Source organism: Gymnogyps californianus, unplaced genomic scaffold, assembly GCF_018139145.2.
Source record: "Gymnogyps californianus isolate 813 unplaced genomic scaffold, ASM1813914v2 HiC_scaffold_39, whole genome shotgun sequence".
NCBI classification, from domain to species: domain Eukaryota; kingdom Metazoa; phylum Chordata; class Aves; order Accipitriformes; family Cathartidae; genus Gymnogyps; species Gymnogyps californianus.
In genome coordinates, this window is record NW_026114279.1 from 318,424 (window position 1) to 458,381 (window position 139,958).

A 139,958-nucleotide genomic window follows, 5' to 3' on the forward strand; every position below is an offset into this window, starting at 1 on the left:
TGGCCCTTCTCTGGACCCTCTCCAGCCTGTCCACATCTTTTTTGCATAGTGGGGACCAAAACTGAACACAGTATTCCAGGTGTGGCCTGACAAGCGCTGAGTGGGATAATGACTTCTTTATCTCTGCTGGTGATGCCCTTGTGGATGCAACCCAGCATCCTGTTGGCTTTCTTTGCCGCAGCAGCACATTGTTCACTCATATTGAGCTTGTTGTCCACCAGGACCCCCAGGTCCCTTTCCACAGAGCTGCTCCCCAGCCGGGTAGATCCCAGCCTGTTCTGCACTCCTGGATTATGTTTTCCCAGATGCAAGACCTTACATTTGTCTTTGTTGAACTTCATAAGGTTCTTGTTAGCCCACTCTTCCAGCCTATCCAAGTCTTCCTGCAGGGTGGCTTTCCCTTCCGAAGTGTCCACTTCCCCACTCAGTTTGGTATCATCGGCAAACTTCATCAGGGCACACTTGATCCCATCATCCAGATCACTTATGAAGATATTAAACAGCATTGGGCCCAGTATCGATTCCTGGGGGACCCCACTTGTGACAGGTTGCCAATTTGAAAAGGAGCTATTATTTACCACCACCCTCTGGGTGCGGCTTGACAGCCAGTTCCCCACCCACCGCACAGACCACTTGTCTAGACCGTAACGCATCAGTTTCTTTAGGAGGAGGCTGTGGGAAACCATATCGAAAGCCTTAGAGAAATCCAGGTAGACAATGTCCACCGCTCGCCCCACATCAACCGAGCAGGTTACTTTGTCATAGAAGGCGATCAGGTTTGTCAAGCATGATTTGCCCTTGGTGAATCTGTGCTGGCTTTTCCCAATCACGTGCTTCATTTGACTTGTGATAGCCCCCAGGAGGATTCATTCCATAACTTTCCCAGGGACTGAAGTAAGACTGATGGGCCTATAATTTCCTGGATCCTCCTTTAAGCCCTTCTTGTACATGGGGGTGACATTAGCCTTCTTCCAGTCTTCTGGGACGTCCCCCAATCTCCACGACTTCTCAAAGATTATGGAGAGCGGCCTCGCAACGTCAGCCAGCACTCTCAACACCGTCGGGTGGATATTGTCAGGGCCCATCAATTTGTAGGGGTCAAGCTCCTGTAATAGTTCACATACCAACTCTTCCTTCACTGACGGTGGGTCTGTGTTTGCATCAACCTGGATTTTTGTTCCCAAGGCCTGGGGCCCAACAGTGCTGGTAAAAACAGAGGTGAAGAAAGTGTTGAGAACTGTCCTGGTTTCGGCTGGGACAGAGTTAACTTTCTTCTTAGTAGCTGGTACAGTGCTGTGTTTTGGATTTAGTGTGAGAATGATGTTGATAACACTCTGATGTTTTACTTGTTGCTAAGCAGCGCTTATCTTAAGCCAAGGACTTTTCAGTTTCCCATGCTCTGCCAGCAAGCAGGTGTGCAAGAAGCTGGGAGGGAACATAGCCGGGGCAGCTGACCTGAACTAGCCAAAGGGGTATTCCATACCATATGATGTCATGCCCAGTATATAAACAGGGGGGAGTTGGCTGGGAGGGGTGGATCGCTGCTCAGGCATTGGTCAGCGGGTGGTGAGCAATTGCATTGTGCATCACTGTTTGGGGTTTTTTTCCCTTTTTTTTCCCTCTTCTTTTTTTTGTTATATTCCTTTTCATTATTATTATATTTCATCATTATTATTGTTAGTATTATATTTTACTTTAGTTATTAAACCGTTCTTATCTCAACCCACGAGTTTTACCTTCTTTCCTGATTCTCTTCCCCATCCCACTGGGAGCGGGGGGGAGTGAGGGAGTGGCTGCATGGTGCTTAGCTGCTGGCTGGGGTTAAACCACGACAAGAACCTCTGCCTTTTCAGTGTTGTTGGTGACTAATTCACCTCTCCTGTTTAACAGCGGGCCAATATTTTTCTTCTGTTTCTGCTTGTTGTTTATGTACCTGAAGAGCCCTTTCTTGTAGTTTTTGACATCTCTGGCCAATTTCAATTCGAGCTGAGCTTTTGCTTTTCTAACTGCATCTCTGCACACCCTGGCAATGCCCTTGTAGTTCTCAACAGGTATTCGTCTGCTTTTCCATCTCTGGTATGCTTCTCTTTTGGTTTTGAGCAGACTCAGAAGCTCGCAGTTAAGCCAAGGGGGTCTCTTGCTCTGCCTACTTCCCTTACCTTTAAAGGGGATGAACTGTTTTTGTGCTTCCAGGAGAGCGTTCTTGAAAAACTCCCAGCACTCGCTAGCACCTTTATCCTCCATGGAAGCTTCCCATGGAATCCCTCCCAACTGCGGTTTTTAAGGAAATTGTGACGCTGGCCAAATTGCAGCAATGAAGCTGTAACAAGGACATATGTATCTAAAAATAAAATTCAGAAAGGAATCAAGGCATCACAGAGCACAGCAGAAGTCAGCCCCGTGGCTGAGCAAGCAACCACACCAGGGACTCTTGGTATGTCCAAACATATGCAATCACCTCTATAACCCTGGCAGAGAGGAGGGTTTACTTACGGGATAAAACACCAACAGATTAACCTTCCATTGAAGCTGGATTTACAGCTCAGGAATAGCTACTAGGTGGCTGTGGAATTCACCATGACACTGTAAATCACTCTTTCAATGTGCTGCACCAGAAAAGGAAGCCACTATTTGAGGAAGTTGTAAGCTGACCTCCATGACCCCCGTAAGACTAGCTCTGTGTCTTATATTGGAAAAAAGCTGGGGCATAGCTACTTGGAAAATAGTTAACTGGCAGCAATGGTGACAGTGGTGTTTCAAGGGATCAGGTCTTCATCATCTGGAAGGTCTTGGCAGATATAAGTGAAGAAATTCTAATTTACAGTATTTCAATATCTTTATGAGAATTTTTTTTTTAAGGAAACCCCTTGACTTGTTATTGCAATGACATGTTGATGGGCTAACAGAAAACATCTTAGTGTAGTCTTTGGAAACAGCTAGGCCCCTTCCACTAGTTGAGCTCCAAAGGGAGCAGGAGCTAAATTTTGCATTCAGTCATTTAACCAAGCTGGTACTGACACTACCAAATGCTTTCTTATTCAGACGCATCCCTGAAACTGAGTATCCACTAAGGATTTCAGCAAATTCATGTATCTGGGCCTCATAAGGCAGAAAGACTTTAGATCTGTTGGGCAGCTGATGGCTGGGAGAGAACCCAGGTTTATCCCAAATGGCTGATAGTGCAGTCTTGACAAATGCTGGTTGGGACACAGAATTTCTGTTTAAAGTTTTTTATTGCAAATTGAGATTAAAAGCTAAAGACTTGAAGGGGGTTTTTTTCTGTGAAATGGGACAAAGTATTGACTTGGGACTGTAACTGCTTTTGAGTATTTAAATGTGTTTTAGATGTAATAGATGTTAGGTTGTATACAAAGCTAAGCAAAGCATGTCATGGTAGGCAACCTGTGGCTAATGTTTTCCCCGAAAACGTAGCCTGAGTAGACACATTCTTTTAGAAAAGTGACAAACTTTCCTGAACAGAAATTTGCTCTATCAATCAAGCATGTTTAACTAATGCTGCTGCCTTTGACTGAGGACAAGTCCTGCACTCTTCCCTTCTCCCATCTTTTCCAGGAAAGGATTAAATGAGAGTAGACATGCTGTGAGTGTCACCCGCTAGCATGCGGCTTTTCTTGATCCTGTCTGCTGGCCATGAGCACTGGAGGAAGTGGCCGAATGGCCAGACCTCGCAAAGGCAGCTCCAATAGCGCAGCCCAGCATGGCCTATGCCTGGCTGACCCACTGAGTGCGGTTTAATTTAAAGATGAGTGACAGAGCAAGGCAGGGTGGGGTGGGGGATGATGGGACACAGAAAAGGCTATTGCAGAGAGGGTGGAAATAATTTGTTCAGACAGCAGCAGTGGGCAGGACAAGAAGTAATGACCTTATGTTTCAGATATTAAGAGAAGCCTTCAGCCAGTAGGCACTGCAACGGATCACTTAGAGAGGCTGTGACCTTCCATCAGTAGAAGCCTTCAGGAAACTATTATGGGAATGACATACCTGCTCCTGCAAGAAAGGGATAGGCTATGTGATTTTTATTTTTTAATGCCTATTCAAGACTTTTTTCTTTTTTTTTTTTTTTAACACATCATTAGAAACCAAGAGCAGAGTGCAATGGCTTCTTTGTCAAATTGTTTTTGCAGGGCTCTGTCCACTCCAGCAAGTGTGTGTGTGTGTGGGGAGGCCATCGCTTTATGATGCTTCATATGAAGTTGATTCATAAAACATCTGTTGTGTTGTTTAAATTGTGCAGTTAACATGCACGGCAGTTTGAGCATGCATCGATGATTTTGTACGCTAAGAGCTCAGTTACGTTTCTGCTGAAATTTAGTGGGATTAAAATAAAGTACTGAGGAAGAAAAATTATAGTTAATATAAATGCTTTGTATGAATTGCATGATTCTTCAATTTTTTCTTATTCCTGTGACTTTCAAACAGTAATATACAGAGGGAGTGTGATGCAAATTAGAGAAGCTTAAGATAAAAGAATGACATAAACAGTGAATTATGTTTGAAAGACCATGAATGTGCTTGGCCTTATGTAAGCAATGTGGGGTATAGTGAGATGTCTCAGAGAAGTCAAGTCTGCTGCCTTCTGTGGTGAGGAGAAAGTGAAAAGAAGATAATACAGGTGATAGTCTGTGGCACAAGAGTCTCCAACAAACATATCCCACAGACAGCACACAAATATAGTAGGAACAAAGGGAGAAGGCAGCAGATACAGGGACTGATCTTGAATGCAATTTTTGTTTTGTTTTACCAGAGTTTTGGTTGATTAATGAGGAGAGAGTGAACCCCAGCACTAATGCAGACAGGCAGCAGCTGTAACAGCACAGATAAGAATCTCTGCCTGTTTTTATCCACCAGCCCTTCCTGTTGTGGCAAGGTTTTGAGGAAGATGTGCCGTCTTTTACCGAGTTGATGAAAGTCTGGACAGTCAGCATGACAGTGGTGAAGATTTGCATAAAGTTTAGAGAAAGTAACAGAACTGAGAGTCTCAGAACAAAGGCGGAAAGGGCAAGAAGGCATCTCAGTGGAAATGAGTCAGGTCTACAATTCTGCAGGATGGAAAGTTGGACAGAAACTTGCAGCACTTCTGTGAACAAAGCAGGTTATGTGGCAATGCTGCTATAGCTACTTGGTAAAACCTTTGGAATAGTTGTCTGCTATAGTGCAGTTTGTATCAGCAAAGTGATGCTTGTAACAGTTAAACAGTCTACACGATACATCTAAAGTTTACAGAGGCTATTTTATAGTTAGATTAATTTAGATTAATTTAGTTAATTAATTTAGATTAATAATCTAAAAGATAAAAACATCATGGCAAAACTCTATAGCATTAGACCTAGATAAGCTATCTGTGTTGTGAGCATAAAGCTCAGGCTCTGGTGGTGGTGGGGACACGCTGGTGATTTGGTGATTCAGAATTGCTGCAGAAGTCTGGGATTCTTATAAGCTCCCTCCTATGGCAGGAAGAGTAAAACCTGTAAAATGGGCTTCTCTCTATGATGGGAAGCAGCAGCAAGAACTGCTGAGAAAAGGAACAGTTCATAGGTTTTGGAAAAAGGGATCTGACAAACTCACTTTCCATTTTTACTTCTCTCCCTTCCCCGCATCCCGTCTGCTGAGTAATAACTGGTGTAACAGAAACAAATCCTACATATACTAATGGTTTTTGTGAAAAAGAGGTGTTTTATTTCTATAATTTGAGGACTGTGGCCCAATGAATATTTATTTACAATGTACCTTTCCTTTACATCTGACGTGTAACTAACATGAAAAAAAATAAATGATGGTTCTACCCATCTCCCATCTTCTATGTGTTGTACAAACATTTAGGCCTTATCCCGAGTAGCATACCACTGCCTTCCAAGTGTGCCTACAGATTTATTCACTAATTTGCAAATCTGATGCATACATTAAATATACTTCCAACCTGTAGGAATATCCATAAAAGTCATAAAAAAGCAGCTACTTACCTACTCAAGCCAGCCAATGCCAAAGTAGACACCAGTTGATGGTAGCAAATATTCTTAAATAGAAGTTTGTTATGCACAGCAGAATGTGTGGAGGCATGCACACCAGGATCACACACACTGCTGAGGGCACAGTGAAAGCATTAGGAACAGACCTCGGCTACAAATATAACCCTCTTCTTTTAAAAGAAAAGTCAGTGATGATCAAAGAACTTGCTTATTTCAAAACACATTTCCTACTTGTTCTGCCACAATCCAAAATTAATAGCATATGCCATTATCACCAGAAGTGAAAAACAATACTAGAAAACCTGAGCCAGACAGGCCTCGGATTTTGGTAAGATACTTTGCAGTGTAGGTTTGTACTGCAAATGCAACCTGTGTTTCACATTGCTATTAGAAATATCGTACCTTTTTCTTGTTTTCTCAGGATTATAATTGCACTGAGAAGTTCTTGTTCCATAAATACACAATTTTTTTTTCTCATGTTAAGGGACCAGCTGGGCATAGAACCTGCCTACACTGACTTACATGCAGTGTAGTTCTTGTACCAGAAACACAGGAGTGAAAGGAAAAAGATACACAGTACAAACATATCTCTGCACACCATGGATATTTTCATAAGTTTTATGTCTAGATAAATAACAACACAAAATGGCTATAGGAGAAACAAAAAAAACCCAAAACAAACCAGCTGGCAACTCTAGTCTGGGAAATGATTGGTTGTGTATTTTGGGGTATTTCCCCCCCCAAAAAAAAAGATAAAACTCTTCAAAACACTCATAAAGGTACTTCTAAAATATCTGAGTTCTTCATATACAATCTAGTTTGGTTTTGAAATATTATATTGTACATATACCAAAAAAGCAAATAGTGGAGAAGTCACATGTTTTTGATTTGAGCTTTTCCATTATTATTACTTGTCTTTTTAAGTGATTGCAGGTGGAGGCTTGTTCTCTCCATGTAATGGTATTGCCACTAGCTAGCTTTAAAAGGGTAGGAGAGTGTAATAAGGGAGCTAAGCTCTTAATATTTCTGGGTTTAAATTTCTACTCTTTTCATAGAGTGTTTTTGTCTTTTGATTAAGAGATGGAAAGTGGGTTTGATTTGTATTTAAGCTCACATATCCTGCATTATTTAAAAGCAAGATTCTTCTATAATACCTAAATAATTTGTGACATTGGTACATATTTAAAGTTAAAACAAGACATTAGTCAAATATCCTTTAATAAAAAAAAAAAAAGGAATAATTTTAAAGCACCAAAACTGTGAGTATGATGTTACATCGCACGTACAAGAAGGTGAGTTCAGTACTTTGTGTACAGGTTTAAACTTCTGAGTCATGATATTAAAAAACATGAAATACACAGCAATAAACTTGCATTGCAGAAAAGCTGCACTAAAGAAAAAAGAGCAAAAGGCAGACAGTTAAAACTTTTTTTAGTTTTTAGGTATTGCTAGAAATGTTTGCTTAGTTTTTTTACTTTTTTAAACATACTTGTTGCTTAATACTTTATAACATTGAGCATTTTTAGGTATAGTAAATTTGCAGTTGTTTACAATAAAATATGTATTTAATATGTCCTTTTGAATATAATGGAGTTAAAGATCTTTCTTAAAGCCAAGTACAGTGTGCTAGTGTTTAAGTCTACTAATAATATTGCACAAAGCTAGTGACTGGCAAATTGGTTTTCTTTTGATTATTTCTCATTTATTCAACAGGCTTAAAAAAGAAGTTAGTTTCATTAACCTTTACTGGCTTCATTCATGCAAGACAATCTGCAGCCATCTGTATTTCTTGAGCTTTCATCTTATGATGCTGTATTTGTATATACGTAAGATGAAATCCAAAACATACAGCAACCACAGTAACACAGCTGGGAGATGTTGAGTGAGTGTCCCTAATCCCCAACACCTATTTCCCAATTCAGAAATCAAAAAAATTTTCCTAAAAAAATCTGAGAAATCAAGCTGGTCTACGGCAAACTAATTACTGAATAGGTGACAGTTTCTGGAATAAAATCTCTGTGGAGTTTGGACTATACTCACCAAAACTGCCATCATCCTTCTTACTCTTTCCAAATGGACACACTACTGGGTAATAGCCTTAGATATCAGCTTCAAATAATATTCTACATTAATATTAGAAACTCAGCAGAGTAAAATTCATTGCTTGGTCATTTTCCATATTAGAGGTACATCAGAGCATTCACATTTGAGAATTGAAAGACAACCTTTTCTGTCAAATTCTGAAGCTCTGGGCCACAGAATATAGAAGACCTGAATCACAATAAAAATACATAAATGTCAGGTTGCAGATTCACCACAGTCAGAGCTGGGAGTTTTGGATTAATAGTCAAATTGAACGGGAAGTGCAAAGAAACATATATACAACAGCCCCTCCCCAAAATATACTGGCATGCTCACCCACCCTCAACCCTCCTAAAAATTCTAATTTTAAGTACATGTATTAGGCAGCAATTAAATATAAATTTATTTTGTAGGAAAAATTTAAATTACAGTATGTTTACAGGTTAAAACCAGCCATTTCTGTACTTTTTACAGAACTGATGTCAATGTGCTTACTACACCAAAGAGCAATTTGCAGTCAACTTTAGGATGACCTACTGTCTGTCAGCTCCGGTAGCGTTGAAATTATGCAACACACTCTCCCAGTAAGGTGCTTCTATTTACTCCTTTTCTTTGCAAGGAGCTTCGCTTGTTAACTTGTTACATTAACTCTGTAGTGCTAAACATAATATATTGTCCATGCTTATGGAATCATTACCAGAAATATATACAGGTAAGTTAATTACATAAGCATTACAATGAAAATAAAATCTGATTACACACATGAGCAAACTTGATTTACAAATTATACTCTTGAAATTCAGTGCAACAAACAGAATAAAGGTACCATTAATCAATATTTTCTGCTTCCTCTTCTCAATAAGTTGCATCTTCAATAACGCACCTGTCATTACTTTAATATTAGACATTACAGAATATAGTGCTTATACTCAAAATGATTCTTTACAAATAATGTAGTGAAGTATGTTGAATTCTATCCCTGATGCAGCAACACAAGAACACAATACATAATCATACTAATTTATTTTGCAGGTGTCTGGTGTAGGATGCAGACTGTCAGATTTAAAAAAAAAAACCAAACAACCTTAAAAGTGATGTTTAAGAAAAATAAAAAAAGCCTTCATCTACCCTAGACAGGTAACTTAACTAACACATGAAAACATAGTAAGAAAGTGAATAAAATAAGACTACACTATTGGTCATTTTTTAAGGATCTGGAACCTCTGTGAATGAGAGAATGAAATTTAAGTTGATGCAAATTCCATTCCATTGCTGTTTACCTTACATTTTTGTTATTTTAGTACAAATTCAGTATTTTGTTTCTTGTTCCCACTCATGAAAAGATTTTTCAGTCCTCAGATAATCATTTGTACAGCAAACATTATGCATTCCAACTCTTTTACCTCACTGGATTAGTTATACTATACTAAAACAGCTTTAATTTGAACAAAGAAAGCAAGTTTCTAAAGATGAGAAAAGCCTGAAAAAGCTGATGAACTGCTTAAGACAAATGACTAGAAACAGAATGACACACCCACCACAATGAAGTCCAGCCACAAATGAAAAAAATCAATAAGTAGAAAAGTCTTTTTTTATGGAGGCTCTCTTTCCTTGCATATGTTTAAGAATAAGCATTTTTTCTGTAGTGATGCTTGCTAAGATTTCTCAAGGGCCAACACAATTAGAGGTTTTCTCAGCTATGGATCTCAATGCAGGATTGTCATAATTTCCGTAAGTTTCTTGTGAATATACTTAAACTTTCCCCATTTGGTGCTCCAGCCATCCCACTGCAAAATTTCACATTACAGAGGATGGGAAGTTTTATGCATTAGCCTATACATTACTGTATTGGGTTTGCGTGGCAAGGTTTTGGTAGCGGGGGGGGCTACAGGGGTGGCTTCTGTGAGAAGCTGCTAGAAGCTTCCCCTATGTCTGATAGAGCCAGTGCCAGCCAGCTCCAAGACGGACCCGCCGCTGGCCAAGGCTTAGCAACAGTGGTAGTGCCTCTGGGATAACATATTTAAGAAGGGGAAAAAAACCCTGCGCAACAGCAGCCAGAAGAGAGAGGAGTGAGAATATGTGAGAGAAACAACTCTGCAGACACCAAGGTCAGTGAAGAAGAAGGGGGAGGAGGTGCTCCAGGCGCCGGAGCAGAGATTCCCCTGCAGCCTGTGCTGAAGACCATGGTGAGGCAGGCTGTCCCCCTGCAGCCCATGGAGGTCCATGGTGGAGCAGATATCCACCTGCAGCCCCTGGAGGACCCCATGCTGGAGCAGGTGGATGCGCCCAAAGGAGGCTGTGACCCCGTGGGAAGCCCATGCTGGAGCAGGCTCCTGGCAGAACCTGTAACCCCATGGAGAGAGGAGCCCACACTGGAGCAGGTTTGCTGGCAGGACTTGTGACCCCATGGGGGACCCACGCTGGAGCGGTCTATTCCTGAAGGACTGCATCCCGTGGAAAGGACCGACGCTGGAGCAGTTCGTGAAGAACTGTAGCCCGTGGGAAGGACCCATGTTGGAGAAGTTTGTGGAAGACTGTCTCCTGTGGGAGGGACCCCACGCTGGAGCAAGGGAAGAGTGTGAGGAGTCCTCCCCCTGAGGAGGAAGGAGCACTAGAAACAACGTGTGATGAACTGACCGCAACCCCCATTCCCCATCCCCCTGTGCTGCTCGGGGGGAGGAGGTAGAGAATTCAGGAGTAAAGTTAAGCCTGGGAAGAAGGGAGGGGTGGGGGGAAGGTGTTTTTAAGATTTAGTTTTTATTTCTCATTATCCTACTCTGATTTAATTGGTAATAAATTAAACTAATTTCCCCAAGTCGAGTTTGTTTTGCCCGTGATGGTAATTGCTGAATGATCTCTCCCTGTCCTTATCTTGACCCACGAGCCTTTCATTATATTTTCTCCCCCTGTCCAGCTGAGGAGGGGGAGTGATAGAGCGGCTTTGGTGGGCACCTGGCGTCCAGCCAGGGTCAACCCACCACAATTACATATGCACAATTTTCATAGAAAAGTGGAGAATTATGTGAAATTGTGACATCTAGTGACTCATGGAAGATTAAAATCTAGGATTATTTTTTTTAGCAGTATGTGGAAAAAAACCATTTACTTTCCACATTGAAGATGGCAGTTTTGAACTGATATAAACTGCTATGCTCAGCATAACTACTTTTTGTGTGCGTATAAAATACACGTTCCTATGAGAACTCCATTTCTATAAACTAAACTATTACAGGAATCTACAATTTCAGCTAAATATAAAACAGATTAAGGACAGTAATTTTTCTCAATCATGCACATGTTTTCAAGGCAAACCTGACAGATTACTGTCCTGGTTTCGGCTAGGACAGAGTTAATTTTCTTCCTAGTAGCTGGTATAGTGCTGTGTTTTGGATTTAGTAGGAAAATAATGTTGATAACACACTGATGTTTTCAGTTGTTGCTAAGTAGTGTTTATCCTAAGTCAAGGATTTTTCAGCTTCTCATGCCCAGCCAGCAAGAAGGCTGGAGGGGCACAAGAAGCTGGGAGGAGACACAGCCAGGACAGCTGACCCAAACTGGCCAAAGAGCTATTCCATACCATATGACATCATGCCCAGTATATAAACTGGGGGAGCTGGCTGGGAGGGGGATCGCGGCTCGGGAACTAACTGGGCATCGGTCAACGAGTGGTGAGCAATTACATTGTGCACCACTTGCTTTGTATAGTTTAATTCTTTTAGTATTGCTATTGTCATATTATTATTATCATTATCATTGTTTTTCATTCCTTTCTGTCCTATTAAACTGTCTTTATCTCAACTCACGAGATTTTTTTTTTTCCTGATTCTCTCCCCCATCCCAGGGGTGGGGGGGCAGTGAGCGAGCGGCTGTGTGGTGCTTAGCTGCCGGCTGGGGTTAAACCACGACAATTACGTGGCAAACAAATCTGAAAACTCTGTAGTACAGTGTGGAGCTATTTAGATAAATCACAACACAGTGGTAAACTGTAGACACAAATGTTGTGCAAGAGGACAATTACACCTATATTTTAAAATTACACTATTTTTCCTCGGCTTGGAATTTTGCTAGTGTCCTATATGTATACTGTAAGGAATAAAAATGCAGGCTGGAAAATAGGAAAAAATGGGCATAAAAGTTGCTCAATCACCACTATTAATTTAGCACTAAGTTTCAGATTAACTGTATAATCTGAATTACTGTTCTACATCATAGATTTGCTTTGTGCTACAGCCAGAAATTTGATTAACTCGGTTTTAAATTGTGGTGTGACTGGAAGTACAGACAAATGTAGAGCAAAAATACTCCACAGCTTACGGTACAGGCAATATCAAATGATTATGATAAACTTTGAAATTTCTGTTATTGCTGCATGAACACGCTATTAGACAGCTTACAACCACACCATCTAACTCAGGGTTCAGAGAAGCGGTTTAAGAAAAAAAAGAAAACAAAAAACAAACCAACAAACATTGTGTAGTTTTAGGTTCTTGGAAAGCCAGTATCACGTGTTTCATAGAGCTGATCTTCTCAGGACAGAAGAATACAGACCTGACAACTAATACACACAGCAAAATCAATACAACTCTGCAATAATGTTGCTCATAGGTGCTTTGAAAAATGAATGTTCACTAACTTTATAAATAAGGCAACAAGGTTAAGAAAATGCCTGTCGATAGCAAGGGTAAAGTGACATCCTTTTGAGATGTTTGATAGAGCTTTAATTTCAGGACAGCCACAGCAAAACAGCTGAAGGGTCCAACAGCTGAGGTTCCTTTAGGTTACATAGCCTACTGCTAAGGTAAGTTCTCCTGTTCCTATTTATAAAAGTAAATGGCAAGACATGAAATCTCCTGTTATAAAAGTTAACACAGTACGTGATCTATTACATGACAGCAGCAATGCATAACTCCACTTAAAAAAACCAAAACACATAGTAGTTTGTCTTTCTTGAGAGGAATGGTGAATGGAACACACTACACAAAGGACAGGGATTGTGTATTTCTCAAACACAGTGTATGTCATGCTAGTAAAAATAAAATGTTAGTGAAAAGTCAGTTTTCTTAGAATTGTAATAGGCTGACTTTACCGTAATATCACATGGAGTTTCTAGATGGTACAAGGCTATTTGTATTTCTGTACTGACATAACTCTTAATACTGTGATATCATAAGAGTAGCTGCCTGCAGCCAGTAGTCATGAAGTTTAGGATTACTTCTAAGTATTCACTGCAGAGGAAGTTGTAACTCTCCTTTAAAAAAAAAAGAAAGTCAGGATCAAAAGGGAACTATTTTTTTTTTTCAGCCAATAGGCTTTTGGGTATGAAATACAAATATTTTTGAAGCCACTAAAGGCAATAATAAAAAACAGCAAGAGAAGCATGATTTTCACAACTGAAGTATCAGTATGTATAAGTGTTTTGATCTTTTTTAAAGAAGGCTGTTTACAGTAATCAAAAGCCATTTTAAACCAAGAGAAAATAATTTAAAGTATGAAATTACAAAATATTGCTTCTTATAACAAATGATAAAGTATAATGAACTTGGTTCAGCATAGCTAAATATTATTTTTAAAAAGCATGAAAATGTCTACTTTAAAAATGTGTAAGACTATAAATAACCTTCTAAAAAGGTGCTGCAGTATGTCTTGCTAAATGTACCATGCTGAAAACAAACACATTCTTGAACATGTACTGAATTCAACTCTTATTTCTCATTATGCTGTAGTCACTTGTTATTTTTCATACTGACATACTGTATTGGGTTTGCGTGGCAAGGTTTTGGTAGCGGGGGGGGGGGGGGGGGGGGGGGGGGGGGGGGGGGGGCTACAGGGGTGGCTTCTGTGAGAAGCTGCTGGAAGCTTCCCCTATGTCTGATAGAGCCAGTGCCAGCCAGCTCCAAGTTGGACCCGCCGCTGGCCAAGGCCAAGCCAATCAGCAACAGTGGTAGCGTCTCTGGGATAACATATTTAAAAAAGGGAAAAAGTTGCTGTGCAGCAGCAATTGCAGCCAGAGAGAGGAGTGGGAATATGTGAGAGAAAGAACTCTGCAGACACCAAGGTCAGTGAAGAAGGAGGGGGAGGAGGTGCTCCAGGCACCAGAGCAGAGATTCCCCTGCAGACCATGGTGAAGACCATGGTGAGGCAGGCTGTCCCCCTGCAGCCCATGGAGGTCCATGGTGGAGCAGATATCCACCTGCAGCCCCTGGAGAACCCCATGCTGGAGCAGGTGGATGCCCGAAGGAGGCTGTGACCCCGTGGGAAGCCCATGCTGGAGCAGGCTCCTGGCAGGACCTGTGGACCCATGGAGAGAGGAGCCCACGCTGGAGCAGGTTTGCTGGCAGGACTTGTGACCCTGTGGGGGACCCACGCTGGAGCAGTTCGTGGAGGACTGCAGTGCGTGGAAAAGACTTGAGTTGGAGAAACTCATGGAGGGCTGACCCCCATGGGAGGGACCCCACGCTGGAGCAGGGGAAGAGTGTGAGGAGTCCTCCCCCTGAGGAGGAAGGAGCAGCAGAGACAACATGTGATGAACTGACTGCAACCCCCATTCCCTGTCCCCCTGTGCCACTGGGGGGGGAGGAGGAGGTAGAGAATTCAGGAGTGAAGTTAAGCCTGGGAAGAAGGGAGGGGTGGGGGGAAGGTGTTTTTAAGATTTGGTTTTATTTCTCATTATCTTACTCTGATTTGACTGGCAATAAATTAAATTAATTTTTTTCCCCAAGTCGAGTCTGTTTTGCCCGTGATGGTAATTGGTGAGTGATCTCCCTGTCCTTATCTCGACCCATGAGCCTTTCATTATATTTTCTCTCCCCTGTCCAGTTGAGGAGGGGGAGTGACAGAGCAGCTTTGGTGGGCACCTGGCGTCCAGCCAGGGTCAACCCACCACACATACACTTCTTCAAACTAAGAAAGAAAAAAAAAAAAAATCTTAGTTGCATGTTACTGAATTTCAGCTACTGTAGTGCAACTAGGAATTCTGCTCATTCTGGAACATCACACTGCTACATAGCAAGCTTCTCTGCAAGGAGCTATTTAATTGGTTTTTCAAGCAGATGATATATTCAGTGCAGTGAAAGGGAAGTTTTATAGCTGGTTTGATGTCTCAGCCAAATCCCAAAGTTACTCTAACAGCAAGTATTCTCCCAACTCAAAATGCCCCCCTCACTTAACTGGCCACACATTACTAACACAAATATAAAAAGTGCTTAAGAATTGGGCATTCTTGATTATATAAAATGCACATCTGAACAACTTAGCTTTCTGCCCAAAACAGAATTTTTGGAACAAATTAAAGAAAGAAGTGACCTGAAAATTAACGTTTCGGGCCATTTTTTCCACATACTGAATCATTTGCCAAAGAAAGCCTCCTGTGGAATTGATGGTCAAAACTGCTGGCTCTGAATTTTCAGAAATGAAGAGGAAAAGTGATCTTCAACCGGGGTTTCTTTTCTCACTTCAGTGGCTGTGAATCACCTGTTTGGGGGGAAGGGAAGGAACATTTGAAAAGCTAAATGGCTGTACAAATACTCTCTGATCAACATATTCAGCAATTCCAACATAAAATACTGAGCAGTGTCTTTAAAAGCCTTGATTCTCTTTGCTCCCAAGATAATGACACTAACTCTGGAGCCAGGACACACAGAGTATGACCAAGTCTTTTTTTTTTTCTTTTTTTTTTTTTGCCTTTTGGTATTATTGGCAATGAACACAGATTAGAGCTTGAAGAGGCCCGAAATACTGGATTAGAAGACTACGGAGAGCAAAAGCTTGCTTCTTCACCCAGTTACATTGTCCATCACTCCTAGGAACCCAGGCTTCACATTTCTTACAGTACTCTAAATGCACTATAGTGATTTATGTGTACCATTATGTACATACACACAGGCTTGGGATACTTTTGATAACCAATAATCTTCTGTTTTTTCATACAGAAGCTACTGCATCTTTATACTGCTTGTTCGGCTGTACTTCAGATACACAGAATGCCTCAACATATTTGTACATGGGTTAGAGTGTTCGTAAGGAAGGAATTGCTCTTAAAAAGTTAGCCGTAACTTTATGTACAAGTTAACTCATAAAGCAGGTAATACAAGAGACAACTAGATCTCCTGCAGGAATTAGTTACTATTAGTTTGTCTTGAAACTTCAACAATTAAGGAAATCACTTTAATGTGCATTTTAATACTACTGCTGCACATACATTAAGACACTTTTTGGCACTTGATAAACATAAATCATTATATCAGATTTAGCCTTCATTCCTACGGCAAATAATTGCATTACATTTATCCTATAAGGATGTATATGTATTAAGCATAGTTTGTAACATGTGCCAATATACTTTTGTATAACTGTTTTCAACCTAAAATCTCTATGCAACTGGTTTTTTGGATGTGCAGAGCTTAGTTAAAAATCAGTAGATCAATCTTCTTAATAAAGCATGGTATTAAACTGATAACCCTATAATGAAGAATACTATTCTGCAATTTCTACACCACTTTTATTAGATTTTATTCTTGTGTAATAACTACTGGGTAACCAGTCTATATGTTCAAGCAAGTACACTCATCTATGTGAAAAGCGTTTATTCAGCTGAATTTCACGAGGGCTTTGTTTCAATCTCTCTGTTCTCAGATTATTTCACACACTTCCATAGCAGGGGCCCGTTTTTCCTTTCTGAGCTGTTAGCTATTTTGTACAACCATTTTCAAATAAAATCTGTACTACCTGTTAAACAGTCTCATCTCATGAAAACAAGATTGTTTTCATAATAAAATATGGTATTGGTAAGAGAAAGCAGGTCCCAGGTATGTGAAAAACTGCAAGGAGTTCCAACTACTTGGAACTCTGACACTGCATCCTGCTTTAGGTCTAAGTGATTTCACGGGACCTCAGCATTTGACAGGAGTGCATGCTTAAAAGGGGAAAATGTCATAACTGTAGACTGTTAAAAAGGAGACAACAACTGGTGCACTACAGATATTGACTGCATGGCAGTGATTTTCAACCTGCACTCTGAACTGCTTCTAAATGGCTGCAGAAGATAAACACATGTATTTATATTGTACAGCAATGTACACATAAGACTTCTAAGATGATACACTTCCAATGGAAAACATTTAGGAGATCCACCAACTAGATTAAAAAAATTAAAAGTCACTCTTGGATAAATTCCTTTTTTTAATGACCCATAGTGTTAAAGAGTATTCTTGCTAAATAACGCAAACAAGATCCCAAAGAATAAGTTACATTTACTAAAACCATGAAGTCAAATCACAAAGTTTAAATTTGCTTAGTTATCTAGGAAATGAAAAGAGAATAATTGCGCTGAGAAAGCCAAGTAAATTCCAAGGCATGTCTTTTTTTATAGTTATCACTTGATTTCTGAAGGGCTGTGGTAGTGGGAGTTTTCAGTATGCAAATAACAGAAAAAGTTAGATCCAAGCAAAATTATTCTCACTTTGAGTTTCAGCAAGAGTTAAGTACACCTCCACTCCTGGATTTACAACTCCAAAACTAACAGTACATTTGGTACAGAAGGAGCATGCCATAATTACACAGTATTAAATCATTAGCATGGCCAATGGCTAGTTCATGAAGAAATAAAGGCAACATTTATTTTCCTTTTTTAAAAATTTTAAACGTAAGTATTTGAAAATGGCATATCAGTGGAACAGTTTGAGACATAGTATTTTGTAATCACAACAACATTCAGCAGATGATGTGCTAAGTCACCATCACTTTTTAAACAGCTGTAGCACTTTATCAATAGTCACTCTCCAGCTATGGTAATAACTAACCAGGATAGAATTGCCTGATTGTAAACATCCGAAAAGGTTATCTTTTTTTCTACTGCTAGCTGTGTTGCAAGGATTATAAATATTTAATCTCCCATACTCTTGAAACAGCCTTTGATTTCTAAACAAATTTTTAAATTCTTTAGAGATTGTCATACCTCTCTCTTCTCCAAATTTTAAATACTTGCAAATAAGTTTAACGGGACCTTTTATTCAGACTTAAGTTCATCCATATGCCAGTAGCAGAAAAGAACCACCACAGAAGAATAGTACTGTATGGTGGTGGTGTAATCAAGAATCTCTTTGTGCTACTGATGCAACCTTAATTTTGAAAACTAATCTCTTGCCAATTTCTGGTTTGTTCTGAAATCATTAACTTCATCTGCTGAAGTCCAATATCTGTACTTTCAGGCACTGTAGCTTAGTATAATGCAAGTTCATGGGATTCATGAGTAGCAGAAGTATAAATTATATTTGTATATTTACTGTTTATAGTCTATAAATTCAATTAAGTCAGAGTGTTTACAGATTGAAACCAAGCTATCAAAGAGTCAGTCACACAGGGTAACCAATGAGATTTCAATGTGTTCAGCAGTCAAATCTAATCATCCTTCACTTGGAGCTATTCAGTCTGAAATGATAAAAATGCTAAATTTTTACAAGGCCAGAAGTAATTAGAAAATAAGTACAGGGTGTGTCCAAGAGAGATTGTGCTGCTTTGTTACTTAAAAGCTTTTTAAAGTGTTTTGGTAAGCTGCAAACAGTCCCTTCAAATTTACTAAATAAAATAGAGCTTTTTATAGGAGCAGTCCTGTCACTATTCAGCAAAAGTATTCAAACAATAAGAGGCTAAGATGTTGCATAAAAGTTTTCCTTACTATAAACTTTAAATTCCTTTGAAAAGTCAGTGATACTAAATTCATATGTGCATGTTTTACCACGTTGGATGTCAGACAGTTTAGTCACATTCATACTAAGTCTCCTAGAATGCATAACCTGAGGCTTAGCAGCTATTGCTGTACAAAAAGTGTTGAAGAAATATTTTTTTTTTTAAATGTAGGTTAATTACAGGTTAATTTTCCCAGTCTGTGCAAGGCAAACTCTCCTCTTCATCCTCTGATTCAGGTGATGCTTCCTTAATTCGTCGCAATGCTTCATGGATGCTCCTTGTCAGAGGGTCAGTATCAGGCAGAATTGTAAAGGATTCTCTCAAAACATCTTTCTGCACTTTCTTCAGTTTCACCCCTTTCCTGATCTGTGCCAAGATGTTATTACTATCATCTTCATCGGGAAAAGGAGGGAGACTTCTCTGCTCAACTTTTCTTAAGTGAAAGCTGCCACGCTTCAAGGAAGCCAGCACTTCATCCATTGGGGAACTCACTGCAGAAAAATCAGAAGACCTTCAGTATTATTTTTACTAAGTTTATTCAGTCTTCTTTTGTATTTCCTACAGACCAAAAAGTAGCCACATGCAATTAATGTGATAGTCCCATACCATAAGTATAAAGGAGACTGTAGTGTTTTCAGTTTTATCATTCTGTAACTCTATTATTGTTTTAGCCTCCAAATTTATCTTCCCTATTACCAGGTCAAAACTGGATTATACAGACAATTATAGTTTCTGAAACCAAGTAACCTCCTATCAGGCAGGTAGCAGAACTTTTTAAACAAGATGGCTTTCCTGTTTGCACACTCAAGGAAATCAAGACAGCTGCAATGAATCCAACATAATGAAAGTGTATACTACATTATATTTCTTGACTTTGAAACTCAGGTAATGAGCATGCATCTTAAGTATTGGACTGTGCAGTCACAGAAATGCAAGCACAGAGGAGAGCCTACATTCTCAGCACTTGCATTTTGTGGCTGATTTTACACACTGTATGACTATTACTACATGCCAGTGAGGGAAGTAGCAGTACAGTCAACTGCAACAGCATGCATTTTCCTGCTCCTCTGGATTCATGTATGTATCAGCACCTAGTCACAGCATGCCTATATAAATTCCCTTCCTTTATAATTAATGAAAACAGAGAAGAGTTAATACTTTATCACAAATCCTTCCTTTATCACCAATTTGAAACTAGTTCTCTGTAGAAATAAAAATCAGGCTTTGGCTCTTTGAAGAGCTACAAGTAGGTAAGATCTCTACGTCAGAGAATGCAATATAATAAAGCACAACAGTCCAAAATAGCTCCCACAAACTAGCACATACAACATGCAGCACATATCAATCAATAGATGAATATCCATCTCCAGGGTTTTTTTGTATATTTTTAAAACCTGTTTTGCATTTTGAGTGGCCTTTGTCCAAACTGGCCCAGACAGTTGGAATAGACACAAGGAAAAGAGAGAAATAAAATAAAACAGGACTGCACATTTGAAGGAGGAAGGAAGGACTGTAAAATACTCATTTGTCAGACACACAAATTTCTGAAGCCACTTACAGACTTGGAACATCTCAGGGAATACAGAGCAGCAGGTAGAGTGCTGCTGCAGATATTAATGATACTCTTAAGAGTGAGGGAGGATATAATTTGATTTTATATTTGTCATTTTATGATGTATAATAAAATTGCACACACAATACATGTTTTATATAAAATTGAAAAATAAAATGGGTATCAGAAAAATAAACAATAGGACTACAGAAAAATAAACATGGAGCACAGCAGCATCAAAATTGATAATGAACTTAAGACACTGCACCTGCGACTTGCAAGACTCGCAAGAGCTTAAAAATTCTATAACTATTCAGTTGCTTCAAGGTTTTTCAGTCATTTAAGGACAATTCTAGAAGAAACACTCCTTGTTCCTGCCTGATAGACAAAAACAGTTCTAATTTTGATTTTATCTGGATGAAGGAAAATGCCAATTGAGGGATGTTTTCTGTAGTTGTAACTGACAGAGCCAGACAGAACTGTTAATAAAAGGTTATTACAACCTGTCATGGTTTAAGCCCAGCCGACAACAAAGCACCACCCAGCCGCTCGCTCACTCCTCCCCCCTGGCGGGATGGGGAGGAGAAAATACAACAAAAAGCTCATAGGGTCGAGACAAGGACAGGGAGGGATCACTCACCAATTATGGTCACAGGCAAAAACCAGACTCGACTTGGGGAAAAATAAACCAATTTAATTTGTTACCAATCAAATCCGAGTAGGATGATGAGAAATAGAACCATATCTTAAAAAACACACCTTCCCCCCACCCCTCCCTTCTTCCTGAGCTCAGCTTTGCTCCCCATTCCTCTACCTCCTCCCCCCCAGCAGCACAGGGGGGCGGGAATGGGGGTTGCAGTCAATTCGTCACACGCTGTTTCTGCTGCTCCTTCCTCCTCGGGGGGGAGGACTCCTCACACTCTTCCCCTGCTCCAGCGTGGGGTCCCTCTCACAGGGGTCAGCCCTCCATGAGTTTCTACAACGCAAGTCCTTTCCACACACTGCAGTCCTCCACAAACTGCTCCAGCGTGGGCTTTCCCACAGAGCCACAGCCTTCTCCGGGCCCAGCCACCTGCTCCGGCATGGGGTCCTCCATGGCCTGCAGGGGAATCTCTGCTCCACAGTTAACCCTCCATAGGCTGCAGGAGGACAGCCTACCATCTCACCACGGGCTGCAGGGGAATCTCTGCTCCAGCACACCTCCTCCCTCTCCTTCTTCACTGACCTCAATGTCTGCATGGTTGTTTCTCTCACATCCCACTCCTCCCTCCACTGTAGCTGCTCTTCTTCTTCCTCATCTTCTTCTTCCTCCACCCTCTCTTTTCTCAGCAGTCTTTTCCCCTTCTTAAATATGCTATCACAGAGGCACTACCACCGTTGCTGATTGGCCAGAGGCGGGTCCAAGTTGGAGCCAGGGAAGCTTCTAGTAGCTTCTTCCCGTTGCTGATTGGCTTGGCCTTGGCCAGAGGCAGGTCCGACTTGGAGCTGGGGAAGCTTCTAGCAGCTTCTCACAGGAACCACCCCTGTAGCCCTTCCCCCGCTACACAAACCCAACACACAACCATATTAGAGTAGTGTGAACCAAGGCCCACCTGAGGTACTTTTTCTCAGTGACTTCCAGTAAAACAGTTCAGCTGAGCGCTTTTGAAAATCCCATCTCTGATTTTCAAATAAAATCTTTGCTCTAATATAGCATGTTTCATCGAAACATCAAGATTATTTTGTTCAAACGTGGCTGCCATTCTCCCCATTTTATATATGGGATAAAGGATAAACAATTAAAAAGAAGTAGCACAGAATCACAGTAAAGTTGTAACATCTCCCAGCCCAGCCCTGTGCTCTATTCACTCGCCTCAGTTTCCAAAGAAGTTTTTGATCTTTTAACTATTTATTAACATGCTTTGCTGAGTGATTATAGATTTAATTCTCAATTGTAGTTAAATGTATATATTCTTACTCGGCTCTCAAGGGCACTTGAGAGTTTGTGGATTTTTGTATGAAAATTTGAAGAAACCTTGAAGAAAGCAGTCTCAAGGTTTCCTATGTCCCAAGACAAGTATTCATTTTACTAGGTCATAAATTATGTAAAATTCTGTTATTAAAAAAAACACTGCGCCCTCAAGTGAAGCATATAATATTTGCAATGCTAGCTGTAAACAAGATAGGAAAAAAGAATCTTTTAGGCAACGTTTAGCTCCAATTTCCAGCTAGTCTAATGTGGTATATCATAGGATCAGTTTCACAAGTGTTTTCTGTCTAACTGAACAAGTATACCACATGCTGTCATACAGGTCCTAATATTTGTTTGAGTTGCCAACATTTGTCAACTGAAAAGGATTTAACAACTTTCCCATTAATAATTATAAATAAATCACAGCATACACTTCTCTATATAGCAATTCAAAAGAGGAATTGATGTGCATTACAATTAAATACACAGAAATGAAAACATTACCTCTCCTCCTGTGTAAACCCTCTAGATCACCGGTCTTCTTAAGCTGCTTCTTGGCACTGACTAGCTGACTGCTGTCAAACAGATGTGCTGTTGGGATACTGGAAGAGCGCTGGACTTCCTTCTCACTCTGATGCTTAACAAAGCTGTCGCTTTTCTCTAAGGATTTGGTGTCATCTTCCTTGGAGGGCAAAGGTGGAAGCGGAGGTGGAGGAGGCAAAGGGGGTGGAAGCGGTACTACAGTAACAGTCTCTGGTTGAAGCTCATTACTGGTGAGCGGAGAAGTACTAACATGAGGCAGTTCAGAGGCAACACCATTGGGAGGTAACGAGATATCTTGAAGTTGTTCTAAGCTTGTGGATTCCTGCGCTTGCAAAGGCTGAACTGCATTTTCCAATTCCACCTCTTCACTTTTCTCTTGGATTTGTATGGTTGCTGGCAAAGATTGAGGCTGATCTACACAGGACACTGAGCTGGCTGCACATTTTCTTCTTGCATGAGCCAGTCGTAGTCTGGTTGATTTAAGTATTACTTGCCCAGGGTACCGCTAAAGTGAAGAAGTTATTTACAATTAGATAAGTACATGCAACACACTATTTTAGATACTAAGTACTCGTCATTAGGGTTTGGCCTTTCTGACAAGTAGAATTCATCTACTATTTTCATTCATTTTGCTCTGGGTATAAAAACAAAGCAAATATATCCTCACCTTTATGCAAAAATGATCCGTTTTCTTAATTTTTGTTCTTGGTTAAGCCATAATTTACATGTGATTGGTCTAGTCAGGGATAAACATGGGTTAAAGTTAGGATTTCACTAAGAACCAGATTGTACATTCGAAACTGTTTTTTCTGAAAACTAAAATTCAAAATTCCCTCTTGCTTCCCTTTTCTAAAACTGGTCAGTGGCGCTCTCTGCAGCAAAGTCCTCTCTGACCTAATATGCTGGCCTTAGATGTGAATCGTACTGCTTAAAAAGGTATCCATTGAAAATATCAAACATTTTGAGAATTTCCAAAGTGTTTTAATTTAGTTCTTAAATTTGCTGCTTCAATATCTGTCTTTTCAAATTAGCTTCATCCATAGCCATTTTTATGCAAAAGTAAAAACTGCTTCTCAAATGCAGGTCTAAAACATTTTTAGACAATTGTGGCAGGCCTAGAGCAATAGAGATCATATCAATATAAACGTGCTCATACATAAAGTCAGTTCATTAACAGGTGCTGGTTAAAATAAGTAAATTTGCTTTAATTTACAGAAGCTATGCAATTCAAAAGCCTTGCAAACAATAAGGATATGAAGAATGTACTGCTAAGCAAGACAGCTTTCCAGTAAAGAAACTTCTCATATCTATATTTTTTTAATGTATTCAGCAAAACAAAACAAAAACAAAACAAAAAAAGTCTTCACCAATTAATACAATCTCTGTTTTCTTGCACTTTCATCCCTCTCCTTATTCTCTCCCCTTCATTCCATCTTCTATCCATTTTCTGATACTTACGTTGTAATAGGAAGGGGCAGGTGTTATTGCAATCAGTGGTAGTGGGGGTATGTCAGATGATAATGGTCTTTGTGGGAAATACTATTTAGATTATACTTCTTTTCGGAAAGTTTGCTATGTGTCTTGTCACAATGTGTAGATGTGACAGTGAACAGAAGCTTATTACGCTTCTGGGAATGCAACGGCCAGAGAAATTCGCTACCACCAATGCCATATTTTGTTGTAAATTTTCCAAAGAACAGTTAACTATACAATGTCAGAGAATAGCTAATAGCATAGTATAGTCCTGGAATGAGTGAAAATTTCTTTTACAAAAGAAATTGGTGGAAAAAACCCAACTCTTCTTCTGTTACCTGTTTAAACGTGCGAAGTCTGTCCAGCGTTTTCTGTCGTTCCTGACTAACCCAGGAGCGCTTTCTTTCCTCTTCATCTTGTAGCTGATCTCGCTTCTGAGAAAATATATGGAAAACATGTAAATATTACATCCAATGCTATGGTTAGCATCATAAAAAAAAAAACTGAATTAAAATAACTCTTCTACTAATTGTTAGGAATTACCTAACAATCTACTTCTCAAACACATTTCTAACCTTCAAAACTTTGCCTTTGTCATCCCCTTAAAAAAAATATTATGCATTTCATGTTTTATAACCTTGAAGAAATGCAAAGCTCAATAAAGAAAGATTTCAATCTGGAACTGGAGCACTTGAAGACTGGAACTTTTTATCTTGAAAGATGATAAATAACTAGAGACATAACAGGAATATTACACTAAAAAAAAATCCCATAAATTTAAAATTGTATAAGTTAGCCAGACAGCAAACCAGTATCCATTTTCTCTCATTCCAAAAACAAAATGACAGTTCAAATTGCAAGGTTGCACATTTAAAACAAGTCACATTAATGCAAGTGCAAGAAATCACAGAACTCAGTGCCACAAAGTTTTGAAGCCAATATTGAGCAAATTAAGTAAACATTTTCATTGTAATTTACACTAGTAAACTAAAGTTTTGTATTTAATTAACTTAAGCTGTCATTATTTAATCCAGCTTGATTTTCTGAAATCTTTAAATAAAGGTTTGAAGCTCTTCCTTGCAGCTAAGAGTTATATTTTTTCTTGTTTGGTGATCTTACCTCAGTGAAAACACACACTTGGATCCATCTCCTTTAAATAGTCATCCATTTTCACAAAACTTCAGCAAAGTTACTACATCTTTGAAACAAAACACTACGCTTCAGTCAAATTTATTGAAAGTGGACACTAGTTATCAGATGGCAAAAGTCACTGTATGTATAACTTCAGAAGTTATCAGGAAAAGTGATAGAACAGGTGACTATAAAGAAAACCTCCTGAGCAGAAACAGCAGCTTTAATTCTTAAAAGACTCACAGCATTAAGTATTACTTTTAAAAGATGATGATCATCGTCATTAAAAAAAAATGATGTCCTTTATAAAGGGCCAACTCCTGTGATTTCAAGGGAGATAAGCATAGATGCGTTAGGGAGAGGAAGAGGACATGTCTGAAAAACGGTAAAGACAAGAAACAGGAAAAGGAGAAGAGGACTAGAAATGTGGTGAAAAGAAAATAACTGAACAATGGGGCAAAGAAGTTAAAACAGAAGCATAAAGAAAAGATTATAGCAAGAAGAAAGGATAGTTCTACCACCACACCTGCATGTTTCATATGCAATCAGGTCAAACTTTTCCTGAAGCAGTCTCAAACTTGAGGGTTTTTTGTTTGTTTTGGGTTTGGGGGGGGAGGAAAGAGTGGGGTGTTTTGATTTTGGGGTTGTTGGGGGGTTTTTTTTGTTTTTAAATAAGAATAGTGAAATTGCAATTCTTATTTAGTTTCAGGTTTGGACACTTTTGAGATTATCTTTTCAAAATTCTTCATGAAAACCAGTGGCTTAAAACCTATTTTACAATAATAGCACAATTTTTCAGTGAAATTATTAACAGAAAAAAAGACAAAAAAATTAGCATAAGGTTCTTTATAAAGTGCAAGCGGGCAACTCCATGAAGTAAATAATGAAAAAGCCCTGTAGTGTTTCAGAGACAGAAAAGTCCTTCAGCTTTGTCGTCTTATTTTTAAGAGACTGATAAATGGACTGCAATCCACATAGCAAATTCCTTTGCCTTATTGTAAGAACTGGGGGGAGGGGGAATCTATTTTTCTAACTTCCTGAAAGAGTATGCCAATACGTGTGGTCTTTCACAAGTAGTCTTTTCATAAAATAAATTATGCAGCTGACTTCCTGGACAAATGTATCAATGTTAAAAATGTATAAGGATGAAATAGAATCACTTTTGCTAATCTAATTGAAGCCTGAATTAAAAAGACTTGTATTTCAATGCATCTTTGTCAGTGATCTTTATTAAATATTGATACTATATCAGCTCCCAAGACCTAGCCCAGTATTTTAATATTCTTTAAGATAAAGTCTAACTATCACTAGATAAAGTCTAACACAACAGTCAGACTAGCTAGCCTATTCTCTGCGATGAGACTGTGCAGAGAATCATGAAGCATACAGCTAGAACTACATACTTTATACAACACAATTCAAGTGATTTCTTTTGTAGAGAAAAGAAAAATAACAAACAAGCTTATTAAGATTCAAGAATGGTTGTATGGTTTCTTTACTCATTTCAGCATATCTGACACTGTACTCAGAGATGTCTGGAATCATCTATGTGCACATGATAACAAACTCCATGCAGCCTAACCCTAGCAGTAATCACTTAGACTGTGAACCTAGTATTAATGAACTGTTTTATTTGCTTGGGTTTAATGTCATCCTAACACAGCTATATACTCCCCCCCTTACCAGCATAATATGATACAGAAATCCACGGTCCAAAGGTCAAGGATACACACCATCTTTTTAAAACAGCTATCACTCCGAATGCTCTACTAATTAATGTATAATGAGGAATGCAAGCTATTAACTAAAGGCTAAACTCAACAACAGAAAACTCAAACTTACTAGCTGAACAGTATGGTGCATTTTGTATTCCTCCTCACTCTGGTGATGTTGCTGGATCTTTTCATTATGCTTTGCGATACAGATCTCCTGTAGAGACATAAAATGTTATCTATAAAATATAAATTTCAAATATCAATTTACAGTGTATAATGTCACATCCAACCTAAACGATTCTATGATTTAGCAAACAGCACTAAGAATTAGAAAAATAAAAATTACAAAGCCCATCTCAGACAAGCTAATTTAGCTTACAATAAAACCATAAAATGGAAACAAAATCAAGACAAACAAACCCAAACCTATTACTTTTAACTATCAAAAGAATATATACAAGTAACAGCTGCTTGAAAAGTTTATTCTACAATACTAGTACAAAAGTGGCAAGAAATACTGATTTGTCAAATACTTCATAAAAACATTGTGCAACTCCATGTATTTGTATACATGGATAATAACTAACTCTCAAATATACTATGTATTTCTGTTTAGGCAACTAGGCACCTTCCCATTTACAAGTGTCAGTTCATCTTTTGCATGTACAACTTGCAAGCACAAACATTAATAAAGTTGTTACAATTTTACGCATACACAAGCAGGTTCACATTATACTGAGTTCACGTCTGTAATGTCTGGTTTAAAAACAAGCATTTATTACATTGCCTGCAAATAAGAACAGGTTAAAAAGAAAACAGGACATGTTACAATAGATGACAGGAAGAAGCATGACACTCAAAGTTAAGGTAGATATATTTTATATAATAAAAAGAACTGAATTAAGTATCAGTTGCAAAGAAAAAGGCATGCGCAGGAATTTATAGTAGTGAAGAGACAGACAAGCTCATAGGACAATACTGAGGGCCAGGAAATCAGACAGTATGGGCAATGAAATTAGGCCCGGTACAAGCACCAGACAGAACTAGAACAAGGTCAGATGTGCAGTTAGAAATGGGACTCATGGCTGTGTAAGAGGGGGCAGTGTTAGGAAACAGTTTGGAGCGTGACTGCAGCTAGAACACCACCAAAGTGATGGGCTTTCCAGGCATCAGGCAGCTTGACTTACTGGGTGGAGCCAGACAGGAGCTTTGCTGTCACAAGCATTGCTTGGGGCAGCTGATGGAGTATCAGCCATCAAGCAAGATACTACAGTAGTGGCAGAAAGACACAAAAAACAAGGAGGGGAGGAATAAAAAAGCCCACAATTTTGGACACTGGGAACTGCAGAAAAAGCTACGTTCTCCTAAAAGCTATGGACATACTGTGATCAGGGTTCCTGTATAGGAAAGAAATGCCATGAAATACCTTTAGCAAAAGTTTCTAAATAAAGGTTTGGTACAATTATTTGACAACATTATTAAAAAATAAAAGCATCAACTGCAAAAACAGGGAAAGAATTTCTGAAAAAAATTAATAGAGACTATAGTCACAGAAGTTTATATTACATAAAATCTTATTCTACACACAGTAATTGATTCCCTTTCACTACGTTATCTCCTCAACAGACAAGATTTTCAAATACCCAGATGATGAAACTACCTCCTCTGAAAAATAAAAACCAACAACAGAGAGTTGTTTCCTATTGTTTTCTTAATCATTGTATCTGCTGCTAGAAAGGAGGCATTCTCCTAAGGGAATCTTCAGTTGTGAGGAGGAGGAGTAGTGGTAGTGTCAGGAACACAATCTGAAAATCATTAAGCAGACTCTCATCTCAGTTCAGCAATAAATGTTTCTTAATTGAGAGAGACAGACCGACCAACCTTCAGAAAGAGTTTTACCACATAGTATGTACTTTCCAAATCCAATTAAAAAAAAAAAAAAAAAATCATTCTTTTCTCCACTTAGTATTCAGTCATCGCTGCGCTCATTCTCACCATCTAGACTCCACTTCTGCATCCCATCTGGCTCTTTGTTCTGCATGCTTAAAATAAACTGCAAACTCTTTAGAGTAAGAACCCTTTTTTCCTCACAGGTTTGTAAAATACAACAATCCACATCAGGCACTATAAGTAGTGTTCATTAACAATGTTTTGCAATAGCACTAGAATGGTCACTCAAGATACAATGCTTCCATATGCTTGAATCAAAGACACAAGAGTCTTGATTTTTCAGGTAATTACTAATAAGCTGTATTGGGTTTGCGTGGCAAGGTTTTGGTAGAAGGGGGGCCTACAGGGGGGGCTTCTGTGAGAAGATGCCAGAAGCTTCCCTCATGTCCGATAGAGCCAGTGCCAGCCAGCTCCAAGACAAACCCGCCACTGGCCAAAGCTGAGCCAATCAGCAATGGTGGTAGCACCTCTGTGATAACGTATTTAAGAAGGGGAAAAAAACCCTGCGCAACAGCAGCCAGAAGAGAGAGGAGTGAGTGAAACAACTCTGCAGACACCAAGGTCAGTGAAGAAGGAGGGGGAGGAGGTGCTCCAGGCGCCGGAGCAGAGATTCCCCTGCAGCCCATGGTGAGGCAGGCTGTCCCCCTGCAGCCCATGGAGGTCCATGGTGGAGCAGATATCCACCTGCAGCCCCTGGAGGACCCCATGCTGGAGCAGGTGGATGCCCGAAGGAGGCTGTGACCCCGTGGGAAGCCCACGCTGGAGCAGGTTTGCTGGCAGGACTTGTGACCCTGTGGGGGACCCACGCTGGAGCAGTTCGTGGAGGACTGCAGTGCGTGGAAAAGACTTGAGTTGGAGAAACTCATGGAGGGCTGACCCCCATGGGAGGGACCCCACGCTGGAGCAGGGGAAGAGTGTGAGGAGTCCTCCCCCTGAGGAGGAAGGAGCAGCAGAGACAACATGTGATGAACTGACCGAAACCCCCGTTCCCTGTCCCCCTGTGCCCATGGGAAGCTCATGCTGGAGCAGGCTCCTGGCAGAACCTGTGGACCCATGGAGAGAGGAGCCCATGCTGGAGCAGGTTTGCTGGCAGGACTTGTGACCCTGTGGGGGACCCATGCTGGAGCAGTCTGTTCCTGAAGGACTGCATCCCGTGGAAAGGACCCATGCTGGAGCAGTTCGTGAAGAACTGCAGCCCATGGGAAGGACCCACATTGGAGAAGTTCATGGAGGACTGTCTCCCATGGGAGGGACTCCACGCTGGAGCAGGGGAAGAGTGTGAGGAGGAAGGAGTGGCAGAGACAACGTGTGATGAACTGACCGCAACCCCCATTCCCCATCCCCCTGTGCCGCTCAGGGGGAGGAGGTAGAAAAGTCAAGAGTGAAGTTGAGCCTGGGAAGAAGGGAGGGGTGGGGGGAAGGTGTTTTTAAGATTTGTTCTTATTTCTCATTATCCTACTCTGATTTGGTTGGTAATAAATTAAATTAATTTCCCCGAGTCGAGTCTGTTTTGCCAGTGACGGTAATTGGTGAGGGATCTCCCTGTCCTTATCTTGAACCGTGAGCCTTTTGTCATATTTTTCTCCCTTGTCCAGTTGAGGAGGGGGAGTGATAGAGCGGCTTGGGGGGCACCTGGTGTCCAGCCAAGGTCAACCCACCACATAAGCTTAGTAGGGCTCCATGTTATTCAGCAGTATTAAGAGCAGCTACAGTAAATACCTCTAACATAAATATCCATTAAAATGGCTACATTCTTTTCTCCCTAACAAGTGCTGCAAAATGGCACACAACTGGTTCTGCCTATTCTTTTTGCTCAAATCAAAATCTTTGATTTCCTCCTGCAAGTTTAAATACATGTTATTCTAATCTGTGATTTCTTTAGTAGCTGAAAGCTAAGTATCTCACTGCAGCACTCAACTGCAGATAATGCTACACTGGGCAATGAAATCAGTAGAGAGCTGGAATTAGTTCTGAAAGTGCTGTGATGTCCATGCTGTGATGTCCAGCAGTGAAGTTCCACACGGACACATTACCTCAGGTCCTGAAAGCAATATAGCCACATCCTTCCAGCACAATGTTGAGCAGGCATGATTATATTACTCCCGCACACAGACCCAGATGAGCATTACTACCATATACATCTCTGCATCATGTCTCTGTGCACAAGTAGGCATGCTGCAACTAGTGTTACAGCCTAGAACAATGAATTCCTTCAGCTTAAACAAGGTATTTTATCATAGCATAACCTGGAAACAAATGAGCCACTTCAAGGTGACTAGTTAATTATATAGATAAGAAGGCATGCTAAAAAAGTCTCTGCTCCTGCTTCAGGGTTGCTTCTCAACTTGTTAACTCCCATAAGTTAAGTAAGGAACAGCAACCAGCCTGTTGCTTTTAAACAGGTTTGTGTACTCCATAAGGTGCCAGTAGTGTCTTTTTATATTCAGGAGAAAATAGCATAACTATTATAATGTAGCCTATATTAATTAGCATAACATGACAGATAGGATCTATTCCTTACAGTACTAAAAAGCCCAGCTTCTTAATACTTTTTTCTTTTTACAAAATCACATAAGACAAACTCAATGACTCTGAACAAACTACTTGCCATAACTGGCTAACAAGAAACATTTCTTTTATAATAATTTATTTACAGTCTTCTCCATATTGTGTTAGTCAGAGACAAGACAGTGACTGAAGAAATATAAAAAATCCAAAATATAAGATGTATCAACTACTGTTTTGCTTCAGATTTAGGTATAGAAATAGATATATTACTTATGAAGGAAAGATCTGAATGTTTTACCCTCAACCTACTAGAACTGTTTATATAAAGGTGTCATCTCCCTTATCAAGTGACATGACTGGGAACATACAGCCACCCCAACCCCTGATCCTAATTTAGAATGAGGTCTCAACTGAGACTTCTACATAGCCTTATAGTATATAGCATGGGGTAAAACCCTATTTTTTAACAAGTATTACACTGCTCTCTAAAAACTTTGATCTATTCTACTCATTAAGCTATCTCGATCATTAATAATGCATATTGAAGTAACCGCAAACTGGTAGGGAACTGTAAACAAGTAATTCTGGAAAAAAAGGAATTAACATATTTACCTACATTTGATACACAATTTAAAAACATTAGCTATATTAAAAAAATTTTTTGCACAACATCCCAACCATGTAACACACAAAGAAAAGTGGCCCTAAATAGCACACCTAGTTTTACAAATTAAGAATATATACTGGATTTTGTGTATATTTCCTGAATATAGAGAATCAATGACACATGATATAAGTTTAAAAGGATGAGGTGAGAGAATGAAAATAGAACTCATTAGTGAGAAAACACCCTTGATTCTCTTCTGCAAATACTATCTGTAAAAACATGCATTCTAGCATGTACTTTCCACATGAAAGTATTCTGATTAGTTAATAGAAACAAGTTTATTTGTTGACTTCTAAGTGATTAAAGGTTCCTTTAAAGCTAAAAGGTAAACTGAATCTTAAATATATCAATTTAATAATACATGCTATTGTACTTGGTACTCTGTAAAACAACTTTTAGTAAGTAGTAAATATAATCCACAAAAATTCTGAGAGACTTGGAAGTTGTATCTGAAATGAAATCTTTTGAAGTTTTATTAAATTTGCTAATTATGCTAGAAATTTGCAATTTAATAATACCTTCTTATTTCTGAGGTAGGCTTTCTTGGCTGAAATACGTCCACGCCTTGCTTCCAGCTGGCGGATTTTTTGTTGTAACTTTTGCAGCTCCTCTTTTTGCAAGTGTACAGATATTGCCATATCCTCTTTTTCAAGCATGGCTTCCATACTTTCGTAAGTGTCATAATATACCACTTCATCTCTCTTCTCTGTTTTAAAAACGTCAGCAATGAAAAAGTCAAATCAATAGTTTGTATTTGATTAACATTTTGTTTTGTTCAACAACAACCCCCCCCAACTAAGTTGCAAGATTTAATGTAGAAGAATGCTATAGTCCTTTGAGGAAGAGCAAAATCAAAAGGTCAGAGGAAAAGCACTAAAGAGCAAAGCGCTGTAGGGCTTTAAAGTTTATATGAAGAACAGAAATCAATACCAATGAAGCACAGCCTGGTATTCAGGTAAGCTCAGAGCATTAAAGAACAAATGCAACTGTAAATGTACGCTTGTGTCTGTAGTCTAACTTGATCACAATGTCCACACATGTCTTTGGGTCTCTTAACTAATACAAGGGACCCACGATGTGCAGCAATATCCTCTGGTCTTCACTACAAAGTTCAGGATATACAGACTCTCTCAAGTCTTTGGCACGAGATTCTTCTGCCACAACCTACTATTAATTTCATGAAAGGGGAATTAAACAACAAAACATCAAAAATCCTCTCTTAGGAGGTTTTTGACCTCCCAGTCACTGCTACTGCTCAGAGGCTACAGTGGGAGGGTAACTTCAAGGCAATCCTTCAAAGCATTACAGGCCTGAAAAGGAGGTCATTACTAATAGTTGTATCAACACTCATCATTTTTAGCCTCCTGAGTGAAGCATTCAGTATAACATTGAGCTCATTTCTGAATGCTGCCTTCTCATCTCTTGCCGAGAAGGAGAGAGTGATGATTATAAATCCTTGCAGAATGTTGGGATGAAGCAGCAGCAAAGGCCTCTTGTTCCTTATTTCACTGGCATACTAAGTAGGATATTTTTGTAATACACCAAGAGGGATATGCATTACTGCTGGCTGAAACGGGTAGATACAGCTGGCATGACTGTCAAGTGTCTACTCTGCAGCACCACCAAACCTTCTCATTTCACCTTCATCAAATACCTTTCAGGAAGACTGTAACTTCCTCCTACTTCTGCTACTAGATTATTTGGGGAGAGGGGCAGGGTTTCCTTCAGAACACTGTCCATTTTAAAAGCTGTTGTCACTTCGTGTTATTTGTGTGTAAGGTCTCTGCTGCAACCAAAATTCTGATTGTGTCATGCTAATTTCAGCTCACCACAGGATATGGCAGGACCAGAAAAGAAAGAACATCACTATATATATATATATATATATATATATATATCACACCAAGTAATAGAAACAGACCTACTTGAGTCTTTACTTTAGTGCTCAGTTAAAAAAAAATAAATACATAAAATTTCATCCATTCATAAAACAGGCAAGTCATTAGAACCCACTTTGAGACATCAGTGAGTAAAAACAAAACTCATGGCTAACAACAACTATATTTTGCTACACACTTATAAAAGGAAAGAATTTACATGCAAATTTTGTTTTAGAACACTTTCATGCAGAGTTAAAGATAGGAATTTACAAGTGAAACCCCAATAGCTCAGCTGCAAACGAGTCAAATCTACCAGTTCTAAAACATAATGCTAAATTATGTTTTACTGTTTGAAAAAAACCTTTGCAACCTCCATCAAACATGCCAAGAGTTTTCTACAAACAGCTTTTGAGCTTTTCAAATGCCTATAAATTTGGTAAGTGCTTAAGCTTCTAACGACTCCACCACTTACAATAAAACAATTAGAATGATTCCTCTTTAGATACGATCCACACCATTTGCACTTGTTCAACCCACCCCCCAACCAAAGCAGGAACCAACTATCACATTCTCTGTTGATAGCAATGCATCCACCACAAAAAACATCTTACAAGGATGTATGGATAGTTTGTATGGATAGGATAAGACCCTTTAAAATTCTAACCTAATAAATTCACATTTTGTGAATTACAGTACAGGTATTTGGTTAATGACAGTAAAAAAACCTACTACTGTTGTTTATAATATGACAATCTATTATCATTTGATACTTTTCAGATCCAATGTGCTGAATTTGTGTCCTGGTTTCGGCTAGGACAGAGTTAATTTTCTTCCTAGTAGCTGGTATAGTGCTGTGTTTTGGATTTAGTAGGAAAAGAATGTTGATAACACACCGATGTTTTTAGTTGTTGCTAAGTAGTGTTTATCCTAAGTCAAGGATTTTTCAGCTTCTCGTGCCCAGGCAGCAAGAAGGCTGGAGGGGCACAAGAAGCTGGGAGGGGACACCATCAGGACAGCTGACCCAAATTGGCCAAAGAGCTATTCCATACCATATGACATCATGCCCAGTATATAAACTGGGGGGAGTTAACTGGGAGGGGGGGATCGCGGCTCGGGAACTAACTGGGCATCGGTCAACGAGTGGTGAGCAATTGCATTGTGCACCACTTGCTTTGTATAGTTTAATTCTTTTAGTATTGCTATTGTCATATTATTATTATTATCATTATCATTGTTTTTCATTCCTTTCTGTCCTATTAAACTGTCTTTATCTCAACTCACGAGTTTTTTTTCCTGATTCTCTCCCCCATCCCAGGGGTGGGGGGGCAGTGAGCAAGCGGCTGCGTGGTGCTTAGCTGCCGGCTGGGGTTAAACCACGACAGTCCTTTTTGGCGCCCAACGTGGGGCACGACGGGTTGAGATAACGACAAATCTGACTGAAATGTGTTAGAACAAATTTGTTATAAACATACATTATATTAGTTCAATAGTTGCTGGTCACAATGTTGATGTATTTGCTCTCAAAGTTGGTGCACTTGTTCTTAAAGGTGCGTTATGTAATACCTTACTTGCAGTATATGCTCCCTGTTGTGCTGTTTATCACCCGTGGGAACTGGGCCAGAGTTATCATGTTGTTGTACTTTGTAACACTGGCTTATGATATGATAGAATTGCTGGTTGTGGAATTAATCTGGTATTTGTACTCAGCATTGCCATCACCTCCGTACTTCGGGAGCCGTCTATCAGAAACTATTAATAATTACACCTTGTACCTTTTCTCATCGGAGAGCCAAGCCACAGGGGAGACACATTTCTTCACCTTCCCCTTCTCCTCCAGGCAAATTACAGTGGCTCTTGAGAATTTTGAATATCCTTGGGATGTTCAAACTAGCATGTTCCTATTGTTATGTCTCCTGAATGTGTTCCAGGCCTTGTTTAAGGTTAAACAACTGTTTAAGAATACCTTTCGGAAATCTGCCCCGAGGCTTAATAACCATGGGTGGCATGGCATGTGGGAGAAAATGGGCAGGTATCTAGAGAACTTCTCACCTCCAATGGTTTGGAACTTCACTCCTGAACAACTACAGGACCCTGATAAAATGATAGATTATCTGAAAGGAAAATGCTGTGGCTATTCCAAAGAGGCACAACCTATCGCACTGTGCTGGGCCCTGGCTAGTATCTACCAAACACTGCTCAATACTATGCAGCACCCTCAGGGGGAAGGGAGGGAAAACAGACCGACAGATGCTGCGGCTACTCCAACCCCTGCAACAGACACAGCAGCTACTGCAACCCTGGCAACAGGCAAGGCGGCTACTCCAGCCCCCACAACAGACACTGCAGCTACTGCAACCCTAGCGACAGGCAAGGCGGCTACTCCAGCCCCGACAACAGACACTGCGGCTACTCCAACCCCTGCGACAGGCGCTGCGGCTACTCCGACCCCTGCGACAGGCGCTGCGGCTACTCCGACCCCTGCGACAGGCGCTGCGGCTACTCCGACCCCTGCGACAGGCGCTGCGGCTACTCCGACCCCTGTGACAGGCGCTGCGGCTACTCCGACCCCTGCGACAGGCGCTGCGGCTGAACCAGAGAACCAATCTGTGCCAGTATCAGTCGCCCCTATACAGAAGAAGAAATATACAAAAAATCAGCTCGTTTAGCGAAGGATGAAGACGAACCAGGGCCATCACGAGAACAGGAGGAAGAGGCAGAACCAGAAGTAATCACCCGATCTCTATCCCTGAGTGAGCTGCGGGATATGCGAAAAGATTTCAGCCGTCGTCCAGGTGAGCACATTATCACCTGGCTGCTCCGATGCTGGGACAATGGGGCTAGTAGCCTGGAATTAGAGGGTAAGGAAGCCAAGCAGCTAGGATCACTTGCTAGGGAAGGTGGCATTGATAAGGCGATTGGAAAAGGGACACAAGCCCTCAGCCTCTGGAGGCGACTCCTGTCAAGTGTGAAGGAAAGGTATCCCTTCAAGGAAGATGTTATATGTCAACCAGGCAAGTGGAGTACCATGGAAAGAGGTATTCAGTACCTGAGGGAATTAGCCGTGCTAGAGATGATTTATTATGACCCGGACAGTTTACAATTACCCAAAGATCCAGATGAAGTTCAATGCACACGACCCATGTGGCGGAAGTTTGTACGGAGCGCACCATCATCATATGCCAACCCATTGGCAGTACTAACTTGGAAAGACGAAGAGGCACCGACAGTGGATGAAATGGCTCGCCAACTCCGGCAATATGAAGAAAATCTCTCTTCATCCCTACGAGCCTGTGTCTCAGCTGTGGAAAAATTGTCCGAGAAGTCCGAAAAACTGATTGAACTGATCGAAAAGTCCTACTCCCCACCTGTACAGACCAATATCTCAGCTATTAGGAGTGAGCATTCCTCTGATCAAGAGAGAGAATATAGGAGGTATACACCACGGGGTACCCTGTGGTTTTACTTGCGTGACCACGGAGAGGACATGAGGAAGTGGGATAGAAAACCTACCTCGGTCCTAGATGCACGGGTACGTGAATTGAAAGGAAAAACAACCAGAAAAGGGGATTCTTCCAGGAAAGATGCCGCTCCGGTTGCCAGACAAAGTAGAAGGGCTTCTGACCCTCTTGAAGGGACCTCTAAGTCATTTTTACAAGAAGTGAGTAACAAATACTCTGACCAGGATTAGAGGGGCCCTGCCTCCAGCCAGGTGGAGGAAAGGGACAACCGGGTTTATTGGACTGTGTGGATTCGATGGCCTGGCACATCACACCCACAGGAGTATAAGGCTCTAGTGGATACCGGTGCAGAGTGTACTCTAATGCCATCAAGTTATGAAGGGGCAGAACCCATCTGTATCTCTGGTGTGACAGGGGGATCTCAACAGCTAACTCTATTGGAGGCTGAAATAAGCCTAACTGGGAATGAGTGGCAGAAACACCCCATTGTGACTGGCCCAGAGGCCCCATGCATCCTTGGCATAGACTATCTCAGGAGAGGGTATTTTAAAGATCCAAAGGGGTATCGGTGGGCTTTTGGTATAGCTGCCTTGGAGACAGAGGGAATTGAACAGTTGTCCACCTTACCTGGTCTCTCTGAGGACCCTTCGGTTGTGGGGTTGCTGAGGGTTGAAGAACAACAGGTGCCGATCGCTACCACAATGGTGCACCGGCGGCAATATCGCACCAACCGAGACTCCCTGATTCCCATCCATAACCTGATTCATCGACTGGAGAGCCAAGGAGTAATCAGCAGGACTCGCTCACCCTTTAACAGCCCCATATGGCCAGTGCGAAAGTCTAATGGAGAATGGAGACTAACAGTAGACTATCGTGGCCTGAATGAAGTCACGCCACCGCTGAGTGCTGCTGTACCAGACATGCTAGAACTTCAATATGAACTGGAGTCAAAGGCAGCCAAGTGGTACGCCACAATTGATATTGCCAATGCATTTTTCTCAATCCCTTTGGCAGCAGAATGCCGGCCACAGTTTGCTTTCACTTGGAGGGGCGTCCAGTACACCTGGAATCGACTGCCCCAGGGGTGGAAACACAGCTCCACCATTTGCCATGGACTGATCCAAAATGCACTAGAAAAAGGTGGAGCTCCAGAACACCTGCAGTACATTGATGACATCATCGTATGGGGCAACACAGCAGAAGAAGTTTTTGAGAAAGGGGAGAAAATAATCCAAATTCTTCTGAAAGCCGGTTTTGCCATAAAACAAAGTAAGGTGAAGGGACCCGCACAGGAGATTCAGTTTTTAGGAATAAAATGGCAAGACGGACGTCGTCATATCCCAATGGATGTGATCAACAAAATAGCAGCTATGTCCCCACCGACTAGTAAACAGGAAACACAAGCTTTCTTAGGTGTTGTAGGTTTTTGGAGAATGCACATTCCAAATTATAGTCTGATTGTAAGCCCTCTCTATCAAGTGACCCGGAAGAAGAACGATTTTAAATGGGGCCCTGAACAACAACAAGCCTTTGAACAGATTAAACGGGAGATAGTTCATGCAGTAGCCCTTGGGCCAGTCCGGGCAGGACCAGATATTAAAAATGTGCTCTACACCGCAGCCGGGGAGAATGGCCCTACCTGGAGCCTCTGGCAGAAAGCACCTGGGGAGACCCGAGGTCGACCTCTAGGGTTTTGGAGTCGGGGATATCGAGGATCTGAGGCCCGCTATACTCCAACTGAAAAGGAGATATTAGCAGCATATGAAGGAGTTCGAGCTGCTTCAGAAGTGGTTGGTACTGAAACACAGCTCCTGTTGGCACCCCGACTGCCAGTGCTAGGCTGGATGTTCAAAGGGAAGGTCCCTTCTACACATCATGCAACTGATGCTACGTGGAGTAAGTGGGTTGCACTGATCACACAACGAAGTCGAATAGGAAACCTTAGTCGCCCAGGAATTCTGGAAGTGATCACAGACTGGCCAGAAGGCAAAGATTTTGGAATATCACCAGAGGAGGAGGTAACGCGTGCTGAAGAGGCCCCACTGTATAATAGACTGCCAGAAAATGAGAGGCAATATGCCCTGTTCACTGATGGGTCCTGTCGCATTGTAGGAAAGCATCGGAGGTGGAAGGCGGCTGTATGGAGTCCTATACGACAAGTTGCAGAAACTGCAGAAGGAGAAGGTGAATCGAGTCAGTTTGCAGAGGTGAAAGCCATCCAGCTGGCTTTAGACATGGCTGAACGAGAAAAATGGCCAATACTTTATCTCTATACCGATTCATGGATGGTGGCAAATGCTCTGTGGGGGTGGTTGCAGCAATGGAAGCGGAGTAACTGGCAACGCAGAGGTAAACCCATCTGGGCTGCCCCATTGTGGCAAGATATTGCTGCCCGGCTAGAGAACTTGGTTGTGAAAGTACGTCATGTAGATGCCCACGTACCCAAGAGCCGGGCCACTGAAGAACATCAAAACAATCAACAGGTAGACAAGACTGCTAGGATTGAAGTAGCTCAGGTGGATCTGGACTGGCAACATAAGGGTGAATTATTTTTAGCTCGGTGGGCCCATGACACTTCAGGTCATCAGGGAAGAGATGCAACATATAGATGGGCTCGTGATCGAGGGGTGGATTTGACCATGGACACTATCGCACAGGTCATCCATGAATGTGAAACATGCGCTGCAATTAAGCAAGCCAAGCGGTTAAAGCCTCTTTGGTATGGGGGACGATGGCTGAAATATAAATATGGAGAGGCCTGGCAGATTGACTACATCACACTCCCACAAACCTGCCAAGGCAAGCGCTATGTGCTTACAATGGTAGAAGCAACCACCGGCTGGCTGGAAACATATCCCGTGCCCCATGCCACCGCCCGGAACACTATCCTGGGCCTTGAGAAGCAAATCTTATGGCGACATGGTACCCCAGAAAGAATTGAGTCAGACAACGGGACACATTTCAGAAACAATCTCATAGACACCTGGGCCAAAGAGCACGGCATTGAGTGGGTGTATCACATCCCCTCTCATGCACCAGCCTCCGGGAAAATCGAGCGATACAATGGATTGTTAAAGACTACATTGAAAGCAATGGGTGGTGGGACCTTTAAACATTGGGATACACATTTAGCAAAGGCCACCTGGTTAGTCAACACTAGAGGATCTGCCAATCGGGCTGGCCCTGCCCAATCAGAACTTTTACGTACTGTAGAAGGGGATAAGGTCCCTGTAGTGCACATAAAAAATATGCTAGGGAAGACAGTCTGGGTTACTCCTGCCTCAGGCAAAGGAAAACCCATTCGTGGGATTGCTTTTGCTCAAGGACCTGGGTGCACTTGGTGGGTGATGCGGAAGGACGGGGAAGTCCGATGTGTGCCTCAAGGGGATTTGATTTTAGGTGAGAATAGCCAGTGAATTAAATTGTATTATGTTAATTGCTATATAACCCTGCCATTGTATGTCATCATTACTATAGTTGTTATATGCTATATCAACAGTATTACAGTATGAATTATCTAGATTAATAAAGAATGAACTTTGATAAAACCGAGCGAAGTGCAGTAGTGATGGAACCAGGACTGACTGCAGCATGCAACAATCCAACACTACACACCATCCTCCTGCTGCGCCCAATGTCATCTGCCCGCTGCACTGCACCAAAGCCGGATCCTGCTCTGCCGACTGAGCGGACTTCACACCATCCCTCCTGCCCAGACAGACTGTTATGATAGATGGAGTCCAAAGTCATGGACTGAATTAACTCAACGAACATTTTAAATGGACATTGTAAAGGCTTATACATTAAGGGAATGATATCTGTGTGTATATGTATTAAAAGGCAGCAAAAGTGGTGGTGATTAATTGAAAATGCATTGGGAAGTGTGGGACCTGGACATGATGTAGATGGTATAGAATAAGGGGTGGATACTGTCCTGGTTTCGGCTAGGACAGAGTTAATTTTCTTCCTAGTAGCTGGTATAGTGCTGTGTTTTGGATTTAGTAGGAAAAGAATGTTGATAACACACCGATGTTTTTAGTTGTTGCTAAGTAGTGTTTATACTAAGTCAAGGATTTTTCAGCTTCTCGTGCCCAGGCAGCAAGAAGGCTGGAGGGGCACAAGAAGCTGGGAGGGGACACCATCAGGACAGCTGACCCAAATTGGCCAAAGAGCTATTCCATACCATATGACATCATGCCCAGTATATAAACTGGGGGGAGTTAACTGGGAGGGGGGGATCGCGGCTCGGGAACTAACTGGGCATCGGTCAACGAGTGGTGAGCAATTGCATTGTGCACCACTTACTTTGTATAGTTTAATTCTTTTAGTATTGCTATTGTCATATTATTATTATTATCATTATCATTGTTTTTCATTCCTTTCTGTCCTATTAAACTGTCTTTATCTCAACTCACGAGTTTTTTTTCCTGATTCTCTCCCCCATCCCAGGGGTGGGGGGCAGTGAGCAAGCGGCTGCGTGGTGCTTAGCTGCCGGCTGGGGTTAAACCACGACAATTTGCAAAAGAAAATGTTTTTCTTCTAGCTTATGACCTTGCAAATTCAAACTGGCAGTCAAATCAAATTATGCTCTCAAAAAATTCTCAGTTGGGACTTCATTAGTAGTTCTGCAGATGTCCCTCAAATCAGAACAGAATCCAAAACTCTCTGAAATATCTCTGCAGAGCCAATACAGTCAAAGAGTAAAGAACAGCAACAGCCTCTAGAAGTCACTAAGACGCATGTATTTCAAATCATACAGATGTGCTCAATTAAAAGGCTATTACTTTACTGACTATAATTACACTTTAAAAAGGAAGCATAACAGAAGATGCAACAGACCATTCTTTTCTAATTGACTCCATAGGTATCCTGGTTTCAGCTGGGATAGAGTTAATTTTCTTCTTAGTAGCTGGTACAGTGCTGTGTTTTGGATTTAGTGTGAGAATAATGCTGATAACACTCTGATGTTTTACTTGTTGCTAAGCAGCGCTTATCCTAAGTTAAGGATTTTTCAGTTTCCCATGCTCTGCCAGCAAGCAGGTGTGCAAGAAGCTGGGAGGGAGCATAGCCGGGGCAGCTGACCTGAACTAGCCAAAGGGGTATTCCATACCATGGAACGTCATGCCCAGTATATAAACAGGGGGGAGTTGGCCGGGAGGGGTGGATTGCTGCTCAGGCATCAGTCAGTGGGTGGTGAGCAATTGCATTGTGCATCACTGGTTTTTTTTCCCTTTTTTTTCTCCCCCCCCTTCTTTTTTTTTTTTTTCCTTTTTTTGTTATATTCCTTTTCATTACAATTATTATTATTATATTTCATTATTGTTAGTATTATAAACAGCAAAGGAAGCCAGAACAGTGAACTATTTTGTTGTCACGGAGGAAGAAGAGGGTTGTTTGTTTAGCTGTTTAGCTATTTTCAGTCAGGTTGGGGGTTTCTTTTGAGATTTCTGGAGAAAACATTAGTGACAAGTCGTAATGACCTATGGTGTTTTTACAGCAAGCTTAATCTCTGAGGGCCCTTAGGTTTACTATCGCTACATCAAAGAGAAAGGATTTTGATACACATTTCTTCTCAGCCTCCTGTTCAAGGGATTTCCTTTGGTCTGCAGGTAAGAAAACCATACAGTGTCTTCAGTACCAAAATTAAATGTCTGATTTCCCAAGTACAAACAACTATCTATCTCTAAAGCACTAACTAGCTCTCCACAGAGGCAAAGCTGCCACATTTCTTTGAAGTCATTTACAGAGTTTTCAATCCTCATCCTCTGTACATGCGGTTAATGTTGTTGCCATCACAGGCCTGAGAGGAGGAAATTCACACAACAGTGAGAAGAATCTGATACCTGTGTTTTCTCTTTTTCCAGAGGCAACTTGCAATACAACCCAGCTTCAAATCTCTCTTCTTAAGTGACTTTTCTATCTATAACAAAATTTGCTATGCAAGCCCTATGCACTAAACAATAAAACAGAGCTTGTGTGAATAAAAACATTAAGTATAAAAAGGTCCAAAGGACAGAACTGGATTCAAAATGCTGTATGATTTACCTGTACCATTTCCATAGTTTGTAAGTACACAGGATATAGTAGGTTCTCAAAACATAAGGTTTGCATCACTGCTCTAAATCAGTGACATGGCAATACAAGCAGCTTCAAAGTTTAGCTGAAGGATTCTGATTTGCAGGAATACCTTTTGAAAACCAATCACTTCAAAGAAATTAATAATGCCAATGCAAGTTTTTTTAATGAGACAAGTCCAGTAATTAAAACATTTCCTCCTCCCTAAATTTAGTTTTCCAAACCTTACATAGTATGGTTTACCATATATGCTTACCTCCAAACACAGACAATGAGAACCAGACCAAAACTTCTGTATGTGTATGTATATGCTTTATGAACAGGTGTAAATTTTAATTTAACAATACTTATGTTAGAAGATCCAGCTCTTCACATGGTAAAGAAACTGTTCTCATTTCATTCCCACAGGCTTTACTAGACTTTTAGGAAGAGAATTATCTTTTACAGATTACATCTTAATTAAAATGCATAAAAAGCACCTGACATTAGTCTTCTGATGCTTTCAAGTTGTGCTGTCAGCAGCAGCTCTTCACATTTCAAGATCTCAAACTGCACTTCATATAATTGAAGCTGTAGATCATAATAATCAGCTTCTAACTGGTCCAAATGGGCTATGGCTTCTGTACCACCTTTCAGACTCTGCATCTAAATGGAAAGAGAAAAAAAATAAACACACAACTCCAGGATAATAAGGAGAACAAAACCACAGACTTTACAATTACAGCTAGATACAGTCTGGTACACTAAATATAACATGTTAAAATTGAACACATCAAAAGAAGAAGGTTTTGATCAGCCACATACTTTCAGACATCTTTAATACTTGACATTTTTTCTGCATGGTAATAAAAAAAAAAAAAAATCCATGGCATTGGATTACTCTCTGTGACTGTCAGTGACAAGTCATATAGTGAGTAATGTGAAACATCCCTACCGCTCTTTTACTCTACTACTTGATTCTCTGAAGATACATAATGAAATTAGTATTTTCTTATCTTCAACACAAAAAGTCTAAAAGCTGTTTTGTTAATGGCATCTAGAAAACTACAGTTAAAACTGTCACTTAAGTTGAACTTGAAATTACATGCACTGATCCTCTTGTAATGACAACTTAGGAGATTCTCTACAAATTAAAAAAAAGTTAAGGGGATAAATCAGTGGTTTTTATCATATTTTATATATTTTATTGCATAGTTAACCTTCTTAACAAAGCAGAACATCTGTCAAGCCACAGGCCTTTATATTACTTTTCCCAGTTTTTCCTCCAAAATTCTCATAACCTCTATCTAGCACTGCAGTTTGAAAGGAACAACACGAGAAAATTTAAGAAAACACCAAGGTCCATCTAATCAGAATGTATTGATTTTTACAGCATCATTGTTTCTGGAGTCTTTCACAGGAGAAAAAAGATCTAAAATATTTATATATATTTTAGTGCTTATTTGTCATATGTCTGACATAGAAAAGTGACACAAGAAACAACCAAAAAGAACTCAAATCATCCTCTTTCATTCAGCCAAACGAATTAACTGATCAATACAGTTGGCCATTCAGACCATATTCAAGAAATACTGATATGCAAGGGGATCTTATATGCTGTCTCACTTTGGAGGGAATTCAAATCCATGCAGCTCTACAACCTGTGTGCAGGAGAAGAGTTAGGGCCACATCTAAGTTCTCTACCTTCTCAAAAAATGAATCTCTGATAGTTTCTCAGAGATGAAGGATGAAAGTAATTATAAATTGTACTGAAGATTTGTGATCGATCTACCTTACCATTCTGATGAAAGGGGATCCAGTTCCTATATTATAGGCATTCAATCATTAAAAAGGGATGTCAAACAAGGAGAAATAAAGGACCTAGCAAACTATACATTTTAAAAAATATTTGCTAGTAGGTTTTTACATTATGGTGGTTTCTTCAAGGAGTAAAAATGTATCTGTAATTAACAGCCAGAAATGGGTTTCCTAGGTTTTATTTATCACATATGCTTAAATATAATTATACTAAAACAGAAAGATATCTGTATTGAATCAAAACAAAGATCCATCTTACTCAATACCCTGTTTCAGACAAAGGTTAACAGCAAATATCCAGGAAGATGAAACATAGTAGGCAGTGCAGTGATACTTCCCTAAAATGTTTCACCAGCCTCTAGCACAGCTTGCAGCTCAAGACTTCTTAAGCCACAGTGCTGCCTTTTATACTAAATAGACTTACTGGATTTTACTTCATAAGTTGTCCTATCCCTTTTTTACAGCATACAAGCTTTTAGCACCTGCATCATTATCCTTTGACAGGGATTTCACAGCTTAATTAAACACTTAAGGAAACAGTTCTCTAAATTATGCTTCTTTCCATATGAGATTGATAGACGGAAGGCTTGTGAATTAATTCTTGTAATTTATATTTTTTAAATTTATTCTACTATATTGTATATTTACTGAATGCATCTTTTGTATATCAATTATTAGCCTGAAAGGATCAATAAGTCTTTAAGTGAATATCATAAATCTTACAATCAATAATGTATAATTTATGTTTCAGCCCAGTGTGACACCAAAATGTCTTGCTATGCCATTCTATTACTCTGCATCCATATTAAGTTACTAATTGTGACCAAAACAGTAAGTGACATAATGATAGCATATTTGGAGTGAATTAGAGGCTAGTTTTTAAGACAAAAGGACTGATTCTCTGGAACCTTCCAGTTTTTCATACGAGAGTGATAATGTTCATTTGCCAGGCAGAGTATCCTGGGTTTTGGCATTTTCAAAGGATTTTCTCATCGTAAAAAAAAAAGATATACCAGAGGAAAAAAAATTTTTTTTTTTTTTTTTTCAAATTAATGCAATGTCATTCAAACTTCTACCACACCTAAGAACTTTTGCTTTGTCAGTGAACTGTGAAATTCACATAAATTTATACTTTTTTCTTTAAAAAAGATGTTCCCAAATTTAAGTCCACAGACTTTGTATAAAGACTGCATAGAGTCGTAAATGGGCTGTCTTCAGAAGTATCAGCTAATCACATTATAGCAGCTCAAAATTTCATTCAGCAGCACCAGTATCTGCCTGATAAAGGACCTGTCTGACAACCAAATCTTAGCCCTGCAAGCATACATTACAGATGCTACAAGCTATCTGATCTGTTTTAGGGGTACAACATCACTGTATTCCATTTTCAGGTGCAACAGCAATTAATGGAAAATTAATATTGTTGTATGGTCCTCAGCCAGATATCCTAGCTACATAATAGCCCCTCATGAAAAAGAAAAATGGGGACCTTTAATTTCAACCATTTATGTTAAAACTTTATGTGAGATACTATATGTGTGTGATAATTCAAACCAACATCATCACTTTTAGGAAAGTTTTAGCATTGTTTGTTAAAAATTTAAGAGTGGTTCAATTCTTAATGTTACAAATTGCTATCTAATCTGTACTAGTAATTTGCTGCATCCTTGGTAGGAAAGATATGCATGTAAAAAAGGTCTCAGGCTGATCAACACAGTGAAAGAAACATGAAGAACTTTAAAGTGAGAATGTAATTATAGGAGAGACACATTTTGCAGTTGGACAAATAACTAGAACTGAGGAGATCAGAGTTCAATTTCCTGCTATGCCACAACTTCCTGCATTAACTCAAGCAAATAATTTAATCTCTCTGGCTCTAATTCAAGTAACACTGTTTAAGGTCTTTGTTGTCTCATTCATAGTAAGTGAAGAACTTGAGCAAGAACTTAGCTTTCTTAATAGTTCTATGGCAGAAAAGTATCATCTGTAAACCCACACACAAGTAAACAAAGATATAACGGATTAAAACAGAAAGCCTCTGACAAGAACTATAAACACATATACTAAAAGGACAAGCATCAAAATTAATAGAAAAATAGCCAAACATGGAATACAGAACTGAGGGCCATCAAATCCAGCTTTCCACCACCATGGAATGCTTTCTGACAAATCTAAAGTTAACTGCTTTCATAAACTGAGTTCTTAAAATAATTTCCATGTTATTGTTCTTACTCTGCTTTTGTAAAAACAAAAACAAAACAAAAAGCTTCCACAAAACTCTCTGCTTGTTACTCCTGTTGGAAGTCTGTTCCAGATACTCCCTCCTAACTGCCAGAAAACTTCTTCCATATTTCCAATGTATTCACAATCAGATAATACCATTTGTTCTTGTGCCAGTATTGAACAGCAACATGCATTGCTCTTCTTGACTAATATTTATTCCCTTTAGTATATTTGTGGAGAGCAATTTTGTATCATCTCAGCCTTCATTTTATTTGTTGAAACAACTTCAAATCCTCTTGTAAAATAGACCCCATTCCTGGCATCATTGTGGTAGCCCTCCCTGCAACTGCTCCAGTTAGAACTAATCTTTCTTGGGTGATCAGAAACGCATGGAAGAAAGGTATAGAAGAAATCTCACAAGTCCATGTGCAGTGACACTAACACCTCTCCTTTTGCTGGAAATACCCGATTTGACAGACTGGAGAGCATCTGCTGCTGTACCACCCTGTTGCATTGGTGGCTCAATCACGTTGCTACCAAGTTATAAGACTAGGGTCATTCTCATGTGCTGTCATTTACAAAGTAATTCATGGTAAAAAAATTGTAATACTCTTCCCTAGCAATACATATTAATAGCTATTATTAAATTTTCTATTATCCAGTCTTTTAAGTAATCTGTTATTGTTCAAATAGAATACAAAGTCATGTTTCAATCCACCTCGTGAATCCTGACTGTTCTCTAATTCAAATATTCATTTTAATTCATCACCGTTGCTGTCTGAGAAATCTCAGAAGGGAGTAAAATTCAGAAAAAAGCTCGGGTCTTTAAGTGTGAATACGGAAGCTCATCCTTAAAACCAACAGAAAATAATTTTAAAGAATTTCTAAATTATTTTATGGGAAACAAGGAGCATTCTGACCACTGATAAAAGGCAGGCTCTCACTCATATCTAGCAACTTGTGGAACAGAAGTATTCCTCCAACCAATTAAGTATCAGGAGTCAATTATAGTCAGGCCATGATACTACAGGATACAATATTATAAAAAATGAGGTTAAGATGATCACTCACAATTAGTATCCTGGGCAATCAGAAAAATTTCAGACGCTAAAAGAAACATCTTTCCCCCATGAAAAGGGTGTACCAGTATTTTTAGAAACTCTCTTCTTTTCCAAGACTAAGTGTTCAAAAATCCATAGACAACCTGCTAAACACCAACAGTGTTCTCAAACAGTCAGATCTGGTCTTTTCTTTGAATTTTCATTCTTTCAGTCTATTAATTCTCAACTCAAACTCTTACTGATAAATTAATTTCTTTTAATTTTAAATTTTTTTTCTTTTAATTTCTTTAATTTTCTTTTGATTGAACTGGAGAATATTACACAAATATTTAATGTAAGGTTAAAGAAAAAAAAAATTGTCATTTTTACTGCCAATTTTAGTTTGCCAATTTGAACACTGAAAGTGAAGAAAGCAAAAGCATTCCTAATCTGTTATTAAAAATAATAATTCAAATATATTTAAATAAATCTTCAAAGATTTCACAATTTTAGTTTCTTACTTAGCCTTTCCAAAAAGCTGTCACAGAAAGAAAAAGTTAAAAAAAAAACAAGGAAAGCTACCAAGGTGAAACATACTTTTCTGAAAAATATAATGTTGCATCTTTACCAAAAATCACTGTCCATTTCTTACAGAAGATTAATTTTCCAGAAATAGCTATTCATGCCTTCTTGAATAGAATCCTTAATAAAATTCTTATTTTTTCCAATGCATCCAACTCAGACAAAAGTAAAATGACAGTTGTGAAATCCAAGATATACTTAAATATTCAAAGTCATTGGAAGCAAATATATCTTTGATTCATGCTTAATGTACAGGAAAGGAAAGTACTCTTAGAATTATGAAACTATGAAAAACATTCTTAAAAAATCCAAGCAGTACTTGGAATATGATTTTGTTTATGAAAATATCACAGAACATTTATCATGTAAATTAAAAACTGTTTTTGAAGTGTATCTTTAGAACTGAACTATACGCTTCTAAAAGGAAAAAAAGAGAAAACTAGTTACTGAATCCTATATATGCAAGAAGGGACTTGTTGGAATTTAAGTCTCCAGTCACTCACTTCCATTTGTCCAAACTATTTTACATAATTAGAGAATTACAAAGGATTCTCACTGTGATTTAATGTTTCTGTTTACTGTCATGAGGACAAGACTTGACAACCAATCCACGAAAGCACTCTGGTCTACCTCAAAAGGAAAGTTTTCATCATTCCCATCAAACAAAATTTAGAAAAACAACAGATGGAACTTAAGAGCTACAAATCAGGAAAATAAAAAAGTGCAATATGTAATTTGTGTAATTTCTTTTAATTTTTTTAAATACAGATAACCATAAGGCTAACATAAAAATAAAATTAAAAAATTATAACTAACCTAATTTTCTCTTCAATTCCGACTTCACAGATGTTACTCAAATTCCAAGTATCTACATATGCAAAGTTACAGCCCATATGCAGATCCTCCTACTGTACCTGAATTGCTTAAAACCCTTATCACACTATACTTGCAATTACCCTCCTTCCACATATGGAGATGCATTAGTGATAATTAGAATCTCTAGTTTTCCTAGATAAATCAAAATATTTAAATTGTCATTTTATTAAAATTTAGAAGACACTATCACTATTTAAAAGACACCATCATTGACACGGACAGCTTCTGCAAACAGTTTTTGACATGCGACTGGAGTAGTCTTCAAACAACCTATACACGAAAAAAGCAAATACATTTATTTGGTTTACTTTTTATAAGAGCTTGTCACAATGACAAAGAAATTAAGTGAAGTATTAAAAAGAGGACTCTTCTTAAAGTTCAACTGTCAACTTCAGCAGTTTTATATTATTTTATCCACTAAATAACATCCATGAAGATTCAAAAGAATCAAGTAGCAGCAGACCAGCTGTTCTTCCCTAAAAACTACAGGTAATTCCAAGCAAATAACTTCACAATCAATATAATCCTTTAATGAGACTTTGCACATTACTTTCTATAGCAGGGTTTCTTGTACTTCACAAATATCTATTCCCTCCAAACAGAAGGATTGAGTCTCCCTGAAGTGTACGCACCCAGTACAGCTGGTTGGCAGACCAAGTATCTGCTGTACCAAACAGGCGCACAGAGCAGAAGTGGGGCTGTAGCATGTCCAGCAGAGGTATGGCTTTAGTGGCTTTGGGAAATTTTGGCCCTAGATCTTCATAATGCTACAGATACTTGCTGATACAAGTGGAAGGTAGAGGAACAGGTGGTGCTAGGTCTCTGTAGGCCTGTCAAGAGTCAGGGGCGACATGATATCCAATATGGCTCCTTAAGTTTTAATCCAAAAGATACATTCACACCAAGGCAGAGATAATCACTAATAAACACAAAGAACAATTCTGAGATTGATCCTTGCTGTGCTACACTAACGAATGTCCTGCACTCTGATCCAACAGTGCTCCTTCCAACACAGCCTGCCCTTAACTCCGGCTTACATAGGCTTTATCAAGGTTGCAAATTTTTGTGCTTATCTCCATCTTCTCCAACTAAACTAACACAGTACTTGGGAAACACTGTATTGAAACCAAAATCAGAAGATGCTGTTCCTGCACAGGCAATTATTCATAAAAGTTTTTTTTTAAATATTATAGAGAAATCAATTTTATTACTGCTCAGGAGAGAAAGAGACAGGTGATTTGCATATCATAACTTGGAAAATGTAGTAGCTTTCTAGATATTTACAGTGTGAACACATTTTAGGAAACAAAAAAGTGCCCAATTAACATACTAAGTGAAAACTACAGAAACAAGGACATTTATATTGTCCATCTTAAAAAAAAATTAAAAAAATAAAATAAAAAAAAAATCAATCAGCAAGGTGGCTTTAGATTTGGAGAAGAGGGAATTATTAAGTGCAAGAGAAGCAAATATATTATTTCCCATGTGTCTCCCTTTCCTACTCAGTGGAGGCAAATTTATATAATCAAGCACAGCAGGAGGGTCTTCACTTCTTAAGCTTAAAAGAGAAACTGTATCACCTTTTTTTTTTTTTTACTGTCATCTCTTCCAAATACATCAGCTAACATAATCGCCAAATATTTTCTTTATGATAAGACTGCAACCCTTCTTCTCCAATATGGGATTCCCAGTCACTTTTGTCACATCCAACTCTGCATACTTAGGGCTATGACATTTTGGAACAGAAGTTGGTCCCGATATCTCCCCATCAACCATGTTTTGATCCAGAGCTGTCTATACCTTGTAACACACTATCCCAAAGCACCATGCCCATGCATGCCCATCAGATGTTCCTCATTCCTCCTTCCCAAAAAGCCCCAACCTCTCAGTTCAGAGCCCTCCATCCTCTCACTATACTGCAACAAATCTCTCCTTTTTCTATCCAACCCCTAATGCTTTTGCACATCAAAACAAACAATCATTCATTTACCAGATTGAGATCTCATTCAACAAAAATTCACGGAAGGACTCCACTGAGAGAAAAATAAGCTGTGCTAGGGAAAAGACAATGCATGGCTGCCCTAATCATCTGAACATATTAAATATAATATTTCCAATTGGTACTGCTGGATTCTCTTAACTCTTAGCCGAGGATGGCAGCAGCCTGATAAACTCAGGTTTCCAGACAACTCTTGGCTTTCTAAATATAAGGAGCATTGAAATGAAGCAAACTTTTTATTTTTGTGCTCTGGGTCTTGCATGTACTCTCTCTTCCTTGCAGATCAAGCTGTGTTCTACAGAAGCTCCTAAAATAGGCACATAGTCTATCAGGCTTGGAAACCTACCAATCTATACAGTGCTAAAGTCGTGAGTTCTCTGGATAACCTTTTCATAACAGAGCCACCAGTTTAGTCAAATTTTGCTGAAAGATTTGAAAAGTGCTTTAAACAACAAGCAACTGATTGGATAAAATGTAAATTAACATTAGCATGATAGAAAGCTCTTAGCACGGAATATCTATATGATAGCAAATTTTAAAAGAGGATTTGTAGCATTTTTGCTTTTGAGGAGGTGTCATAAAATCCAATAAATGTGTTTTTTTTCTGCTAAGACATTTAAACACAGTTTAATGCATGCACTCTTTCCTCAGGAAAGCTGTAGCTAGCACAACCCCCTCTGGAAGACTGCCTTAATAATTAGGGTAAGCAGAGACAAAGAGTGCAGTACAACAGGCTAATCATCTGTATATTTACTAATGTTCAGATACCTTCCATCTGGAATGTCAAAACTACTCCAAAAAGGTGATCATGCCTCCGAGAGCTAAAGCGTGGAGATTACATAGCAACAGATTTCTGTTCCTATCCCTTCTCTTCATTTTATTCATCTGTGGATAGCTGTAAACATTAACAGTAAAAACTGTCTTCCTGGTTGACTAACCAGGAAAAGGTGAACAGAAAACATAAATAAGTGGCACAAAAACCACCACACCTACACTGCAACTCCATTTGCCTAACATGGTAGAATGTGGTAAAAGTTAAAATACAGACTTTTATTATCAAAAGCTGAAAAATAATGACTTTCAAGTCTGTTGGTTTTTGTTGTTTGGTTCCCCCCCCCCAAGTACATCAACATTCTTCAAGGTTTGTTTTTTTCTGCATGTTTTATTTTTCTCTATTTATTGGTATGAAAAATTACCTCCTCCTTCAGTGCATGTTTCTTCTGCTCCAAACAGATTTCTTTAGCACGCATCAACTGCAAAGTCTCCTTAGAAACTGCATACTGAAGCTTTTCCATACGTTCCACTGCTGCTGCCCATGCTGCCTTACCAAATTTTTTCTGGTCTGCTCGCATTCGATCGTACACAACTAGAGAAGGGAAGAAAAAGCAGACAGCTTACCAGTCTACTCTTCAGATCACTAGTGATTCTACTGTAGAGACTATGCACACATTTGTATCCAAAAACATACAAAGTTCTCTTAGCAGAGAGTAGTCATTCTACGGAGCATTAATCTTCATATCCAAGATTCTTAGGATTTGTGTAACTATGCAATTAGCTATTTGTTGATCATTTAATCATTATAATTCCAATTTTTGTTACTCACAGAGGAACCATTCTGAATACACAGTACTTGAACACTTGAACCACACATTCAGAACTCTTGACTTAATAAAAATATCTGGTTAATATTACCATGGGGCCTTAAACTATATCCCAAATTTTCCCTGCTTCTGAAAGCCCCAATCATCAGCTACTAAAGTCTCCAGTTTCCCTTGATAACTTTTACAGTGCAGTCATAAGTTTAACACAAATCTGCAGAGTGAAATAAGAATTACAATTTAAAACAAAAATTTCAGCTTGACCTCAAGTGCGATTCTGTAAGAATACTGAATTAAATTTAAATAAGAACATCTATTTTTTTTTTACCTCAAAACGCAGGTTGCTTTACAAAATTAATTCAAATTAAATAAACAAAGTACAATCTGCCCTTAATATGCAGAGATGAATGAGAATCTTTTCAGTAAGAGTTCAGAGTAGCAGTAGTCCCTTGCTTGATTCAGACTTTCTCTTCTTGAGCCCCAGACATCGTCTAGGCTGACACACATGAGACTTTCACCATTTTTAATATACAGAACAATCACATGATACTGTACACTTAACTTTGCAAAGCAAAATCCATGAGAGTCACAGAACCAAAGGGGTAGCATTCAGTCCCTAGGTGCTAGAAGATATTACATGCTGTTGTTAGGTAATAAAAAATACCTTTTTGTTCTCATGTGTTTTTCCTCTATCATCTGTTAATATTTTGGTATGTAAGACCACCCTGTGATCAGCAGGAGGCCAAAAAAACCCAAAACATACCAAAAAAAGGCAAGCAACCTGTACACCAAAGGTCTATGGTTGTCAACAGTCTCCAGGCATTTCATTTCCCAGTGTTTTTCCCCACAATCCTGACTGCTGTACATAAAAACAGCATGTAAACAAAACGAAAACTAAGTAACTAAATATACATTCTCTATCAACTAATGGGGTATTTTACTTGCCTTTGTCATACTAGTAAAGGAACCAAATTGATTAAATACATTTAGAATTTGCTCCAATTAAATTCATTCCAACATGCTCGAACTGGTTTAGTCACTTTTTCAAAATAAGGTAGAGTTTCACGTTATCCTTAACTTGGGTCATCACTGAAAGGAATCATTTTGCAGTGACTGCTTCTCTTGAGACAGATCTAGCAGTCATGCAGGGAGATGACAGGAAGATTTTCTCCCAGGGGTACAGCTCATTTATCTGGTTGCACAATCACTATCACCAAGGCAAAGAAACAAACAGGAACCCGCACTCAGGCAGGGAAAAGAGTGGGACAAACTCTGTCAGTGGTAGCCCACAGTCAAACTAAAAGAGGTGACATGAAACCACATCCTCAGGTTTGTTTGCCCTAATAAACTGATTATTTAGGTTAAAAAGGTACAAGGATGAGAGCGCAGATGAATATGCAAGTCATATGACCTGGTTTAACTGCACCAACTCTTTAGTAAAACTGCCGCATTCTTCAAGTATAGAAATGCCAAGGTTATATCCATGAAGATTTCTGAACAACAGAGCAGCTTTCACTGAGTAGTTAAACTGAGTTGTTGATTAATATTTAGAGCTATGAAAAAAATTACTGAAAGGCAAGAGAGACAGGAAAAGGAAATTAATTGAAAGGTAATAAACACTTACTATGGTGGTCTGCCATATCCAGTATAGAAGACAGAATCCATCAGGGACTCTATGCTCCCTAAATCTTTTGCAAATGTACAGTGCAGCTAATACAATCACATTGAGAAGGTGGTTGTGAAACTATATTTAAAAATTTCTATTCTGCCCGCTTCTGATGATGTTCTGTAAAGGTTTATTTGTGAAAAATTCGAATAGACAGAAGAAAAAACAAATGGGAATGACGACTGCATTTTCCTCATGGAGGACTGATGAAAAAAATAAATCAATCACACAGTATGATACAGAACATGGTAAACATTAAATAAACTTTTAAAGATTTGTTATTTGAAGTATAGGATAGTAGAAAATAGCTACCTTTCTGTGCTTTAGCTGTTATTTCAAAGTATTTAACTGTAAGATCTTGAATAGAAAGCACAGCCATGTGGGCTTTTCTCTGCCAATCAGCATCTTCTTTTTGCAGACTCTCAATTCTTCTGGGGCCTAGGTAGTCATTCTCTACCGAGATCTGAAAATAAATCAGTCCATAATCAACAACACAATTAATCATTGCTATTTTGCCAACAGCAACCAGTTTCAGGGTGGCTAAGAAAGAAAGAAAAACATAAAGGAGAGAAAACTACCAGCAAATCACCATGGCTTCTATTCAACAGAAAAAACTCTTTGAAGTGCTCCTTTCTGTTGAAAAAGTACATCCACAGTTTCATTACTAATTCTTACTGGAAGCACAACAAACCCAAATGTAAATTTGATCTGCCAGTATCTTTTTGTTAAATATCTTATTATCTTCAGATAACAAGCATGCGTCATCCAGGCTTTCTTCCAACCTGAAATATTCACCTGGGAGGTGATTGTCCCCCTCTACACTGCACTGGTGTGGCCCCACCTCGAGTACTGTGTGCAGTTTTGGGTGCCTCAATATAAGAGGGACATCAAACTATTAGAGTGTGTCCAGAGGAGGGCGACCAAGATGGTGAAAGGTCTCGAGGGCAAGACTTATGAGGAGCGGCTGAGGTCACTTGGTTTGTTCAGCTTGGAGAAGAGAAGGCTGAGGGGTGACCTCATCGCAGTCTACAACTTCCTCAAGGGGGGCAGCAGAGGGGGAGGTGCTGATCTCCTCCCTCTGGTGACCAGGGATAGGACACAAGGAAATGGAATGAAGCTGTGTCAGGGGAAGTTCAGATTGGACATTAGGAAAAGGCTCTTCACTGAGAGGGTGGTGGGTCACTGGAACAGGCTCCCCAGGGAAGTGGTCATGGCACCAAGCCTGTCAGAGTTCCAAGGAGAGTCTGGACGACGCTCTTAGTCATATGGTTTAGTTTTAGGTAGTCCTGCAAGGAGCAGGGAGTTGGACTCGATGATCCTTATGGGTCCCTTCCAACTTGAGATATTCTATGATTCCATTCTGAAGTAAATGAATGCTCTTTAGTCAGAATGAAGCTGGAAACAGGGGGATGTGCTGGGGTAGTGGGAAGTAGTCATCAACATTTTAGTAGTTTTCCTTTGTTATAGATGACTTTTTAAAACATATTTTCCTAGTGACTGGGAGTTCAAATATCTAAGACCAAAGCAATTTTATTTTGAAGAGACAACTATCTGAAGCCAGTAAAAGATTTGGGGTTTCTTGTAATAATTAATAAAAAAAATATAGCTTTCCCAAAACTGAAAATTTTTTACACTTTTTAAAAGTTAAGGTATTAAGTAGTCCTACTGCAGATAACAGACTATATATCTAATAATTAAATATTTAAGCCTGCTCCTGCAACACCAAAGCCTTAATTTTGAATATTTTTCATTTACATCAGTCAAGATGACACCTCACTAGTATAAACAAAAAATCCCAAACTCAAAAGCGCTCATAATCTTCTATGTCACCAGATATTTTAACCTGAAGTTCTAATGCCTCAAATATTCATCTTCATTTCACAAAGCTTCAATCTGGTCTCAAAGAGCCATTCCACTCTATAGTTAAACTACAAACAGTAGGTTTTTAAGTGACTGTTCAGGATCTACCTCTGCATATCCACTCAGCTCATCTCTTAGAGGGATGATTTTTAAAAGTAAAAATATATAGATGCCTTCTATGTAATTGTTCATTTCTTGAAAAATGTTTAAAGTAGTTTAATAAGGTATTTTAATCTACTACTTATATATTTCCAAAACCCTTAGAAAGGCAACAGGAAAAAAAAAAAAGAAAAAAGTGAACAAATAAGTGAATAATAATTTTACTAGATAGGTTGTAATGTGTAATTTGATGAAGCACATATGTACCGCGATTTCCACAGGGAATGCTTATGAATGGACAGACAAGAATTTCCAAATAAACGTCAAACTGTATGAATGTACCAGTGAACGATGACTGGTGAAGTTAATGCTTTCCATTTACACAGAACTCTGAAACAGCAAGTTCCTTTGAGAAGCAGGATAAAAACAATACAGTTAAAAGTCTTCCTTTTCTATTCCTTGGTAAAGATGAGGTAATTTGATACTGGAATTGACATGGGATCACTGAGTAATGTGAGTAACAGTCTTGTTAGCCATCATTTCTAAGAGAATAAGAAGCCTCAAAGTAACATTTCTTCATAAAGTTTTGCCTGCCAAAACATTATTCACACACAGTGCAAGCTAGAGAGATTTATGAAGGCACAATACAATTGTATCTTTGTTCCCTAGAGCAAGTATTTACAAGTAACAAAAAAGGGAAGCATCTTTTCATTAACTGCAATCCCAAGTATATCATCCATACAGTCATTCATGCTGAGGGTATTCATATGGCAAGGCACAGAAAACCCAAGAAGCCTTTGCTTTAGCAATACCCATACAAGTATGCATATTTATGTGCAACCTTAAGCAGATGATCATGGTCCTGCAAAGCTTTAGAAACTGGGGAAACAAGGAAGAAGATGGAGCTGTAAACATTTATGAGGATGGACCAGTTCAAGGTGGTACAGTTACTGATGAGTACCTTCCCTTTCCCTTTTATACGTCTGTTCATATGCACATTCACATTTAAAAGACACTGAGCAGCATACTCCACAAATGACTACTGTCTGGAAGGAGGTCCCCAAGTAGTTGCATGAACAAGAACAGACCAACATCACACCTCGAGGCTGCAGGCATGCTTAACAAAAGCCTGAACGGAGCCCCAGAAAGATACACAGGACAGAAGCATTTCCCTAGTGCTGCTTGAGCTGACCTGCCCTGATGCTTAGCAGTCTTATAGCCTATACCTACACAGCTTGTTATCTAGCAAGACAGTCAAACTCTTAAAATTATTGACCATGAACATGAATAGATGAGGATTCTTCTTGAAGTGTCTTGTAGTACAAGCAAAAAACCAAAGCACATCTAATGTTCATGATACACAAGGACAATACAGAGGGACACTTCGGCCTTTGCATTCTGCAGCTTGGATAAGGTGCGCGCACACACACACACTGTTAACTTCCTGACTCCAAAGCCATGAAATGATGAAGGAAGGAGCAGGCTCTCATTGTTTCAAAGGGAACGTCCATTCAACAGGTGAAGACAGAATCTAAGTACCAGTGGGGAACAGTCTTTGACAGGTGAAAAACCCCAGCTGCTTCCTTAAGAAAGGTGGCTAGGTAGGAGCTGAGGATGAACCTTAAACTGAAAAGCTTGTTTCCTTCACATCTGACAAGTAGCCTAGGTTAATAAGAAAAGAACCTGGACCATTTGACCATAAAGAAATGCTAAGTTTAGTCCTTACTGCTATTGTTTAGGATATCCATGACCGGAGACCAGAGTACACTGCTTGTCCCAACAACCATTTAACAGATATGCCAGCCAGAGGCAACTGAGGTTCAAGGTGACAAATTCAGAATGAGAAAGTTCAAGAATAAGGGACAAGAGTCCTGGAAATCAAGAGCTGCAAATGCTCAGAAGATCCAGGCTCCTGGGCTGATTCCTGGAGTAAGAGTCCTCAGCCACAGAGATCTTTGTCACTCTTCGGATAGTCTAATTAAGTTCAGGATAACACACTGTGGCCACTTGCTGCCAGCAGAAGGCATCTCAGACCACTCATGGGGCAGTAGGAGTCAAATGAATCTAACAAAATTCAGGGAAGTTAACTGTTTATCAGCACGCCAGAAGCTTGGCATTGTGTATTACAAACATAAATAGTCTTACTATTTACTATAGCAGCCAGAGATATTCTCATGCAAGGGGAAGGAAAGCAATCAAGTTACCTTAATATTTTACTTCATGAGAGGATCTCATTTTGTGGAAAGCAGACTGTCAGAAGGAGACTCCAGAAAGGTATTCAATGAACACACTCTGCACTGTGTCCTTAAAGGAAGGTCCTTGCTTCCCATCTTTGTTTCTATTAGGTCAATGACTTTCTGAGTGGCAGCAAACCACTTTGGTACCTCGGAAGTTGCAAATCACTCAGAAAGTCATTGACCTAATAGAATAGAATAGAGATTGCAACTTCCGAGGTACCAAAGTGGTGTTTCTGCCCAAGCTCAAGGCTTCCTTTTCTGGGCTTGCCTGACATACACACTCTGTGGCCTCTGAGAGCCTCTCCATTGACCTGAACATGCTCCAGTGCTCCCCAGGTGAAAAACAATCTCTTCCCATCCAGCCAGTGCATTCCACCTGATTCAATTTCTCCATCAAGAAATGTAACAAAGAAAAATCGAGTTATTAGAAAAAAAAAAAAAAACCCAGTGTAAAAGAAAATACTGTTAGCAACCTTTCCAAAGGTAATTAATATCATTCATTATAATCTAAGCTCAATAACTGTGATAAAATAAAAGATAGAGGGCATGCAAACAGCCACTTTTGGCCACGCACCTGGCACACTCCGGGGAAACATGGGGAAAAAAACCCAGAAAAAACAGATAGCCATACTGTGAATGTAAATACTGACAATTACCAATCACTTGAGAGAAGAATTATCAGTTTTCAAGTGCAACCCACCTAGAAAATTATTATAATCTCTCAGTCATTAATGAAATTTATGCCTGTCATCCTTACAGGGCAGGACAGACAGTCACCAGAGAAAAACAGAGATGAACAACTGAGACATAGTGGTAAAATATACATGGTCCCCCTTGCCAAATGGCTGGCTGAGCATTATGTCCCAGTGTCTTCATTTAGACTATCCTTCCTTGACAGTGGATTCTGCTTAGCCCAGTACAGTGCCACTACAGCAAATACATACAGATATATATTAAATCATAATATTCAATTTAAATAATATAATTTGGGTATGTTTATATAGGAGATATAAATTACTTAGAGTTGTATCTTATCATAGGAACTAGAAAGTAAGCCCGTGGAAAAAAATGGTAGTTTAATTAAGAGAAGACCACAGCTGTAATAAGGAGAAAAGTTGGGGAGGAAAGAGAGAGAACCCGCCTCTGAAGGTTGCGGCTTATGAAGAACATACGGCAGCTTGCCTCCCCACCTACACCACCTTCATGAAATGGAGGAAGAGACCACTCTCAAACCTACAGTTTATCCTAGCTGAGAATTTAAAGAGGAAAAGGGAAACACACATGGACCATTAAATAGCAACATGAACAGGCTCATGTGTTTTGAAGACTTTGTTTTCTATATTCTCTTCAATAATTAACCACCTTTAATAAATATATCTGTGAAGACAATAACTCTCATTATGGAATTAAGGGAAGTTCTTATGTGCTTCTGCATCCCATTACAATTTGCAATGCATGCATAACATGTTTATGCTTCATTTTGCTCACTGCATACCTTTATGATGCCAGCATCTTTTATTTTCATAGTCCATAAAAGAGCACAGGTCATTTTATAGACTAAACAGAAACATATTATTAGAATGACTATTGTCCACGTTAGATATGACTAAGAAAAGGCACCAGAGAATTTAAATGGACAGAGTGAGGAAAGAAAAACTAAGAAGTGCTGTCATCTAAATGATACCTTTTTTAAACATACGTATCTGCTTTCAATTCAGTAAAAAATTATTTTAGTTAAAAATTAAGAAACTCTGATATAGTTGAAGTTTTTTCTAACCTAAAACGCTTTTTGGTTCCCTAACATTTTCTCAAACTCACTTTTTGGTCTGGAAGTTCCTCATTTAGACTTGAATTTCTGGAGAAAGTGTGGTCTAACAGAAAAACCTCTCATCTCACAACTAGATCACATAGCCAAATCTACAGTTTCCCTTCTAGTAATCATTTTCTCAAGAAGCCTGTTCCAGCTAATTCTTCCTAAAAAAACCCCTATATTCTCTTTGAGAAGAAAACAAGCCTCATGGTAAAATTGGCTAAGATAAAATTATTTTTTGTGTGTGTGAAGATGAGACTCGCTTTTGAAGACTTTCATGTTTTGCAAGCTTTACTTCAGATAATGCTTTGAAACTAAGAAAATTATGACAGCTTTCACAAAAAGTAGTTGTCGGAAAGCACACAAGAAGAGGAAGAAACAGCAGAAGCCATTAACTTCAACACATCATGTAAACATCTATTTCCATCAGCTATTGCTTCAGAGTAACAGAACATAAAAGAACACAGTTCTACACCATATGGATATATTTCCAAAAGAAAACCAATTAGTTCTTCAGAGGAAACAAACTGAAAGGAGGTCCCTAGTCTAGCCTGTGAGCAAGTGAGAATGAATCAGAGAGGCAAGACTCTTCTACTGGAGCACAGAAACATTCTTCTCTGGAAAAGTTCAGATTGTTGTTATGTTGAATTTTGAAGAGAGTAAAGTAAGCTTACTGTGAGAAGACATGAGAAACAGGCCTGCAACTATAGGATTTTGTTAAGTTTTATATAGTATACATCTTCTAAATAAATAGTCCTCAAGGGTCTTGAATACTTTCCAGGTTCTTTCTGAAGACATCTGGGACAAGAATGGACAAGACTGACAAAAATAGGCTTAGGCCAGGTCACATAATAGCTTAGGCAGGGATCTGTCACATCTCTCCAGCTCCCTTTGTTATCCTTCTCCTAGATGGACTTGTAATAGGCAGAAAAGGAAGAAAAACCAAGATGTAACAACAGCAGATCGGTTAATTATAAGAAGAAAAAAGAGAAAAAAAAAAAGTAAGTTGAGGAAGCACTACAGATGGCAGAGGCAATAGACAAAAAGGAAAACAGCTTCATACATAAAGGAGTGTTTCAGCTCAAACATTTAGCTACCTTCCTTCAACATATTCCAGGAGGCCAAACAACCAATTCCAACCACAGCCTGCTGGATATATTAGCAAGAACGCATGCATTTCAGCTTCATCATCCATCCAGGGACTTCTCAAAGTTAGTCTTACAGGTTTTAATTTAACTATGCTCCCAGCTGGTAACACAAACCCAGCACTATTTCCCAAAATATGTTATAATTCCATATGTACAGCCTCAAATATATTAACTGAGAGCACTCAGCTGTAAAATGGACTTTACAGTTTTACTGGTTTTATCCTAACAAATACCAACATGGACTTTTAATGTTAATACATGCAAGCTAACTTAGATTGGATGGTCTAAAGTCCTTAACATATCTGGAGCCTGGGACTAGCAATACAAACTACAGGGGTTTTGATTATCTGAATCAAGATATAGGAGAACGACATACACAGTTCAATAAAGATACGGACTGTAAAGGCAGTAACAAGCTAAAAAAGCAAACAAGATGTTAGGACATACAGAAAAAAGACTAAACAAGAATGTCATTGTACTGCAAAGTGCAGTGGTGAATGTTCTTTCCAGAACTATGGAGAATGCTGAAAAATTAAGAAGCATTCAGAAGAATCATAGAAGATTAAGGTTATGGCAAGAGTAAGAGGAATGACTGGGATTATTCAACTGTTGTTTTTTTCCAAGACACACAGAAGTGTATATAAAGGAGCATTAAAACCACTAAGTTAAAGTATTTTATATTGGCAATTGACAGGATTAAGGCTAAATTGTGCACCCTGAGTTATGCCTTCCCTATTTATCCACGTGTGTGTCATATAACCTTTATTTACATTTCAACTTCCTTGACTGAGCTCCAGGCTAAAAAAAGGTTCACCTTCAAAAGAAGGTTTTATTTAAAAAAAAAAAAAAAAAAAAAAATTTTTTTTTTTTTTAAAGACATTCTACTAGTTACTTGAAAAATTTGTTTAAGCAAGTGAGCTCGAGTGTTAAAGGAAGTGGGCTTGAGTGTTTCAGGATGTTATAGATTCCTTTTGTGGATGAAAAGGATTGGATGGATTTTTAAATCTTCAGTCAAAAAAACTTAATATATACAATAGACAAAAAGTGTTAAGCACATCCATCAAGAATTCATCAAAATATGGTTGACAATTTTTATATACAGATATACTGAAAAAAAAGTAAAATAAGGACACTTAAGTATTAGACAAGAAGAAATCTGAATAAACACATATAAATACTCAAGAATAGGGGTACTGTAATAACTGCAAATAAAGCCCTACAAGATACAGTATAAAGTCAGCAAAGATCATGAAAGCTTACAGAAAACTTTTTCAAGGCGCTACTGAAAAAGAGTACCAGATTTCAATATGTTTACAGATTTAGGTAAACATGGACTTGCAAAATTTACAGTCTCACAATCAAGCCCCTTCCTTGCCCTCCACTGCCTGCATAACATTACTTCAAAGTCTCTTCTTTCTTTCTCTCTCCTTCCCTATCTCCAATACCTTGAAAGAAAAAAAAAAAAAAAAAAAAACAACCACCCCAAAAAAACCCACATCTCCAGTTTTCACCCTCCTTTACTCTTAACCTCACAGGGACACACAATTTAGTATTTTCTGCATGTTTAAAATCCTTTCAGAGTTTCATCAAGATGCCTTTTTGAATGTTGACTCTGATTCTGCATCTTTCCTCACTATTTCCCCCCATATCCTAATCTTAGGTCAGATCCAAAGCTGTCCTGGCCCTTGCTTCCAACTGTAATAACTAACACTTGGAGAAAAAAAATTAAGAAATAAGGTATGAATAGAGTGATTATCTCCCAAATTCTGTTACCTGAATAGCTTAAGGGCTTCCTGAGCTGATGGTTAATCTGAATCGTTGTTAATAGCCACTAATGGGTCTGTCTCTTTCTAGAATACATATATACTTAGTGTCCATAATTAAACTGTGAAAATTATTGCCACAGAGCATGAGGTGCATTTAATAAGAGTTTAATTGTTTTTCCTTTACTTGCAGGCTGTTTTAAAGCACCACGAGATTATTGAGGGGCCCCTATTTATTTTTTTAGTATGAGAAATACCAAAAGAAATCATTCAATATTTCCTTCACAATACCATTCATGATTTATAGATCTCTTTCTTATCTTACATGAATCACATGCTTTCCAAGCTAAGGCAATCTGATTCATTTACTCTGTCCTTGCACTGAGGCTGTTTGCAGGGAAATACCCTTACCATCCTCACTGACATCCTGTAACTATTCTGATTCTACAGTATGTTTTTGAGAGGGAGAAACTAAATCTGCAGTGTTCAAGATGCAAGCATACCATGGATATATACAAAGGTACAATATTGTTTTCTATTTTGTGGGGTTTTGTGGTTTTTTGGGGGGGTTCTGGTGGGTTGGTTTTTTTGTGTTTTGGTTTTGGGGTTTTTTTGTTTGTTTTGGTTTTTTTAAATAATCAAAAACCTTTCTTTCCTCTAAAAATACTGAAAGGCAAGCTATTTTCAGAGAACTCCCCAAGATAATTCTCATACCTTTTTCCTCAGGAGCAATAGCTAATTAAGTGCATACAAATGTGCATGTATACTGTTGGAGGTTGTCATCATCTTTCTGCACATGCATTACATTTATTGACAATTTCACCTGCCACTTTGTTTGTTATCCAGCCCAGCCTTTTGTAAGGGAACTTTAAAAAAAAAAAACCAAAAAAAAAAAAACCCAACCAACCAAACAAAAAACCCCCCAACAAACCGAAACTTTTGGCATTCAAACATAATGAGATTTTTCTACAAGTCTTGTTAGTTTTTACAGTTGAACATCCAGAGCAGTTTTGTACTCCATTCACCTTGCAGATAGGCAGATTTAAGTGATCAGATACATGCCACAGTTTTGTAGTCAGCAATCTCATACCAAGAGTTCAGGTTCCTCACTGACTCAGACTACCAGCCTGCCTTCCATCAGATCGCCTGTTTAGAGCACTATTTTTTCAGAAAGCCCATAAAATCCTGATTTTAAGTCAGCAAAACATTTTGGTATGAGTTCACATAAAGAAAAGCTATATAATAAATCTGCAGGATTTATAGTTTAGAATGTAAACAGAAACTGGCATACAGCCCTTCCTAAACAGACATTGAGACTATAAAGACTATTACAGCATAATTCAGCCTATTATACCAGTTCCTCAAACAAGAAAGCAATAGTTTCAACAAAGTTTATTACCTTCCTTTGCAAATCTAGCCATTTTGCATAAACTTAGATTACCATTTATTGCCTACTCTACAGGTTTTTCAAAAGCCAAGCTTATCTATGATTTCTGATGATGTGAGGACACATCTTCAGCTACAGATATACCAAAAGAAACTTAGGAATGAAGTCGAGCTGGTTGCCATGCAAGTAATCTATAAATTTTAAATCAGCGCTGCTTTAGTGTCCTCCAACGCACCTTATGTAGCTTTGTTTTCATGTTTTTCACTGCAAGACCACCATGCACTCAAAAATATTATGAGACTTTAAAAAAAACCAAAAAAACTCACAGTTCAAAAACCAGCTCACTAAGACATCAGTTATTCTAGAGCCAATGATAAAAACATGGATTTAGTAATACAGAACTCATCCATTTGATGTATGGGAGCAAGACTACAAATTAAGAGTATGAAGCATTGATGTCCACTCCCTTCCCAAAAACATCTTCAGTTGACTCTGAAAGATTTTTTTTTTCCCAAGTATTTCTCTAAGTAGTATTTTGTAAGTAATTTTATTTTGCTAGCTATCCTCATCACTAAACTTATGTTCTCCTTTGAACTTGTTTCATACTTTGCAAAAACATTTTTTTAAACCAAAAGTTAAAATGTTCAGTGCAACATAGTTTATTTCAAAGTATTTCATTTTACACAAATCAAAGTCAAATTAGCTATAAGGTTCACTGCTGCACTTCACCACCAAGTATTAAACCAACAAATAAATCTGTAGACGTTTGAGACAGATTTTTAACTACACTAGTATCTGCTTAAAGGAGCTTGAAAGAGAAGCACAACATAGACTAATAAAGCATTCTACAATTTCAAAAAAATGAATTTATCAAGCTATATGCTGCTCTCTTATTTCCTGTGCTAGACCTCAACATTAGCATATTTAAAGTCCTTAAAACCCCCTCACATTCAAGTGAATTAACATGTCAGTGAAGGTAATAAATATGTATGCAATGAAACTAAGAGTACTTTTAAATATATTTAATGTATAACTACATTTTAATGTTCTCATTTCCTGAAGATGAATTGAGAGGTAACGATGACTGTAGTCTCTCACCTGTATCAAGATATTATCAGTGCTCAGTTAAACAAATCCAGTCCAACTCAGACCTTCAAGAACGCTTGTGTCAAAGTTTTGCTGGCATCGAGGTGTAGGTTTGTCGTGGTTTAACCCCAGCCAGCAACTAAGCACCACCCAGCTGCTCGCTCGCTCCTCCCCCCCCACCCCCCCCACCCCCCCCCCGGTAGGATGGGGGAGAGAATCGAAAACAAGTAAAACTCGTGGGCTGAGATAAGAACAGTTTAATAATTTAAATAAAAAATAAAATATAATAATTGTAATGAAAAGGAAGGTAACAAAAAGAGAGAGAAATATAACCCAAGAAAAACAAGTGATGCACAATGCAATTACTCACCGACCGATGCCCAGTTAGTTCCCGAGCAGTGATTCCCCCCCTCCCAGCCAACTCCCCCAGTTTATATACTGGGCATGATGTCATATGGTATGGAATATCCCTTTGGCCAGTTTGGGTCAGCTGTCCTGGCTGTGTCCCCTCCCAGCTTCTTGTGCCCCTCCAGCCTTCTTGCTGGCTGGCCATGAGAAGCTGAAAAATCCTTGACTTAGGATAAACACTACTTAGCAACAACTAAAAACATCAGTGTGTTATCAACATTATTCTCCTACTAAATCCAAAACACAGCACTATACCAGCTACTAGGAAGAAAATTAACTCTATCCCAGCTGAAACCAGGACGAGGTTATAAAACAATTTATCTTACATTTTATCTATAGTCTAATACCAAGCACATTTTAAAAAAAAAAATGAAAAAAGAAAAAAAAGCATGAACAAAAGAAAGCCTCCCATTGATTTTACCTGGGGTTTGATCAAACACAGTGCCTACTCACCATGACTGTGTAGTACTGGTCCACAATTATAAGACCATAAAACTTCAAAATAAGACGGTAGTTTCTTTCTCTCTGTGAAGGCCAGTGAATACAACTGTACATACATAAAAGGCTTTGGGGTTTTGCCCATGAAGTTATTCTTCTGAAAGATTTTTTTTAAATAACCAGATTTGGTAACCTGTATCAAAGACCACTTTATATCTTGGTCTTAAAGGGCTTAAGGCTTGATCCTATTAATCTGTCAGTAAGTTCTATAGCCAAATATCAACCACTAGAACTGGTTCCTCCCCTCCATACTTTCAGAAGACTGCACTATACATGGAGGATGTAGGAGACCAACTGGAGGAACAAACAATCTAACACCAAGGTTAACTTGTAACCCCCTGGAACAAAGAGCTGTTTGCTCAGAAGGATACAGACAATGGCAGGAGACAAACTCGATAAGGGAACAGGGAGTGGAGATTCGCTGAGGCTATCCGAGGAATGTCTCAAACACTCGCAGGTGATGAAAGCTCAAACGATCCTTGAAGAGGAGCTAAAGACTGATAAGAGGGAACAGCCCGCAAAAGGCTGGATGATTGCCCAAGAAGGGGCGAAGCCAGAGCTAGGGGAAAGGTAAATGTGGCAGGGGGAGATCGCGACCACCGACTCAATTCGAGACCAAAAAGACTTGCCGCCGCCGCCGCCGCCGCCGCCGCCGCCGCCCCGCCCCCCCCCCCCGCCTGCAAGAAGCATGCGTGCTAATTTACATAGCAAGCGAGGCTAATTCAAATAAGAGGCAGTCCACATTGAAGGATAAGAATATAAGGAGAAGGCAAGTACCAAAAGAGAGAAAGAAGAGGGAAAGAAGAAAAGAAAGGAGGAACTTCTGGACGAGCGCTTCTGCGGACCAGAGACGACCCCACCACCACCGTTGGCTGGACCAACGCTGGAACCCGGACCGGTGATCTCTCTTTCCCTCTTTCTCCCGCTCCTTCTCCCTCTCTCCCCCTTCTCTCTTTCTTTTTATTCTTTTGCTTTTCTTCTCTAATAAGTAATGCAAGGTACAAACCCCACACGCTTGGCGAGCAATAAGGAATTTGCTATCTGATTATTTGTCAATTGTCTTGAACTATTGAATAAAAGTCTTTGGTTACGGACCTAGTGTTTTGTACACTCTATTCCACACCAAGGGGATCGGCAAATCTGAGTCACCTCTCCCTCCCTTTTGGTGGGACGTGACAGAGGATCTGAAAAAAATAAGATTTTAACTATCTGAAATCAAAGGCACCAGAGCACAGGTAGTTAACTCTGCTTCTTCCAAATTTCGGGAGAAGTATTCCACCTTCAGGTTTCCAGCTACTGATGCCTACTACGTCCCACTTTTCTGCTATGGCAATGTGTATTCTTAACATACAAAAAAATTGCTAAATTTTCACAGGGAAATGATCCATTTTGATAAATTAAAAATTTGTGGGTATAAATGTGAAACATTTTTAAGATCAAAAATATTGCAGCTTTTTTTAGTTCATTAGAAGTCTGATTTCTAGCAAAAAGAGCATCTTAAAATCCATTTAGAATTCAAAATGCTAGATAAAATAATCTATAAATATTGTTTGTACTCTGGTTTTAAGTTTATACTTGTCTTCAGAATTTTGGGGGAAATATACAGATAGCCTAAAACATAATACAGCATTTGAATATCAAGCTTCACTTGCCTGATGCCTATGTTACATCCAAGAGTCTGAAATCAGAAGAAATGGACCAGTAATCCAAACAGTGAAATAACATGCTAAAACTCACTGGTTGAATGTCTTTACATATTATTACATCGAAAACAGCAACAGTCCAGAAATAGTGACATTTAAAAATGCCTATACAAATTCAGCACAGCTTTTATGTGTATATAAATTACAATACTATCTTCAATTCCTTTATTACACCTTCTCTAGCATTCCGTGAACATAATTATAGTTCTGAGTGTTTGGCTGGCTTATCAATACAACTTTTCACACTTACCATACAAAATATGGTCATACTAGACATACAGAATGTGTCTAGTAAGCGTATCTTACATTTTAATCTTGAACTGAGTACAGAATTGCTTCTTTGGTGAGCATTTCTCAATTTGATAATACAGTTCATTACAAATTAGCTTTTATTTGTGTGTCCCCCAAAGGCCTTGGGGCTAGCAGGATTATTCCCATATTATTTAAAAAACAAAAAAGTAGGTCCCAAACACTGCTGTGTTTGCAATGTCCACTTTTTTCAAGAATGCATGATATCTGGTAAGCATTTTGCCATGTTTAGAAGGAGGTCCCCATGGATTTGAGCAGCACTTACAAATATTAAGCATTTCTACAAACAAAACTAGGTTTCTGAAGCTGTGAGCCCAAAAAAATGAGAAACATCACTGCTGAACGCATTGTTCTAGGGTCAGGTGACTAGTATATAATTAAATAGAAATTTTGGCAGAAATCAGTTTTCCAGAGTTGTGTTCCACTTCATAATAAGCCATCCTTTTCTCCTTCCATAATCTTCTACCTTTTTCATTATGTTTTCCAAATTCAGCAATATTTAAGTGCTTCACAGTACAGCTTTGATACCCATACTAAATGATCCATCCTTCACACTAAATGAGGCAAAATACACCTGAAAATTTAGCATACAATCAAGTTAAAAGATAAAAAGAAAAAGAAAAAAGGACTTATATCATGGACAATGCTAATCTGCATTTTCAAGCTTCTAAATGCTTTTAACTGTTATGAACTTTTGTCCTGGTTTTTTTCAAAGAAGGAATCTGCAGAGAATTCAGCTGTCCTACTCTAATAAGCCTCCGCTGAGCGCACAGAATTTGGTGTTTGTTTCTCCCTTCCATCCTGTAGGCTTGTATCTTGCCTAAAGTTTCACAGCAATAGCAGAAATTTAACACCCAGATGATACATCTTCCATTTTTTATGTGTTGTTCCAAAAGAAGGACACTAAACACTGTTCTCAAAGATTATAGATAGGCAAAGCAATTCATTTCCTCCTAATCTCATTCTGAAAACAAACAAAATTAAACTGATTAAAATAAAATACTTATTAAAAACCCCCAAATTCTTAAAAAAACAAACTAAAACAACTTCCCCACAAATCAAAGACAGATACCTAATACAGAAGGCATAGGCAATCTTGACTAAATACTGATATTTGTATTCAAGCTTAATTATCCTTGTAACTTTTTTTTTTATTTTAGTAACTCATTCTGCAGTTTCTTCCATCCTTACCCTGCCCTATATCCAAACTTTATCTTTCTCCTTGTCAGTCTTTATATTTAAACAGTATTATGTGTTCACAACTCCCATTTAATTGAGGTAGTAAGCATCAGAAATACTGTTATGCATGAAAATGGAGCTAATCCCCGTCATAAGGGTTTATAGGAACCTAAGGATCTTTGCTCCATTATTAAGCCTTCCAGAAAAATATATGCAGCAAGTTAACACAAACCATCGCGTGCACAATTTCTATTTATAAACCAATTCCGCTACCCAGTGTAATATATATTTTGTCATCATAGATACAAGTACTGCTTTCTCTCAAACAATGAAATGGGAGGAAAAAAAGAGAGATGGCATCTTTCTCTACCACATAATACAGATGACCAAGTTTTATAACTCAAAAATTGCCAAGTTAGGAAGAGAACTTAATGTACATTAGATGCAACTATGTACGACTAAATTAATTAACCACAGAACATGCCTCTGAAGTTTACCAAGGTTATTCTTTCAGGAAAATAAAAACCGAGGTATTTTAAAACTGAAATCTAAGAGATCAATGAGGTTTAAAAAAAAAAAAAATCTTAATTCATGTTCCATGATCAATATGATATTTATCTTCTCTTGTTTGACAAAAGATCTTTTCCCGTGCTACAGCTACAAATTCAGATAAAATGGGAACTATTTCATCATGCTGAAGAAGGCTTTCTATTAAATGTATCGTGCATAATCTTCAACAGTATAATACATCTGAAAAAAAATATTCATCCCAATTCTCTATGCAGCAGCATTTATCATTCAGGGGGAAAAAAAGCACTTTTAGTTCAAATATCATTACATTATCTCATAGAGTTAGTTTCAGATTGCTGAACTTTCTGAAAAATTACTTTATAGATGCAGCAATAGCTCAAAATAAAACTAGTTTTGGAATCGTAAAGCCTCTTGCCTGCCTCCCTCAATTTATACTCAAACACAGAGAAAAACACTATTTTTAAATTGAAACCAGTAAAAACAATGTTGGCTAACTGAATAAGGTGCCAAACAGATAAACTGACATTTGCAATACAGATTAAATGAAACAAACCCATTTTAGCTTCTATGTTACAATACATATTTTAAAAGAATCAGAAGGCTACGGTCTTAATCTGTGTAGGTGTCCTGGTTTTGGCTGGGACAGAGTTAATTTTCTTCCTAGTAGCTGGTACAGTGCTGTGTTTTGGATTTAGTGTGAGAATACTGTTGATAACACTCTGATGTTTTACTTGTTGCTAAGTAGCGCTTATCTTAAACCAAAGATTTTTCAGGTTCCCATGCTCTGCCAGCAAGCAGGTGTGCAAGAAGCTGGGAGGGAGCATAGCCGGGGCAGCTGACCTGAACTAGCCAAAGGGGTATTCCATACCATGGAACGTCATGCTCAGTATATAAACAGGGGGGAGTTGGCCGGGAGGCGTGGAGGGAATCGGTCAGCGGGTGGTGAGCAATTGCATTGTGCATCACTTGTTTTTCTTGGGTTTTATTTCTCTCTCTTTTTGTTATCTTCCTTTTCATTACTATTATTATTATTATTATATTTTATTTTTTATTTAAATTATTAAACTGTTCTTATCTCAACCCACGAGTTCTGCCTTCTTTCCATATTCTCCTCCCCATCCCACTGGGGGGGGGGGGGGGGGTGAGGGAGCGGCTGCGTGATGCTTAGTTGCCGGCTGGGGTTAAACCACAACAGTAGAAACTGCTAATTTTATCAAAAGTACTTCTGAGATGCAATAAAGATTACATTTGTTATTTTTGGTTAAGTATTTAAAATTAGAATTATTTTTAAATATAACAAACATATGTGTTATAAAACAGTTTTACCAAAATGTAGTATTCTTCAGCTGGCTATACTTTTTTAGCTCTTAGGAAAATATACTGTTAAAGTGTTACAACAAATTACATACTTTTAATGCACTTCCATGTTTAAGTGTTTCACAACATGAAATGAGAAGCTACTGACTTCTCATGGTTTATCACATTATGTCAGAAAACTAGAATGAAAAGTAACTTCCTGTAGAATCTTTTAAAAGAATTAACAATCACATAGATACTGTACAACATGTGTCTCTGTTTTATGTATTAGTCAGTATTCCCAGTAATCACAAAAGTGTAAGTTTCACCTATTAAATTCAACAGTGAATTTAAATAGTCAAACATAGTAAGTTAAACAGTTGATGGTTAGCTACATGTCAGAGACATTCTCACTCTTCAAAAGCACTCCTCTGAGTAAAGGAACCAGAAAAATAGGGTCAACATTTAGTGGAGAAACCATCACTGCATATACTGCATAATAAAAGTAGTAAATAGTAACTGAAAAGCATGATTTCCCCATTAATAAGAAGTTCTGTTACCTTTACCATACCTTTATCTGCTGTCTTCTAAGCATCGCAAGTTCCCTCATATCTCGGAATGGCTGTAGTAAGTACTGGTAGAGCTCCATGGTAGCTTCTGCAAGACTACTGTAGGCTTCATCTTCCATTCGATACAGTTCAAGCAGCTCTACCATGCTTTCCGTGTTCTTATGTTTTTCCAGAAGCTGTAAAAAAAATTGTAATTTTAGTGAATGTGTTCAAACATTCCTGCTAAAAGTGAGTCATTTAAAAAAAAAAAAACAAACATTTTTTTAGCCTATCCTTTTGTATTATCTTCTCTACCCCACAAAATCATCACTCAGACATTAAAAAAAAAAAATCTTAAACCCCACCCACATCTTGAATTTAGCCAGTCAAGTATGAGCATGTCTCTGATAAGCTTAACTCAAAATGTGCACCACTTATTAATTTTTTATTTTCAAAAATCTTTGGAAGGTATGAGCACAAAGACAGCACAAAAAGCAACGCAGTACAAGAATCTATAACATCGTAATCAGATAAGCTACTTCACACATTTCCCACTTTCAGGTATGAGGGGAGAAGGAGTGATAGGAAAGGAGACAAAAGAGGAGAAATCACATTTTGATCTTTCTAGGCTTTTTTTTTTTGCCTATCTGTACTTTGGACTGGCACAGCCCCGTTATATCAGTGCAGCTCCAGACACAGACCCAGACCAGAATCTATGTGAAACAAAACAGTGATCTGCATTTCTGGTAATTTTGTCTTCCGTTTTATTATTTTTCCCTAGACAGTTTAGGCATAAAAGTTCAAATCCACAAAGTTTCCATTAGATTTTTTTTTTTAAAGGAAATTATCTAAGTATTATAAGCTTTAAATAAAATACTTCAAATAAAATAAAATAATTTATATTTTAATTCATATAAGAAAATTTCATAAGAAAACACAACATCAAAGTCTGTCCATTCCTTCCTTTAGTTCTTATGAAGCCAAAAATTCGTTTGTACAAATTTGCTACAATATATGTTTTTAATTTATATGTCTGTTTTGCATCTATTTGGGGGATTTGCATGGGCAGACCTCACATGCTGCTGGAAATCTTTTACCATTTCTAAAAAAATATTCAACTGTTTAACAAAAACTAATCTCATACAGACATGTGGAGTACTTGATGTATTTACAAAGACAAGATTATCTGAAATTAATTCCCCTCATATAATTTTCAAAGTCAAAATCTCTTGTCCTTTAATATTATCATCACAAAAGCATATATTCACAGTCCAAGTTTATTTAAACTTAACATAGATTAGGAATACTATGGAATAAGCACATCGTATCTTCTATCTGTTCATTCAAGTTGGATGCCAAACCTACATGAAATATTCTCCGTATACTCAACTGCATCAAGTATTATTATTGGAAGACAAAATAGAGGGAACTGTAGATTAGAAACTGAAGCTTTGATCAACAGTCCTTTGGTATCTGGTTCATTTATATCCCAGGACAGTCAAGAGAAGTCCTGTTCCGGATCAAAGTCAGCTGAAGCATTTTTTTTAGCTGGCTGCCATCCAGACAGCATTCAGACTATCAGATAACAATAACGCTGGGTCTAGCACAGAATTCACTGAATTAATAATGTCATAAGGCAAACCAGGCCCTCCATAGACTCACAGGTAGTTTAACTGTGTATGTTCCAATTTTCACACAGGCAGTACCTAGACGATATGCTATATTAGAAACATGAAAATTCAGCTAATACCTATCAGCTAAGATGGAGACATTGGTTAATCTGGTCAAATGCTTAAACCAACCTGGTACCTTAAAACTGTGCAGTTTTCAAGATGTTAGCATAAAATATATGAACAATTTTTGTGGCATATGTTACTCATGATTAATTCTCAATACAGACATTCAGTGTTACTATTCATTTAATTCAACAGTCTCGGTATTAATTTTTTACTTTCACAACTTTTAATTATATTACTTAAAGAAGTGGGTGGAGGAGGGTAGAGTAATATCCTGTACAGGCCTGACTAGTGCTATACCCATTGAATACTGCATTTATTTAAGAATCATGTTTCACAGATGTTACATTGTTCACAACTAAATGAATCCATATATTTTAGGCAACTATTATACAGATACTCTAGCCAGCAGGAAACACGTTTTTATCAATTTATGTGCTGGTGCAGACCCCCTGGGTCACGTTGCGATGTCAGGACCAGCCAACGTTGTGTTCTTGTTTTGGCTACAAGTGCAGTGAGTTGGGACAATCTGGTACTTTCTTATCCTGGCTAGGGTACAGTGAATTAGGATGATTAGGCACTCCCTAACTGTACCTGAAACTCCTGTTGCCTGGAACTGTACCCGAAACTCCTGCTGCTTGGATCATGGCCTGCCTTGGAGGGTGCCAGAATTACCTGACAAGAATGATGGCCAGAATGGAAATACACTGACCAAAGTCAATCATCTCGCAATCCTATAAATAGTGATCCTAAGTGAGACCCTTTGAGCTCTCCGGGATCACAGCAGGCTGTGACCCAGCATCTCCTCCCGAGTTGGGACGCCTCTCAGGGTGGATTTCGCAAGGATTTTTAAGGATAGTTTCGTGAGGATTTTAAGTAGTAGATGTCGCGAGGATTTCAGAGTAGATTTCGTGAGGATTTCCAAGATCGTCTGCTGATAGATGCCAATGAAGAAGGGGTCAAAGATTGTCTGCTAACAAACGCTGACGAAGGAGAATAGCGAGTAATTCACTACAATTAGATTTCACAAGGTTTTAAAAGATCATTTGGTACCAATAATTTATCACAGTTGGCTAAGAGAGAGAAATCTTGATTATAGGTTAACCTCTATATCTGTGTGTATGCGCGTTTGTGTGTGTGTGTGCAATTTGATTTAGGAAACTTTGTAGTGCTGATAGCAAACTTTATTAAATCACTCTGATAATTGGCTTATGATTAAGTATTGTTAAAAATCATATAACCTAATCTTGTGATTTACCGTAATAGTGTTAATAAATCTTAAATTGCTGCTACCTCAAAGTCATATAGGATCCATAATCACTCATTCCCCAGCAAATTGGCATAGTAATTTAACAGGAGATTTTCCTTACCCTTTGTATCCCTTCTATTAGGCATAAACTGTTGTCCAAGTCTGAGACTAAGACTGGATCCAGCCGCACCTAGACTCCTCTCTGAGAAGGAGTTTAGAAAGCAAGGGGGTCCATTCTGAACCTCGTGACTCAACAGGAGTGTCTCCCTTACCCTTTTGCATCTCCGGTCTCTGTGTAAATCATTCTAAATCGATTCTAACTTGATTTTCCTTTGTATGTTTCTCCCATGTAGTAAGTAATAGAGTGAACCTTGCCATTGAACTTTGTTAAGTCGCACTTTTACAAATTCACATTAAAAAATCACTTTTGCTAATATCTTTGACAGTGATTCTTTAAGTGATCTAAACCACTTCATTCGTAACAAATTGGCGTAGTCGGCATGATCCTAAATCAGGATTCACGACAAATTGGCGTAGTTGGCAGGATCCTAAATCAGGATTCGTGACAAACTGGCATAGTCAGCAGGATGGCAAGTAGTATCACCAATTACTTACAAAAGCACGGTATTAATCCAAACCTCAGCTTTTCAGGAGAATGGGTCCATAGTAATTGGTATGAATGGGAAGCGATAGAGAAGCAATTGAATTATGCAAGGGGTTTGACCAAGGATGGAAAAGATAAAGGTATAATTTGTAAAATGCTGGGAACATGTTTAGAAGCAGCATACCAGGAAAGGAAAGACACAAATAGTAAGATTAAAGATATGCAAGATGAAATAGAGGGATGTAAAGCTACTGAAATATTACTATCTTTAAGAATAGAACATCTGGAAAAACAACTTCAGGAAGCTAATTTAAAAGCACAGAAGTTAGGAGAACGCGTTGAAATGATATTAATGCAGGCTCCAAAACCCCCCGACATAGTTCAAATCAGAAAACTAATAGTATGCCCTGAAGATTGAGATGGTAATATTTGGGACGATTCAAATAAAAACAGCTCAGACGAAGATAACCCCCTCCCCCTGCCTGAGCCTCCCCAATACACCGCTAGACCAATTATAAAAACAGAAGAAATTACCGGACCACGGGGTGGAGCAGGAGATCGCACTAGAAAAACAATCCCATTCGATCCGATTCAACTGGCCAATTTACAGGAATGATACGGCCGTAAGCCCGGAGAAACTGAAACAGAATATTTGTGGCATGTGTGCTTATCCAGAGGGGACAGAATATTATTAAATGGGGATGAATCAAATGGATATTGGGGACTAGGTGTCTTTTTAAATGCTGGCCCCAACCCCCCGGAAAATTCCCATTCAATAACAAATAGAGTGGCATATTGGGCTGGAGGAATAGATGCGCTAGAGAGAGGAGAACCATCTATCATACCTATAAAATCTCTAGATGAATTTTCAGTTGCAGTGACAAAGGCTGCTTGTATACAGGCTATGCATGAACGTGCTCCACATGATGTTCCACTCCCAACAACCATAGATTTTGCCATGCTAAAACCATTAATCAGGGGAGCCCCAATTGTGCTTAAACCTTACCTCATTGCAAAGCGAGACGAAATTAGAAGGGACACAGAATATAATGCCCTCTTAGCCACAGAAGCTGACCAATGCCGCACAAAGAGCCATAAGGCATCTTCCCACCTGGGCAGAACTGATGCACGACATTATAAATCTTGGGCGAGAAATGGGATGGGATGATGTGTCCAGTGGAACCAGAAATACAAGTCGAAATGTTAGACAGGTTAAGCAAGCACCCCAGAGTAGCTCTCATTAATTGAGACCCATTGATCGACAATTGAGGGTCCAGGATGAAAGGAATGAACTGTGGAAACAAGCCCTGGCAATGGGTATTCCCACAGCTGCCATTCATAGACAATCGACTGGAGTTATTTTAAGCCTGATAGAAGCTTTTCAAAAGCGAGACGTAGCAGTGTCACCTGCTACTGCTCCCCCTCAATCGGCCCCCAAGGGACCTCCCAACCCTTCTTTTCCTCTGCGACAGGAATTAAAGGAATTGCAGGAACAGAAACCAAAAAACAGGTAAACTCCAGACAGCTATTGGCCCTTCCTGTCTGGAAAGTCAATGTTTACCAATGGATAAGCAATGATGGCCCTGATATTATTCTTCCCGTAGGTCCTCACTGACAACCAATTAAATTCCTAACAGATACAGGAGCACAGATTTCAATACTAACAAAACAAGATGCTGAGAAGCTGGGCATACGACCTGGATGGCAGAGAGTTAAAGTCACCAGAGTAAATGGAGCAAGTGTTATTTGTCAAACTGCTAAAGTTAATTTATGGCTCCCAGGCGAGAAGCGCATATCCTCTGCTTGCTTTGCAGTTAAAGATCATAATGAAAATATTTTGGGTTTCGATGTTTTGAATGGCCGAACCTGGTCCCTGCCAGATGGCAGTGTGTGGTCCTTTGGTTCAAATGTTGACCCTAATCCTGATAGAAATCGGGAGGCTACAGCGCGTGTACTCCGCGCAGCCTCTGCACTCCCCAAGTCAAAGATTACCAATGTACCACAATACCTGATTTCTCCTGTGGCACGAAATGGAATTTCTGAGGTAACAGCAGATTTGGAGAAAAGAAAAATTATCTCCAGAACCCACTCCCCATAGAACTCACTTGTCTGGCCAGCTCAGTGTGGAGGGTTGACCCTGGCTGGATGCCAGGTGCCCACCAAAGCTGCTCTATCACTCCCCCTCCTCAACTGGACAGGGGAGAGAAAATAAAACGAAAAGCTCATAGGTCGAGATAAGGACAGGGAGATCACTCAGCAATTACCCTCACAGGCAAAACAGACTCGACTTGAGGAAAAAAATTAATTTAATTAGTCAAATCAGGGTAGGATAATGAGAAATAAAACCAAATCTTAAAAACACCTTCCCCCCCACCCCTCCCGGGCTTAACTTTACTCCCGATTTTCTCTACCTCCTCCCCCTGAGTGGTGCAGGGGGACAGGGAATGGGGGTTGCAGTCAGTTCATCACACATTGTTTCTGCCACTCCTTCCTCCTCAGGGGGAGGACTCCTCACACTCTTCCCCTGCTCCAACTTGGGGTCCCTCCCACGGGAGACAGTCCTCCATGAACTTCTCCAACATGGGTCCTTCCCACGGGCTACAGTTCTTCACGAACTGCTCCAGCATGGGTCCCTTCCATGGGGTGCAGTCCTTCAGGAACAGACTGCTCCAGCGTGGGTCCCCCATGGGGTCACAGTCCTGCTCCAGCATGGGCTCCTCTCTCCATGGGGCCACAGGTCCTGCCAGGACCTTGCTCCAGCACGGGCTCTCCACGAGGCCACAACCTCCTTCAGGCATCCACCTGCTCCGGCGTGGGGTCCTCCAGGGGCTGCAGGTGGATATCTGCTCCACCATGGACCTCCATGGGCTGCAGGGGGACAGCCTGACTCACCATGGTCTTCACCATGGGCTGCAGGGGAATCTCTGCTCCGGCGCCTGGAGCACCTCCTCCCCCTTCTTCTTCACTGACCTTGATGTCTGCAGAGTTGTTTCTCTCACATATTCTCACTCCTCTCTCTTCTGGCTGCAATTACTACTGTGCAGTAACTTCTTCCCCTTCTTAAATATGTTATCCCAGAGGCGCTACCACCGTTGCTGATTGGCTCAGCCTTGGCCAGTGGCGGGTCTGTCTTGGAGCCGGCTGGCATTGGCTCTATTGGACACAGGGGAAGCTTCTAGCAGCTTCTCACAGAAGCCACTCCTATAGCCCCCCCCACTACCAAAACCTTGCCACGCAAACCCAATACATTCGGAAACCACAGGGAAGGTGGCGTTTAACAATTGATTATCGGCACTTGAACACTAATACAGCCCCACTAACAGCTGCCGTGCCAAACATTGCAAACTTAACAGCTACTTTGTAAGCAGCTGCACACCCATGGATGGCAACCCTAGATGTGAAAGATATGTTCTTTATGGTCCCCTTACAAGAAAAGGATAAAGAGAAATTTGCCTTTACTTGGGAAGGTGTACAGTACACCTTTAACAGACTCCCACAGGGATATAAACACTCTCCCACAATTGCTCATGCTGCACTTGCTGAACTTATACAGTCTCGCTCCCCCAAGATGTGAAACTATACCAATATATAGATGTTATTCTGATTGGGGGAACTTCCCCTGAGACAGTGGGGGAAGCGGCAGCAGCAGCGCGACAAGCTCTACTGTCCTGGTTTCGGCTGGGACAGAGTTAACTCTCTTCTTAGTAGCTGGTACAGTGCTGTGTTTTGGATTTAGTGTGAGAATGATGTTGATAACACTCTGATGTTTTACTTGTTGCTAAGCAGCGCTTATCTTAAGCCAAGGACTTTTCAGTTTCCCATGCTCTGCCAGCAAGCAGGTGTGCAAGAAGCTGGGAGGGAGCATAGCCAGGGCAGCTGACCTGAACTAGCCAAAGGGGTATTCCATACCATGGAACGTCATGCCCAGTATATAAACAGGGGGGAGTTGGCCGGGAGGGGCGGATCGCAGCTCTGGCATTGGTCAGCGGGTGGTGAACAATTGCATTGTGCATCACTTGTTTTTTTCCCTTCCCCCCCCTTTTTTTGTTATAATAATAATAGTAATGAAAAGGAATATATTTCATTATTATTATTGTTAGTATTATATTTTACTTTAGTTATTAAACCGTTCTTATCTCAACCCACGAGTTCTGCCTTCTTTCCTGATTCTCTTCCCCATCCCATCGGGAGCGGGGGGGGATGGGACACGGGGAGTGAGGAAGCGGCTGTGGGGTGCTTGGCTGCTGAAAGGGGTTAAACCACGACATCTACACAAAGCAGAAGTTGAGATCCCACCCGAGAAACGTCAAGGACCAGGTAAAGAAGTAAAATTTTTAGGCACTTGGTGGATTGCAGGTAGTGCAGCAATTCCACCGGACACCCTAAGTAAAATAGAACAATTGCAGATACCCCAATCTAGGAAAGAATTACAACAGCTCATGGGTACTTTAGGGTACTGGAGGAAGCATGTACCTGGATTTTCTGTCATTGCTCGTACACTGTACTGATGCCTGTACCTTTCACGGCAACAGTACTCACTTTTACAAAAGGGAAAACCATGGAAATGGAACCTAGAACATGAAGAGGCAGTCAAAACCTTAATACAGGAATTAAAAACATATCAATCACTGGGGCCAATTCACCCCCACGATCCTATCACAGCAGAATGGGGTTTTGCAGAACATAGTACTTATTGTAATCTATTTCAAACTGGCCCTGACAGACCAAAGAGACCTTTATTATTCAGCTCAACTGCATTTAAAGAAACAGAATAGATATACTCCGAATGGGAAAAGGGACTTTTGTCTTTATTCCGAGTGTTGCGAATTAATCTGATAAAATAATGATAAAATTATCAAAATTTGATTCTACATATATAGAAGAGTTATAAAGCATAGGTTTGTTAAGTTTGAAACAATTAACTATAGAAACTTCACTAGAAATTAATGGCTTTTTGTTAAGTTTGAAACAATGAGGCTATTAAGATAGGAATGATGTGAAACCTGAAGCGCGAGTGATTAGGTTATCTTGACCTACAAGAAGTTGCTCAAGATTTGGCAAGTCCCACAAGGATTACCAAATAAGGAATAAAAGACCAAGAGTTCACCCAGAGGACAACCATGAAAATACCGGCAGGGGTCTCCACGACACCCAGAGACCACCGAAGGAGTCCCTTACCAACCCAACACGCACACGTAATAACTATGTGAATATGGTAACCAGTTCCAGGAAATAGAATGAATACGTATGATTGTTGGAGATATGCTAGAAACAAAAACAAAGGATGCTACTTAGTTAACGAGGCGTGACCTTGAGAAGAGATATACGATGACACCATAAGTCAGTGGGTAAAGAAATACCAAGATAAGCACAGGGGCAACCAAAGAGCTACTTGAACTGTGAGTGAACTATCCTAATTAACATACTAGAAAACCCGCCCTTAGGTAGGGAGAGCCCCCTACCAACAGAAGCCCCTTCCTCACAGAACATGCGCAGTAAAAAAGGAGGACGCTGCGACTTTAAGTGGAGATGAGACTTCCGAGAACCAATAGGAACGAGGGTAACTAAGCGAAACTGTAAAAATAGTGATAACTGTTGCTCGAAAGGTATAAAATGCTTTACCGTGTGTTAACCGGGTGTGCTAGCTTTGTGGAGTTACCACCTAGCACCCATCTCTGTGCAGACATGAAATAAACAAATATCTCGACTCTGTGTGTTAATCGGCTTTTTTGCACACCGGGTGAAAGAATCCTGATTTTTGGGACAACATTTTGGCACCCCAGATGGGACGGCCATAAGGCCTTGCCCGGATCATCTTGCCGTCCCCGACAGCGGACCGGACTGAGCTCCAGCGCGCACCGACCTATTGATCGGGGACTCCTCCGGATTCCCTCCAAAGCCGGGGCGACAAGCGACTCAAAGGTGCAACGCCGACCAGAGATATTTGTATATCAGGGTGAAAGGGGAATGAATCCTTGGATTGGTGAGTATAAAATTTAATTACAAATTCAATGACTCCCATGGAAGGTTAAAGGGTAAAGTCGCACATAGACGCTCGGCAAGGGGTGCCTTAATTGACCAGGGGTGTCAGAGCCGAGTGCGCATCAAGTCGCCAGGGGGGCGCATAAAGTCGCACATAGATGTTCGGCAAGGGTTGCCTTAATTGACCGGGGGGGCAGAACTGAGTGCGCATACTGACCAAGGGGGTCAGAGCGGTACTGATCAAGGGGGGTCACAGTGGAAATTACTGACCAAAGCAGTCAGAGTGGAAATTACTGACCAAGGGAGTCAAAGCCGGCAAATAGGTAAATTCGGTTAAAATGGGATCAAGCCAATCCACGATTCCTCCCTGTAGCCCTTTGGGGTGTATTTTGAAAAATTGGAATAAGTTTGGGGGAGATCCGATGACTAAAGATAAAATGAAAAGATATTGTAGTCAATGGTGGCTGAATTATAAAATTGGGTGACGATGAGGTCTGGCCAGAAAATGGATCGGTAAACTATAATGCTATATGACAATTGATGTCGTTTTGCCGTTGGATGGGGACATGGGACGAAGTACCTTATGTTGATGCCTTTATGACTTTGTACAGAAAATCTGATATGCGGGAAAAATGTAAGCTAAAGACTGACCTAGTGATGTATACAGCTTCTGAGAAAAAGGAGAGTGGTTGTTGCATAGGCTGTGATGATAGAAAGATTGCAGGGGCAGAAGAGCAGAAAGATGTGCAACTGTTAGTCCCGACAGCCCCACCACTATACAAAAGTAGTGCTGGACAATTGCCAATCGATCCTAATTTACAATCGGGCAATGAGAATTTTAGCCCCATTTCCAGCCGGACTAGAGGGCACGCTCAACCAGTTGTACAGGCTCCCCTGAGACAAGCAGTGGGACCGGAAAGACTGCTGGTTTTTATACATGTTCCATTCACTACCTCTGACCTGTTAAATTGGAAACAATCTGTTGGATCCTATAAGGGAAACCCTGAGGGAGTACATCAACTATTAGAAACTATAATGTTAACACATAATCCCAACTGGGGAGATATACAGGCTCTGCTAAATACATTCTTTGCGGCAGAGGAAAAGAGAATGGTGATTGAAAGGGCCAGGGAAGAAGGGGGAAGGAGAAACAGGCAAGAAGATTCTGAGGAGTTCCTACCTACTAAAAGGGACCCAGAATGGGATCCTAATGGGGGGGGAAACGAGGGCTCAACTGAAGCAGTATCAGCAGCTGATACTATATGGGGTTCAGCATGGAGCGCCTAAACCGAAGAATGTGTCTAAGCTTTATGAGGTAAGGCAGGGTCCAGAGGAAAATCCATCTGCCTTTTACAAAAGGCTACGTGAGGTAGTTAGAAAATGGACGGACTTGAATCCGGATGATGAGGCAAATCAGAGGATGTTCAATATATGTTGTTTATTGGGTAGTCGACTCAGGATATAAGGAGAAAGTTGCAGAAAGTTGATGGAGCTGGGGGAATGTCGATCTCACAATTGATAGAGATAGCGTATAAGGTTTATGACAATGGAGATGAGAGGGAAAGAAAAGAAAAACAGAACAAAATGAAGTTGCAAGCACCTTTGCTGGCAGCGGCAATAAATGGAAATGATGTCGAAGGGAAGGGTAGAGGAAAAAGTAAAGGAAGAGGAGGATGCGGTGGAATAATGCAGGGAAGAGGACCGCAAAAATGAACCCCTTTAGGGCTAAATCAGTGTGCGGTCTGTAAACAGGAGGGACACTGGAAGAATGAATGCCTGAAACGAAAGGGGCCAAAGGAACGGGATCATGCAGAAAATGCTAATCTTATTATGTTAGAAGATTCAGACAATGAATGAAGGGGACCAGGGGAGAACATTAAAGTCTCCCCAGCTGATCCCCTGGTTCCAGTTAAGCTGGGGAATGAGACCACAGATTTTTTTAATTGACAGTGGGTCTACTCATTCAGTAGTCACCAGTTGTAAAGGACCTCTAAGTAAAGTAACTATACCTATTGTTGGGGCAATGGGAAAAAGAACATTAAGGCCATTTTTACAACCAATGGAATGCACAACTGGGGGAGCTAAATTAATTCATGAGTTTCTATACGTGCCAGAATGCCCCCTACCTTTATTGGGGCGAGATTTATTATGCAAACTAAATGCACAAGTAACCTTTTCTAAGAATGCTGTACAGCTCTATATCCTGCCTGAAACCGCCTGGAGAGCTCAGATCTGCTTGCTGACAGATGAAACATCGGAAGAAATTGAAGAGAATATTCCAGATGCTGCATTAAATGTGGTAATCCCCCTGGTATCGGCTTCTAAAAACCCAGGTAAAGCAAAAAACATGAGTCCGATTAAAGTAGAACTAAAAGAGGGGGCAAAACCAGTAAGGGTGCATCAATATCCTATTAGGCTGGAAGCTCGCAAGGGCCTCGAAGCCCTGATAAATACCTTTATTCAATATGGACTGCTCAGAGAATGTCAATCTGAATACAATACACCGATTTTATTGGTGAGAAAGCCTCACTCCCAGGATTACCGATTAGTGCAGGACTTGAGGGCTATAAATCGGATAACCAAAGACATACATCCTACGGTGTCTAACCCTTATACTTTGTTAGCGTCTGTACCCGAAAACAATGCCTATTTTACAGTGTTGGACCTAAAAGACGCCTTCTTCTGCATTCCAGTGAATGAACAGAGTCAAACACTCTTCGCTTTTTGAATGGGAGAATCCGACTACTGGAAGGAAAGGACGACTGTGTTGGACCGTTCTTCCCCAGGGATTTAAAAATAGTCCCACTTTGTCCGGTGAAGTATTGGCCAAAGAATTAGAACAATGGCAAACTAATAATGATAATGTTACTCTCTTACAGTATGTATGTGGATGATATCTTAATTGGAGCAGATGATACAGAACAGACTTGTACAGAAGCTACAGTAAGCCTGCTAAACTTTCTGGGACTGGCTGGATACAGGGTCTCGAAGAAGAAGGCGCAAATTGCGAAGGAGGAAGTCCGGTATCTTGGTTTTAATATATCAAAAGGACAATGAGCATTGGGGGAAGAAAGGAAGGAGGCTATATGCCCAATAGCAGTACCAAAACCAAAAAAGCAGTTAAGGGGGTTTCTGGGAATGGCTAGATTCTGCCGGATATGGATCCCCAATTTTGGACTTATAGTCAAACCCTTATATGCAGCCACAAAGGGCCTGGGGGAGTTGTTAGAATGGACTCCAGAGTGTCGGAGTAGTTTTGATGAAATTAAAAGAAAATTGATGGAAGCCCCAGCCTTGGGCCTCCCTGATCTGACAAAACCTTTTCAGTTATATGTGCATGAGAGACAGCAAGTGGCCTCTGGGGTAATGACTCAGATGCTTGGAAGTTGGAAAAGGCCAGTAGCCTATTTTTCGAAACAATTGGATGAAGTGAGTAAAGGATGGCCGGCTTGTCTTCGAGCTGTAGCCACCACTGCTCTGTTAATCCAGGAAGCCCGGAAGCTCACCTTGGGACAACCAATAACAGTATTAGTCCCACATGCAGTGGTGGCTATTTTAAAGCAAAAAGGACACCATTGGATTTCTCCAAACAGACTGGCCAAATACCAAGCTATGCTAATAGATCACAAAGATGTCACTCTAAGTGTAGTATCAACTTTAAACCCTGCCACCTTGTTGCCAATAGCAGAACAAGAACCTTTACATGATTGTCTGGCAACTATTGAACAGGTCTATGCCAGCAGGCCAGATCTGAGAGATGAGCCACTAAAAAAATGTGGATTTGGAACTATTTACAGGTGGCAGCAGCTTTATACAGAATGGAGAAAGAAAAGCTGGATATGCAGTGGTTACCTTATGGGAAGAAATGGAGGCCAAACCTTTACCTCCGAATACCTCGGCACAGAAAGCTGAAATAGTTGCTCTTACAAAAGCACTTAAAATTGGAAAAGATCGAAAGATCAATCTATATACAGACTCCAGGTACACCTTTGGAGTTGCACATGCTCATGGAGCTATTTGGAAGGAACGCAGGCTATTGAATTCCCAGGGAAGCAGTATTAAATATGGACAAGAGATTCTAAATTTGCTTCAGGCTGTACTAGAACCAAAGGAGGTGGCAATAATCCACTGCAGAGCCCATCAAAAGGGACAGGGAGAAATAACTCAAGGTAACAGGTTGGCTGACCAGGCTGCAAAAAGAGCTGCTTTGTATGAACCGATAATAGGAGCCCTCATACCTAATAGGAAACCTGATATGAAACCTCCACAATATTCGGAAAAAGAAAATCAGTTGGCAGAAAAATTGAAGTGTACAAAAAATGAAGAAGGATGGTAGGTAACCCCGAATCAGCAAGTTCTCACCACAGCCAAAATGATGGAAGCTCTCCTCAAGAAACTACATGAAGAAACTCACATGGGAGCCAATGCTATGATAAGCGGTGTTAAGAGATACGCTGTAGGGCCAAAAATGCAGACAAATGCAGATATAATAGTAAAGAGATGTCAAACTTGTTGTGCAAATAATCCCAAAACACAAAGAAAGCCGCCAGCAGGTGACGTAAAAAGAGGAATAACCCCTGGGGAATACTGGCAAATAGATTTCTCTGAATTACCAAAATGTGGACAGTATAAGTATCTACTTGTTCTAGTGGATACATTTTCCGGATGGCCTGAGGCTTTCCCTTGTCGCAACAATGGGGCTAGGGAAGTAATTAGGATATTATTAAAAGAAATAATCCCCAGATTTGGAGTACCTGAGGGAGTATCCTCGGACAAAGGACCTCACTTTATTTCGGAAATAATCCAGGGGGTATCTAAATTCCTCAGGATGAAGTGGGATCTGCATACCCCTTGGAGACCACAGTCCAGTGGGAAGGTAGAAAGGATGAATCAGACCCTTAAAAGACAAATCTCTAAATTATGTCAAGAAACCCAACTCAAATGGGTAGATATTCTACTAATTGCTTTGATGAGAATTAGGATTACTCCTCGAGTGAGGGAAGGGATAAGCCCCTTTTTGAAATATTGTATGGAAAACCATATCCCATCACTGAGGTGGGTAGCCAGAGTGATCAGATACACATTAAAGGAGAAGAAATTTTGAAAGATTATTTGCTCTCTCTCTCGCGGGTATTATCCTCTTTACACAGATATCTCAACCAGTGGGCTCCGCTTCCTTTGGACTCTCTGGTACATAACTTTAAGCCTGGAGATCTGGTTTACATCCGGACTTGGAAAGATGAACCACTAAAAGAAAAATGGAAGGGACCTTACCTCGTGCTCTTGACCACATACACCGCAGTAAAAGTAAAAGGGATCAGCTCCTGGATCCACTATATGAGGGTGAAGGGAGCTCCCCCAAAGGAATTGTGGACATCTGTATCAACGGGAGCGCTAAAGCTAAGACCTTCTAAAAACTCTATGGGCTAATGAACTATCTATAGTTATAATATTGATCATAGTAACACTGATTGTTTCACTAATAGAGTTACAGGAAAGGACCACTGAATACAACGCTCACATGCAAAATGGATTAATAACAACTATGGAGCGTCTGACAAAAATTAACCTGAAATTACTAGTGTTGGTGCTCTTGGGTACCTGTGTGAACATGTCACGATGGCCATGGACGCAAGCGCATTTCGGATACACTGGTAGTATGGGGCAGAATTCAAAGATAAATGGATTAAACTTATCCACGGTAGTTATACACGGTAATGAAATGTTTTTGGAAAACGAGTGGGGTTGGGACCAGGAGGGAACCCCTCATAGGACCCCCCAACTTAGGGCAAAACAAAGGAAAGAGATTAAGGTAAGATGCCGAATGACTAACGGAATGAGTTATAAAAAAGCCTCTCAAATTACTGTAAGAGATATCTATAATGGCCCAAAGTCGAATGAGAGTAATACGTTCAAATCAGAACCAAGAGAGAGAATGTTGGCACAATTTCACCTTGACCCAACCAATGTTTGTAATATGTCTGTGGGCCAATAAAAGGGCAGGTAAAAACCAAACTGCATTGTCGTCTAAGTTTAAGTTAGAAATTACAACTACAAAACAGACCCCCACCCCCACAAGACAAGAAGGTCCGCTGGCTAACTCAGAAAAATAACTCTAACCACCCAGATAACTAGAGTTGGACCATATGTCATTAAAAGGGTTGGACAACAATGACTTTTGTTTAATCCATCATGGTCCCTCAAATGGGTAGAACTATCAATGCAGATTAATATCTCTGCAGTTAAACCAGCCTGTTCACCATTCATAAGTGCGTCCTATACAGGATGGTTAGCGTCATTACATGGGCAGTCTCTTACCCTTCCAAATCAAGCAAAAAGAGATGTAACTGGTATCCTAGGGACAGGATTGGGAGTCTTAAACAGCATAGATATGAAGTACTTGCAAACAAACTTAGTACAGCCACACATGATCTAAAAAATTAGAACATCCATTGCGATCCTCCCTGTCAGCTTTAGGAACTCATCAATGGCTGTTATCTGATATATTGCCTCAGCGGGAAAGGGTTAATGAAAAGGACCACCAATAATCATAGATGCACTTGGTATAGCCCAAAATAATATTCCTCTAGCTCTTAGTTGTATCCAGGCTCAACTGTGGGTGCAATATACAATAGCAGCAATTGTAAGAGAAGGTGAAGATGGCACCTTACCTACTGAAATTCAGGAAATAATCCGGGAAAAGGCAACTGCATTTGAAAGAGAATTCCAGTCATGGTGGTATCTGGGCAATTTCGCTCACAATCCTATCCATAACAAAGCCACGGCCTTTGTCGTAACCATACGGAATGCATCAGTAAAAACCATCTACCCTATCATCGCGTTAGGCTTAAATCACAACGGGACTGTACTCTATCCATTAGAGCATAGAGTATGGGCCCAACGAGACAATAACAGATGGCAGACTGTTGAAGTTGATGCATGTGTGGTACGGGGACAACAGGGATTTATTTGCAGAAGTAATACCCTCAAAGCTCGAGACATTTGTCTTGACACTGAGCAAAATGTTTGTCACTTCGAGATACATCCGAAAGAAATCCCTGGAACCGTGCTTATATATGTATTGGGAAAGGATGTGTGTGTATAAGAACTCTATGTAATTTTATAGTTGTAGATAATATTACTGTCGGGATAAATAATCACTCAAATACTTGCATTTGTAACTTTACTAACATTATAGGATGTGATTTCAACTATTCAGCTCCGGTTACAACATATTAGTTGTTGCAACCCAATTATACTTTAGTTAAAGATCTATTGCTTACTTCCATTGGGATGAATTTCACGCCGGTGAAAAAATTTTTACAACATAATGATCTACGCCAGTTGCTGGAACGTGCCCGAGAAGATGGACAAAGGACTTTAATCACCGTTCACCATGACATAGAAGAGATATACATCGTGGTTTGGACCGGGTGAAGAAAGATGGAGAACATAGGTGGTGGGAAGCCTTCCTCGGATGGTCACCCAAGGCAACAGGCATTCTTAATCTCATGCTACACCCTGTTGTGATCTTGTTATCACTAACATGTTTACTGCTTATAATCATACTGTATTTTAAGGTTTGGTACATGATGAAGCAAATTGCTCTAATGCAATCACCCAGGGTATGCACGCTCATGACAGAGGGAGATAAATCCCTCAAACTTGAAAACTTCCCTATAAAGGACAGGGGAAAATTCCAGCGAGACATATGTCAATGGGAAGGAACCTATGAGCAGTTTTGGAAAATTTTGAAATCTCCCAGAGACTGAAGTTTTAGAATGAAAATATCTAAGTGAGACTTATTTTAAATAAGAACTATTTATCTAAGTCTCAAAGGGGGGAATTGTTGGAGATATGCGAGAAACAAAAACAAAGGATGCTACTTAGTTAACGAGGCGTGACCTTGAGAAGAGAAATATGATGACACCATAAGTCAGTGGGTAAAGAAATACCAAGATAAGCACAGGGGCAACCAAAGAGCTACTTGAACTGTGAGTGAACTATCCTAATTAACATACTAGAAAACCCACCCTTAGGTAGGGAGAGCCCCCAACCAACAGAAGCCCCTTCCTCACAGAACATGCGCAGTAAAAAAGGAGGACGCTGCGACTTTAAGTGGAGATGAGACTTCCGAGAACCAATAGGAACGAGGGTAACTAAGCGAAACTGTAAAAATACTGATAACTGTTGCTCGAAAGGTATAAAATGCTTTACCGTGTGTTAACCGGGTGTGCTAGCTTTGTGGAGTTACCACCTAGCACCCATCTCTGCGCAGACATGAAATAAACATCTCGACTCTGTGTGTTAATTGGCTTTTTTGCACACCGGGTGAAAGAATCTTGGAACAACATGATCATTCCGGGAAATTTGATGAATATGTATATGATAGGGTAATATAAGCTTTAGCTGATGAAATACACAGCATGCACGTTAGGCGGAGCGATCCCCCGTGCATCCAGTGCTGAATTAAAGGAGTGCCTGCTTATCTGCATCTCATTGGTGTTGATAAGTTCTTTCCGTCTCGTTTGGTGACACAAGCAGTTAAACAAGTTGAGAAAATACACCAGGGACAACCTGTTCAGACTAGAGGGCCATTTAATTTGCCAGAAACAGTCCTAAAAGGAACCGCTCCCCTGGAAGGAATTGCACAAAAAGCCACCACCGGGAAATGGTAGGCCTGTCTGGTGGGAGTAGCAGATGAAATGCAATTGACTGAAGGGCATACAAAAATTTCCAAATTACAAATGCCTATAAACACCAACCCACTAGCACTAAAACAACCATTTAAACCTTCACCAATTCTAGATGCACCTCCCCTCACTGAGAAAACACCAACTGATGGCATTTGGTTTACCAACGCCTCAGCAAAAAGAATAAATGGTAAATGGCAATATAAGGCCGCTGCGTTAGAAATTAACACCGGCAAACAAGTAATAGAAGAAGGTGAAGGTAGTGCACAAGTAGGAGAATTAAGGGCAGTTGTTCTAGCAGCACAAAATGGAGCAAGAGTTATCTATGCCGACTCCTATGCCATATGGGCAGGTGCCACACAATGGCTTTGTCAATGGGAAGCCCTAAATTGGGAAGTCTGGAGAACCATGGATTGGCAACTATTACTAAACATAGCCAGAAAAACACCATTCAAGATGGGATGGGTGAAAGCTCACGCCAAAGACAATAAACCAGCTACAAACTGGAACTAACAAGTAGATGAATTAGCCAGAATTAGGGAAATAAAATCAGGAGATACATCAGATTCCGAATGGTACCGACTAGGGGAATGATTACATCAAAAATTAGGACACACAGGCTGAGAAGCACTTTACTTTGCAGCCCAAAGCCGAGGTTGGCCTCTAAACAGGAAAACACGTGAAACCATCCTTACAAAATGCCCCCAATGTAAATTGAAAATGCAAACAGATCACCCTGCTAAAGCACCACCTCTACACATCAATGAAGGGAAAACTTTATGGTCTACATGGCAAATTGATTATATTGGGCCATTCAGACCCTCTGCGGGATATCGATATATCCTCACAGGAGTGGAAGTAGTCTCTGGCTTGCTTATGGCGACTAAGTGCCAGAGGGAAGATGGGCAAAATACCTTTCCAGAGCTATCATTTTGGTTCTCAAGTCTACCTACTCCTGATGTCATCCAAAGTGATAATGGCTCGCGCTTCTCATGTAGAGGTGCAAGAGCGGCAAAGCAGGAAGAAATTCAATGGGTATTTCACACTCCCTATTATCCTCAATCAAATGGGATAGTAGAAAGAGCTAATGGCCTATTGAAAAAGAGCCTTAAGCCACGATGCCCAGTGGGACACTTGACTTTCCATCAGTTGAATAATCGGTATGTGCCGACTGGGAGCCCTATAAGCCGAGCATTCTTTGCAAAAATCCAGTTTAGTACTCCACCTTCTGGGAAAAGGGAACATCCAACAACATTACAGCCAGGACAGCCTGTAATGGTCAATCTACCATCCATTGGTACTGTGCCAATGACTCTAAACCTCGTGGCACACTTGCCTGGGAGGCTACCAATAACAGTGGTGCAAAACAGAATTAGTGCACGGTGGATTTCTCCTTCTTTCTAACAGGGTAACCTGTCCGGAAAACCCCACCGAGACCAGTCTATTTTTCTGTCTTGTCTTGCAGCTTCCTCCAAAAAGAAAATAAGAAACATTGTCCTACTGCTGTTGATAATACTTGCTTCCCCACAAATGCCCACTTGTCTCAACTTGATCATCAATCACGGAATCAGCCACAATTCTGTCAATACAGATAAACCACCCGTTTTACTATTGACAGACAATAGCATAAACACAACCTGTAAAACAACCACCTGTTACTGAAGGATGTGTATTTAGTATGATTATTTACAATAGCTCTCACATCATATAGAAAATGCTGTAACATGAATCACTGCTCAATACATGACATAGTGAAGGAACATTCTGATGTTAGAATATCATGTATATGGAACACTCTAGAGGGATGCAACATAATACTAGGAACAATATCTCTCAAAATCACTAAACCTACCACAACTACATCGGTGCCTACTTTGAATACTCCCCTAATTTTACTAAGGAGTCTTACTGAGAAAACCCTAGAATGGCCATGGTCTCAAGCTCATATTGAGTATACCGGAACCATGGGAACACTCTCTGGTAAGGGAAATCTAAATCTTTCCACCGTGGTCATGCACGGAAATAAAGCATACCTAGAAAATGAGTGGAGATGGTACAAAGATGAAGCTTACGGCAAAGTTTCCCTACTTTGGGGAACAATAGGAGAAGAAATTAAAATAGGGTGCCGGATGATCAGTGGGTCTGCCCATGAAAAGGCATACAAGATTTCTGTGTACAATCTTACATCAAATCCAACAGCAGACTGGGATACAACACTTTGTACCACTGAAAGAAAATTGAGCTGTTGGCACAATTTTACCTTAGTACAACCTGTTATTATAATTTGCCTATGGGCTCGCGATAATGTGGGATTATCATTAAGATTTAAAATAGACATTATTAAGCCTAGCACAACAACACCTACCACTCCCCACTTAACGTCTACAGTGATTATAAAGGACAAGAAGACTCTATCCCCACAAATTTCAAGATTTGGACCCTATGCCATCAAATATACTGGCCAGCAACAAGTGTTATTTAATACATCATGGTCCCCCAAACGAGTGGAACTATCAATGCAGGTTAATATCTCTGCAATCAAACCTACCTGCTCACCATTCCTGAATACATCTTATACAGGATGGTTAGCACGGTTGCATGGACGAACCCTCACCTCTCCAAAACGATCAAGGAGAGATGTGACTGGTATTCTAGGAACACAATTAGGGGTATTAAACAGCATGGATGCTGAAGTTTTAGCAAACAAAATAAGCTCTGCAACAAGTAATTTATACAAATTAGGACATCCATTACAATCTTCTCTATCGGCATTGGGAACTAACCAATGGCTCTTATCTGATATATTACCCCAACGGGAAAGAATTAATGAAAAACACCACCAACTAATGGTGGACGCACTAGGTGCAACCCAAATTAATACCTCTCTTGCTCTTAGCTGTATTCAGTCCCAACTATGGGTACAATCCACTGTGGCAGCAATTATAAGAGAAGGTGAAGGGGGCACCTTGCCCACTGAAATTCAAAAAGTAATCTGGGATAATGCAACTAAATTTGAAAGGGAATTCCAGTCCTGGTGGCATCTAGTTAATTTCACTTATAACCCCACCAACAGTAAAGCTACAGCTTTTGTTTTGACAATACACAATGCTTCGGTATACACCACACACCAATCATTGCGCTGGGATTAAATCACCATGGAACTATACTCTATCCGTTAGAACACAGAGTATGGGCCCAACAAAATGGAAACAAATGGCAAACTGTTGATGCATGTGTTGTACGGGAACAACAGGGATTTATTTGTGAAAGTAATACCATCAAGGCCCAAGACATTTGTCTTGACACTGAACAAAATGTTTGTCATTTTGAAATACATCCTGATGAAACCCCTGAGACTGTACTTGTATATGTTGGAAATGGATGTATTTGTATGAGAACCCTTTGTGATTCTATATTTATAGACGACACCACTATAGAGACAAATAATCACTCATTCCCCAGCAAATTGGCATAGTAATTTAACAGGAGATTTTCCTTACCCTTTGTATCCCTTCTATTAGGCATAAACTGTTGTCCAAGTCTGAGACTAAGACTGGATCCAGCCGCACCTAGACTCCTCTCTGAGAAGGAGTTTAGAAAGCAAGGGGGTCCATTCTGAACCTCGTGACTCAACAGGAGTGTCTCCCTTACCCTTTTGCATCTCCGGTCTCTGTGTAAATCATTCTAAATCGATTCTAACTTGATTTTCCTTTGTATGTTTCTCCCATGTAGTAAGTAATAGAGTGAACCTTGCCATTGAACTTTGTTAAGTCGCACTTTTACAAATTCACATTAAAATCACCTTTTGCTAATACCTTTGACAGTGATTCTTTAAGTGATCTAAACCACTTCATTCGCGACAAATTGGCATAGTCGGCACGATCCTAAATCAGGATTCACGACAATTTAACAGCACTTATATTTGAACTATATAGCTCAGGCCTCCTGGAAGAGAGGGATATATATCTCTTGAAATGCCTGTGGGCCAAAGTAATCCTTGGTGTATCTGCCCTGGGGGATGACATAGAATAGAACAGAATATTTTCAGTTGGAAGGGACCTACAGTGATCATCTAGTCCAACTGCCTGACCACTTCAGGGATGACCAAAAGTTAAAGGATGTTATTAAGGGCATTGTCCAAATGCCTCTTAAACACTGACAGGCATGGGGCATTGACCACCTCTCTAGGAAGCCTGTTCCAGTGTTTGACCACCCTCTCGGTAAAGAAATGCTTCCTAATGTCAACTCTGAACCTCCCCTGATGCAGCTTTGAACTGTCCCCACACATCCTGTCACTGGATACCCGGGAGAAGAGATCAGCACCTCCCTCTCCACTTCCCCTCCTCAGGAAGCTGTAGAGGGCAATGAGGTCGCCCCTCAGCCTCCTTTTCTCCAAACTAGACAACCCCAGAGTCGTTAGCTGCTCCTCATAGGACATTCTTTCCAGTCTTTTCACCAGCTTTGTTGCCCTCCTCCGGGCGCATTCGACTACCTTCACATCCTTCTTAAATCGTGGGGCCCAGAACTGCACACAGTACTCAAGGTGAGGCCGCACCAATGCTAAATACAGCAGGATAGTCACCTCTCTTGACCGGCTGGTTATGCTGTGCACCCCATGATGCGGTTTGCCCTCTCGGCTGCCAGGGCACACTGCTGACTCATATTGAGCCTGCTGTCAACCAGCACCCCCAGATCCCTTTCTGCAGGGCTGCTCTCCAGCCACTCCTCTCCCAATTTATACTTGTGTCCAGCATTACTCCATCCCAGGTGCAGAATCCAGCATTTGTTCTTGTTAAATTTCATGCCATTGACGATTGCCCAATGCTCCAATCTATCCAGATCCCTCTGCAAGGCCTCTTGTCCCTCGAGAGAGTCAACAGCACCTCCCAGCTTGGTATCATCAGCAAACTTGCTAATGGTGCATTCAACTCCTGCATCCAGATCGTTGATAAATATATTGAACAGAATTGGCCCTAGAATTGAGCCCCGAGGAACACCACACTGGTGACCGGTCGCCAGCCAGATGCAGCCCCATTCACTACAACCCTTTGAGCCCTGCCCTTCAGCCAGTTCTTCACCCAGTGCACTGCATACCTGCTCATCTCACAGTTGGACAACTTGTCCAGAAGGATGCTGTGAGGGACAGTATCAAAAGCCTCACTAAAATCCAGAAAAACTACATCCACCGCCTTCCCTTCACCCACTAGGCAGGTGACCTTGTCATAGAAGGATATCAAATTAGTTAAACAGGACTTTCCCCTTTGTGAACCCATGTTGACTGTGCCTGATGATTGCGTTGTTCTTTAAATGCCTTTCAATAGCACCCAGCATAATCTTCTCCATAATTTTTCCAGGTACTGAGGTTAGACTAACAGGCCTGTAGTTTCCTGGGTCTTCCCTCACACCCTTCTTGTAAATTGGAATAACGTTGGCTAGCTTCCAGTCAGCAGGGACCTCCCCAGACTCCCAAGACCTTTGGTAGATGATCGGGAGGGGTCCTGCCATAACATCCACTAGCTCCTTCAGTACTCTGGGATAAATCCCATCAGGCCCCATGGACTTGTGAACATTCAGCTGATACAGCTGGTCCCTTACAATTTCAGTGTCCACAAATGGAAAGTCACTGTTCCCACAGTCATGGTCCTCTGACTCAGGGGACCAGGCAGCCCATCATCTATCAGTATTATTAAAGACTGAGGCAAAAAACACATTGAATGCCTCTGCTTTTTCTTCATCCCTATTAGTCAGGTGACCATCTTCAACAAGTATCAGTCCAATGTTTTCTTTAGACCTCCTCTTGCTATTAACATACTTTAAAAAGCCCTTCTTGTTATCTGACACAACACTGGCCAGTTTCAACTCCAGTTCAGCTTTGGCCTTTCATGTCTTCTCCCTGCATAAATGAACCACAGCTCTGTAATCTTCCTGCGAAGCCTGACCTTGCTTCCAGAGACTGTACAATTTCTTTTTCCTCTTGAGCTCCATGAGGAGATCCCTGTTCAGCCAAGCTGGTCTTCTGCCTCGCTTGCTTGACTTGCGACACAGTGGAATTGCCTGCTCCTGTGCTTCTAAAAGGTGCTTCTTCAAAACTGACCAGCACTCATGGACTCCTAAGCCCTCAAAAGCAGATTCCCAGGGGACACTGCTAAGTAGCTCCCTGAATAGCTTAAAGTTTGCTCCCTTGAAATCCAGGGTAGCAACTCTGCTGTCCTTTTTTCTCATGACACTGAAAATTTTAAACTCAACCATTTCATTATCACTGCGGCCAAGACAGCCACCTAGCATCACATCTCCCACAAGTCCTTCTCTATTCACAATTAGCAAGTCTATCTAGGAGGGCATCTTTCCTAGTTGGCTCCCTGAGTACTTGTGGCAAGAAGTTATCTTCCACGAACTTCAGAAATTTCCCAGGCTTGCTCGTCACAGCAGTGTGGTATTCCCAGTTGATGTCTGGGAAGTTGAAATCTCCCATAAGGACAAGGGCTACCGATCCAGAGATTTCTCCTAATTGCCTATAGAATAACTCATCAGTGCTTACATCCTGGCTGGGCAATTGGTAGCAGGCACCCATTACATCATCTCCTTTGTTTTCCATCCCCCTAATCCTCACCCAGAGGCTCTCAACCACATCATCACCAACTGTAAGGGCTGTACAATCAAACCTCTCCCTTATGTATAGTGCCACACCTCCACCTTGCCTGCCCTGCCTATTCCTCCTGAACAGCCTGTAGCCCTCCATCCCAGCACTCCAATCGCAGGAGTCATTCCACCAAGTCTCGCTAATACCAATGACATCATAGTTCTGGGAACTGACCAACGCTTCCAGTTCGTCCTGTTTGTTTCTCATACTGCGTGCATTGGTGTACAAGCATTTCAGATACGCTCCTGAGCCCTCCATGCTCCCAGGAGCAGTGCAAATGTTCCCACTAGCATTGCCACCCTCAGGTGATGCCATGCCAACCCTTGGCTTACCTACTGCAATCCTGTTGGTATCCCCTTTCCCCATTGATTCTAGTTTAAAGCTCTCTCAATCAGTCCCACCAGCTTATGCCCAAAGACGTGTTTTCCCCATCGGGGCAGGTGGATCCCGTCAGGCCCCAGCATACCTTGTCTCTTGAAGACTCTCCCATGGTTGTAAAATCCAAAGTTTTGGCAGAGGCACCAGTCCTGGAGCCAGGTATTGATATCCTGGGCTCGCCTGTTTCTTCCAAAGTCTCCCCCCATTACTGGGAGGATCGAGGTAAACACTGCCTGTGCTCCTGAATTATTTAGCATTCTTCTCAGGGCTCTGAAATCTCTTTCAGACTTTGTTGCTACATCATTAGTACCCATGTGGAAGAGCAGGAATGGATAGTAGTCTGAAGGTTGAACTAGGCTCTTCAGTCTTGTGGTGATGTCCCTAATTCGGGCCTGAGGGAGGTAGCAAACTTCCCTGAAGAGGGTGTGGTCTGCAAACGAGTGCTTCCATCCCACACAGGAGGGAATCACCAATGACCATAACTCGCCATTGTTTCTTCTCGGTGCTGGTCTTAATGCAGGTTTTGTTGCAAGGGGTTGGTCTCTCTGACCTTGGCAAGACTGCTTACATAGGTTCCTCCTCTATCTCATTATGCACTTCGTCTGCTGTACCCAGGGCCTCGTACCTATTCTGTAAGGGTATCTTAGAGGGTAAGGAGGGGTTTCTCTTACCGCTCCGTGCTGTAACCTTCTTCCATCCCTCCTTGTCCCTTGTGCCAGGTGATGCTGCCTTCCTCGTGGCACAAAACAGATCCTGGACCTGCCTCCAGAGTGGCCACGCTGAGTTGGCTTCTATGCATCAGAAATGGCAGAGTACAGCTCCATTGATCAATCTCCTTCTCAGACTCTTGAATACTCCTCAGTCTGCCCACCTCCTCCTGCACCTCAGCCACCAAGCAGAGCAGTTCATCTATCTGGTCACACCTCCCACAGGCTTGCTTGCTATCACTTTCCACCTCCAGGAACATCCCTTTGCACATCCCACAGTCGGAAACCTGGGTGGTCGCATGCTTTGACAGGAGCTCTGTCTGTGTAAGCTGCATTGGTTCTACTGGAAGCTCAGGAGAAGCAGAGGACACTGCTTTTTGCCAGGTGGTCACCATACTGCCCACTGCCGCGCGCCTGCCCGCTGGGAAATATATATGCTTGTCCGTTGCAATCAGCTGGGCTGATTGTTTTAGCCTGTTTAAGTCTCCTGCGCTGCTGGGTGCAGGCTCTGCCCCTTGCTGTCTTGTCCAATCAGCGGGTCTACAGTCAGTTGTTCAGGGAACACCCCCTGTTCAGACAAGCCTCTCCTTGTCCACGTGTATCCCTCTTGTGTCCCCCGCTGCTGCTGGTGCTCCTTGCACTGCTCTGGCATCCGTTGCAATCAACTGGGCTGATATAACAGATTATTTCTGTCTTCAGTATTTAAAAAAATATATTTTGTCCATAAAGCTTTAAAAGCATTACAGAGGACAGTGCAATTATGTGCAAGTTGCCCTCAGTTGGGAGCGTAATCCAAAGCTTGATTTAATCAGTGAAGAGTTGAGTCTTACATTTCCTTTGCTATTATTCCCAAAACTTTCACTGTTATTCCCATTTTATTTTGTGTATTTTATTGCAACATGACACACATCCATTTTTAGCTAAAACAAGCCATAAAGATATTTTTCAGTCTCTTCCTAAGCTTTTTCATATTTTTGGAATAACAGTAGTTACAGAATACCCTATTCTCCTATGAATTTAGGTTCTCGGAAGCCCGATAGTATTACTTGCCATTTCGAGGAAGAATTATAAAGATTTTTAATTGGAGAAGCATATTTAAGATCACAGTTAAAACTAAGGATGGTTGTTTTCAGAGAGAAGTACAGTACTGCAGATAGAGTAGTTTTTAGATACTCCATCCTTCCCACTGAACAGCAGTCCTAAATATAAAATACCAAATCCTCCTGCTGATACACTTGCAATGAGCTCCAGACAATGACTTCCAAAGAAGTAAAGCTCCAGAGTACATAAAATTTGGATGCAAAATTTTACCAACTGAACTTAGACTGCAAGTTCTTATATTAGAACGTGCTTAAAATTGTTTCTATTCTCTCTCTTTTTAAGCTATCTTCAAACAAACAAAAAAACAAAAAAATCTTGTTAAAAACAAATACACTCCCACATGCCCTGGTAATGAGCAGGAGTCTCAAGTACATGAAATCTGTACTATAGGCAAACTACTTGTATGTCCAGCATACAGCTAGACAAGTCCATAATACGATGGGTGAGCAATTGGCTGACGGGTCGGGCTCAAAGGGTTATAGTAAATGGGGTTACATCAGGCTGGCAGCCAGTCACCAGTGGGGTTCCCCAGGGCTCAGTTTTAGGGCCAGTGCTCTTTAATGTTTTTATAAATGATCTGGATGCAGGAGTCGAATGTACATTAAGTAAGTTTGCCAATGATACTAAACTAGGAAGAGCTGTGGACTCCCTCGAGGGTAGAGAGGCCTTACAGGGAGATCTGGATAGACTAGGGAGCTGGGCAATCACCAACCATATGAAATTTAACAAGAGCAAGTGCCAGATTCTACACCTGGGACGGGGTAATCCTGGTTATACATACAAATTGGGGGACGAGAGGCTGGAAAGCAGCCCCGCGGAAAGAGGGAGGTGCTGATCTCCTCTCTCTGGTGACCAGGGATAGGACACGAGGAAATGGAATGAAGCTGTGTCAGGGGAAGTTCAGATTGGACATTAGGAAAAGGCTCTTCACTGAGAAGGTGGTCAGTCACTGGAACAGGCTCCCCAGGGAAGTGGTCATGGCACCAAGCCTGTCAGAGTTCCAAGGAGCGTCTGGATGACGCTCTTAGTCATATGGTTTAGTTTTAGGTAGTCCTGCAAGGAGCAGGGAGTTGGACTCGATGATCCTTATGGGTCCCTCCCAACTCAAGATATTCTATGATTCTACTTTTCTCTTACATGCATGGTCCTGTATTTAAATTTCACCTGTTGTGGTTAAAAGATCAAGCCTTTCCAGAACATTTAGCTATTTGTTTGCATGATTGCATTGCCATCAACATCCTTACCTTTGTAGTATAAAAAGACCATTTTCATTATTGTAGCAGGTGAATGCCCCAGTAATGGACCAAAGCCTGACTCTCCAATACAGATCTAAAATATATTTTACTGTTGGGACAGAAATCATCTAAGAGAATACAGAAGATGGACACATAGTTGGGACAGCATAAACAAATAAGGTAATACTGCCCAGCATGAGAAGTGCTGGAATCAGCACTACATCTGTTTAACCTCTTAAGATTAAAAGAAGATACAAATGAGTAAGTTACATATTAAACTGATTTGGAAATGACACAGTTTATAAGTGGTACATAAAGCAATCATCCACCTACTGAGTGGACAAAAATGTTCAATTTTTTCAACTAGGAGGCTTTTGAAGATAGGGAATTGAAGTGTATGCCAATGCATAGCAAAGGATATTGTCTGGATTCTGGGGGGATTTTCTGAATGGTTGTTTACAGAAGGACTGAGCTAATTAAAATAATCAAACCAAATGTACACATAAAACACATAAAAAACAAGTTCAAAGTTTGCAGTTACTCTAAGAAACAAACAGTAAACACACATGCACACAAACCAAAACCAAAAAAAGATATTGGGAAGTAAAACACAGGGTGTTTAAAACACAAGAAATAAAAAGGAACACTTTCATAAGATGTTTCATGCTGTCTTCTAGACCTGTGAAAAGCTGCTCATATCAAGTGAGCCACATTATTCCTCTTTAAACCCTGTTTAAGACAGTCTTTTACCTGCATGCAGAGAGCCTGTGTACCCGAGTACCTGAGTGCAGAGAGCACACCAGAAGGCTAAGACCAGCACACTGCAGATTGGTAGTCTTGGCCTCCTTTCACTCACATCAGTTATCTTCGGTTACACTTAGGTTAACAGCTCCTAGGACAGTAACAATTACTTTTGTCAAGTTCATTTACACTGCCTACCAAAATGCACCTTAAATGCCCTACCTGTAATACAAGTCTGCAGAAAAGGAAAAGAACTGAACTACTGGGTAAGAAAAATTGAAGTAGTATTTTAATGTAGCCAAGTAAGCCAAAACATTATTTCCATGTACACATCGTTACTGAACAATGCATCTTCTCTCCTCCCACACAAAATTCTAAATAGAAATCTCAGCAGAACTGTATGTGTGTATATATATAACTTGTTGGAATATCAAAAGGCTCAGGCTTAAAGCTGCCAACTCTGACAACAATGTATGGCACACCAGATCTCTTCTGAAAACTCAAGAGGAAGATGTCAACAATTAAAAACTATGCATCTCCTTTTCTGTAAACCAGACAAACATGTGTGTAACGTCATGGTAAAGTTGCTTTTATTTTAAGATGGTACTTGTCTGATCACCTTACCTTACTGTGTGATGTGGCTGTGCCACTCCTGAGTTACACTATCATGCCAAATGAGTGCCCAAAAAAACAGTTATTTGTTTGAATTTAGTATTGTTGTGGTTTAACCCCAGCCAGCAACTAAGCACCATGCAGCCGCTCCCTCACTCCCCCCCTGCTCCCAGTGGGATGGGGAGGAGAATTGGGAAAAAAGGTAAAACTCGTGGGTTGAGATAAGAACGGTTTAATAATTAAAATAAAATATAATACTAACAATAATAATAATGAAATATAATAATAATAACTGTAATTAAAAGGAATATAACAAAAAAAGGAAGAGGAGAATAAAAAAGAAATAACACCCAAGAAAAGACAAGTGATGCACAATGCAATTGCTCACCACCCGCTGACCGATGCCAGAGCAGCGATCCACCCCTCCCGGCCAACTCCCCCCTGTTTATATACTGGGCATGTCGTTCCATGGTATGGAATACCCCTTTGGCTAGTTCAAGTCAGCTGCCCCGGCTATGCTCCCTCCCAGCTTCTTGTACACCTGCTTGCTGGCAGAGCACAGGAAGCTGAAAAGTCCTTGGCTTAAGATAAGCGCTGCTTAGCAACAACTAAAACATCAGAGTGTTATCAACAGTATTCTCACACTAAATCCAAAACACAGCACTGTACCAGCTACTAAGAAGAAAATTAACTCTATCCCAGCTGAAACCAGGACAAGTATATTACTTGGAATAGCACAGCCACGTATAAGCTACAGAAATCATAGCAAACAAGGGCTAATTGTATAGGACTGCTCATTGTATGGAGTGCTAGACTTTTTTCTGCTGTTAGTAAGAAATAATTATTTACATTGTAATGTAACTTGATGAATAAAATAGATGTTTACCATATTTCAAAGTTAATATGGCAGTCTGGGACTCCTTCCCTTTGGAAAGGGGCAATATAACTAAAAGATAAAGTCACTAATGAATCACTGATCAGTTGGAACATGGTAACTCTGAACAAAAAGACTTCTAGGCAACGCCTCACCCTAAAGGCTTGGCAAAGAGCTTTATTCTACTCATGTCCTAATGAGTTCTAAGTAACTTTTTTCTGCAGGAGTCCAATTGGAAAAAAAAAAAAAAATCCAAAGCCAGAAGACTGAGAACATACATTACATAAGCGTTCATGCTGTACCATAAAATACATTAACTTTTGATCCACAGACCCTCTTCTTCCGTGCTTCTGAACTATGCTATTAGTCAGGAAAACATATTGAAGAGCCTCAAAACTGAGAACCATCTAGACAAACTAATATTTGCATACAATGAAAACATTTACTTAGCAGGTATTATGACACTACTCTTAAAAACCCTTTCTTTGTGTAAGGTTTGCAATGTCAGGACACATAGGCCTAGCCAAACACCCACTCCACTAAAGAACAAATATTCTACAAAAACAAAGGTGAACATTTGATGGGAAGAAAAAAAATATTAAAAGGTATAATTAACTTCACTCTGAAGTCAACTCATGGGAATCGCAACATCAGCAATGAATTAGTACTCTTACCAGTTTTACAATGCATTTGGCATGGTAGAAGATATTCTCAAATGTCTGATATTAATCTAATATTACGACATTTAAAAATCTAATTCAAAGGGAGTAAAGCATTGTGACAATACCAGATTCAAAGCACTGGTAAGGGTGAATTTACTTTTTAAAGCAGAGATGAGCTAATGGCTTGCTTCTACTGAAAGGAGATCCCGCTTCCCATCCCTCTTCCTTTTCTTCTTCCAACTCCACCCCAGTTCCTTGTTCCTTCTACTCTCAGGTGCACTCTTCCTCCACTGCACTGGCTTTGGTATTTCTCAGACCCTTCAACAAAATAGCTTTCTGCCAGATGGTCAGTTATTTCTGTAGTTTCTCTTGGATTAATTTACCGAGATTTACTGAGTTGAATCAGCACACCGCAAGGACAGAGAAGCACAACAGGAAGGAACACAAAGCTGAAAGCAGAAGGACGGAAAGAGATAGGATCCCTCTCTTTCAGCACCAGCAAGCTGATGATCCAGTTCTTCGGCTTCCTTCAACAGCGCGGCTGATGAGCTGCCTTTAAACCTTGGACAACAGCTGATAGGTAACTCAAATGGCCCTCTGTGTGATTTCCCAAGGCTGGTATAGTTCAACATGTTTTCAACCTCTACAGCACCTTATACAATGGTGAAATCATGGAAAGTCAGGTCTAAGGAGGAAACAGCATTATGCATGATTAAATCCAATTTTTAGAGTTTCTAAACTAAAATAACGATTTTTTTTTTATTTTAAAGTTGAATACAACATCCAAAAAAGCCCAAAGGAAAGAACACATTTACAGCCCACTATTACTAATAAAAGGCTAGATAAAATATCAATCATAGAATCATAGAATCATTTAGGTTGGAAAAGACCCTTAAGATCATTGAGTCCAACCGCAAACCTAACACTGCCAAGACCACCACTAAACCATGCCCCTAAGCACCACATCTACACGTCTTTTAAATACCTCCAAGGATGGTGACTCAACCACTTCCCTGGGCAGCCTGTTCCAATGCTTGACAACCCTTTTGGTGAAGAAATTTTTCCTGATATCCAGTCTAAACCTCCCCTGGCACAACTTGAGGCCATTTCCTCTCATCCTATCACTTGGTACTTGGGAAAAGAGACTAACACCCACCTCGCTACAACCTCCTTCCAGGTAGTTGTAGAGAGCGAGAAGGTCTCCCCTCAGCCTCCTTTTCTCCAGACTAAACCACCCCAGTTCCCTCAGCTGCTCCTCATAGGACTTGCTCTCTAGACCCTTCACCAGCTTCATTGCTCTTCTTTGGACACTCTCCAGCACCTCAATGCCTTTCTTGTAGTGAGGGGCTCAAAACTGAACACAGTATTCGAGGTGCGGCCTCACCAGTGCCAAGTACAGGGGGACAATCACTTCCCTAGTCCTGCTGGCCACACTGTTTCTGATACAAGCCAGGATGCTATTGGCCTTCTTGGCCACCTGGGCACACTGCTGGCTCATATTCAGCTTGCTGTCGACCAACAACCCCAGGTCCTTTTCTGCCAGGCAGCTTTCCAGCTGCTCTTGCCCAAGCCTGTAGCATTGCATGGGGTTGTTGTGACCCAAGTGCAGGACCTGGCACTTAGCCTTGTTGGATCTCATATGATTGGCCTTGTCAGGATCCAGCCTGTCCAGATCCCTCTGTAGAGCCTTCCTACCCTCAAGCAGATCAACACTCCTGCCCAACTTGGTGTCGTCTGCAAACTTCCTGAGGGTGCACTCGATCCCCTCACCCAGATCATTGATAAAGATATTAAACAGAACTGGCCCCAATACTGAGCCCTGGGGAACACCACTTGTGACTGGCCGCCAACTGGATTTAACTCCATTCACCACAACTCTTTGGGCCCAGCCATCCAGCCAGTTTTTTACCCAGTAAAGAGTACACCTGTCCAAGCCATGAGCAGCCAGTTTCTCCAGGAGAATGCTGTGGGAAAGAAACATCAAGAAACTCCTGAAATCCCATATCATGCACACTATTTTTCCTTCTACTCTAACAGCAAATATCATGTAAATGGCAAGCTATTAAATCACTTTCATAACAGCACAACATTTCAGAAGAGAGCAATTTAAATTAGTATCAGGCGAACACAGATTTGTATTCTGTGGTGTTACCTGTTTGGGTTGGTTTTGTTCCTGTTTTCATGGAGAAACGAGGGGGAAAACGATACACAGATTAAATATTATGGAGAAATAAAATCCATGCATGATAAAGCAGCATAACAAAACACAGTTGAAATAATACATACAATTTACCTATTAATTCAACTCTTCCACAACTGCTCCAATATTGCAAGTAGTTTGGGATTTTTTAAACTCCTCCCACATATGGATTTTTTGCTGAATTATACTACTCTGAAGTGACAAAAGAGTACAATTTAAAATTCTGACATCTGATGATTATAAACAAATATCACATTACTGAAGGCTGAAGAATTTGGACTCTGAAGCCACAGTGCTATATGTAGAAAAATTATAAACTTTCAGAAACTTCTAAACCCGATCTACAGATTTTCTCCCTGAAAAGTTAATTTTTCTTTTTTTAAATTTTCTTAAAACAGATATAAAGCACAGTATTATTTAAGGTTGTATTGGGTTTGCATGGCAAGGTTTTGGTAGCAGGGGGGGGGGGGGCTACAGGGGTGGCTTCTGTGAGAAGATGCCAGAAGCTTCCCCTATGTCCGATAAAGTCAATGCCAGCGGGTTCCAAGACGGACCCGCCGCTGGCCAAGGCCGAGCCAATCAGCAACAGTGGTAGCGCCTCTGGGATAACATATTTAAGAAGGGGAAAAGAAGTTACAGGGGAGTAGGAGTTGCAGCGAGAGAGAGAGGTGTGAGAAGATGTGAGAGAAACAACCCTGCAGACACCAAGGTCAGTGAAGAAGGAGGGGGAGGAGGTGCTCCAGGCACCAGAGCAGAGATTCCCCTGCAGCCCATGGTGAAGACCATGGTGAGGCAGGCTGTCCCCCTGCAGCCCATGGAGGTCCATGGTGGAGCAGATATATCCACCTGCAGCCCCTGGAGGACCCCACGCCGGAGCAGGTGGATGTGCCCTGAAGGAGGCTGTGGCCCTGTGGGAAGCCCATGCTGGAGCAGGCTCCTGGCAGGACCTGTGGACCCATGGAGAGAGAGGAGCCCACGCTGGAGCAGGTTTGCTGGCAGGACTTGTGACCCCATATTATTATTATCATTATCATTGTTTTTCATTCCTTTCTGTCCTATTAAACTGTCTTTATCTCAACTCACGAGGTTTTTTTCCTGATTCTCTCCCCCATCCCAGGGGTGGGGGGCAGTGAGCGAGCGGCTGCGTGGTGCTTAGCTGCCGGCTGGGGTTAAACCACGACACTGTTCTTAAGTTATTCCAGAATTAATAGTTTTATTTGAAAAAATAAAAAGATGTGCTATTTCAAAACTGCAAATTACGCAGTAGAAATTAATTCCAGGTCATGCAGTTCCTCTACAACTATTTTTCTTCCTCATCTTGGATCTGTTTCTACTTGCAACATTCTTCTGGCTTATTAAAGGTTTATAATTGAGACAGAGATAAAAATGCCTATTACAAAGAGCAGCAGTTATTAATTGCTGTGAAAATAAACTGGTTTGTGTGTAACTGTCATGGTTTAACCCCAGCCGGCAACTAAGCACCACGCAGCCGCTCGCTCACTCCCCCCACCCAGTGGGATGGGGGAGAGAATCAAAAGAAAAAACACCTCGTGAGTTGAGATAAAGACAGTTTAATAGGACAGAAAGGAAGGAAAAATAATGATAATAATAATAAAATGACAATAACAATACTAAAAGAATTAGAATATACAAAACAAGTGATGCACAATGCAATTGCTCACCACTCGCTCACCGATGCCCAGTTAGTTCCCGAGCAGCGATCCACCCCTCCCAGCCAACTCCCCCCACTTTATATACTGGGCATGATGTCATATGGTATGGAATATCCCTTTGGCCAGTTTGGGTCAGCTGTCCTGGCTGTGTCCCCTCCCAGCTTCTTGTGCCCCTCCAGCCTTCTTGCTGGCTGGGCATGAGAAGCTGAAAAATCCTTGACTTAGGATAAACACTACTTAGCAACAACTAAAAACATCAGAGTGTTATCAACATTATTCTCCTACTAAATCCAAAACACTGCACTATACCAGCTACTAGGAAGAAAATTAACTCTATCTTAGCAAAACCAGGACAGTAACTTATGGAAAGCAACAAATGGCCAAGTAGGGGATGCTGAAACAATGAACACAAGAGGTTTTGTTGCTCACTTTGCTTCTCCACCCCAAAGAATATAATCAACAGAAACTGCAAGCATTTCTCAAATAATATTCTAACTGCACAGAGGAATTTGTCCTGGAAAAAGAAATATATGAAATAATTATAAACCACAGAAGCATATTTTGAAATGTTAAGCCAAGGTCTTTGAGTTCTAAACTTGGTTTTTTGCACAATTTTACATTAATGAAAACCCTCCATATTCATTATGCTCCTTGATACTATTTCGGTTGCCAATGATGCTCAATCCCTTCCCCTTTTCCCCAAAAGTTCTAATAAGAGGTAAAATCATTTAAAATTGCAGGAATCCAACATTCCCAAAAGCTAACAGGCAGACTTCAAGTACAGGTGGAAAAGTAAATTAAAGTGAGAGATGAACCATTGATTCAGTAGGTTTTCTTGAAAGTATGAAAAACCTTTACTTCAGAAATACCTAGCAATACTCATCATCCATTGCTTCATTTGCTTAGAATTGCAATGACAAACAATACCAGTATTTGCTTAAAAGAAAGACATTTCCTGTGGACTAAGTAAACCACTAACAGATAAGGAAAAGAGAAACCTGAGAGCCAAAAGGGAAAGAGCAGGTCATTCTATTGGTTTCTTTTCTTAAAGATGAACTACCTTTAATTAAAGAAGGATCGATTTACATAACTGACAGTAGTACAGCTGTACTGACTTTAGGTACACTACTGGATTGGTTATCATGAGAAAGGAAAGTTGTACTGTAGTCAAATACACAAATATGCTCTGCCATTTTGTCTGCACCAAGTTCTGAACATTAACAGAGAATAAGATGATGTAGTTTAGAGATCCTGATGGATAAAGCTTGCGTTGCCTCTTGATAACTGATTTATTTTTTGCTGATAGTACTGGTGCTAACAAAATAGAAGTTGAGATTCTCCAAGAAACAAATAGTTCCTACACAGTAATTCTGATTTAGTGTTTCCTCAGAAACACCACGCACTTTGAGTTAGGTACCCAGTTCCCAAACTCCACACATTTAACAGGAACTTCTCTTGTCCTTCTCAGCTCCTTATAAAAACTGCTGAGCTGAAGGCCAAGTGAATCTAAGCACACGCTCCCAAGCATTCATGCAGTCAAAGAAAAAAGTGGATGACAATATGCTTTCATTTTCTCTGGACTAAAACTACTGCAGAAGACTATTAAACTAATTACCGGCTATATACCAAAATTAATGAGGATGAATTCAGCCCTTTAAACAGCCATGAAAAAAAAAGAAAAATCACAATGATATATCCTAACACAACAGTTTGGAAATAAACTTGTACCTGACAATGCTACATTGAGATGCCCTTATGATTTCATCACTGATAAAACAACAATTTTCTCATACTCTGTAACTCCAGTCACTAAGGAAATGCTGGGCCCAAATCCTACAAAGACGCAAAACTATGCCATCAAAACCAGCAAGTACATACGCTCATACTCCATCAAGAAAAAAACCCAAAATGTTCACCACCACACATTTTTGAACACACAATATTGGTAGGAAATATGTGGGCAGCTGAAGCAGCCAAACTTGATCTATATCCATACAATAGAATTTAGATGGTGTTTGCAAAAATAAAATATTCCATAACATGATTCATACACATAGTCGCACCTAGATAGATGCAGGTACATTCTGGACCAAGGCCACCGAAACATAAAAACAAGTGTAAAATTCTCCTTTTTCACTGGGAAAATCTGGGTCCTCATATACCTCAGTCTACAGAGATGTGAAAAAATTCTCACACACTGATGCTAGAAGTTAACAGAACCTCCTCAACTACTTTCATCTAAACAGTATATGGTATGAGAAAAAGAGATGGCATGTTCTGAAACATGTAAGTCTTGTCAGACACTAGCAATGACAATACAGTAAATACTTGCTAGGACCAGATAGCTTGCTTTTTAAAATCCCAACTCTAAGAACTTACCAGCTGAACAAAAGTTGTAGTTACTCCAATTGCACTGAAAAACATCTCACTTGAAATAGCAGATTCAGCATCCAGAGCCTGTAGGAACCTAGAACTTTTTGGTCTCAAGTGCCTAAAATGTACTGTCAAAATAAACACCACATGTTGCTGCTCCCATTAAACAGAAAAATTCAGACTACAACACATCCTGGTGCAAAGCAATGCAACAACAAAAAATCTGGGAGCAAGACCTTGCCAAATCCATCAGATTCTTGTTCACAAACATCTATGTTCAATTGCTCAGAATAAAGTACTGAGCCACACTTAGATGACTAGGGAAATCTGCACCTTCTTAAATCCTGGCCCTAGAGACCTTGGAAAGGTTAAGCCTCATTTTCTTACTTTGATTCTCAAAGCTTGGTTGTGTGGTTTTGGTTTTTTTTAAACTAGACAGTTTTCCTGTACTTTTTTTGTCCCATGGATCGATCAATTCTGCAAAGGTAGAGGGGAGCAGCTGGAGAGAACAACTAAAGAAGATGTCACAGAGTAAGGAAAAGGTAACACTAAGGTGGAGATATCTGGACCATGCGGTAGCCTCACCTCCTGGATTCGCCTGCGGGCCTGCTGCAACACCTCCTCGTACCCCTTTTGTCGCAGCTCACTCAGGCTCTCATAATACTCTTCGGGGTCGTCAGTCTCAGTGAAGAGCACCTGCGAAAGAATCTTCCAGCCGCAGGTATCCAAGCTGTTGAGCAAGTAAACTTGCAGTTTGTAGCAGAGAGCGTCCATCTCCTGCTCGGATAGCTCCGGGGCTCCGAACAGCACTGTCCACACGCCCGAGGGCTCCTCGGGGAAGGCAGGTAGGTAGGGTTCCAGCTCCGAGTTCACCGAGCACAGCTGCTGATGCACAGCCCGCAAGTCTTGGAAGGAGAAGAGGCCGGCCCAGCTGCACTCCTCCCCCACGGGCTCCGCGCCGGGAGCGGCCGACTCGGCTGCCTGCAGCGGCGAGGGCGGCATCGACAACGAGGCGGCCTCCTCCTCCTCCTTCTCCAGCTCCAGCGCTTCTATCTCTTCGGCGGCACCTGCCACCTCCGGGCCCCGCAGCGGCCTCCGGGCCAGGCTGCTCTTGGCGCGCAGCGGGCTCTTCGGCAGCGCCTCGGCCGCCCCACTCCGCTCGGAGCCCCACAGCCCCGCCTCGGCGCGGAGATGCGAGGAGCCGCGCGCCAGGCCGGAGTCCGTGCCCCAGGCCGGACCCCTGCTCACCTTGGGGGCGGCTCTGGCCTCGGGGCCGGCAGGGCCGCCGCGGTAGAGCTCGCGGGAGCCGCTGCGCTGGCGCTGCACCGTCCGGTTGTGGCAGGTGATGGCGAACTTGCCCTCTATCTCATTCCAGGCCACGATGAAGACGAATTTGTGCTTCTCCCGCTCCTGGAAGGCGTGAGGCCTCACGGCCACCCAGTCGGCCTCCAGCGTTTCCTCCAGGGCGAAGGCGGACATGGCGCTGCGCGGCTTCCCACGCACACACCCCACCCCACCCCACCCCACCCGCTCCTGTCCTGTCCTGTCCTGTCCTGTCCCGTCAGCCGCCCCGCCTGCCCCGCCGCGCGCCGGCCGGCAACAGCTCCCTGCAGCCCCGCCTCACTGCCCACCATCAGCCATCTTAGCGACGGGGGGACGGGGAAAGCGCTGAGGGGGGAGGATGCGCTGGATCCCGACCGAGGCGGCGGGGGTGGGGAGGGAGGACAGAGAGGAATCACTTCCTCTCTGCTCGGTGCCCGCCGCGCGCCCGCTGCCGAGGAATCCCGCCGCTGCCGCCTCTGATCATCAACCTGCCGCCGCGGCGGATAATGCCCAGTGTCCCCACACAGGTACTTCACGCAGTCACGCGAGGCAGGATCTGTTTACAAGCGGCGGTGGCGCTGCGGCAACTCACCGCCAGCCCCGCCCCGCGGCCTCCCAAAGCCCCACCTTCCCACCCCGCGAGGCGTCTTCCCCATTGGCTGTCGCCCTGGTTTCCCCGGCGGAGGGAGGTGGGCGGAGCCTTGCGCCCTGCCCCGCCCTTTCTCCGCCGGCCACGCTCGCGATCTCCAACCCTCCCTTCTCGCTGTCCCGTGGTTGGCGGGGGGAAGGGCGATGCCCTGCCCCTTCCCTCGGATGTACAACGCGGCAGTTTGGCCGCTGTGTGCTGCATGCTGGGAAGGGCACGTGCCGGGCCGCGGCCGTTAGGGGAGTGGGGCTGGGCGGTTCCGCGGGAGAGGAAGGAAGTGGGACTGCTGCCATCTGATTTCCCCTGGGGTCAACGGAAGCGGGCCGTTCAGGGTGAAATTTGCCACCCCTGTCGTACTTGCACTGTGGCTCCCGGGGGCAGGCTGGAGGGCAGCAGCCTCTGTTTCGGGCAGCTTCTGAGGCAGCGCTGGCTTTGCCTGCCGCGGCTCTGGCCTTGCTGTTAACTCCCTGTCAGCCCGTGACCCCGGTGGGGCCCATTGGCCTCTGCAGCCCTGCACAGCAGCTCCCCTTGTCACCAAACGCGACGAAAAGAACTTATCAACACCAATGAGATGCAGATAAGCAGGCACTCCTTTAATTCAGCGCTGGGAACACGGGGGATAGCTCTGCCAAACCGTGTTCACCTTCACATCAAAATCCATCACTTTTTATACACGAGATGTTAACATATTTAATCATTCAATACATATTCATCGTTATTCTATTAAATGATTGGTTAAAATTTCTTCGCCTACCATGCAAATTACTACGCATGCCCACTACGATTTTTGAGCCCTTTACTTCCTTAACCTTTTGGGTCGGTGGGTTTCTTGAGTCGGTGGTCTATGAGTCGGTGGTCGTGATCTCCCCCTGCCGGAATTACCTTTCCCTTAGGTTCACTTAAACTTGGCAACACTAAGCGGTCCTTCATGGATCGTTAACAAAGCAGACTATCATTCACTTTGGTTTCTACTCTGAGACAGCTTCACAATGCCATATGTTGGTAGGGTCACTGATGCTTCAAGTCTTGCATCGTTCCTACCTTAATAGCCCCATTGTTTCTAGTATTCCATTGTTTTAGGCACTTCACAACCCCTTCTCTGATACGTAATATGCTCACTATTAAATTTAACTTTTACTATGATCATTTTATTAGTTATATATATACACACACACCTTATCAATATTCTTACCCTAAAACAATCATTGGTCAATTTCATTTAACTCTGCTGATTGGAATCCTTGATATTTAAATCAAGATGGGAATGGTAAGGGGATTTCCAAGCAGCATAGCTGGTCTCCATGACAATCTCCTTAGTTTCTTAAAACAAAACAAAAAGCCATTAATTTCTAGTGAAGTTTCTATAGTTAATTGTTTCAATCTTAACAAACCTATGCTTTATAACTCTTCTATATATGTAGAATCAAATTTTGATTATTTTATCATTATTTTATCAGATTAATTTGCAACACCCTGACCACTCTCCACTAGCCTGCAGCTAGTGCTTCTTTCCAGGGCCTCTGCCCCCAAGCTGCCAGAGGGTTTTTAAGTATAGAGGTCTGTGAAGGCAACAAATCCTCTCACAGGGAAATGATATGTGCAGAGGATTTGTTTCTGCTTTTTCCTGTTCCCTAAAGCAGTTTTCTGCATGGTGACAGGAAAGGATGTGGTGCTTCAGCAGCTTGTTTTAGTTGTATGACTTTATTCTGACTAGAGATTGAACCAAAGTATTTCAAAGATCAATTATCAAGAGTCCTAGTATTTCAGGTACATTACTGTAGAGGCCAAGGACTTTGAAGCAGTATTAGCCTGGCTGTTCTCAGATAGCAGAGGAATAAGCTGGTATGATTTAAAGCAGATATTAGGTAAATGTAACATTTGTGAGCTGGCTGAAAACTAGTCTGAAAATCAGCTACAATAAAATTTCTGATAGGCCTCTCTTCATGCAGCAGAAAAGCTGTGCCATCAGCTCTCAAGAGCTATTATATTTTGCCAAAAAACTTATAGGAACAAAAACTTGCAAGGAAATAGCAATTTTTCAAAGTCACATTATCAAGAAGCACTGAGTAGCCTTCATAGTAATTTCTGTATTGCGGGACATGCATAACTTTTCATTCATAAAAATATAAAGGGCAGGCTTTTCAGATGTTGGTGTTTTGTTCTTAAAGGTGGTTAAAGGAAATACGTCACTGATCTCTACCAAATAAAACAGCAAAAAATTAAAATTACATTCTTAAAGGCTAGTAGTTGCCTTCTGAACAGGACTTGTGGTGGAGTGTACTCTTCATCACTAAGCAGAAGTGGGTTAGGTAGCACCCAATCAGCCTGACCTGTGGTTGATTCCCACACTTTAAAAAGGTGACAAGTTTGCAGCAACTGAAACAACTACTGGGGAGTGTCTCTGAAGAGAACCCAAGCTGCCTGGAGAGAAGTGAGCTGCTGTCACGCTGCTGCTGAGGATGTGGCACTTCAGCGCATGTGGATCCCATCGCTAACCTGGAAACTGCATACGTGAGAAGCCTAGTTAACCTTACGACCAGGGCTGTTGGAAGTAGCAGTTACTCAGCTGACAAGCTGGATTATTACATTTTAAAGAACCAAAGCTTTTTGAGAGCCACAAGTGTTCTGTCACTAGTGAGCTGAAACATAAGGTTAGGAATTCAATTGATGTCATTTTTTTTTTTTTTGTAAGAATTGGGTCAAACACCAGAACTTTTAAGGCAGGGAGTACTCTGAGTCATTGCTATCCCTGGGTGGTCTCCAAGCAGTGATATTTAATAAGATCTTGAGTTAGTAAGCCAGTGAAGAATAGGTTTGCAAACTTCCAGGAGTCGCTCTGTGCTTTTTCTGCCTTGCAGTATCATTTCCCTGAGCCTGTATCTGCTGGTTCTCAGACATGATCTCAGTTCAGGTTGGTATTGGGAAAACAAGGAAACTACGGAATCCAAATTCAGCACAAAAGGAGATATAGCGAAAGATTCCCAGCTGCATTGATTGTAGCCTGCCTAGGCAGATCCATACATAATCAATGCAGAACTGGGCTGGTGATAGGATGAAACCCTATGGAACTGCACATGTGTGGGGTGGATTAGTAATTGCCAGGCGTAAAAGGTTGGATCTTCTGTGGATTGAATAACCCGAACCACTGCAAAGTGATCTCACCCAATGCTGCCTAAATTGTCTTCTGCATGCTGATGTTGTGAACAAGAACAGAAATACTCCTGTAAGTGTTTGTACAAACATTCCAGCACCCAGCGTGTGACTCCTACAGCATGCTGCAGGCTGAACTGAAATTATACCCTTCTGAACCTGAATTTTTGAACACCTTGGATAAACTAGCTTTAGTACAAAGCGTTTTTGAGAAAACCAGGTCTCATCTGATTTAAAGTTTGATCAATTCCAAACGACTGCTGTTGCAATATGATTTCTGTCCAAATACAAGACTATTGTATTCTCAGTTAACCAGCTGTGCAATTCCTTACACTAATCGAGATGAAGGGGGGAGGATATTCAATAGCGTGCTTCAAAGTACCGTAGCATCGGGTATATTTTTAGGTGTCCTGAAATTGCTATTAAGTATTGTGCTTAACACAGCTATGCCGGACAAGCATTTTTAATAGGTTTCTGTTGATAGTATGATTCAAATTTTAATGTGGGCAAGCCAAATAGCAACGTCTGTTTGTTGTTAGTGGGAGTCTTTTTTTCTGGCAAAAGTTTTAAGAGTGTTTTTTAGAGTATGTCTGTGTGAAGTGAGACAAGAAGCTGGCTGCATAAAAGCATTGTTGACTTTGTGAAGGCTTAGTAGCAATGAAACATCCACCCAAAAGTATACTTTCTAGTAATAGTTGTATCTGCACTTGAAATTCTGGAAGTGCCTACCCTTAACAGTTTTGATATAAGAGGAGATTTGGGGTAGTTTCCAAGTACAAGGAATTGCATTGTACAGCAGAACCAGTATAGCTGCAGTACATGTGATAGCCCATCCATTTTATGGAGGAAAACTGTATACTTTGGATATTTATGCTGGCTCTAAACCAAAGAATTTTCTGCAACCAAATATTATTGCAGTTGTAGAACATGTGGAGTTATTACTGTGTGGTAAGCTTTACAAATGTGTGATAAACTGAACATGTAATGTAATCTCTCGCTTACTGCTGAGGGGACCCAGTAGTTTAAATATAAATCAATCTTTCCTTGAAAGGAATCATTCATAAAAGTTAATCTTCTCCCTTTTAGGCAAAGAAGTACACTGGCAAAGTTAGTTTGTCTGTTTAAGTGAAAGGCAGAATGAACTTAATGGAGAAAAATTATGTTGGTAATACTCAAGAATCCCTCTTTGAAAGCTCAGATGATACAAACCCTAAGTTTCCAATCTAAACATGCCATTGTAGTGAGAAAATTCTAAGTTTAACTAATAATAATTTTACTAAATTGTATGAAAGTAATCAGTAGTCTCTATGGTAGATAAAAAACAATTTGCAACAAGAGAGACAACTGGAGCAGTCCTGTCTTGCAGGCTGGATGAGTTGGGAATGATGGTGCTTGCAGCTCTCTTTAGTTGTTTACAAAGCAATTCTTCAATTTGTTTGCTTACAGAAACCATATTCTGAGGTGCTCCACCCAAGTACATGGGGATAGGGAAAATGATCCTGATGACAGAAAGAACAATTTGTAGCTTTGAGAAATTAAAAGTTTTTTAAAAGTACTTGATTTTTGCATTAAGTGCAAAAATGCAAGCAATATTTCTAAATTTAAAAAAATATTTTTTGTCATGCTTAATATCTCATAATTAAACAAAGATAATTTTATCAAGCAGTTCCTCAAAAGTCATATTTTCTTTGAGAACAAGAGTGAAAAAGTCCAGTCATAATATTTTGAGATTCCTCAAAATAGATTTATAAAGGAAATGCCTACTTGGCTCTGAATACAGTGTACTGAGCTGTGCAGCAATATCAAGACTATAATGGAGCACTGGAAGATGTTATTCAAGGAAAGAGGAAGCAATATGTTTAGCCACATCCACAATTCAACTCGGTCAATCAAGAACATTTGTAACTAGGCAGGGGAAGCCACAAACCACAGAACAAGCATTCAGTTATAACAGACAAAATACCTACATGAATCTAAAAAAAGGAAATTATAGTTCCTGTGGTAGTGAATACAGTCTGCCTTCTGATTAATCAGTGGAATGTATGACAAGAAAACAATTCAGATGTTTTTAAGTAGCCTTAGAGGTTCCATCCTCTCTATCCCTGATATACTGATGGAGAGATTGATAGACTGACAATCCTGGTCTGTCTGCAAGATCACACCAGGCCTATACTAAAATAATTTGAATGTATGGAAAAAGATTTATCTGAGGATATCTGGATTGCCTTTAGGGTGAAAAGAGTGGGTTGGAGACCGCTTAGCTTTCGACCACTTAGCTTTTTAGTGTGCAATCCTGGCATTTCCCATAAACATGTAAGCTATTGTTCCTTTGGTCTGAGGGAGAAAAACTTTGAATGCTGGATGAGTCACTCATATTTCCAGTATGTTTCCAGGCCATCTGACCCCTGCAAGATTTGGCAGGGCTTGTGTCATTGTATTATATGCTGGCTGAGATGAGCATAACAGACTATTGTAAGCACAGCCAACGCTGTTCTTGGGTCACAATTTGGATGGTAAAATTTCTAAATAATTTTTTAAAAGGCTAAGAATAGATTGAGTAATGGACCTAAATTACTCAATTATGTGATTAAGGGGTAAATATACCATTTCTAGCCAATACTCAAGAGGTCTTAGCTTGAGTCTGATAAATTTCATCTATTAAGGTGACAAAAATCTGCACTGAGCCAAGAAAGCATCAGGATTTGTTTGCATTGTTTGTGACTTTCAAAGCTGTCTTATCAGACAAGGAATTTGATTTCCAATCAAGATAACACCTTAGGAGAGTGTCAGGAAATTTGTCTTTTGCTGTCCAATTAATCCTCATTGCTTTCTCTGTATTGCTGAAGATTCTAAGCATGATCAATTATCGAATTAAGTATCTGTGATTTATAAAATCACAAGAACACTGTCATAAAGTTTTTTTCCACCAAAATATTCCGATGTTTATCATTCTGCCCCTCTTTCATACAGATCAGGGAAGCCCATGGATACTTATTGATTATCGTTATTATTCGCTCAGTCTCAAGGATACCCAGTGCATTTTGAGTCACTTGCTAGCCTCACCACAGAAACTAGTGTATATCCAGCCTGTATGTAATTTCCCTGCTATTTTAGCTATACTATTCTAAATACCCAATCTGCTTATGTTAAAGCCGCCTTGTATACATTCGTGCAAGATTCAGTCACAGCTCTGGCTGCAGTGTAGACATACTTAAAACCTTTGAAGAGCAACATCTTAGAAAATATATACATTCATCTTTGGTTATCGCAACAGCAACAGAGTACGCTAATATAGAGGCAGAGTTGGGACAGAAGCTAAAACGAGGCAGAGTTGGGGCAGAAGCTAAAACGAGGCAGAATAACACCAGTATTAACAGACTTTGGAACATAAAAAATCTTAGACTTGTATGATGTTTACTAAGCATGGAGTATTTTCCTAGGCATTTTGAAATTCTGTCTCCTAATAAAATGCAAGTCAACAGGCTAGAGGGAAGTTTAAAGTCTTACTAGCTTTTGAGCAGAAATAACTACTGATAGCAGCTATAGTTTGGCAGATATGTGTTCCAGTATTTTGGGATCCAATGAGATTGGAGACAGTTCAAGACAGAGAACAGCCTGCTGCGTAAAGAAATGCACACTAGTGAGAAAGTCTTGCAACAAAATTCTCCAGAGCACTACGGGAACACTCCATACAACAGCACAAACTCAGCTTACAGAGTGAAAGGTCACAATAATGCTGCTGATGGTACGGGCAAGCTTTAATCCTGAGTGTTCATATCAAAGCATGTCAGGATGAGACCCCTACATCTAGGAGATCTGAGGTGTTCTCCTCTACACATCAGTAGAAGGCCTGACATTTAGCCTCACTTACGAAAGAAGTTCTCATCCTGATTAAACTGTTCTGGAGAAGTACTGGATAGCATCAGCTTCTGTCTGTAGACATAGCTATACCCAAAGCTGCTACATAATTGAGTCTGATCCAGTTACTCAGTACAGGAGAAACAGATGGTATTTTCATCTGGTTCCATTTTCAGCTGAATTACCATGTGATCCCACTGCCAGCACCAAAGAAGGGAAACAGTCCTGGTAAAAAGAAGTCCAAATCTTCTGTTCAGGGGCCTGCATGCTTCCCAGCAAATGGGTAAATCCCTCCTTAAAGACAGATGATCAGATTTTGAAGAGTAGCAAAGTCCCAGAGAGATCATACAGAGCTATAATTTGTAGTTTAAACGAGAGTGATGAAGGGGAGATGTGTTTTGTTTCTTTTTGTAATATCACTGGGCATTACTGTTTGGCAAGCCTCTAAGTAAATTGAGCCCCAGGGTTCAATTTTAGGGCCAGTGCTCTTTAATGTTTTTATAAATGATCTGGATGCAGGAGTCGAATGTACATTAAGTTTGCCAGTGATACTAAATTAGGAGGAGCTGTAGACTCCCTCAAGGGTAGAGAGGCCTTACAAGGAGATCTGGATAGACTAGAGAGCTGGGCAGTCACCAACCATATGAAATTTAACAAGAGCAAGTGCCGGATTCTGCACCTGGGACAGGGTAATCCTGGTTATACATACAAATTGGGGGATGAGAGGCTGGAGAGCAGCCCCGCGGAAAGAGATCTGGGGGTTTGGGTTGATGGCAAGTTGAATATGAGTCAACAGTGTGCCCTGGCAGCCAAAAGGGCCAACCGGGTCCTGGGGTGCATCAAGCACAGCATAGCTAGCCGGTCGAGGGAGGCGATTGTCCCCCTCTACACTGCACTGGTGTGGCCCCACCTCGAGTACTGTGTGCAGTTTTGGGTGTCTCAATATAAGAGGGACATCAAACTATTAGAGTGTGTCCAGAGGAGGGCGACCAAGATGGTGAAAGGTCTCGAGGGCAAGGCTTATGAGGAGCGGCTGAGGTCACTTGATTTGTTCAGCTTGGAGAAGAGAAGGCTGAGGGGTGACTTCATCGCAGTCTACAACTTCCTCAAGAGGGGCAGCGGAGGGGGAGGTGCTGATCTCCTCTCTCTGGTGACCAGGGATAGGACACGAAGAAATGGAATGAAGCTGTGTCAGGGGAAGTTCAGATTGGACATTAGGAAAAGGTTCTTCACTGAGAGGGTGGTCAGTCACTGGAACAGGCTCCCCAGGGAAGTGGTCATGGCACCAAGCCTGTCAGAGTTCCAAGGAGAGTCTGGATGACGCTCTTAGTCATATGGTTTAGTTTTAGGTAGTCCTGCAAGGAGCAGGGAGTTGGACTCGATGATCCTTATGGGTCCCTTCCAACTTGAGATATTCTATGATTCTTTAAGTAGGCATTCTGCAGTGAAGCAGCAAAATTCAAGGATGTGGGATGGGAGAGGTCATAGTGTTAGAAATAATACACTTTTCTGTACCCAAATAATGTTCAGCATTTGTAGAAAGTAGTTATTTCTCTGATTCTTTATTACTGTCACATGATTGCTGATGAATAGCTGGGCTGAAAGCAAATCAGGCTTGTAAAAAAGAACAGCTTTTATTTTTAGAAATAAATATTTTTCCTCTTAAGCTGTATCTCAAACCCTTTGCACAAAAATTCACCTTCTGATTGTGGGCCCTTCAGAATAGAAACAACATCCATATCATTACTTTATAAATTTGTTTGTAGGCAGAAGTGACACATGGCCTTTTTAACCGAAATCAGAAGGTTACCTGTGTCAGATTTTATGCAGAAGACTAACTCTACAATTCTCTAGCCCATTTAATGAGTCTTACTGTTTTCGATTCTTACATTTATGCCTCAGGCAAACAATTTATACTATGAGCAATAAAATATTAAAAACTATTTTCTTACAGATTTATGTTCTATATTCGCAATTCAATGTCCTAACTCACCATACACCCCCCCCAAGGCGCCACCCCATCTGGGTAAGCATCTGTATGTGCTATGCCTCGCCTAAAGCTGTATTAATATAGGTATGTATGTCTTAGTTGGTCGGTCAGCTGATACAAAGCATAAGCTGTGTATATATGTGTATGTTAATGGCAGATTTTTTTGAAACTTGTAAAAAATGCATTTACCCTTTGACACTTCACTGGTTGAACCAGATGACCTCTTGAGGTCTCATCCAACCTGAATCATTTTGTGATTCAACATTGTCAAAATTAATTTACCTTTGGACACTTCAACAGTTGGACTCATCCAACCTGAATTATTTTGCAGTTCAGTGCTGTTTTTGAATTTGGTTAAAATTGGCCAGCATGTTCAAATATTATTAAGTGTGGAGTGGCAGAGACATGGACTGATGGGTGGCGATTGTGTAAGCCTTGTTTTCTCAGAAGATCAGGCTAGCGTAGCATACCCAGCAATGGGCTCTGGGACTGGCACTTCAGTGTTGCTGGCTCAGGCTCTGCTTCTCGTATTGCCAAGGTTTACTTTCAGCATCTGTTCTACAAATTTGCTCCATGCCTGACATTACTGAAAGGAAACCTAATGACACTATAAGCTATTATCATATATTTTAACAATCACCTATTTGATTTTAACATAATATAGCATACGTAAGACAAACCAATTTTTATTATGGTATATATTTGCTTTAAGGCTGTGGTCTTGTTTTCTTTTGCAGAGAAGCTGGTCATCCATAGGAATGTTTTTTATTAATGACTTCTCATATACTTGTAATTAATTACCAGCTGTCACCTTTTCCAGCCACTCTTTATTCCTAGAATTGCATCATATGACAAACACATCTTAACATCCTTTGCTGTTGATGCAAGATCTAAAGAATTCTGAGTTGTCATTCAAGTTTCTGTTGGTAATTTCTTGTCATCATATTGTGGCAAATCCTTTCTGTTTAATTGTATCAAAGCTATATTCTGTATGTTTACTCCTTTTGGAGATATTCAGGTTGTCATAATCATAGTTATAAAAAAATATAAGACTAACAATGTTTATAATAAGGGAGAGCTATATCTTTGATCAGACAAATATAGTTGGGGGAAGAAGTGCTTTAAGTATTGTTAATTGATACTATCAGTAGCTGTTAAATTCTATATTTTTTTCATTTACACTGTTTACAGGATCCTTTTTAGTAATATAAGAAGGTTTATTTTCTTAATGACTGTGTTCTTCTCTATTTGTTGAACACTGAAAGATGGCCCCATTTCTTTTGCTTGGTAATTCCTTGTTTGTTTACCAACACAGTGTTGCAGGTGAATTATTAAGAGAAGTCATCATTGAATGATGATTAAATGATGACAATTAAACAGTAAATAAACTGTGATTAAACAATAATTAAATGATAATTAAACAGTAATTGAACAGTGATTTAAATGGCAGTCAAACACTCTATTATTTACTACACTTCTAATAATTAAGCTAGCTTGTACAGAATATACTTTTAGGCCTAATATAAAATGTCGCTTACCTCATTGTAGATATCAGATGCCAGGTAAGGGATCTCTCAACCTCGAGGAGTAACCTTGAGAGTCGTCCCTACTCAAGGGGAGACCACCACCATGCAGCCTGCTGCCATACAGGAGAGCTCAATGAGCTCTGGGGGGGCTGCAGATATTTATAGCGTAAAGTGATTGACTTGTAGTCAAATCCCCCTTTGGTGTACGTGCAGTTGTGCAGCTGTAGCAGTTTTAGTTTCATCTGGTCCCAGCTCAAGCTGGTACTGTTAGCTCCTGATAAGACATGACCTAAATTCCTTAAGTTCCTGAAAAGATATGGCCTAGCACAATTTCGCAAGGTTTGCACAGCAGGACTGACTTCAGTCAGGCCTACTTGTCAGTGATGCCTGAACCAAAGTACTGTTAACTCAGAGTGGGTGCACCCGTCACACACAGCAAACTCATTTTTGCATTGATCACTCTATTTCTGCTTATTTAAAATATCACTGGTTCTTCTGTAATTAACAACTGTATTCTTTTTAGCGACTTCCTGTTTTCTATAAGGCTTTAGAATAGATTGACAGACTTTAACCTGTGTTCTGTCTTTTGATCATTTTCAGCCAAAGTTTTGAATGTCTGCTGACAGAAACCAATCTACTGAAGGTCTTCACTTGTGACTAATTAAAGTCAGCTGCAATGTATTCTGATTTTTATTGGATATGTCAGAGGAGTTCAACATCTTGAATCAGAAATTTCTATTGCCTCATCTCTTGTTTAGCCTTGCTGCAGTGAGATACTGATCATTTCCTTCTGGGAATGGATGTTTCATTGGTGACCTCGTTAATAACAGGAGACTCCCTATCTGGTGCCTTTGTTCAGCATCCCTTCATTTCAATTTCACAAATTGCGTTTGGAATTTTCCTGAGGATTCCAAGTGGCATCAAATGTATTTTATATGGCAATGAAAAATTAATTTTTACTGCAGGACCCTATTTTTACTTTGTAGAACTGCAAAACCTTCAATGCCATTTCAGTCATCAAAAGTATAACTTCAGTGTAATTTGTAATTTTTGTAATTCCTTATTACAGCTATCTGAATGTGAGTCTCCACAGTCCCTCAAATCTGCATTGTTATTATGCTAATATTTTACAGACATGTATGTATGTGCTTAACTTTACTACCCTGAATTGTCTCACTGACTTGAAAGGAACATCTTCCATTCCAAGCAGTATGGCCAAGATTTCACATAAGCTATTTGTCTGGTGTCCTGGTTTCGGCTGGGATAGAGTTAACTTTCTTTTTAGTAGCTGGTACAGTGCTGTGTTTTGGATTTAGTGTGAGAATAATGTTGATGATAAACTGATGTTTTAGTTGTTGCTAAGTAGCGCTTATCTTAAGCCAAGGACTTTTCAGTCTCCCATGCTCTGCCAGCAAGCAGGTGTGCAAGAAGCTGGGAGGGAGCATAGCCGGGGCAGCTGACCTGAACTAGCCAAAGGGGTATTCCATACCATGGAATGTCATGCCCAGTATATAAACAGGGGGGAGTTGGCTGGGAGGAGTGGATTGCTGCTCTGGCATCAGTCAGTGGGTGGTGAGCAATTGCATTGTGCATCACTTGTCTTTTCTTGGGTGTTATTTCTCTCTCTTTTTTGTTATATTCCTTTTCATTACAATTATTATTATTATATTATTATTATTAGTTAGTATTATATTTCTTTTTACTTTAGTTATTAAACTGTTCTTCTCTCAACCCATGAGTTTTACTTTTTTTTTCCTCCTCCCCACCCCACTGGGAGGGGGGAGGGGGAAATGGCTGCATGGTGCTTAGTTGCTGGCTGGGGTTAAACCACGACATCTGGACATGTTTGCAATCAGAGCAGGCACTAAGAAGCAGAGGAAGGGGTATGGGAAAAGGCAGGTATAAAAAGGGCAACCTGCAATGGGGCAATAGGTGGTGGCAACATATTTCTTTTGTTAAACAATTACCAAGAGGCTGGCTTCAGTGAAATTTGACCACAGCGTTTAAGTGGCCACTTGAACAGAACTCAGGGTAGGCTTATCTGGCTTAGGTGGAGTCAGATATTGCTACTTTTATTACAGAATCAGACCTATGTCTGGGAAGGACCTCAACAGATCAGGCAGAACATCCCATTCTCCCAGAACATAATCCACTGCAGGTAACCTGTTCCTGCCAGATGTCCCTGCCGTCTCTTTTCTGAAGTGTCCAACAACAGAGATTCCTCAGTCTTGTTAGGTGAACTATTACACCGCCTAGTTTTCTTTTCAATGGGAAGGTGTTTCCTTGTGTCTAACTTATTTACCTTCTACAGTTTCAATACTGGGTGAAGTCCTTTGGCTTTATATTGGCTAGAATCTGTGATATTAGCAGGGAATAATAAATTGGGAGAGGATGGATGCCTGGAAGCCTGGCATGCTTAGAGAGTCTTTCCAAGGAAAGTGGCTATACAGAAGACAGTGCAGAGTGATGCTGTGGAAAGAAATGGAGATGCTGCAGTGGCTGCCAAGGCCAGAAGGGAGGGGTGAGCTGCAATGGGGTAACAAATTATACCACAATTGTAGGCCAGAATCTTGAAGGCAAGTATATGAATGATCTCAACTATAAAAAGGCACTCAGGCCTCATCTCATCATCATCAGAAATATTGTGTTTTCTCAGATTTATGTATCCAAGAGTAAGTAAAGACTCTGGGTTTTAGCATAAAGGACTGCCTTTCAGTTCAGTAAAGGATATCAGGGTAAGAACAGCTCATTCCTGAGGAGAGCAGGGGTGGCTGGGGCTCCTAAGTTAGTAGGGATGGGGCAGCTAAGCAGTGAGAGGAAAAGCACTGGGAAGAAGGAAATAATGAAGAAACAATGGCACTGTTTATAGAGTCATCTGTGGGGGATGGAGAGACGATAGTGACATCCTGTATTAATTAGAAGCTTTAAGCCAGTTTTACTGGAACAAATGAGTCAGGAGGGTCAAAGGTATTTATTTATATGACCCACTGTACACTACTGAATAGTTCAAGTCTGACCATTCAGAGACACCCAAATGTACTTCAACAAACACCCACATCTAAAAAAAACCACACCCAGAAGTTTAAACCTTTATTAGCCACAAAGAAAAGAAAAAAGCAGGGAAAGTGGTTGAGTGAGATTTTAACCACATCTCTTATTTCCTTTCCCCATAGCTGCAGTAGTGGTTGTTGGTTTTGTTTTGTTTCTTATAATACGGGAAACTGTTGTATTTGGCAGCCTTTTAGGTGCTGTTAAAGATGGTAATAACTGCTCTTTTTGGATGAAGAAGTTAAGATGATGAGCCAGAGCTGCTGTTATTACTGTTGTGGGAAAAGCCTGAATCTGCCTCCTCAATGATAAATTAAGACAAGCACACACAAAAGGGGAAAGGAAAAAAAAAAGACAAGTTAGAAAATGCACCTTCTGTTTCTGTTCCTGACTTTAATTTACAACGTTGTTGCTAGAGGAGACTGAGCATAGCACATGGTGACTCCAAGGTTTGGCTTTTCCGAGCATTGAGCTGTTTTAAGGCATTGCTTTTCTCTGCCTCCCTGTTTTAGACTTGCATCAATGCTGCCAAAAAGAGTGAGCTGGCCAGCTAAGACATAAGCTAAAGGCATAGGAAGAGGAGCAGAAAGAAGAAGAAGTGAAAAGATGTGACGGCAGGAATGCAAGTTGTCTTCCAGCAGCTGCGTTTGCTGAAGCTCTCGGCACTGCTCTTGTCAGGGTGTTTCTTAGGACTGAGGAAAGGAGACCCAGAGAGGTCACAGTGGATCTACTTGTTTGCCACACAATCTTTTCATGGTCCTTGGATGGGTACCTGGAGACCTTTCTAGCTTTAATCTTTTCTGACTTTTATAGACAATACTGTTTTACAGCCTGCTACCTCTGCTCAACACTGATGTTTCCTGGCTGTCTTTTCCCTGTCTGAGCTTCTCTCAGGACATGTGCCTTTGAATATCAGGTAATCAGATGATCTGAGCTGCTGTTCCTATTATAGTTTGAGAGCCATGCATAATTTCAAATACCATGATTTACTGTGCTACTGACTGTTTTCTTTAAAGAACCATTACACTTTTATTTGAGCTGGAATGGATACAGGATAAACATCAACTAGCCCTCATTAACCATTTTCTTCCTTGCCTTGGGAGGAAAACCTAATTTTATAAGAAAATCATAGAATCACAGAATGGTTTGGGTTGGAAGGGACCTTTAAAGATCATTCAGTTCCAACCCCCCTGCCACGGGCAGGGACACCTTCCCCTAGACCAGGTTGCTCAAAGCCCCATCCAACCTGACCTTGAACACTTCCAGGGATGGGGCATCCACAACTTCTCTGGGCAACCTGTTCCAGTGTCTTGCCACCTTCATAGTAAAGAATTTAATGAAAGTTTATTTCATGTTTATTTTGCTGTGTCTCTCTTAGGACCAAATGACCTCTCTACCTTTCTTTGTTCCCTGGTGTTCAAAACAGTTGGTCTGGCTGGGCTTCTACACAGGAGCCCAAGTCCTCGTGTTTCTTTTCAGCCAGCAGCAAATGTTCTCTTAACCTACATTTAATTATATATCCCATCCTACAGTCTACTTAGTTTCCATCTTTACCATACAATTTTGGATTAACTGCATAACTTCTTCATACTGACTGAGCTGGACTTTTGTACTTTGGACAACTTGGGACATAAGTTTCTGCCCCTCAGCCCAGGGCCTTGGTGGGAGGCCAAGCCCCTTCACTCTGTTGGGCTTGTAGGCAAAACCAGCTGATTTTTTATGAAAATATTTGAAGAAAACCAAAGACTTTTTTGTTTTATTCAAATTTCTTCTTCACTTTGACTGGAAATAAAAACTGTTTCAGTGACATTAGATAGAAATGTAAACAAAATTATTTTATTTTTTGTTTTTCCTTCTCAAAGGTCAGAGGAAAACATTTTTATTTCATTATGAAAATGAAATTTTGTGACTCTTTAAAATAATATAAACATTTTCCTTGTGAAATACTGACCAGTTTCAAATTTATTTTGCTGGAATACTGTGGCTTGTAAAGGGCAAAGAAGCAATGGGAGCTATTGTGCCTTTGACCTACGAGACAAAAGGATTTTGGGGCCCAGGAAGAATTAATTGGTGCCTGAATAAAGGCTAAGGACTGTTTTGTAATTAGATCTCCCACTGCCTTGAAAGAAGCAGTTTCTCCAATTTAGCCACATGAATACATTTTACCACCTACAAACTCTATCAATGAGAGGAGCTGTAGCCTGGAAGGAAACGGAAAGTGCGGCTGTAGAGGGGCAGGAAACTGCTGGGTGGGAATCTGCAGTGATGAGTTTGTTGCAGACAGACTGATGGCTCAGAAATACATTCTAAATAATTTTAATGGACTGTAGTCAATGATGGAGATGTGAAGCAAGTCAAGAGAAAGGAAGGTTGAAAAAATGTAGGCTACGCTGTGATGCAAATGCATTTTCATGATGATGCATCTCTACAGTTGTGAAACACTGAGATCCTTGGGGAGGACACAGTGAGTGTGAAAGACAAGTGAAACAGAAAACTTTTCAGAGCACTGCAGCAAGAGGTAAGCAGTTTGTTTCAGTCTTTCCTCGTGTTCTACTTTCCCTGCTTTTGTTTTCTTCCTAATTTGGTTATTGTTTTCCTCTTTCCTCTCTATTTCCATCACTTGTATTCTTGTTGCTTGGCCTTCTTTGGGTGCATCAGTTAAAATCTAGCTACACTTTTGGATTAAAAAAAGGGATTTTCTCTACTACATTTTCCTTAGAAAATGTAATTTGACTTAAAATGTTTTTGGTTTGTGACAAAATTGAACAGAAATTTTGACCCTAAAATATTTTTTAAAATTTCCAAATTGTTTTCTCCCTTGCTCGTGAGTATATACATTATAGAGATAAAGATATTTTATTTTCTTATCTTCTTCCCTCAAAAATCATTACAATTTAAATCAAAGCAATAATCTTTGTGCATTTATCTTTGACCAGCTCTTCTCTGCATACTTTTCCATTTTCTTTCATTTTACAATTGGCACTTCCAATTGCAAGGTTATTTCTGATTTCTAGCTACAACTCCCAATTCCTGTGAGACCTTTTGTAGCCTTTTGATTCCAATGTGGAGGCATCTATGAAAGGGGCATCATTTACAACCTCTTGTAAGCTCTTGCAATAACAATAGGGAGGAAAATAATATTCTGAGTATATTCCAGTGTTCAGCAAGTACATAGGTTTGTACCTCAACCAAAGTAGTGTCTGGAGCAGCACAGATGATACCCTGAAATACAATATAATATATGGGTCTGGTTGAATCACTGCGTTGTTTCTTCTTTTTAACTTTTTTGTTGTTGTTAAAGGAAATAGAGCAAATTGTGTAATTAATTTGTAATATATATGTGGTATATTTTCTTTTTCAATATAGTGATTTCATTCAGTAACAACTTGTACTGTTCTCACTAATGCTGTCGGTATGTGCATTCTGTTTGCTTCCTGATAGACAGGCAAGACAAGGAAGGAGCAGGCGAGACTAAGACGGCAATCTGCATTCTGGAGGTAGCAGTTTGGCTGCTAGAGAGGGCACTAAGAAGGTCTGTTTCCATCAAAACTGAATTCCAACCCAGGTTTTTTTTAGTCAACAGTTTTATATAGACATAAAGTACAGACATGGCATTGTGCAACTTTCATAAATCAAGTAGTTGAAGGCATTCCTTATTTCAATTTCAAAAGCATACACCTAAAACCCAGAAATTAAACTAGTTGCAGATACATTCCAGATAATCTTCTGATTTCAGATTTTAGTTCCAATTCCTGTATGGCTTCCCAAATTTTCTACCTTAATATTGTTTCTCCATTTTGGCATGAATAATTAATCAGTTTGGGAGGAATCTCAGGGGGTATTTCAAGTAAAAGAAGAAACTGAAGATGTAGCTAGGTATTTTTTAATGCAATCCAGTGCTTTTAGAGAGGCTGAGTGTATTTCTTTGAGTATATTTGAACTCAAGTAACAGGAGCAAGTTTCTCTGTTCTCAGTTCCAAGCCTTTTTCAGCACAGACAGCCCAAAAGCTGCTTTAGTTTTGTTCATGGTAGTGTTCCTGCCGCTGTTTCTCTGATTGTGTCTTGCTTTTTTTTTGCTGACTTGTTTGTCTGCATCTGCAGAGTTTCTCTTCACTGCACTGTTTGTTAAAAACATGTATACATATGCACGCCTACACACACACACATACTGTTCTACATTCAAATCAATCCCATACGTCCGCGCTATTTCCCACACTCAAGGAGAACCCATGGGACCCTACAGCTCAGCTGTTGCCCCACCCTCAGCGTGGCTTAGTCCCTGTGGGACTGATTTACTGCAATTTAAGCCATCGCTAAACAAAGGGGTCCCTCTAAATTGTTTCCTCAAATAGGCTGAGTGGAAGATAATTAGCATGCCAGCAACTTCAGCGAAGTGCTACAATTGCCCACAGATCAAAGACATTCACTGGGAACTTAGCTGATGGAGAACTACAGAATATTTTTATGGCTTTATCGTAGGAAACTGAGTAAACCACAAGAGTTTAGTTCTACTTCTGGAATTGCTCTTCAGTGAGCACTGGATTGTCTAAACACCACATATTTTAATGACATTTTTAGGAAAAATTTCAGCTCGACTTTTCTAGTTTTTCTTTTCCCATTGAGTGTCTAGTGAATTTGATCAATATTTTCATTATTTAAGTCTGAAGTTTTTTGTTGAAGTGCAGGCAAATAGTGCCTAAAGATAGAATTTAGGGCCCAGACTGCTAGTGTGGTATTAGTTTCCAGAGATATACGGATGGTTATGGTGTGTTGAGACTGAACTGCATTACCTTGAGGTTTGCTACAGGGAGTCCTGCTTTGGCAGACTCTTCCCTTTGCTTAAAGTTTCAAGAGTCCAAAATGCCTTTGTTAATTTTTCAAATTTTGTTTTCTGCTGCAATTTTAAATTTAGAAGGGACATCTTGTAGGTTCTTCTCTGCTGGATCCCATATCTGCCAGCCTTTATTTGTGACACACATTTGAAATGTATATAGAAAATTTTCCTTCCCTGGCACAGAATACTCCTCATGGCTGGGTTTACCTTTTTCTCTGGCTCTCAAATGAAGAAGTATTTTTGTCAGTGCAACTTATCAGCTACCTTGAAACTGCTTAGACAAGCAGTCATTTAAACAATTTTATTTCTAGAGATTTAGCAATACATATAAAATGCATATTGATCCTTGGAGCAAATCTTACTTCTTTTTGATGAAGAGCTCTATTTGATTTATACCATCTGTTCCCTTGTGATGTTTCTTACCATGAAACAGGCAAAGTTAGGCTTTCCATGCAATGATATTATCTATCATGGTTAGGGACCATGTATTTTATGTAATTTTTCACTTATTTTTATAGAATTTACATTTTAATTTTCTGCAAAGTAATGAACAGGCAATTTCAGATTTTTGGGCAAGTGAGCTGAATAGTAAAGGAATTTTTGCAATTAGTTTAATTTGGCTTAGGTTGAATGTGCCTTTGTAATATATGTTCTGTTATCCTGTTTCTTTCTAGGTTCTGTCTTTGAATGCCACTAAAAAAGGTATTCCAGAGTTTTGCTTATTGCTATCAAAGCCAGAAGCCTCTGAGCCAGTGAGGGATTTGTTTCATGCCGTGTCACAATTTTATCTTGTCATTGTTAGTATTTCCGGGCTGCATTTATATAGATAGTGATTTAAGACAAGACTGTGGTCTGGCTTACTTGTGCATGTGGTTGTATTGGGTTTGCGTGGCAAGGTTTTGGTAGCAGGGGGGGCTACAGGGGTGGCTTCTGTGAGAAGCTGCTAGAAGCTTCCCCTATGTCCGATAAAGTCAATGCCAGCCGGCTCCAAGACAGACCCACCGCTGGCCAAGGCCGAGCCAATCAGCAACAGTGGTAGTGCCTCTGTGATAACATATTTAAGAAAGGGAAAAGAAGTTACAGGGGAGTAGCAGTTGCAGCCAGAGAGAGAGGAGTGAGAATATGTGAGAGAAACAGCCCTGCAGACACCAAGGTCAGTGAAGAAGAAGGGGGAGGAGGTGCTCCAGGCGCCGGAGCAGAGATTCCCCTGCAGCCCATGGTGAAGACCATGGTGAGGCAGGCTGTCCCCCTGCAGCCCATGGAGGTCCATGGTGGAGCAGATATCCACCTGCAGCCCCTGGAGGACCCCACACTGGAGCAGACGGATTCCCAAAGGAGGCTGTGACCCCGTGGAAAGCCCATGCTGGAGCAGGCTCCTGGCAGGACCTGTGGACCTGTGGACCCGTGGCCCCGTGGAGAGAGGAGCCCACGCTGGAGCAGGTTTGCTGGCAGGACTTGTGACCCTGTGGGGGACCCACACAGGAGCAGTCTATTCCTGAAGGACTGCTCCCCATGGATGGGACCCATGCTGGAGCAGTTCATGAAGAACTGTAGCCCGTGGGAAGGACTCACGTTGGAGAAGTTCATGGAGGACTGTCTCCCGTGGGAGGGACCCCATGCTGGAGCAGGGGAAGAGTGTGAGTCCTCCTCCCCCTGAGGAGGAAGGAGCGGCAGAAACAATGTGTGATGAACTGACCCAAACCCCCATTCCCCGTCCCCCTGCGCCACTCAAGGGGGAGGAGGTATAGAGAATCAGGAGTAAAGTTAAGCCTGGGAAGAAGGGAGGGGTGGGAGGAAGGTGTTTTAAGATTTGGTTTTATTTCTCATTATCCTGCTCTGATTTGATTGGTAATAAATTAAACTAATTTTTCCCCAAGTCGAGTCTGTTTTGCCAGTGATGGTAATTGGTGAGTGATCTCCCTGTCCTTATCTCGACCCACGAGCCTTTCGTTTTATTTTCTCTCCCCTGTCCAGCTGAGGAGGGGGAGTGATAGAGCAGCTTTGGTGGGCACCTGGCATCCAGCCAGGGTCAACCCACCACAGTGGTAAATGCAAAAGGGTTTTGGATGCTTTCCTTGTTCCCAGTTGTTGCTACCAGTAGAGTGAGTAGAGTATGGAGTGTAAGCAGATGCAGGTGGTAGTAGCAGAGGAGACAAAGCTACTACTATAATCTACTGCAGAGCTCCTGTAGAGTCACTGCTTTCTATTACAAGCTGCTCTTCCCCTGACAGAGGTGGGCCAGGTGGTGCTAGACCATTAGCTCTACCCTAGTTACGTGCCAGACTATGTAGCAGTGAAGTGGCATACTTGCAAGAATACTTTTTCTTTCCCAGAGTAGTGCAAGGAAGTGAAAGGGAAGAATCAGAGGACTATGGATCTCTGATGATGTGGTTCCCAGCCTGTTGGTGGGAATAATAGCTACATATTGTTCCAATTGTGTAGGTTGTGTCAGGGTCAGAACTGTCTTTTGCTTCTTGATAAAAAATAATTCAGAAACCGAGATGGAAAGGGACTTTTCCCAACAGTAAGAGAAATTTGCCAGTGGTGGCATCATCTGGTTCATGCTTTCTTAGCAAAGTAAATTGTGCTCTGCACAAATCTTGGCTACTTTGATCTGAGGTCTTGTTGTGGTTTAACCCCAGCCGGCAACTAAGCACCACACAGCCGCACCCTCACTCCCCCTTGGTGGGATGGGGGAGAGAATCTGAAGAGTAAAAGTGAGAACACTCGTGGGTTGAGATAAAGACAGTTTAATAGGTAAAGCAAAAGTTGCACACACAAGCAAAGCAAAACAAGGAATTCATTCACCACTTCCCATCGGCAGGCAGGTGTTCAGCCATCTCCAGGAAAGCAGGGCTCCATCACACATAACAGTTACTTGGGAAGACAAAACGCCATAACTCTGAACATCCCCCTTTCCTTCTTCTTCCCCCAGCTTTATATGCTGAGCATGATGTCATATGGTATGGAATATCCCTTTGGTCAGTTGGGGTCAGCTGTCCCGGCTGTGTCCCCTCCCAACTTCTTGTGCACCCCCAGCCTCCTCGCTGGTGGGGTGGTGTGAGAAGCAGAAAAGGCCTTGACTCTGTGTAAGCACTGCTCAGCAATAACGAAAACATCCCTGTATTCTCAACACTGTTTCCAGCACAAATCCAAAACATAGCCCCATACTAGCTACTATGGAAAAAATTAACTCTACCCCAGCCAAAGCCAGCACATTCTCCACCCCTTATTCCATACCATTTACGTCATGCCCAGGTCCCACACTACCCAATACATCCTCATTAACCACCACCCCCCTTCCCATCCTTTGATATAATACACAGATATCATTCCCTTAGTCTATGGACCACCCCTGTGTATTGGGTTTGCGTGGCAAGGTTTTGGTAGCAGGGGGGGCTACAGGGGTGGCTGTGGGATTCACAGGGAGTGTTGCGAGCGGCCTTGAACAATTAGACATAGCCTTGAAAGACAGAATGAGGGAGTAAATAAGTGATAAAGCAGGTGCGCAGAAAAGAAGCTGAAGACTGAAATAACTTGGAACACAGATATGAGACCGAAGCCAGAAGACATGTGTCTTGCTCGACAGCACCAATCAGAAGCTTAGCCATGGCGCGTGAACAGAAAGCATTAACTAATCATGGAACAAGCCTGAGCGCGTGGACAGCTAATGAATCTATATAAGCACAAATTTGTAAACAATAAAGGTCTTTGGTTTTACCCGCACCAGAGTCCGTGAACCATCCCTACAAATGGCGCCCAACGTGGGGCATGAAACTACAGCGTGGAACGTACATCGGTAGGGACTCCAGTTGGACGAATTCATCAGCGGAGGAGCTGAACGACCCAGGTCTCAATCACCAAATAAAGGTGAGCAACTGGAGCATTTTTTTTTTTAAAATGGGGGCGCACATGTCTGTAGAAGAAGCGTCCATTTTGCGGCTGTTATTGCAATTGTTAGCTAAGTGGGGAATCAAATATGAGGAACGGACTATGAAAATGTTGTTAGTGTGGCTTAAAACGCACGGAGCTCCCACACAGTTGCATGAAGTATTTGATGTAGATAATTGGGAGAAAGCTGGCACGCTAATCTGGGAAGCAGCCTCACGAGGTGACCTCACGGCAGCTCAAATTATGACCACTTGGCGTGTAGTGACAGATAATTTACGGCAGATTAAGGCAGATAAAAAAGCTGCCGCTGCCACCGCGAGTGCTATAGCTCCCCAGACCCCCCCTGAAGAAACGACAGCGAGCGTAGGGGGAGAAAAAACTGCTTCCACTGTCAGACCTAAATCCCAAGATTTACAGGCTGCCTCAGTACCTCCGGAGGGTGAGCAGTGTAAGCTTGTGGATGCATCTGGACAATTGCCTGGTTTTACGCCAGCGTCTGTAGCAATCCCTTCCGCCCTGCCGAAAGAAACGATATCGGACGGCATGGACTTTGATCCTAAAGATCGGTGGGCAAAGCTAAGGGAGGAGGCGATTAAGACAGGCGACCTTGAGGCAGTGAGTTGGTCCTTTCCTGTCCTGGTGCGGGATCAAGGACCAAATGAGTGGCAACCGTTCCATTGGGACTTAATCAAGGAGTTGCGAAAAACTGTTGTGAGCTATGGACTTTCTGCCCCCTTTTCTCAGAGTCTGTTAGAAAATGTTTTTACAGGACAATTGCTTACTCCTTATGATATATGCCAATTAGCCGCCATGATTTTAACGCCAACTCAGAAACTGTTATTTGCACAACGGTGGCAGGATCTGTGTGCCCAGGAAGCACTTGTGAATTTAGAAAAACAGCCGAATGATCCATTACATGGAGCAGGCTTACCCCAGCTGCTAGGGTGGCCGCCGTTAGACGATCCGCGATTACAGGCACGACTTGACCCCGCGATTTTGCATTTGACTGCCCGATTAGCTTATCAAGCCATGGTTAAAGTACCAGAGACAGGGAAAGCAGAAAAATCATTTACCCGTAAAAAAAAAAAAAATAATTTTTTTTTACCTGTATTATGCAACAAATGAACGAGCCTTACATGCAATTTATTGATCGCTTGAGAGACGCTCTCGATAAGCAGATTGATAACGCCGAGGCAAAGGAAGCCCTATTACTTAAGCTAGCGGTTGAAAACGCTAATGTAGACTGTAAACGAGTATTACAAACCCTACCACAAAGGGCCGGTATCATACAGATGATCAAGGTCTGCAATAGAGTTGGCTCTATCTCGCACCAAACTGAAGCCCTTGCTGGGGCCTTTGTGGCAGCAGTGAATGTCCGACAACTAGCCCATGGAATACCCCAGTGTTTGTCATTAAAAAGAAAAATGGGAAGTGGCGTCTGCTACATGATCTGCGACGAATCAATGCAGTAATCGAAGACATGGGTTCACTGCAACCGGGTATGCCATCTCCCGCAATGATCCCCACAAATTGGAATATTATTATCATCGATTTAAAGGATTGTGTTTTTTACCATACCCTTAGCAGCGGAAGATACATCTAGATTTGCCTTTTCAGTACCCACGGAGAACTGTGAGGAACCTATGCAAAGATATCATTGGACAGTACTGCCACAGGGAATGAAAAATTCACCCACCATTTGCCAGCAATGTGTTGCCACTGCACTGACGCCAATTTGACAGCAGTACCCACAGTTAGTGTGCTCAAAACCATGTTGTTAAAAGAAAAAGGGGGAACCGTTGGAGACTCCCCGCAGACACGCTTAGCAAAAGCAATATATGTGTTGAATCATCTGTCCTTTACCCCTCATACTGAGACACCGGTGATGCTCTACCATTTTCACTCTTTAGGGGAGGTATCACAGCAAACATTACGAGATAAAAATGTACCTGTCATGGTGAAATCCCTACTAAATGGTAAATGGGAAGGTCCATTTACATTAATAACATGGGGGAGAGGGTATGCTTGTGTTTTGACAGATCACGGGCCCCGCTGGGTTCCAGCTCGATGTGTACGGCCAGTGCTCACAAAGCTGCCGGTACCAGGCAAACAACAGAAAACCGCAAAAGACCCTGAAGGGCCTGCCGAGACATCAGAAGACATTTTGAGTGACAGCGCAAACTGTTTTGATGGGAAATGACTTGCTTGGGACAGTAAGGAGTTGTGTATCAGGCCTCGCTAGGCCGCAGGTGTCTATATGTCTAGTCTGTAAACGCTGCTGTGGATATATTACTGTACATTGTATATTTTGGTAGAAAGTATTTGATTTATTTTAATGGTAATCAACGCATTTATCTGAATCATACTTTAGCACCATTGTATATTCGCTGTACGAGAATCAATAGTATACGTGAGATCTATTCAATCCACTATTTTGGTTGTCATACAGACCAGTATATAAAATGGAGATGATAACGACCCTTTTAAGTTTGATTGGGTGTATACAAGCAATATGGCTGCCCCCACAACCAAAGACGAATGTGTGGGTCACGTTAGCGAATCTAACAGGACAAGATTTTATTTGCCTGTCTATTGTATCTCCAGGGAACCCTTTTTCAACATGTCTTGTCGGAGTCCCGGCGGATACCTGGCCCAACACTACCCAGTCCCAGCATTTGTGCTCCAGTTTCAACGCCTGTGTCGACAACTGGGACGGGTGGAGTGCTCATTTACTCCAATTACCACAGGAGCCGCAAGAACTTGGACTCCTGGGTTCAGTTAAAATGGACAGCTGTTTGTATTTTAATTATTCAGGGCGCAATCGAACAACGGTGCAAAATATTAACTCGTCTCTGTCCATATATAGAAATGATACAGCCTGGTGCGACTATACTAGCCCGAATATTTCCAAATCTAGCAACGCGCCTCTGGCGCTTCCCTCAGGGATCTTTTTTATCTGTGGTGATCGCACATGGGGAGGAATACCATCTCATATAAAAGGAGGGCCTTGCAGTTTGGGGAGGCTCACTTTGCTAACACCAAATACATCAATAATTTTTAATCACCGGTGCTCCAAGCGATCGACCCACGCCTTTAAGGCAGAGTGCAGGGATGATGTGGAATTTTGAAACAGTGAAAAGATAATTATGGCTTCTATAGCTGCGCCAGGGGTGGCAGCCTCACAGGCCTTAGCCACACTAAATAAGTTGGGATGTTGGCTAGCCAAGCAGACTAATGCTACTTCTCAAGCCTTGAGTAGTTTGCTTTTAGATGTTGATTCAGTAAGACATGCAACTTTGCAAAATCACGCAGCAATTGATTTTCTGCTTTTAGCACAGGGGCACGAGTGTGAAGACCTTGACAGTATGTGTTGTATGAATCTCTCCGATCACTCGGAATCTACTCACCGTAGCATTCAACAATTGAAAGAGGGAGTTAAAAAGCTACAAGTTGATGATGGATGGGGTTGGATAGAAAATCTTTTTAGTAACTGGGAAATTAATGATTGGCTTAAAGGTTTGATAAAGATTGGGCTAATTTTATTATGTGCTATTTGTGGCCTCCTGCTCATTATTCCGTGTTTGCTATCCTGTCTGCAAAGGACCCTGCAGAGGATGATAAACACTGCATTTTGGGTAGAAAAACAAAAAGGGGGAATTGTGGGATTCACAGGGAGTGTTGCGAGCGGCCTTGAACAATTAGACATAGCCTTGAAAGACATAGAATGAGGGAGTAAATAAGTGATAAAGCAGGTGTGCAGAAAAGAAGCTGAAGACTGAAATAACTTGGAACACAGATAAGAGACCGAAGCCAGAAGACGTGTGTCTTGCTCGACAGCACCAATCAGAAGCTTAGCCGCGGCGCGTGAACAGAAAGTATTAACTAATCATGGAACAAGCCTGAGCGCGTGGACAGCTAATGAATCTATATAAGCACAAATTTGTAAACAATAAAGGTCTTTGGTTTTACCCGCACCAGAGTCCGTGAACCATCCCTACAGGTGGCTTCTGTGAGAAGCTGCTAGAAGCTTCCCCTATGTCTGACAGAGCCAGTGCCAGCGGGTTCCAAGACGGACCCGCTGCTGGCCAAGGCCGAGCCAATCAGCAACAGTAGTAGCGCCTCTGTGAGAACATATTTAAGAAAGGGAAAAGAAGTTACAGGGGAGTAGCAGTTGCAGCCAGAGAGAGAGGAGTGAGGATATGTGAGAGGAACAACTCTGCAGACACCAAGGTTAGTGAAGAAGGAGGGGGAGGAGGTGCTCCAGGCGCCAGAGCAGAGATTCCCCTGCAGCCCATGGTGAAGACCATGGCGAAGACCATGGCGAGGCAGGCTGTCCCCCTGCAGCCCATGGAGGTCCATGGTGGAGCAGATATCCACCTGCAGCCCCTGGAGGACCCCATGCTGGAGCAGGTGGATGCCCGAAGGAGGCTGTGACCCCGTGGGAAGCCCATGCTGGAGCAGGCTCCTGGCAGGACCTGTGGACCCATGGAGAGAGGCGCCCACGCTGGAGCAGGTTTGCTGGCAGGACTTGTGACCCCGTGGGGGACCCATGCTGGAGCAGTCTGTTCCTGAAGGACTGCACCCCGTGGGAAGGACCCACGCTGGAGCAGTTAGTGAAGAACTGCAGCCCGTGGGAAGGACCCATGTTGGAGAAGTTTGTGGAGGACTGTCTCCCGTGGGAGGGACCCCACGCTGGAGCAGGGGAAGAGTGTGAGGAGTCCTCCCCCTGAGGAGGAAGGAGCAGCAGAGACAACATGTGATGAACTGACTGCAACCCCCATTCCCTATCTCCCTGCGCTGCTTGGGGGGAGGAGGTAGAAAATTCAGGAGTAAAGTTAAGCCCGGGAAGAAGGGAGAGGTTTTAAAGATTTAGTTTTTATTTCTCATTACTCTATTCTGATTTGATTGATAATAAATTAAATTAATTTTTTTCC

The 139,958-nt window shown here is 40.9% G+C and overlaps 1 protein-coding gene across 1 annotated transcript; it reads right to left on the bottom strand.

Moving 5' to 3' along the window:
* Window positions 1–17,257: 17,257 nt before the first annotated feature.
* LOC127028689 (junction-mediating and -regulatory protein-like) lies at window positions 17,258–112,237 on the bottom strand. The gene is made up of 10 exons (XM_050914390.1): window positions 111,344–112,237; window positions 73,322–73,495; window positions 55,749–55,899; window positions 53,369–53,538; window positions 44,135–44,300; window positions 32,761–32,948; window positions 27,245–27,331; window positions 24,610–24,705; window positions 22,760–23,303; window positions 17,258–19,243 (listed from the first exon to the last, which is right to left on the bottom strand). The coding sequence occupies exons 1-10, from the start codon at window positions 112,235–112,237 to the stop codon at window positions 18,936–18,938; spliced, it is 2,778 nt and encodes a 925-aa protein (XP_050770347.1). The 3' UTR covers window positions 17,258–18,935.
* Between the last annotated feature and the right edge of the window lie 27,721 nt (window positions 112,238–139,958).

Excerpts from the sequence above, each read along its gene's own strand:
- LOC127028689 (XM_050914390.1), bottom strand. The coding sequence starts at position 112,237 with ATGTCCGCCTTCGCCCTGGAGGAAACGCTGGAGGCCGACTGGGTGGCC. Across the intron at positions 53,539-55,748 it reads AACAGCTAAAGCACAGAAAG|TTGTGTACGATCGAATGCGA; the intron begins GTAGCTATTTTC and ends TCCCTTCTCTAG. Across the intron at positions 24,706-27,244 it reads TGCACCATACTGTTCAGCTA|AAGCGAGATCAGCTACAAGA; the intron begins GTAAGTTTGAGT and ends ATATTTTCTCAG.